The 143,724-nt window shown below is 47.4% G+C and overlaps 1 protein-coding gene and 1 long non-coding RNA gene across 5 annotated transcripts; both read left to right on the top strand.

Moving 5' to 3' along the window:
* The first annotated feature begins 18,315 nt into the window (after positions 1-18,315).
* On the top strand, positions 18,316-22,360 carry LOC308575540. The gene is made up of 3 exons (XR_014002871.1): positions 18,316-18,429; positions 19,440-19,545; positions 21,698-22,360. It is a non-coding gene; the product is annotated as an uncharacterized lncRNA (long non-coding RNA).
* Positions 22,361-38,300: 15,940 nt separating this feature from the next.
* CADM3 (cell adhesion molecule 3) lies at positions 38,301-130,466 on the top strand. Of its 4 annotated transcripts, none has more exons than XM_081174201.1 (9): positions 38,301-38,730; positions 107,527-107,667; positions 111,724-111,876; positions 112,499-112,636; positions 112,875-113,045; positions 116,430-116,520; positions 118,238-118,407; positions 121,886-122,011; positions 123,267-130,466. In XM_081174201.1, exons 1-9 carry the CDS (start codon positions 38,649-38,651, stop codon positions 123,383-123,385), a joined length of 1,191 nt encoding a protein of 396 aa, XP_081030327.1. In that variant the 5' UTR covers positions 38,301-38,648; the 3' UTR covers positions 123,386-130,466. The 4 variants fall into 4 exon arrangements, with proteins under 4 accessions (XP_081030327.1, XP_081030326.1, XP_081030329.1 ...); XM_081174200.1 differs by having other exon boundaries at positions 123,237-130,466; XM_081174203.1 differs by lacking the exon at positions 121,886-122,011.
* Positions 130,467-143,724: the final 13,258 nt, after the last annotated feature.

The raw sequence follows: 143,724 nt of genomic DNA, 5'->3' as shown, positions 1-143,724 counted from the left end.
GCAACAAAGAATAGCATAGAAGACAAACAAATGTACGAGGGAAGACAAACAGCAGTGTTGACATGGTATTAGCAAACCTCAGAGCAAATATATTACTCAAATCCGGGGATAGAAAGGTGACTGCTGGGTGTGTGTTTTTTATTTCCATGTCTGACACATTTAATTTCTTCTTCCTAAAGAAGATGGTTAGATGGTTTCAGAAGTACAAATTTAAATACAAAGATATCCTTCCAACTTATAAAACAAGACACACACACACACGAGAGAGAGAGAGAGAGAGAGAGAGAGAGAGAGAGAGAGAGAGAGAGAGAGAGAATATGAGGTTCTGTTTGCACAGAGCATCATAAAAAGATTAAGAGAAGCTGGTTGGATCTCTGTACATTGCCACTAACATTTCATGGGAATCTGGATATATTTGGCAATCGCTGGTTTCACATTGAGGATTGCTAAGTAAGCCCCTGCATTTTCCAAACTCGGCTTTCTTTATTCATATATTCTGTAGTCGTCTGTTCCTGAGAACATCAGGAGAGCCTGGCAGCTGGATCAGGCCAAAGGCTCTTCTAGTCCACCATCTTATTCTCCTAGTGGCCAAGCAGATACCTCTGGGAAGCCTGAAAAAAGGACTTGAGTACAACAGCAGCTCTTTCAGAAGCATACTGTCTCCAGCAGTGGAGGAAAACATAGCAACCAGGCAAAACCGCAGAGGGGTGTGGCATGGAGAGAGTTCCAGTTCTGGGCACCACAATTCAAGAAGGACACTGACAAACTGGAACGTGTCCAGAGGAGGGCAACCAAAATGGTCAAAGGCCTGGAAACGATGCCTTATGAGGAACGGCTAAGGGAGCTGGGCATGTTTAGCCTGGAGAAGAGGAGGTTAAGGGGTGATATGATAGCCATGTTCAAATATATAAAAGGATGTCACATAGAGGAGGGAGAAAGGTTGTTTTCTGCTGCTCCAGAGAAGCGGACACGGAGCAATGGATCCAAACTACGAGAAAGAAGATTCCACCTAAGCATTAGGAAGAATTTCCTGACAGTAAGAGCTGTTCAACAGTGGAATTTGCTGCCAAGGAGTGTGATGGAGTCTCTTTCTTTGGAGGTCTTTAAGCAGAGGCTTGACAACCATATGTCAGGAGTGCTCTGATGGTGTTTCCTGCTTGGCAGGGGGTTGGACTCGATGGCCCTTGTGGTCTCTTCCAACTCTATGATTCTATGAGATAGAGAGGCATGGAGGGGCCACATCCAGTCCCTGGCTCTGCGACTGATGCCCACCAATGGGTGGCCCCCCTGCACATGATTCTTTCGCTGTGATTCCTGCATTAGTCTCGATGGCCTTTGGTGTCACTTCCAGCTTGACAATTCTGTGATTCTATGTTACTGAGCCAAGAATGGTATTGCAAGATTCAGAGGGATACAAAACTCAAGGAATAACTGTCCTGATCCACGTAGGAATCCAGGCAGTGTGACTCAGGTTGGTTGCTTTGAAAGTGTGGATCAGATCTTCCACATTTTCAGAGAAATCGTCAAGCGTTTCTCGCAACCTCACTCTAGCCACACCTGTCCAAACTATTGTAGCAAGATGAGGACAGCAGGAAATGGCACTTGGATGCCTTTTCTGGAATCATTGACTTTGCAAAAGTGAACACTGAGTAGGAAAACTTGTGTGTCTGAGTGCTGTAGGTAGCAAAAGGAATTTACATGGAGTGATGCAGCCACTTTGTTTAGTGTCCTTGCCTGAGACACGCTTGCTAACATTATATCTCTCCCCCCAACCTTTGCCAAACAATTCCCCTCTGCATAAACAAAGCCAGGCAAAAACAATGGAGCGAACACATGTCCCCCACATGTGGTGGAGTTGTGCAATCATTAGGGAATTCTGGGATAATCTCTATAATGAATTCAAGAAATTATTCATACTAACTTTTTTTAAAAAAACAACACAGAGATCTTTCTTTTAGGCATTTTACCATTCTAAATTAAAAAAGCCGTAAGACCACTGTTCATGAATGCCACCACAGCAGCAAGAATTCTTGTGGCAAGGAAGTGGAAAAATGAAACAATACCGACAATCACAGATTGACAGATACTCATGTTAGAATATTTACAACTAGCAAAACTGACGGGAATTGTTAGAGGAGTGTTGAACCAGAAAATATTTGGAGAATGGAGAATATTTAAGGATTATATAAAATCATATTGTACCAACCACACCATATTAGCAGAACTTGAGTTATACTTGTAAACACAACAAATACCGTTTGTGGAGTAGACGGGAACAATATTAAAGAATATAAAACTGTGCAGGAAAAACGATGACAGTATAAACAGTACAATGAGAATGACTGGAGGACTCGTTTTGTCAGAAGTCTTTTTTATTTAAGTGTTTATTTAGGTATTAGGAAGATTAAGTTTTTTTATGCATGTAAATCTGCTTTTTCTTCTTTCTTCTTTCTGTGTTTTCTTCTTTTCTTTTTTCTTAATTCTTTTTTCTTTAATTTTCTTTTTGTAGTATGAGATTGTAAATTCTTTGTAATTTAAATTAATAAAGATTATTATTAAAAAAACTAGAAAAAAACTAGAAAAAACAGTGGAGCGAACAACAGCAGACAGGGGACCTGGAAGCAGTCTGGATGTTGGTGCTGTTGGCTTTCTGGATTGGCATCGGACCTTCGGGACTACTTCTTCTGGAATGTATCCTTTCTGGTGGGAAACCTTAAGAACATATAATCATAGAACTGTAAAGTTGGAAAGGTCATCTAGTCCAACCCCCTGCAAGGCAGGAATCTCAGCTAAAGCATCCATGACAGATGGCCACCCAACATCTGCATAAAAACCCAAGGAAGAAGAGTCCACCTGCTGGATTAGGGCAATGGTCCATTTAGTCCAGCATCTCACAATGGTCAGCCAGATGCCCATCAGAAGCCTGCAAGGAGGATCTGAGCAGAAGAAGAAGAAGAAGAAGAAGAAGAAGAGGAGGAGGAGGAGGAGGAGGAGGAGGAGGAGGAGGAGTTTGGATTTGATATCCCGCTTTATCACTACCCTAAGGAGTCTCAAAGCAGCTAACATTCTCCTTTCCCTTCCTCCCTCACCACAAGCACTCTGTGAGGTGAGTGGGGCTGAGAGACTTCAGAGAAGTGTGACTAGTCCAAGGTCACCCAGCAGCTGCATGTGGAGGAGCAGGGAAGCGAACCCGGTTCACCAGATTACGAGTCCACCGCTCTGAACCATTACATCACACTGGCAGTGTCCTCTCTGGAGGAAGAGTTTAAGGGACTCTGGCACTTGGAGGCTAAGGTGGTAGTGAGTGGGATGCCCTCCAGGAAGTCACCAGACTCCAATCTCCCCCGGTGTCAGGCAGCAAAGGAACCAATCCCCACGGCAGGTTGTCAGGAATGGACATCAGACAGGAAAAAGTCCTTACCATCTGCTTTTATTCAATATTCACAGAGAGAGGCTTGGGAATGTGGCCTTTCGGAATAAAGGTGTTGCTTCGAGTGACTCTCCACCCCCTCCCACTTCCTCATGAGTCACCACTATGGCTCCTGGAACGTGCCCTCTGCCTTTGAGCTCTTTGCTCTCCTATTTTCAATGCCCGCCAGGTTCTGGGAGGTGGGGTCTGGATGCTTTCTAAAGACACTGAAGCCATCAGCTGTCTCTCCCCTTGTGCTTCTTCTTCCTCCTCCTCCTCCTCCTCCTCCCCCCCCCATTATTTCCAAACTTTTCTCCTCATCTGCCTCTGAGCTGTGACCTCCCTCAAACCCCTGTTGTAAGTCTGAACTGTCTCCTTCTTCTCTGGAAGGGTCAGGCTGGGGAGGCAGTCTCTACGATTCCTCCTCTGCCCAGTTCCTGGCACCTGGACAGCCCAAACTATGGTGGAGGATGATGGGAGTTGGAGCCCAGCAACATAAGGAGGGCACCACATTGCCCATCCCTGCATTATGATGAAGCCGTGCCCTCTTCCCCGGATCGGCCCCTTGCCAGCCTGATCTCAGCCCCATCACTTGTCTCTCCATCTCCCTGCCTCTGGCTTTCCTTCCTTAGACCAGAATGTGAGGGAATGTCAGCCAGCGGCTTCTCGAAAAGGCAATTTGCTAATAAAATATCCATGGAAATATAAAGGGCAGGATTCGCACGTCCCTACTTGAAGTTACCTTGGTAGCAGCAGTGGCATCTGCACATTCCTTTCTTCTCCTCTCCCTTCCACCCCGCTGTCTTTCTGGACAAAGGAGAAAGCTGTTGTTTGTGGCTTCCGAAACACTTGTGCATTCTGAGCAGTAATCAATTAACGGTAAATTAGGTTCGTTTGTCAAATTCAAATCAAGTCCCCCCCCCCATCTTTCCTCGCTCCGTTTGCATCCATCGCCCCACACTTCTTGCTCTGCAGTCTGTGCGTCATTCTCTCTCTCTCTCTCTCTCTCTCTTTTTCTCTCTCTCTGGGACATCTACCCTCTGCTGTCTCTCTTTTGTTTCAGCTCTTTTGAAAGAGAAAGCGATGAGATCTCTTGGTTTTGGTATCAGAACATTCTTTCGGGGGGGGGGGGGCAGAGTGCAAAAAAAAATTCCGCTTGGCCCCAGTTGCTTAAATGTCAGATTAGTTCAACCGCAAGGGGATGTCATCCTAGGAAAAAGGCCCAGCCATTTATTTCCTCACACTGCCCCTCCTTTGCTAAAAGGATGACCCTGCGCAGACTCGGCCGCCAAGATTGCACACAAATTCCGCACCAAGTGGAAAGGGATTCTGCAATGTGCCCACATCATGGGTAGGCAAACTAAGGCCCGGGGGCCAGATCTGGCCCAATCACCTTCTAAATCTGGCCCGTGGATGGTCTGGGAATCAGCGTGTTTTTGCATGAGTAGAATGTGTGCTTTTATTTAAAATGCATCTCTGGGTTATTTGTGGGGCATAGGAATTCATTCATTCCCCCCCAAAAAAAAAATATAGTCCGCCCCCCCCACAAGGTCTGAGGGACAATGGACCGGCCCCCTGCTGGAAAAGTTTGCTGACCCCTGGTCTAGGGCCTGAAGGTACTTCACTGAAAAGACTGCCACCTACAGATCAGGGGTTCAACACAAGGGGCAGCTGCACACAGATCCAGACACCAACATCCTGCTCTTCCAGGCTCTCCCCGCTTAATGAGCCAAAAACCTGAAAGGGGGGAGTCTCAAAATATAGTCCAACCCCCACAAGGTGTGAGGGACAGTGGACTGGCCCCCTGCTGAAAAAGTTTGCTGACCCCATACATTGTGCAAATTAAGGATCTGGGTCAATAGAAAGACACCATCCAGAAAGACCTAAGAGCCAGTGGGGTGTAGTGCTTAGAGTGCCAGACTAGGACCTGGGAGAGCAGGGTTCAAATCCCCACTTAGCCATGAAGCTTACAGGCAAGTCCTTTCCTCTCATCCTCACCTCCCTCACAGGGTTGTCGTGGGGGTTACATACCCTCCAAATGTCCATATTTCCCAGGGACAGTTCTGGAATCACAAAAGCCACCCCAGCTTCTGATTAAGCCCAGAATGTCCCTATTTTTGCAGCTGGCTCTGACTAGAATAGCCACACGTCCAGGATTTCCTGGACGTAGCCAGGATTCGGCCGTTTGTAACAACGCCCAGATGTATGGCAACCCATGTCGGAAGTGTAGATTTTGGCGAATTTCCTTAAATTTTCACTTTTTGAAATATGGCAACCCTACCTCTGAGGGGCAGGCAGAGGGCAGGGCTGCCCCAGGCAGGAAGAAAGGGGGAGCAGAGCAGAGCACACGGAGTCTCGGTTTCTTTTTTGTCTAATGCTTTGCGCTTCTGCGTCTAACCTTGCCCCTTTCTACAATTTATTCGTTTGTGTTTTTCTTTTTCTTTTTGTAAATCTATCAAAGAAAAAAAATCAGATAAAATCGGGATTTGAAATATACTCGGAGTCGAGAGTAGATTTCATGGTCTTTATTCAGCTCATAGTAGGAGGAGGAATTGAAAGTTCCCCCAAAGTATCTGCTTTATATACATTATTTACACAATGGGCTGCATGAGACTGGCTAATTCCGGAATTCTCCTGTAGGCCAATCAGGTTGTGGATTCACTTCCATCTGGAGCTGGATTGGGTGGCTCCTGCAGACCAATCATACTGCTGCATTGTTCTAGGAACAATCAGACTGCTGCATTCTGAATCCTATTGTTCTAGGACCAATCAGACTGCTGCATTTTGGAGCCTTTTGTTCTAGGACTAATCAGACTGCTGCCTTTAAGATCCTATTCACCTCAGTACATAACAGGATTAATGGGTTTTCTTAAAAGGTGTGTGCTGTGTCCCCCTTGGGGCAGTGATGGTGGCACCCAGCCTTCTTCTGACATGAAATGGTGGGGATGGAAAATGGGAGATGGAGGAGGGTTGGTCGCAGGGGGAGTGATAATGATCCATCCAAGCAAGCAAGGATCATTATCACTCCAAGGGGGCTGGCAAGGCATGTGGCCTGGTGAGTGTCCCGTGGGCCAGGTGGAGAGGACTGGAGGGCCACATTCTCTCCCTGAGGGCCTGAGCTTTCCCATCCTTTCTCCACACCAGGGATAGGTCTATCAACCTCAACTGCTGTCATTTCCCGCTACTCAAATCTGAGTTAGGAAAACTTACTTGCGAATCCCCCTCCCACTCACTCCCACCCACCCCAGATTTGTTCTAGTCTGAGCTGGTAAGAGAAGGAGCTTTAAGTGGAACAAGGAGGGGTGATGAAGGAGGAGATAAGGGTGGAGGTGGAGATCTTGAAAGGGCCCCCTCTGCTCCAAGATGAAAGCCGAGCTGTGCAGCGCAGGGAACCCTCAGAGCCTCCCGAAGCTGATTCTGGTGGGGGAAAACTGCTCAACTTTGATGGGATTAAATGGTCTGATTAAGCTAATAGCTTGCTTGGCTTGGTAATGGGCCCTCTTTTGAAGGCTGCAGGAACAAAGTGGGGAAGGGGGGTGGGGTTGCCGTTCGAAGGAGGAGCCTCACATCTCAGCTGCGATGTAGTTTGAGCTTTGGTGTTTGTGCCAAGCTGAACGACAACAGTGGAGCTTGCTCATAATATGATGAGCTGTTATTTCCATAGTACTACCAGTGCACATGGAGCCTCCACTGACAGGAGCAGTTTATCTCTAAATATAAGTTACTGGGGATGGCAAGCAGGGAAGCATCTTTGCATCTATGGGGGAAGCTTCCAAGCAAGTCGTGAGTGCCACAGTGGTGTCGTGGTTAAGAACGGTAGGTTTGTAATCTGGGGAACCGGGTTCGTGTCTCTGCTCCTCCACCTGCAGCTGCTGGGTGACCTTGGGCTAGTCACACTTTTTTGAAGTCTCTCAGCCCCACTCACCTCACAGAGTGTTTGTTGTGGGGGAGGAAAGGAAAGGAGATTGTTAGCCGCTTTGAGACTCCTTCGGGTAGTGATAAAGTGGGATATCAAATCCAAACTCCTCTTCTTCTTCTCTTCCCATTTGTGATTCCCAGCAACGTGGAGGCACACAGGGCAGGACCTCCAAAGCGGAGCTCAGTTTTCACATAAAACTGCACATTTACCTCAAGATAAGGATTTCCAAACATACTTTAATCTAAAAGAGCGTTTCTCAAACTTTGGCTTTCCAGCTGCTTTCGGTCTACAGTTCCCATCATCCCCGAGCACTGTTCCTGCTAGCTAGGGATGATGGGGAGTTGCATTCCAAAAACAGCTGGAGACCCAAGTTTGGGAAACACTGATCTAAAACAAGGAGGGAGAACTTGCAGCCTTCCAGATGTTGTTGGACTCCAACTCCCATCAGCCCCAGTCAGTGTGGCTGATGGATAGGAATGGTGGGGGTTGTAGTCCAAAACAGGGACAGTCAATATGGCAGCCTTCGGCTGTCACTGAATGCCAACTCTCATCAGCACCAACCAGCAGGACCACATAGATACATTAAAAAAGGGAAATAAATACAGTGGTACCTCAGTTTTCGAATGCCTCTGTAGTCGAACATTTCGGAATTTGAGCGCTAAAAACCTGGAAGTAAGTGCCTTGGTTTTCAAACACACCTTGGAACTCGAACAGGAAACATGGCTTCCATTTTGAGTTTTCCTTATTGGGGCTTGCGTTTTGAGGCTTCCGCTTTTCGAACGTTTCGGAACTAGAACGGACTTCTGGAATCAGATTTTGTTCGAAAACCGAAGTACCACTTTACATTGAAAACATCCCGACCACTTCTAAAAGGCCACAGATAGTTAAAGGCCTCCTTAATGGAGGAAGGTTTTTGCCTTGCATCTATAATGAAGGGCCAGGCAAGCCTTCCTGAGGAGAGCGTTCCACAAACAGAGCCACTGCAGAAAAGGCCCCGTTCTTGTGTTGCCACCCTCCGCACTAGAGATGGGAAGGCCTGGAAAAAAACTGGAAAAATTGGGGGGGACCCAGGTTTTTTCCTTTTCCCCCCAAAGCCGTTTCCCCCCTGAAAATTTGAAAAAAAATAGTTTGATATAGATTAATATTCCACACATTTCCCCCCCCCCAATTTTCCTGAAAAAAAAGGCTTTGGAAAAAACAGAAAAAAACCTGTCATCCCCTCCCCCCAATTTTTCTGTTTTTCCTCCAGGCCTTCCAGCACCCACACTTTGGAGCTCTCACTGTAGGTGCTCTCACTGTACTCTTTCTGGCAACTTCTCAAAACATTTTCATTGGGGCCAGCCCATCTGAACACGTACGTAGAAGCTGCATGCGATTTACTTCCTTTTAACCACTGCTGACCTTAATCATCTTTTGAATACTCTTAAATACCTGCTTTTAACTGTTTTATCAATCATTTTAATGTTCTGTTGTATATTTTTGTCAACTGTTTAGAAAGCTCTCTTACCATCATGTGGTTTATAATATATAATAACAAATTCAATTTAAAACACACACACACTCATTTTCCTTTCAAAGAGAGTTTGAGCCTTAGTGCAACATACTATTCAGTAACTGGATGTTGGTTACTTCTGGGCCTGGCATGCAAAAAAAAATTGCCTTACGCTTTGCTCCGGCTGTCCTCAAGTAGAGATGGGAAGGCCTGAAAAAAACCCAGAAAAATTGGGGAAAAAACAGGTTTCCCCCCGGGTTTTTCCAAAGCCGTTTTTTAGAAGTCCATGAGAAAAATGACAAAGAGGAAGAAGAAATGAGATAGAACAAATTGCATGTATATGTTTGTGTCTTGGTTTTTTTTTGTTTTGTTTTTGTTAAGCACTACTCAAAGGGTAGACTTTCTATGGAGCTTAAATATTGAGGTGGACCTTAACTTTGTTTGCTGTCAGTGCTAAGGGGCAAATCTGGCTTTTATTTATGTTGATGGTTTCTTGCTTTTTTGTTGCTTTTGAGGGAAAGCGGGGTGGTTACCTGTTTTATTGCAAGTATAATACTTTTATATACACTGCATTTCATGCAATTTGTAAAACTACTCCACACTGAACTTTTTTCAATTTTTCCAAAATTTCTATTTTTTTTCTGGAAAAAAACGGGGGGAGGGACATTCCCCCCCCCAATTGCTTCAAAATTTCCAGAACGTTTACATCTCTGCTCCGGACCTCTCGTGGAGGGGTCCCACAAAGATCTGAAAACTAAGATGCAGATCATTGCTGGTCGCTAGGTTGCTGTCAGGGCAAACTAAATTTTATTTGCTCGTTCTAAGCGTGCTCTGATCTATTTTAGCTATTTTTTTGGAACTAGGTTGTTTTTATTACTTTGCGTTTTGCAGTGGCATTTTTAAGTGTTGGAAGGCTACCTTGAATCCCAACTTTGGAGAAAGGCAGGATAGAAATACATTAAACAAATACCGTATTTTTTGCTCTATAAGACTCACTTTTTCTCTCCTAAAAAGTAAGGGGAAATGTGTGTGCGTCTTATGGAGCGAATGCAGACTGCGCAGCTATTCCAGAAGCCAGAACAGCAAGAGGGATTGCTTATTTCACTGCGCAGCGATCCATTCTTACAGTTCTGGCTTCTGAGTTTCAGAATATTTTTTTTCTTGTTCTCCTCCTCCAAAAACAAGGTGAATCTTGTGGTCTGGTGCGTCTTATAGAGCGAAAAATGCGGTAAATGAACTTTCGTTGCTCTGCCCCCTTTCCTCTGGCTCTGCCCACCACTGGCATGCAGCCTCTGGAAGGAGGAAACGTGGCTCTTTGGCCGTCCCCAGTCTTTTTGTTCTCCTAGCTCTTTGTTGCTTGTTAGAAACCGCTGGATCTTTCCCTCTGATTTCATATCTTTGAATTCCCTTTCTTTTATTGTTCCTGACCTACAGCCTGCTTATACCAGCCAATCTCCGTTCAATTGATTCTCTTCCTCTTTAAAAATAAGCACACAAAACAAAACAAAAAAATCCCTCTAAGACTCATTTATTTCAGCTGGCCTTTGTCTAATTGTTTTTCACCTTCTCTTCCTCTTGCAGCTTTCCCATTTATTTTTAGTTTCGTTTCTCATTACAGGTCTGTGGGGCAGGAGTTTTGTACACCACTTAGTTTGGGTGGATTTTTTTTTTTAAAATGTGCTTCATTATATATCATTTAAATCTCACTCCTTAGCTAGGAAAAAGCTCCCATAGCAATACACAAAGATTGGAAATAGGGGGTTGTAGCCAACTATGTTCTACTCAGAGTAAACCCATTGAAATTAACGGACCTGGAGTAAACATCTAACATGGGATTCAACCTAATTTATTTTCTGCCCTCTGGCTTTCAAATGGAAAGTCATGGCATTAGAAGAAAAGTAGGTTGGGAGGGAGGAAGAAAAAGCAAGAGAAGAAGAGGAGGAGGAGGAGGAGGAGGAGGAGGAGGAGGAGGAGGAGGAGGAATTTGGATTTGATATCCTGCTTTATCACTACCTGAAGGAGTCTCAAAGTGGCTAACAATCTCCTTTCCCTTCCTCCCCCACAACAAACACTCTGTGAGGTGAGTGAGGCTGAGAGACTTCAAAGAAGTGTGGCTAGCCCAAGGTCACCCAGCAGCTGCATGTGGAGGAGCGGGGAAGTGAACCCGGTTCACCAGATTACGAATCCACTGTTCTTAACCACTACACCACACTGGCTCTCTGGGAGCAAACCCAGGCACCATTTCTGTGTTGCAAAATTCTGTGTTGCAAAATTCAGCAGAACAACAAACAAACCTATGGTCACGTAAAGCATACTCAATAAACACACAAGACTGTAAAATGTGTGAGATCATGATATTGTATTTATTTGCATTTGCATTACTTATTTGCATTAAGTACTGATGAAGCCCAGAATGGTGAAACAAGGCCAATATTCCGGAAATCCTTGCCTAGATTCTGCGTAAGGATTTTATGGAACTGTAACAATCTTTCATGTGGATTTTTTGGACGTTATGAACAGACAGATGGAATAGACACCATTACATGGATGGACCTTATGCATGAACTGACTAAAGAATGATCCTATCCACTGGGTCTTCTGCTTTGTTTGTTTGTTGAACTTTATGAGTTACTGCCGTTGAAATTTATAATTTGATACTATGAATGGTATGCCTTATTTATCTAAGAACACAGCCCGTTACGTCTCGTGTGTTTATTGAGCAAAATTCAGCAGGGCAAGGAGCAGGCTCTAAGCACAGTGGAATAGCGGCTGTTCCTTTCCCTCAAGGATGGCAGCCTTTGGTCAGTAGAAAGTCTTCAAAATGCGAGTGATGAGAGGACTCGCTTAAGCTTGATTCAGAATCCGCTTGGTATTTCTGGCCTTTCTTGGAGAAGCCTTAGGGAAAGCCAAGAGCCCTCTCCTGCCTCGCAGTGTTGGCAGCTGTGGGGTGAGGGCGCCATGGGCATGCTAAAGCTGGGCACTGGATTTGGCTGAGCCCCAAACCCACCAGGCAGTGACCTGACCACCACCTGCATCTTCCCAGAAGGTACGAACCCACCACCGCCTGGCCCTCCTTCCTGCTCAACGCCCAAACCCTGCCCAATCCTGGCAGGGCAGGCTCTTACTTTCAACTACCCCACAGAGAAGCAAAACCGAGAGAGAGGGAAAAGTTCCTGCATTGCAGGGGGTTGGACTAGATGACCCTTGGAGCCCCTTCCAACTCTATGATTCTGTGTTTCTCTCCAACAGCCTATGGAAAGCCCAATGCATCAGGGGCATTTTAAAGAGAAACAGGTACAGTATATGGAATTTTAAAAATAATATTTCAAACAATTTTTTTGGGGGGGTGACACCCAAGAGGGTTAGTTTCCTGTATGGAGGTGAATAGGGTAATGTAACCATGCCTGTATATATGCGTTTTAAAGACGTTTGTTTCATTTTGCATAGACTTTAAGAGCCTGCTAGTACTTCTGCATGTGTTGTTATGTTACAGTTAAACTGTTTGAAAGATTATTTTAAAAAATTCTGTATATAAAGCTCTTTTCAAGATACCCCCGATGAAGGAATTTCTCTGAAATGCGTTGGGATTTTAATAAATAGCTTGTGGCACTTCTATCCCCCTTGGTTTTGCTGGTTGGTGCCGTGCCTTCCCTGCTGTTGGTTTCTCCACAGAGAAGCCACTTGCGAAGGAAAACCCTGCAGGATTGAACCCCCTGCTGTTGTTTGGGGGGTGGGGAAAGGAAGCACAGCATCTGCTTCCCCTGCCCCCCTCCTAAACTTGAGTTTAATCAGGTGTTTTCTTTACCATAAATCCCTGCCCCAAACAAATTCCGGACTGGGTCTTGTGGGACATTATTGCAGTCAAACCAACAAGTCATGCTTTGCCAGATGGGCACATGAAGGGGCTGAGGCTCACAGAGCTTTCCTGTAAAATTTGCTAGAGAGAACTCTGTGAGATCACTTTCTCTGTCTGCTCTGGCAGGGAACTGTAACACTACATACAGTACAGTGGTTACAGATGCTTCAGGTTACAGACTCTGCTAACCCAGAAATAGTACCTCGGGTTAAGAACTTTGCTTCAGGATGAGAACAGAAATCGTGCGGTGGTGGCGGGAGGCCCCATTGGCTAAAGTGGTACCTCAGGTTAAGAACAGTTTCAGGTTAAGAACGGACCTCCAGAACAAGTTCTTAACCAGAGGTACCACTGCACTTCCTTCCTGCCTGGGCAGCCTCCTCTTTTTTCAGCGTAAAACCAAATCTCTTAACAACACCACACTCTCCACGGACCTTTATTCCAAGGAATCCAAACCTGGGAACGCACTCAGAAGCCCTGGAGTCTCTCAGCACTCAGAGCTTAGGGGGTGGGACGTGTAACAGTACAATGAAAACAGCCTACAAAAAAGGCCATTGAAAAGCGATACAGAAATTAACAGCAGATAAACTGAAGAACATGAAGGGGCGCTGATTTCTCCCTCTTTAGTTGTACCCACCCCATAGTGCCAGCCATGACACAGAGCTACTGTTGTGTCTAGCCCTGACTTGGTAGCAGAAGCAGAGTCTTCAGGATATGAACCAGATCTCCCTTCTCAAAGCTTGGGGAGCAGGCAGGGTCCCCTGGAACTGGGGATAAGTATCTCATTGAGGGGCCCTCTCTGCAGGAAACTTGCTAAAGGACCATTTGACCTCTCAGAGGATGAGGTGGAGCCACCACCTCCCAGTCCATGAGAACAGCACGCTCAAAAATTCTCTGCCGAAGAGTGAGGCTGTAGCATGCATCTGTGCACCCAGAACAATCCCATGGCTCATGTGTAAGGGGTGTGTGTGTCTCATCATGAGCAAGCAATCCCTGATGCACTGAAAGAATCCAGTGGATTGACTGAACCAAGTGGGAAACCAAGCCATATGAGGAACAGTTGAGGGAGATGGGTATGGGGACAAGAGAAGCCTGAGAGGTAAGGTTGTCACATGGAAGATGGAGCAAGCTTGTTTTCTGCTGCTCCAGAACGTAAAAGCTAAACCAGTGAATGACTAAATTCAGAGATTCAGACTAAATATTAGGAAGAACTTTCTGAGAGTAAGAGCTGTTCGACAGTGGAATGGACTGCTCTGGAAGGTAGCAGACTCTCCTTCATGGGAGGTTTTTAAGCAGAGGTTGAATGGCCATCGGTCTTTGATGACTCCCGGGGATACCTTCCAACACTACAATTCTGTGTTTTTCCTGCAAAGAAGGTCAGCTGATGCAATCATGTGGTTGTTTCACAGTAATCAATGAGAATTTAATTAAGAGTGAGGGGCAAGAGCAATCCAATGAGGGCCAGAGATAAGGCCTTCTGTCAGGAGTGTGTGCAGGAGCCGGGCCCTGTGACCAGTAGGGTTTCGCAGGACTGGGGCCTTCCTAAGTTTGTTCTGGAGAGGCAAGGCACGGCCGCACAGGTGAGGCCACTTGGTAACTCACTGGTGGCAAGAGCCGGGAAGGGATATAAGGTCAGCATTTCCCTTCGGCTCTTTGCCACAGCAACACGTTTCCTGCCTTGCTGTGTTTGGCTTCTTGCGTCCTGATCCTCAGACCTCGGCTTCTTGACTCCTTGCTTCTCGACCCTCGGACCCTTGACTTCATGACTCCCTGCTTCTCAACTCTTGGACCCTTGACTTCACGACTCCCTGCTTCCTGTCCCTCGGATCCCTGGCTTCTGGACTCTCGTTCCTGCTCCCACCCCGCCATCTTGCCCCCGGTCCCGACGTCCTCAGCTGGAACTTTGATCGCCCATAGACCGGACTGTGACACCTCCTTGGTGAAGCCCCACCACCGCACAGATCCCTGCTATGTCCTCTCTTCCTGTTTTTGGGCTGTCAGCTTTCTACCGATAACCAGCTGTTTTATTCTAATAGCCCCAGTTGGGCGAAAGGAACGGAGAGGAATTTCGTCTGCTTTGCATTTTAAAGCCAACAAACATAATCTGCAGTTCCCGGAATTTGCAACAAACAATCGGATTGTGCAACTCTCTGACTTTTTGCTATGCAGTTTTGGTTCAAAAATCTCTTGTGGGGAGACGCATACCAAAACTGTGTGTTCTAGGGAATGCACACAAAAGGTGTATTTTAGGAGAAGAGAAGAGAAAACAGCAACCAGGCTTTCCAGTTATCCAAAACTTTTCAACAGGCTGGATATGAAACTAAATATTATGAAACAAAATATTCCCAACGGTTTGGGGGTGGGGTGCGAGGAACGGGGGAGAGGAAAAGGCTGGCTCCATGTTGTATTAAACAGAGGGAACAGCTGCTCAGTGGAAAAGATGGGATGTGACTGCCGGGGTCCACTCAGTGGAGGCTGCTCTGGAAGGGGGAATGGGGCCCTGCCCCACGAACCTCAGTTTGCCCTCAGTCAGCTCCCACTTGCCTGCCTTCTAAATGACACACAGTCCAAGGAGTGGCCCTGCCTGCCAGCTTCCTCCTTCTTACTCGGTTGTTGCCCATTTAAAACTTAGCAGAGAGGAGGAAGTAGACACAACCAGAATTAGGTGGCTCCGCCTATTGCTGATTCTGGCTCTAGCGCCATCTACTGTTGGGCTCCCTGCCTTCCTGCCCATCAGCTCTAATGGGTACCAGCCACCACTGCCTAGAAACTTAAATTGTCACTGTGCTTGGTATCAGCTTGGGCACACCACACCACGAGACTGGCAATGCTCAATGGCAATGCAATGCTGTGTGTCTGTTGGGAGTAAAGGATAACTGTGGGAGGGAAATGGAATGGAGTATTCTGGGAAATGAGCACTGTACCCTGAAACTGTCAGGCTACAACAGGGAGAGGGATAGGGATATGGTGCTGCTGGGCCTCACGGTCAGCTCAAGACAGAGACCGGCGACTTTGGGCTCCTCTTCTCCTGAAAATTGTTCAGTTCCCAGCTTGTCATTGCAAGAATTCCATGACTAAGAAGAAGTATCCTTATTCGAGAGAGCGAGCAGAAGATAGTGTACTGAAACACAGTAAAATGTGATTTAAATGGTTTGCCACTTTGAAAACCAAGCTAGCATATAAATATTTGGAGTAAATAAATAGTCTTCTTGTGAACGCTTCATGATGCGTTTTTTCGGGTTAAGAACGCGGCAAACCCAGAAGTGTTTACTTGTGGGTTTTGCTGCATGCGCATGCACAGAAGCATTCTGCGCGGTTCACGCATGCGCAGAAGTGCCACTCTGGTTACTGACTTTTCAGGGTGCAAACAACACCTCAGAACGGATTGTGTCCGCAACCAGAAGTACCACTGTACGAGGGAGTGCCTGGGTTTGTTTCCTCCCTCCTCCCTCCTCCTCCCTCTTTCCTTTTGTGTCATGTCTTTTAGATTCTAAACCAACAGACAGGGGTCATCATGGAAAAACGCGCACGCACACACACACGTGTATATATGTGTGATAGACACACACATATAATACACATATATACACACACCAGTGTGGTATAGTAGTTTGAATGTCAAACTAGGGCCTGAGAGACCAGAATTCAAATCCCTGCACAGCCATGAAGCTCATTGGGTAGCCTTGGGCCAGTCATTGCCTCTCTCAGCCTAAACTACCCTCATGATGTCCTTGGGATGAAATGCAGAAAACCATGCGCTCCACCTTGAGCTCCAAGGAGGAAAAAGTGGGGTAGACATGCAGTAAATGAAATAAATGTACACACTTTAAATAAAGTATCAGATATTATTCATCGTGAAAGGGAGGCGACTGGACTCGACGCCCCACAATCTCTCCACTTCCTGCTGGCTTCTGGTGTTTTCCAGGCCATGACTGCTGCAATATGGCTCGCCTAGAGCAGCTGCTTGAAGCCATCGCCATGCCAGAAGGTGGAGGCTGGGGGTGGGGGGTGGGGGGAGGCCAGAAGACCCACGGAACAAGATTTCCTGCGGGAGCCCTGCCGTTTGACTCTGCTCCCGTCTTGCGGTTCCTCCGGAGCGCAATTCCAGACAAGCGTGGCGTGAAGCGAGCCTGGGGGTTCTTTGATACGCTGCTCCGGGGGAAGCCTCCGGAGAGACGCCTTCAAAGCCGGCAGCTTAGCTCCCTTCGGATGGTTTTGCCTTTCATCCGGAAGATGGCAGGAAGAGAGAGAGAGTGAGTGAGTTGTGGGGGGAACTTAAGCGGAAACGGGGAAGGCTGATGCCTGTCTGTTCTCCTTGGGCAGGGGAGAGAGGCTTTTGGGAAGAGAAAGGAGGCCTTTGCGGATACGGCACTTGCAACACGGGGCCCCGTATGCACCATATGTTTAAAGCGGTGTCATACCACTCTGCACAATAGTCACGGTTCATAAACTCCAACATGTCCAGGGGGTAAAAACAGGATCCCCCCCCCCCCGTGTGAGATCGCACAAGATCATGCCACCCAAAATGGCTACCATGCTCTCGCATGGAGAACAGGATGTCTCAGTTTTACCAGGACAGTTGCAGAGTATGATGGTTTCCCTCAGAGAATCATGGGAATGGTAGTTCCTGAAAGGTGCTAGTTGCAGAGGGGTTTAACAATACAGTGGTACCTTAGTTTTCGAGAGTCTCGGAAGCTGAACATTTCGGTTTATGAACGCTGAAAACCCGGAAGTAAATGCATCTGTTTTTGAACACGCCTCGGAAGTCGAATGGCTTCCTCTGTGTCCCCCCCCCCCCATTGAAACTGCAGACTGCTCTTTGCGCCTCGGTTTTCGAACATTTCGGAAGCCGAACAGTCTTTCGGAATGGATTACGTTTGAAAACCGAGGTACCACTGTAATTCCCTCTTCCCAGGGAATTACAGTTCCCAAGATTGTTTGGGGAAAACCGTGGCTCCTCAAAGCAGTGTAATACTACTTCAAGTGTGTTGTGTCATTGGGGCAGACAGAACCTGTCCACTCAAATTCTACAGAAATTATTTCTCCAGGGTCACCAGTGCATCATCCACAGGCACCAGTGTACCTGACAGGACCTTCTGTACCTGCCCAGGAAGGGTCTCACTAAATGTTCCCTCAAAAATCCACAATTCATGGGAGACCATTTGCACTTTCTGCTCAGTTCCAGCTTGCACCAGCTTGACATTTCCTAGACTGAACACGCCCCCCTGGATCATGCCCACATTTCATTTGTTGCCAGGCTGGGCACCATCCATCCTTGGTTCTGAGCAAAGGAGAAGTTCAAAGAGCCTCTCTGTGAACAAACATGGCAGTGGCTGATGGAGGCTCCTTTCTCTCCCCATTGATGGGGGAGGGCCTATCCATACCATTTTGTGGCCATGTCTCTCCCTCATTGCAGTTTTCAATATGGCAGTTATTATGCCATGCCCACCCCCAATCACCACTTTGTGTTTTGCCACACCCAGAGCAAAAATGGCGGCCATTTTGCAAAACCCATGGCACTTTCTCAAGATTACAAGTGTGCCCACTGGCTCAAATAGTTAAGTGACTCCTGCTTTGTACTGTTCTTGTCACCCCATAGGAAAACAGGAAGCTGGCTTATCCTGAGTCAGACCATTGGCCCTTCTTGCCCCGGTGGAATCCATACAAATTCATCCATGTAGTCCATCCACACACAGCCATAAAACAGGATCCTGCTTTTTCAGCCAGCGCATGAAGACAGCACATGGAGAAGGAAGGTGATCTCTTACTTCACGAGTAGTGTGACCAGTGAGTGGCTACAGTGGCGTAGCATGGGGGCACAGGGGCGGTTGCCCTGGGCACAAAATTGTTCAGGGTGCAAAATTTCACCACCTGTTGCTGCCTCAGTACAGCTGTTTGCTGGGCTCCGTTGAAAACAGCTTCTCCATGTGAACCAGGAAGTGACTTCTCCAGACAACAGAACAACTGTTCTTTTCTTATCTCTGTGGCTGGAATCTCCTGGGTACCGTTAGGAAGTTGAATGTGCATGCTCACTCCTTCTGTTTCCCTTTCCATGTGGCCCCGGGCACTGGCAAGCCACGCTAAACCACTGAGTGGCTGCTACCCATTTGGGCTGGTAGGACTGAAGACAGGGAGCTCACCAGTAGGTGGAGTGAGAGCAGAGCCAAGTCATTCAAGTTTTGTCCCCATCCTCCTCCTAATCCTTGCTGAGTTCTACAAGGGGCGACACTGAGACTAAGGATGAGGAAACTGGCAGGCAGGGACACCCTCTGGGTTGAATTCAACATCAAGCCAGCTTTTCTCTTCCCCGCCTACTCCAGCCCTGCCTGCCACCCACTTCTGGGCACTATAGATAAGCCTTGGTGCAGGAAAGGTTTCCTTGCCCACAGTCTCCCTCGTCGCTGTTCCTCTGCCAAGAGTGGAACAGCCTGTGTATGGGACGACGTCCCTGCCCAGCCTGGCAGCCCTGCATCCATAATTCTCTGCATCCCCAATTAAGTGGCCAAGCCCTGCTGTAAAAGCAAGAGATGGGGAATTATTGATCAGACATGGCTGAGGCCGTGCCAAGTCCTCCCACTGCAGATCTGCTGCCTCCTTTGCAGCAGCTTCTCGATTCCTGCAGGAGGCTCCCCATGCAGTCCATAAGGAGTCACAACTCTACGGTGAAAGCAGAAACCTCAGGCCTGACAGGGGGAGGCGGGAGAGAATGTGGCCCTTGGAACCTCGCTGAGTGGCCCCCAAGACTCTCTTATCCCCTTCTCCACAGGCCACACCCACTGCTGACCTTCTTTGCATCCTCCTTGAGTGCTTTTGCCTGGCCTTGAACTCTGATTGTGACTCTTCTGTGTCCAGACATGTGATAGAGAGGTGGAGTGGGTATGTGTAGGAACTAGCTGGTTGTGGCATCCGTTGCTCTTGCTTCTGGCCCTCCCCTCCCACTGGTATGTGGCCCCCAGCAGTTTCCCATAAGGGAATGTCACCCCTGGGCTACAAGAGGTTCCCCCACCCCTTGCTCTATAGCCACTGAACTCCTCCTTTGCTACAAGGAAGACTGCCTAGATGGCACCTTTGGGGGTGAGCAGCACTTTTGCTGCAGCAACAAGATTGGCTTTTTTTCTTTTCCTGCAGTGCCTTACTGCTAAGGCTGGGATTAACCTCCTCTGCCAGGACTCACCTCTTTCCTTTGAGAAGTTTTTCAGTCTTGAATGGATCCCTGGACCACTTCATCCTCACCCATCCCCTTTATGCTATAGTGCGATGCTACAGAAATGTTCCATGCTCAGAACACCAACGCTGGCAGTTCATGATGCTCACCTTAAATATAAAAGTTGACAATTAATGCCCCTGACTTCTTCTCCAGCTCAGACCCAGGGTTCTCTCCTTCACTTTCCTACGGCAAAAGCATCCTACATGATCACTCGGACTGGAAAGAGGATTTGGTTTCTGCAGTGGCCCTGATGCCTCTGTCTCCTTAGGGAAAGATCACAAGGCCAGACTCCCTTTGACCTGAACTAGTAATATTACCATCCTTGGCCTCTGAAGCCACTGCTATGCCCCTTTAAGGGTCGAGGCCTCACTCATAGAGTATCATAGAATTGTGGAGATGGAAAGGACCTGAGGATCATCTAGTCCAGGCATAGGCAAACTCGGCCCTCCAGATGTTTTGGGGCAACAACTTCTACCATCCCTAGCTAACAGGACCAGTGGTCAGGGATGATGATGAGAGTTGTAGTCCCAAAACATCTGGAGGGACGAGTTTGCCTATGCCTGATCTAGTCCAACCCCTTGCAATGCAGAAATATGCAGCTGTCCCATATGGGGATCGAATATGCAGCCATGGCGTCATCAGCACCACGCTCTAACCAACTGAGCTATCCATTAATAGGAGTGGGGAACCTGTGGCCCTTCAAATTTTGTTGAACTGCAGCACTTATCATCCCTGACCATTGGCTATACTGGCTGGGGCTGATAGGACTTGGAGTCCAATAACATCTGGAGCTGCACAGGATAAGGAAGCCGAAAACCCATTTAAGGCTCAGGCAGAATTTGCTCGCAATGCTCAAGGCTTGCAGCCTCCACTGGGCGCTCTCCATGGTGCTAACTCATTTCCCACCTCCCTCCTACTTCTCTAAATTTGCATGTAGGACCTGCATAGACTACAAAGCGTGTGATGCACTGTGACTGAGTGGGGAGGGAGGGAGGGAGGGAGGGAGGGAGGGAGGGAGGGAGAGAGAGAGAGAGAGAGAGAGAGAGAGAGAGAGAGAGAGAGAAGAGTAAGCATGATGCTGCAATGGGTATTGTAGCAAAGGCACATTGAGACAACTAAGTCTCCCACACATTTCAGCTCCAAATTCACCTTCAGAACAAAAGGGTGCATGTAACAAAACAATCATTCCAAATAGGAGTGATGCTGTTCAGGATTCCAGTCAGCCACGCCTTCTTTCAGGATGTTCTAAGCTGTGAGGGGCTGAAGCAGGTGTTGTTTGTAGGGGTTGCCAGATGCCCATATCAGATGCCCATGGGAGGTTCACAAGCAGAACTTGAGTGCCAGAACACTCTACCCACTTCTGATTCCCAGCGATTGGGATTCAGGGGCCTCCTGCCTCTGATAGTGGTGGGAGAACATAGTAGCTATTTTGGCTATAGTCACTGATAGCCTTAACCTCCATGAATTTGTCTAATCCGTAGTTTAAAGCCATCTGAGTTGGTGTCCATCATCATCAGAATCTGTGTCTGGCTGCCCCATGTGGTGAATCACAGAACTGCAAATGGCAGCCTTCTTAGTGCAAAGAACCGTCCAGATTGACTCCACCTGCCAGGTCTGATTATTAGATGCTACTAGTCAGGGCTTCTTTTGCCAACTGAGCCTTCCTTAAGCAGCATGTTCTTCCTGAGCTCTGGTCTGCTCCTGCATCCTTATGCTCTCTCTCTCTCTCTCTCTCTCTCTCTCTCTCTCTCTCTCTCTCTCTGTCCTGCTGGTTTGCTGGCTTGATCCTTGTCTCTGCCTCTGGGTTTCTCTTTCAGTTCTGCCTGGCACTTCAGCCATGATTCCTGGTTCCACCCCATGCCCAGCTCTGATACATGTCTTGCTGGTATTAAAGAGTGCATGTGCACCCGAGGAAAGAGAACTCTTAGTGTTCAAAAGTGCACATGTGTAAATGAAAGAAAAAACTCGCCAGCAAAATCAAGTTGGATGCAACTCATAGCATCACATCCAAACACCTTTCCAGTGGCTTTGGCATTGCATACCTGAAGGAGCATCTCCACCCCCATCGGTCAGCCCAGACACTGAGGTCCAGCTCTTAGGGCCGTCTGGCAGTTCCCTCACTGCAAGAAGTGAAGTTACAGGGAACCAGGCATAGGCCATTCTCGGTAGTGGCATCTGCCCTGTGGAATGTCATTCCATCAGACGTCAAGGAAATAAACAACGATCTGACTTTTAGAAGACATCTGAAGGCAACCCTGTTTCGTTGTTGTTGTTTAGTCATTTAGTCGTGTCTGACTCTTCATAACCCCATGGACCAGAACACGCCAGGCACTCCTGTCTTCCACTGCCTCCCACAGTTTGGTCAAACTCATGTTGGTAGCTTCGAGAACACTGTCCAACCACCTTGTCCTCTGTCATCCCCTTCTCCTTGCGCCCTCCATCTTTCCCAACATCAGGGTTTTCAAGGGAGTCTTCTCTTCTCATGAGATGGCCAATGTATCAGAGCCTCAGCTTCAGGATCTGTCCTTCCAGTGAGCACTCAGGGCTGATTTCCTTAAGAATGGATAGGTTTGAGCTTCTTGCAGTCCATGAGATTCTCAAGAGTCTCCTCCAGCACCATAATTCAAAAGCATCCATTCTTCGGAGATCAGCCTTCTTTATGGTCCAGCTCTCACTTCCATACGTCACTACTGGGAAAACCATAGCTTTAACTATACGAACCTTTGTCGGCAAGGTGATGTCTCTGCTTTTTAAGAGGCTGTCTAGGTTTGTTATTGCTTTTCTCCCAAGAAGCAGGCATCTTTTAATTTCGTGACTGCTGTCACCATCTGCAGTGATCATGGAACCCAAGAAAGTAAAATCTCCCACTGCCTCCATTTCTTCCCTTTTCTATTTGCCAGGAGGTGATGGGACCAGTGGCCATGATCTTTGTTTTTTTTTGATGTTGAGCTTTAGACCATATTTTGCACTCTCCTCTTTCACCCTCATTAAAAGGTTCTTTAATTCCTCCTCAGTTTCTGCCATCAAGGTTGTGTTATCTGCATATCTGAGATTGTTGATATTTCTTCCAGCAATCTTAATTCCGTCTTGGGATTCATCCAGTCCAGCCTTTCGCATGATGAATTCTTCATATAAGTTAAATAAGCAGGGAGACAGCACTCCTTGTCGTACTCCTTTCCCAATTTTGAACCAATCAGTTGTTCCATATCCAGTTCCAACTGCAGCTTCTTGTCCCACATAGAGATTTCTCAGGAGACAGATGAGGTGATCAGGCACTCCAATTTCTTTAATAACTTGCTATAGTTTGCTGTTTAGGGAAGCTTTTAATGTTTGATGTCTTCTTACTGTGTTTTAATTTGTTGGAAGCCAACCAAGTCAGATGGGCAGGGTAATAATAATATTGAATAACACGCCCCTATTTTCATCGGAGAAATGTTAGAGGGTATGTCCCAGTCAGATGGGTGGCATCATAATAATAATTACAGTGTTTCATCCATGAATTTTTTTTATATCCTCCAAATGTGAAGATGTGTCTATGACCATTCCTCCACTCCCAATATGCTTCAGGTTTGTTTGCTCATTTTGCCTGAGGATGGCCACCTTGAAGAAGTCTCAATTTGAGCTGATAAGAGTCAGAGTGTTAGTCGGGTGTTGTGTTAAAGCCTATGGGGGTTGACTGGTGCCAGATGGCTACTGCTTGAAGGGGCACAGAATACTTAACTTCATGGGGCTCCTTGGCAGAGGATCTGCCTTGCATGGACAAGGTCCTGGGTCCAATCCTTGGTTTCCCCAGGAAAAGCACTAGTCTGAAACCTTGGAGAACCACTGCCAGTCAGAATGGACCATACAAGCTAGACGGACCAGTACTCTGGGGCAGTGTAAGGCAGCTTCCTGCATTCCTATTTAAACCACCCCTAGATTTAGAGTGTTGGGGGACTGTCATCTTACATTATTTCTGAAGGAAAGGCTGCCATTCAGCGGCAGAGCACATCATTTCCATGCAGAAGGTCCCTGGTTCAGTACCTGCTACCTCCAGGTAGGGCTGGAAAAGGCCCCTGATCTGAAACCTTTGGAGAGCCTCCATCAGTCAGTGTAGTCAATAATGAGCAAAATGGACCCAATAAGTTTAAGACAACTTCCTATGCTCTTATACATGTCTTTGTAACATAGCGGGGAGGAGGGGAGGAGGGAAGGAGATGCAAGGAACCGACACCCCACGGCAAACTGTGCATGCTCCAAATCCCAGAATTAATTTTAGAATTTCTCAGTTAAACTGGAATTCAGGAGGGAACAGAATGCATATCAGAGCAGAGCAAGTCAGAGGAACAATGAAGAAACAGGGGAGAGGGAACGTCTCTTGTCCTGATTTCTGGTTCATTTCATTCCTAAACTTTATCTTCTCTCACCCTATCTTCCGATAACTATTTTTTCACCTTGTTTGTTTGTCTACAGAGTAAGCTTTCCACACATTTGCCAGGCTGGTAAGTGGGTGTGGATTAGCCAGCAATGTCCCTCTACCCAGCTATCCCGCTCAGCTAGTTGCCAATGGAGTCACTAGTTTGGTGTCAACCTGTCCTTTCTGACCACCAAACCTGTGGCTGAGTGGACCAACAGAAAGACCCCAATGGGAATTTCTAAGAGTGGCAGTGATGGTGGGGGAGCAAGGTTGCATTGGTACTCTTTGTACAGTAGGCTAGTTTCTACCCTGACTCACACACCCCTCTCCAGCCTCCATCCAGGCAACCAAAACACATGGCCAAGAGTTCAAGAACAAATTCCAGCTCAGGGAGCTGTTTAAAGTGAGGCCAGTGAGGAGGGCCACAGTCTGCCCCCGGGCTTGAGGTTCACAGCCCCTGATGCCGAGAGTCCACTTTGCAGCACTTCAAGCAGAAGACAGAGCTTGAGGTCTTATCGTGGAGAGGACAGAAGACTTGGTAATGGGCATGCCAGCTTGGAACAAGGTCCCATCGCTCAAAAATCATGCTTGGGGCTTTGACACTGTGTGCATCTGACTCCTTCATCCTCCTGTCATAGATGCCTGCCCAGGGAATGATTATCACCAACAGCCATTCGGGCTGGGATGGAGGGAAAATTAAAAACAGTTTCAATCAAAGCCACCTGCAGAGCTCTGTCTTCCTCTCTCTCTCTCTCTCTCCCCTCCCCACTGGGCTTCCCTAACTGGGCTTCCTGCCAGCTCCCCCTCCCTCCCTCTCTCCCTCCCCCTGCAAATTCCCTGGCACCAGTTTCCAAGCAACAATATTTGAGATACGGCTATGAACACATGATGATTATTTTATTATATGTTTCTCCCGTCGCGTCACTGAGAGATCCCCGACGTGAAATCTGCCAAGTTAAGCACTCTGGAAATACATGCTGGGGTGGAAAGAGAGAATAATAGGTCCAGGAGCAGGGCGGGGGGTTCCTCTCCCTGCCAGCCAGGAAAGGGGGTGGGCTTGGTGCCCTCCTGCCTGAAGACTCTTCTTGGCATGTCTTGGATCCACAAGGGAAAGGAAGCATTGAAGAATGTAGCTTAGCAGATCTCTGCCTAGGGATTGTCTGAGGAACAGCAATCTCTGAGATCCTCACATCAGAAGACGGCAATGTCCCTGAGGTTGTCCCTTCACATTTCTCAAAGGAGGACACTATTCACCGCTTCCTCACATTTCACTCGCCTTGGAGCTTCCAGAAAAATGGGAAATCTAAAGATGACTCAGCATAGCAGGACCTGCCCCTTTTAATTCCAGCTACCTGACAGACTTGGGATGCTCATCTGCTTCCCCACTCAATCAAACACAGAGCAACAACCTTCTTCCTTGGGAGCTCTCTGTGGTCCTGAACACCACCAGCCTGCACACCACAATAACTGTCCATGGTCCTGCACATCATTACCTGCTCCTGGCTTCTGGTGAACTCACATCCTGGATCAACGTCCTCCAGGCATCTCTACTGCCCATCGTCACAGCATGTTTTGGCAAGAGAGGAATCCGAGAGGAGCTGCGGTTTTGTCTTGTGGCAGCCTCACAATACTTTCCTCGATGCAGATCTTAGCATGGGGGTCGGAGGAGACATCTTTGCATTGTGATCCAGTAAAAGGGCCTTGCACACACCCCTTGCAGGAGCTCCAGGGGTAGAACCACAGAGCTGCATGCTGACTCTCAGGATACAGATTGGAGCATGTATCAGACAGTAAAGGATTCCTAGGCTCCAGAGGGGCTCCAGATGCCCAGACTTGAATTGTCTTTCCCTGATCCAAGAGAACTATAAAGGGTTGCTGCCTATGGTCCAGTTGTGATGCCTGCATGCAAGGTTCCTTCAATACTTAAGGAACAGAAGACTGAGGTAGGTTTAGGGCAGGGGTGGAGAAACCTCAGGCTCAGCAGCCAAATGTGACCCCCGCCCCGAGGACTCTGTAGCTGGTCCTTGGCTACACCTCCTACCAGAGCACAGTCCTAACTAGCCCTACTCCTTGCCCTCCTCAAGTGCTTTCAACTGGCTGGAATACAGCCTTGAATATTAATGACAACTCTTGCTGGCTTGCCTAGATGAAAGATTGTCAGGGTTCTGCTAGCGTGCATCGAAACTAGCCTAAATAATAATAATAATAATAATAATAATAATAATAATAATAATAATAATAATAATAATAATAATATATTTATACCCCGCCCATCTGGCTGGGTTTCCCCAGCCACTCTGGGCGGCTTCCAACAGAATATTAAAATACAACATTCTATTAAACATTAAAAGCTTCCCTAAACAGGGCTGCCTTCAAATGTCTTCTAAAAGTCTGGTAGTTGTTTTTCTCTTTGACATCTGATGGGAGGGCGTTCCACAGGACAGGTGCCACTGCCGAGAAGGCCCTCTGCCTGGTTCCCTGTAACTTGGCTTCTCGCAGCAAGGGAACCGCCAGAAGGCCCTTGGCATTGGACCTACAAAGGTAACATTTATATCTGTTGCTCCATCTCCTTTTGCCTGTGGCCCTGCACATCACAGGCATGCGGCCCTTGCTTGCCCAGATGAGAATGTGCCCCTCAGTCTGAGTTGGATATCTTCGAGAGGCACTAGGCTAGCTAAAGTTGTTCAGCTGATGACATACCACCAGCAGAGAAACCCACAAGCGTTGCCTTGTGGGATCAGAGGCCTTTGGATTTTTATCGGATGGGGTGGGTTGACATTGCTGGACCCCCATTGCACCAGGAGCTTTCAGTCGTGCCATGATGTATGGCCTGTGAGCTGTGCCGGCTAATCCAGCAACTTTCAAAATGACAACTCCCGAGGAATGTTATTTATTGTGCTCTCCTAGCGGAGGAACTGTGCACATATTTACCAGGACAGCCAAGCAGAAGCAGCAAACAGTCTCTTTGACTGTGCCAAGCGGACTGCTTCTGTTTGCCTCCTCCTCTCCTCTGGAAAGACTAAGCCTTAGCCTCCCTCTCCACTGCGGCGGCTTCAAAGGAGGATGGAGAGACAGGCACTTCCTAAACACACCTGGCTGATCCAACAGCCAGCTGCTCTTCTCCTAACAAGCTCTTCACCTTGGTAAGTACACGGATAGCTCCACAGCGTTGTGCATAAGAACAGCTCTGCTAGCTCAGGCCAATGGCCTTTCTAGTTTTCTCCGTGGCCAACCAAATGCCTCTCAGAAGCCCACAAGCAGGGCCAGAGTGCAACAGCAGCTATCCCCTCCTGCAGTTTCAGAATCATGCTCCCTTTGGCAGTGGAGGTAGAGCATAACCATTGCGGCTAGCAGCCTTTGATAGCCTTATCTTTCCTGACTTTGTAAGAGAGATGGCACACAAGGAAAAAGGAGTGGGGAGGGAGGAGGAAACATGAAAGCTCAGGCCCTGCCCTTAAAGTTACAGTTCTTATAACAACCAGCTGGTGGAATGGCTGCCACTATGTGACCGTCAAGGGAGGCCAAAGGCAACTGGTGTCTCAGCAGAGCCAAAGGAGAGGTCCTGATTCCCTGCTCTCCATCTGTTTGCAGCTTGCTTTAAAACACACACACACACACAACAGCTTTTTTTATTGAAAAGAAAAGCATTTTCATATAACCTTTACAGGAAAGAAAAATGTTCTAAAATATAACAACTGAAACATGGTAGGGGAAACCCAGAGTCAGTATATCATTATAATAGGGCTTAAGTTACTTACCCTGCAAAGATATCTGATCAGAATGACATATGTCTCTTAGGAAAACATTTAACCAATGGCTCATTATTTACAATTGAGATGAATAGATAGCAATACTCCATAATGCTTCTTCTACGGTGGTGCTCACTAAATGCAGTTTCCAATAACGCAATCCAACCAATTTTTCCTCTTTTTAAAAGAGAAACTTAAAATCTGCCAACGGATTTAATTGGGTGCACTAAAGTAACAGCCTGCATTCAAATTAAATTTTCAAAAATGTAAAATCTACCAGCAGATTTAATCAAGCACATTAAAAAAAAATACTTGGTTCAAATACTTCTAATCAATGAGTCAATGAGCAGCACAATCCTCAGCCGTGTTGACTCAGGAGGAAGCCCCTTTGCTTTTGTTTGGGCTCAGCTGAAGGTCTTTGGGTCTGTGATTGCGCACTTCACAGGGCTGGCACAAAATGCTTTGTTCCCTGAGGTAAAGGGAAAGATGGTGCCCTTTCTCATTCCACTGTGAGAGAGCCAGTGTCTTGTGGTTAGAGGGCTGGGCTGAGGCCAGGGAGGCCAGGGTTCAAATCCCCAGTAAGCCACGAAGTTCAGGGGTGACCTTGGGCCAGACCCTCACTCACCGCTTAACCTCCCTCACAGGGTTGTTGTGAGGATAAAATGATGAGCAGGGAGAACCATATATTTTGCATTGAGCTCCTTGAAGGAAACATGGGATAGAAACAAAATAATACTCATTATCATCTTGCTCTGCTTCAAATGATGTATACACTTCAGATACCCACCTGAAAACTGGTAGGTATCCAGAAAAGGTGCAGAAAATGATAACGTTTTTTAAAAAAACTTTCACTGACCGTTCAGATCAAACTCCAATAGATTATAGCCATAAACCAAAAGACGACTCTGCATTCACCATTTCGGCATAAGACTGGTGAACTGGTCAGTTGGTGACTGGTGAACAAACACTATATAATACAGTGGTACCTCGGGTTACATACGCTTCAGGTTACAGACTCCGCTAACCCAGAAATATTACCTCAGGTTAAGAACTTTGCTTCAGGATGAGAATAGAAATCGTGCTCCAGTAGCGTGGCAGCAGGAGGAGGCCCCATTAGCTAAAGTGGTGCTTCAGGTTAAGAACAGTTTCAGGTTAAGAACGGACCTCCGGAACCAATTAAGTACTTAACCCGAGGTACCACTGTATTGTCCACCCAGATTAGAAGCATATGCAACATGAGAGTGGGAGGGAAGTAGAATTGAATGTCCATACATGATCAATACCAAATAAAATCATACTTAGTGCTGACCTGCCAGCACTGTGTCTTGCTATAAGTCAAGAATGGCAATCACACGGCTGCATAGTCCATAGGTTCAGACCCTCCAAGTGCCCCTGTTTTCCAGGGACAGGCCCAGATTTGCAGAGGCCATCATTCCGGTTTCTGATTTGATCCCACTTTCCCTTAGGATTTTCCTATTTTCATCTGAGAAATGTTGGAGGGTATGGAGTTATGCGACCCCCGAGCCAAGGAGATAAGTGAATATACAACCTTTAGAAGACATCTCAAGGCAGCCCTGTGTAGGGAAGTTTTTAAATGTTCAATTATTTTCTATATATGTTGGAAGCTGCCCCAAGTGGCTGGGGCAACCCAGTCAGATGGGCGGAGTATAAAAAAAATGAAATGATGGTGATGATGACAGAATAGGACGCCCCTATTTTCATCAGAGACATGTTGGTGGGTTTGTAGGTTGTCTCTCAGTACTCTTAATGAGTGGGTTAGCTTTCCAGAGCTGGTGGTGTGCAGGGTAACAAATGCCATATGGATTAGAGCATCTTCCTTCTAAGGAAAGGCTGACTGTAGGGGGAAGAAATGTATTTATAGTTTTCAATCCATAAAGCATTTCAAGTAGTTAGCTTCTTAACCAGTGGACATGTCCCTTCCCAAGTGCCATCGTTTCTCCGCTCCAGATTATACCTAGCACTGCAATTTTTAGTATCTGTGGAATGGCACATAAATTGAAGTCAAAATCCGAAGCGAGGGAAATGGAAAACAACAAGGACAAAGGTTTTCTTCTGGGTAAATGGATGCAGATTCTCCAGCCACCTTCTGTGGCTTTGCCCTTCCCCTTTCTCATAGTGCTGGGTCAGGCCAATGGCCCATCTAGTCCAGTATCCTGTTCTCGCAGTGACCAACCAGATGCCTATGGGAAACCTGCAAACAGGATTCGGGCAAAGGAGTCCTCTCCCCTCCTGTGGCTTCCAGGAACTGGTATTCAAAAGCGTTGCTGCCTCAAACTATGGAGCGCAGAGCATAGCTATCGTGGCTAGCAAAACTGTTTGGGATGAGATGGCTAAGGAGACCCCTGGCCACCCATGGCAAAACCTTGAGAAGGCAAAACTGCCCCATTATTGGGATCCACCAAGCAAAAGTCCTATCTTGCCCAGGGTCCTAAGAAAAATCAGTGCTAAGATGGTCAATGAGATATCAGCCACCACAGAAGCCCACAAGTCGGGTCTGAAGTTCATAGGCTTCCCAGTACTTTTCCAGCAAATAAATATTCCCTTGTGTTGGTGCTGACCTTTAAAGCCCTAAACGGCCTCGGTCCTGTATACCTGAAGGAGCGTCTCCACCCCCATTGTGCAGCCCGGACACTGAGGTCCAGCTCCGAGGGCCTTCTGGCGATTCCCTCGCAGCAAAAAGTGAGGTTACAGGGAACCAGGCAGAGGGCCTTCTCGGTGGTGGCGCCTGCCCTGTGGAAACCCTCCCAGCAGATGTCAAGGCAACAAACAACGATTTTACTTCTAAAAGACAACTGAAGGCGGCCCTGTTTAGGGAAGTTTTTAATGTCTGTTGCTGTGTTGTTTTTAATATTCAGTTGGAAGCCGCCCAGAGTGGTCTGGAAACCCAGCCAGATGAGCGGGGTATAAATAATATATCATTATTATTATTATTATTATTATTATTATTATTATTATTATTATTATATAGGGTAGAATGGCATTTAAATCAAAACGTCAGCCTTGGTAGTGAAGCAGTGTCCTATACTACACTGGAGGGCAGCAGTAGGGGGTGCTGGCCAGACCAGCTCTTCATATATTTGAAGACAGCAGTTATATCACATCTTCTTCAAGCTAAACACACCAAACTCCCTCCAAACTTCCTCGAGGGCTTACTTTCCAGGCCCTTGATCATCTTGGTCACCCTCCTCTGTACATGTCTCAGCTTGTTCTCAAACTGCAGTGCCCAGTTTACACACTTGCACACATAGGTATGTATTAGGAGACGTTTGCTCTAAAATGCCGATGAATTTTCATGAGGATTTTTTATTATTAAAAAGAAAAACCTGCTAATTGCTGTGGAAAGGTGAGAAACTGAAGTTAAGATTGGGGGAAACGAGAAGCCGAAAGAAAGCAACCTCAAGAGATTCATACACTTCTATCCTCAACTCACTTCCTCTCCTGCCCTTTGGAGCTTTGCAGGCAGAAAAATGTAACCCCCCCCCCTCCAGCCCATTTCTTCCTGTGATTGTATCTAGTGTAACTTCCATTTAACCTGATTCTATAGCCTATTTCCCCCCAAGGTCTGGCCTTTGGAAGGGGATATTGCGTGCAGACCTGAATCCACTCCACGGGGAATAGTTTTCCCATCAATCACCTGGCTGGACTTGCAGTCACTGGTTAAAGCAAGCCTGATGTCGGCAGACAGTGTTCTTGGACAGTTGTTAAGATCCTGTTGTGCGGATGCTGCTGGCCAAGGCTCTTTTCTGCCTCTCCAATGACTAATATCTGGACACACATAAAACATGAAACTTTTAGTCTCAGGGTTGTGAGTTTGAGCCCCATGTTGGGCAAAAAAGATTCATACCTTGGACTAGATGACCCTTGTGCTCCTTTCCAACTTTATGGCTCTATCATTCAGGGCCCCACAATGCCCAGAGTGGCTTGACATTTCATTTCCCTTTCCAGGGAACTCAGGGAATTGTAGCTCTGCGAGGGGAGCCAGGATCTCCCGACAACTCTCAGCACCCTTAACAAACTACAGCTCCCAGGATTCTTTGGGGTGTGTGATGCTGCTTTGAATGTATAGTACAGGTGGAGATTGAGCAGAGGTAGCCTTGGATGCAGCCCCCAGCCAGCATTCTGAGCTCACTGAGCATGCTCAGTCCTCATTGGGCTGTTTTTGCTTTGTAGAGATCCATACTCGAAGAACCGAGGTTGCTATTATTATAAATGATGTGTGTAGGGAAGTGGAGTGGGCAAGTTATCTTGGATTAACCAGGCCTGGCAAAACATATTTCAAATTCTGAAATATTGTCAAGCCTTCCCCCAAGACAGCCCCCTCCCCACCCGATTGCTAGAATCCTATATGCAAAGTATTGGATGAGGATTGCTGAGATGAATTGATATATGTGGGTTCCTGCTTCCAAGGCAAAAAATTTACTGATTTCATCAGGGCCAGACACAATAGGAAAAACATTAGAGCCGTCAACTGCTCTTAAAGAATGTTGAGTTGATAAATCATCAGCTCCTTAGTTGGGGAATGGAAGTAATTAATTGATTGAATTTAAATGAATGTGTTGGCTGCCACAACTTCAATAGGCACGTGATATATAGGTTTATAGACACCTGGCAGGAGCAGGACCCTCTATATTTTGTTGGACTACAACTTCCATCATCCTTGATGATTGGTGATGCTGATGGGAGCTGACACTTAGAGGGCCAGTTGTAAGGAGAGGGGTCAGAGGAAAATGACATGCACAGAGAAGAGAGCAACAATTCACATAGAAGGAGTACATATGCAAAATATACACAGTGACCCATTGCAATGGCAGCGACAGGTAATAATGAAACAATCAATCTGACAAGGTTAAGTTTAGCATCTGTAGTGGGAAAGGAAATGTCCCCCTTTTTAAAAAATAACATTTTTATTGAAAGTTTTGTTTAACATATTAAACACTAAAATTCAAATTCATTTATAAGAAAATAATAAAAAGCAATATATCAAAATGGAGAAATTATATATATAATTATATATATAATCTCCTTACAAAACACAATTGTATGAGAAGAAAAAAATAGAGGAAGAATAACTAAAATAAACCTTTATCACATTTATATTGTGCATATCATATCATTTATCCAGACAGGTAATAACCAAACAATCAGCCTGACAATGTTGAGTTTAGCATCTGTAGTGCGAAAGGAAACCCACGTCTCTCTTAAGGCCCTAATGGATACTGCTGAATTTCTTGACGAACTCTCATCCAGCAGTTTCATACTGGAGCCTGCCTGCAAAATTCTCTTATTTTGTGTACGTCCTAGCTCTTAAAGGAATTGTGGCCGTTGGCACTTTCTAGCATTTAATTTCCCTCCGGCTCCACTGCGTATATCAACAGCCCCGCTCTACCCACAAATGTGCCAATACTGGGTCCGACGGTCAAGAAGGTGGTTTCTGCATGTGCTGTAGAGGGAAGTGAGGGGCAGATGGGGCTTGTCAACGTGGGAAGGAATTCCATCTAGGAGAAGGAAAGCTCTGGTCCTAAATCTCTGTTCCCTTGCGGGAGAAGAAAAGACTAAGGAGCTAAACCTTCCACAGATCTGGAGTGGAGTCCCTAAGATGGTTGGAGAGCGCCTTGTACACCTCTTTCCAGCAACTCCTGCAGCCCGGCTGGTGCCAAACGTCTTGCTCTGCTTTCCTTTGCACCACATCAGTGAGGTCAGGAGGAGGGTCTTGTCGTCTAGGCCAGTGTTTCCCAACCGGTGTTCCGCGGCACACTAGTGTGCCGCGAGACGTTGCCTGGTGTGCCGCGGGAAAAATTAAAAAATTCGAAAGATAGCTTCATATCCGGAGAGGCGGCCTTCAGGCGAGTTTTAATTTTAATTTTCCTTCTCCCACTTAATGCCCCACGCTCGCCCGAGCAGCTTGCAGTCCTCGGTAACCACGGCGACCCGAGGGAGGGGAGGGAACAGGGAAGTCGAGGGCGGCGGCGAGCCGCGATGACATCAGTGGGCCGCGCCGCCTCGCCCTGGCACGGTGTGAGAGCCCCGGCTAGTGGTGCGAGCTTCGGAATAAGTGGGATCCGCGTGCGCGAGACCGAGATCGCGGGTAAGGAGCTCAGCCCTGGGCAGGAGGAAGCGGGGCCGCGCGTGCGGGCCACATCCCCACAGAGAGCGAGCCTCCCCCGGCCCACCACTCCGGGCAGGTCCACTCGCATGAGGGGGCGGCGATGGCGACGGCCGGCAGCTTGCCTGCAATGCCATCCCTCGAGCAGGCGAGGAGCCCGGAGGCTACCAGATGCGAGTCCTCTTTCCCACCCTGCTCGGGAGTCCAGAGCACTTGGTCGCATTCAGGATCTAGAGTGGGGAAGCGGGGCTTGTGTCTGGGCTGGACACATTGGGCTGCCTGTGCCGCTCGACCTGCGGGGAGAAATCAGGGTGGGAGTCACGACCGTGAGGCAGGGCTTCCAAGTGTGGCAGAAGAGGACACGGCCGTCGCACCTGTCCTTAGGTAGGAGCTTCTTCCGTGTTGACCTGCTGCCCTAAAGTCTTGGCTTTTTTCTTGGCTTTTTGGCAGTTGGCACAGAAGGAAGGCAAGGGGGAGGGGGAAAAATTGAAACTTACACTTTCGTGCGTCCCTCCCGGCGTGACGCTGCGCGCTGACGTCACGGGGCTGTAATGGTGGTGTGCCTCAAGATTTTTTTCATGAAACAAGTGTGCCTTTGCCCAAAAAAGGTTGGGAAACACTGGTCTAGGCATCCCAGGCCCCCACCCCATACACACTGCCCAGGCTTGCACCCTCCAGAGTTCACTTCGGTGATGCTAATGTGGAGATTTGACCTCACCCCTTGAGGCACACTCCATTGTCTCTCAAGACAGATGGATGCCAATAGTTTTTACACAACACGCACACACCCCTCTGTGTTCTCCATCCAGGGAAGCAAGAGGCACTGTCTGAGTTCAAGGGCACACACAGCCAGGTGGGAATGAAGCAGGGCCAATGAAGGGGCATGGCATGGGGGGCGGGAGTTTCAAGGACCTCTGGGCCTGAGATTCCCCATCTTTGTTCCAGAGGATGCAAAACGTGTTGGCCAAGCTGTCAGTCAGAGGACTGGGAGATAAAGAAGCTGTTCTGTTGCCACAGCTTCCCCCACCCCAATAAGCTGCTCAGAGAATTTCTCCTCTCCCTGGGGAAATTCCATGCAACGGGTCCCTTCTTTACTCCTGAGCAAACTTCCAGGCAGTTTTCTCTGCTCCACAGTGGTGATATCTGTGTTTGCTTTCTCCCTGTCGTCTGGGGTTTGCCTGGAGGAGAGCATCCCTGCATCTTTTGAAGACTGATATGCACTGGTGTGTGTGTGTTTCGGCATGCTGGAAGATCTCCTGCTATTTATTGTTGTTTGTTATATCCTCACTCACCACCTCCTCCCACAGCTCCAGATGCTCTAGGGCTGAATCGCAGAGGTTTGTTGCAGTAAGATCATCTTCAGCAACTGCTGGGTGTGCTACTCTCCCCCCACCCTGCCTCCCCCCTGCTGCTTTTAGAGTAGCGGTGTGGATTTGCAGGTGCAGAGACCAGCAAGGAAGATCTAGAGGGGGAAATCCTCTTTCCTGTGACCTTGTAGGAAAAGGAAAAGAGGAAACAGTGGGTTTTTTTGGGGGGTAGGGAACATAAAAAGCTGTTTATAAAAGGCTTCCACTTGTGATGCAGAACAGCGCTTAGCTATATTAGGGAGGTGTGAATCCCGCCCTCCAAATTTTGTGAGTCTTACAATTTCCTTTTTTGTTGCCTCCCTTAAATTTCCCCAGTGATATTCTCAGGGAGAGAAATTCAGTTGATGGGGGACATGATGAGGTTTGTAACAAGATGGAGAACCCAGACAGGCAACAAATTTGTTTTCTCCCTCTCCCATAACACTCTATGTAAGAATAACCCAGTGAATTTGATGGGCTGTAGATCTAAGACAGGAAGCTGGTGTCTAATGGGCTTACGGAACTGACTGCCACCATATGTGGTGATGACCACTCTTAGATGGTTTTTCATTATTTTAAAAAGTTTTTTTAAAAAAAAAAATATAAAAACTCCCAGCGCATAGGTGTAATTGTTAATAACAGAAGTGGCTCACTGACTGGGTCGCTGTTGCTTGGTGCAAGGGATGTGAGCAGGCAGAAAGTGGGAGCATCCAGGAAGCATGGGCATAGCCAGGATTTTTGTCAGGGTGGGGCAGGACATTGGGGGGGCAGAACTGACATGATTGCTCAGTCAAGAAATTCTATTGTTTTACTTGATCTAGGGTGGGGACAGCTGCCCCCCCCCGCCTCTCCTTAGCTACACCCATGCCAGGAAGCTCTTTTGCTCAAGTGTGCATGAACAATTGAGAAAGAACATTAGAACTCAGCAGTGAGAGGAAAGCACTTTGCATATGCTCAGAATACTCCCTTCATCCATCTGGGGATTAGCCCTGGCAAAGATGGTGGTGAATAATATCCGTTATGCATTCTGAGCTGGTTGTTGTTAGTATTCATCCTTGTTTATCTTTTGGCCTGACTCTTTAGGACCGGGTTGGGGGGCGGCGTCCTCTTAATGGATGCCTGAACTGAACCACATCTATCTTCTTCCACAAGCCCTGTATTCAGCCCTGTATAGGGAAGTTTTTAATATTGGATGTTTTACTGTGTTTGATGTTTTAATTTGCTGGAAGCCGCCCAGAGTGGCTGGGACAACCTAGTCAGATGGGTGGCATATAAACAAACAAACAAACAAACAAACAAACAAACAAACAATAAACTAATAATTAGTCAAAGCAGTAGTAGTAGAATTATTATACAGCTCAGTGGAAGCCCCCGAACTCTTAAGGTCTGCATATAGTAGAGGCACCTCCTTCCCGATTTTTGCATAGCCCTGCCCTGATTGCTATTTCTTGGCCTGCATCTCCAGTGTAGGAGAAGGATGGAACTGGAACACACTTAGAAAAACTGCAAGCTGCCTTATACTGAGCCAAACCACCAGTCCAATTGAGTTCAACATTGTCTACATTGATGAGCAGCAGCTGTTCAGAGTTTCAGACTGATGTCTTTCCCCTCCAGCCCTACTACCTCTGATGTATGCCATGTACCCACACAGTGGGAGCTTACTTTTCAGCAAACACACTTAGGGTCAGGCTGTACGGTGTTCAAGGGCTGGATCCAGTCCTCTCAACCGAATTCCAGACTGAGCCCATGTGAGTCCAGCTGCAGCTAATCTGGCAACAAGCCCTACTTGACTCTTTGTTTTGACACCTGGGACAAATAACCTCCTTGCCCTAAGGCAAGCCCGGCCCTGCTCCTGAAGGCAATGTTTTCCGCACCTGGGTCAGTCAGATTCTGCTAAACTCCAACTCCCAGCAGCCCCAGCCAGCATGGCCAATGGTCAGGGATGATGGGAACTGTAGTCCAACACACACACCCTTCCTCAGCTTGGCTCCAAATTAGTGGGTTCAATCAGGCCACATGTCGCACCTTCCAGCCTGGAGAGGGTCGGATCCAGGATGCCAACCTGAATAAAATATTGGGGGGGGGGGGAGAGAGATAAACCCACCCAGCATAATCGATTACATGGCACGGTGCACGCACTCACACTATCAACTTTGGGGGGCCGGGCCCCCTCACATATTTTATTGGGGGGGTGAAGACCCCTCGGCCCCTAGGAGTTGGCTCCTATGGTCAGATCTAAGTGGCTTTGTTCGTCCTTTGCCATCAAGGTGGCTAGCCGCCCAGCGGTCAGGACAAGAGCTCCTCTCGGCTCCCCCTTTTTTGGAGGACGGGGAGGGCTGCTCTTCCAATATCCAACCCTGGGGGGGATCAGCAGCAGCAGCAGCAGCCCCGATATCAGCAACAGCATTCCACTCCCTCGGGGGAACGGAGCCATCTGGACTGCACCAACTCTGCTCTAAAAGGGGGGAGCGGGAGCGGGGAGGACAACAAGAGAATGTGGGTACCCAGCTAGACCTGCCTGCAGGGAGGAAGCTCTGAAACTGGGAGGGGTGGAACCGGTGCAAAACATTGCAAGCTCCTGACCCCTCTCTCCAGTTCCATTCCAAGCCCCCCCCCAACCCTCCTAAATTTGTACTGGTATAGGGGGTGGGGTAAGGGAGGGGAGGCTGGCGTCTCTCTTCTCCCCTCTCCTTTTTCCTACCTCTCCTCTCCTCTCTCTCCCTCCCGTCTTTCCTCGTCCTCCCCCCTCCTCCGAGGCCGAATGGTCTCGCCCTGGTGCTCTATTTAATCCCAGCTACTGCCGCATCCCTTCTCTCCCTCTTTAGTCAATACAGCAGCATCTATTTTGCCTGGCCCCTCGCTCGCCCGCCCGCCTCTCTCCGCGCCTGGGGTTTGTGCCACTGCGGTTTGGATCCAGAGAGAGAGCGAGACAGAGGGATCCACCGGGGAGAATTAAAGAGGCAGCGCGCCAGCGTTGATTTCCCCCCTTTTTCCCCCAGTGGGGAGGGGGAAGGACTTTAAGTTTGCTAGAAACCCAGGAAGAGGACGATTTCCCCTCCTCTCCCCCTTCGCCTTCCTGCCTTCCTCCTCTTCCCTCTTCCTCCCCCTCCCTCCCCCCGAAGGCAACCACCGGGACCCCCCACCCTCCCCAAGATGCTCTCTCCGGCTTGCAACGTCTTAATCCTCCTGGGGTCTTTCCTGATCGCCGCCAGCCAAGGGAACCTGTCTCGCGATCGTGAGTTTCTGCCTAGCAAGAGGCATCCTTTTTATTTTAAAAGGGGGGGGTGGGGAGAGAGAGAGCGGGTTGAGGATGTGGTGGTGGGCGATAAGGCATCGATGTGTATTATTGTGTTGGATATACATATATATATATATATATTAAGGCGCGGGGAGAGAAACAAAGGATGGTCCGGGATGGCAAGGGTTAAATAGCCAAGAGGGTCTTTGGGGATCGCGTTCCGTGGCTCGGGGCTGCGGTGGGAACCTATAGATGCGCATCATATGTGCGGGATATTTTTATTTATTTATCGCGAAAGCGCCGCACCGTCCGTTGTGGCTTGTGGGGCTGCGGGATGTTTATTTTTTCTGTCACGGTGGGTTTCCGCGTTTAAGTCAATCGAGGCTGCCGGTTTTCGCTATCCCACAAAAGACGGTCCCTCATCCTTTTCTGGGAGCTTGCGATAAAATGTGCCAGTCTCCCGACTCCAGTGTGCCAAAATGTGCCAATCGCCTGGCTCTTTCGAGAGAAGGGGTGCCCCCCCCCTCGAATGCAACCTGCCTGATTTCCTTCCTCCCTCCCTCTGTAAAAGGGATATTCTCGCACCATAAAAGCCAATCTCCTGGGATGAACGGATGGCCCGTTTAATAGGCGGCCCACCTGTTTTAAAAGGGCGTTGGAAGGGATGTCCCCATCCTTGTCCAATAACGGGGCAAGGCGGTTGGCCGGGACACCCTGGAAGCCAGAGGGGTCCCTACTCTGTTTTTCGAGGGTTGGGGGGAGAGAGAGAAGGGTGGCTGGGCGCTGGGTGGGGAATAAGAGGGGATGGCAGCCGCCCAGACTGCTGTGTTGATGTGTCTGGGGTGGGGTGGCAGAGCTGCAGGAACGCTGCCAGATCTAATGTATGCAAACACACCCACATTGGGAGTGAGCGGGCGCTTAAGAGCGGGGAGGGGCAGGTGGGTGGCGGAAGAAAGGAGGCGATGCTGGGTGGGTGGGTACTTCGCCTTGCCAGCAACATCAACAAGCCGAGTGGGGCTGGCTGCCTGGCTGGCTAGGGACGCTGCCGCAGCAACAGACGCAAGGCTGGCAAGGCGAGGGGCAGAGGGCGATGGCACCGGCTCCGCTAGCCGCCTCTTGCCAAGGCGGCGTGGGCTTGGCACCCGGCAGGGCCGCCTTCAGGTCGCGTCGCTGGCTTTGTTTGGGTGGGCGAGCAGCAGATTCTTGTACAAGGAGGTGGCTGGGCCAATTTCTCCATCATTTTTTTTTTTTAATCACAACAACTACTCTGCCCCCTCCTTGAAGTCTGGCCGCAGTGGCGTCCAAGGAGTTGGAAGCTCGGGTGTTGCAGTGACAGGGGACAGTAGGGCGGGGGGACCGGCCTGGGAGGGGCCAGGCAATAATAAATAAGAGCACATGGCTTCCATCCCACCCAGGCATCGATCGCGCCCGCCGCTGCTTCGCATCATCCGTGCATCTGGCAAAGTAGAGCCGTTGCCTTTGGAAGCTCCCGGAAAGGCCGTCGGTCTTGACTGGGCGGGGGCGGGAGCGCGGGGCGCTAACAAGGGCGTCTATCTATTGTCTTGTTGCCGTTCTGGGCAAAGGCAGCGATGGCATGTTGCAAAAGTAGGAGTAGACATTAATGACTATAACAGTGGGACGTAGGAGTCTCCTTGCAAAGGTGCATATGGCTTCAGTTGGGCGGTTTGTTGTTTTGTAACATTACAAGCATTTTTTTTAAAAAAACACAACCACACACACAAATACACTGGCAGTGAAGGCCGAGGCAGAACAGTACGGAAGGTTGGAGGAAAGAAATAATATTCCACATTCCAACAACTACGCAGCTGGAGAGGACAAGAGAACTGAACTTCCCCTGTTGGATTCTGAGCTTGACCAACTTGGAAAAGCTGCCTGCACAAAGATGAAGAGCTATTTCTGCAGGTTCTTTGCTGGCTGTGTGGGTCGGGTGGTGGGGGATGAAGTGTTCAAGGGGATGGTCTTTAGGAGGGGCTGCCAGATGCATACCCACACCCCAGAAATGGGAGAGAAGGCGCTTCATTTGTGGTGCTGCTGTGCTGAGCAGAGGGTGTTGCGGTTATGTAGGTCAGAGAGGGAGGGCCTCCCCCCCCCCACTGAGTACATCCTTAATAGCTCCCTATTGGATTGGACTGTGGGGGGTGGGTGGGGGGTGTTAGGTTGCTAAAAGCGGGAGCATCTGGCCAGCCTGCACTCTGGGACTGCAGAAGAGAACAGCCTGCTTCTGCCGTTGACTGATTTAGGTGCTGCAGAGTGCCCGTTCGATGCCAACCGTCCCCTTCTCTCTCCAGCTGGTTGGGATGGATTGCCATCCATCATCTGCCCAGCAGTATGCTAGAAATGCTGATGGCCTTCAAAAATCCATTTTTTAAGGGAGGGGTGGCGTGTTTGATGGGGCAGCTAGCAAGCCTACAATGTCCTCTTTGGGATGCAGTCCAAGATTTCCTGGCAGTGCGGGGCTCTTAGAATTGTTCCTTGTTTTTGCTTCCCCCACTCTCCTCCCAAGTACCTAATAAGAGCCCTGCTGGATTGGACTCAAGGCCTATCTAGTCCTGCAAACTATTGACCCACAGTAGCCTATCAGATCCCTCTGAGATGCCTACCACCAGCCTTCTCCTGCTGTTCTTCCCCAGGGACTGATCTTCAGAGGCAACACTGCCTCTGGTCCTGGAGACAGGACACTGCCCCACCATGGCTAGTAGCCACTGGGAGCCTTACCCTCCATGCATCCATGCATCTAATCATCTCTTAAAGCCACCCAGGCCTGTTGTGGCCGTTGCCATATCTTGTTGCAGAAAGCTCCAATGTTGGTCATAACTAGGTGCCTGCCTGCTAGCCCAAACCGGTCCATCTTTAAGCATTCTTGGCCTGCCAGCATAGGAAGCTGCTTTATAGAATCATAGAATTGTAGAGTTGGAAGGAACCCCGAGAGTCATCTAGTCCAACCTCCTGCAATGCAGGTAGCTTTTGCCCAACATGGGGCTCAAACCCACAACCCTGAGAATAAGAGTCTCGTGCTCTACTGACTGAGCTATCCAGGAAGCTAATGAATCAGACCACTGGCCCATCTTGTTTAAGATTGTCAGGACAGACTGCTGTGAATGCAGCTGAGTCCACTTTGCTGAATTAGGTTTGCGCAACAGGGAACCAACCCAACACAGAACACAGGGGTGGCCCACCAGGAGCTGAATAAAACTGTTCTGGGAAGCTAGTCTGGGACAAGGAAAGGGTGTGTGAGAGAGGAACAGCTGGCAAGAATCAATGTGTTGCTGGTCATGGGTGGGTTCCTTTTTATGCATAGGACATGGGAGTATAGGAAGCTGCCTTACAGAGTCAAGCCACTGACTTGGTAGCTCCGTATTGTCTACATCAGGGTTTCTCAAAAAATGGATCTCCAGCTGTTTTTGGACCACAACTCCCACCATCCCTAGCTAGCAGGACCAGTGGTCAGGGATGATGGGAACTGTAGCCCAAAAACACCTGGAGACCCGAGTTTGGTCTACACTGACAGGCTGTAGCTCTCCAGGATTTCAGACTAGGGGACTTTCCCAAGAGCCCTACCTGTAGAATGGCATGGATTGAACTCAGGGCCTTCTGTGTGCAAGGCACATGCCCTCCTACTGAGCTGCAGCCCTCAAGACTTGCTCTCACGTCACACAGACGTGGAACGCCTGTGTGGAACACAGTCCCTGTGGAACTGTGGAACGCCCTCCCACCAGATGTCAAAGAGAACAACAACTACCAGACTTTTAGAAGACATCTGAAGGCAGCCCTGTTTAGGGAAGCTTTTAATGTTTAATGTATCATAGTATTTTAATATTCTTTTGGAAGCCGCCCAGAGTGGCTGGGGAAACCCAGCCAGATGGGCGGGGTATAAATAATAAATTATTATTATTATTATTATTACAGAGAGGTTGCAAGTGGAGGTGGGAGATCTAACGCCAGTGTTAGAATCTGTCACCTGACATGATTGACTCATGGTGTTTTATGGCAAGGGTTGCCCTCCCAATGTGGTTAGACTCCAACTCCCATCATCCATACTGGCTGAGGCTGATGGGAGCTGGAGTCCACACATGAAGGGCGACAGGTTCCCTGCCCCTGATACAGAGGAAAGGATGGGTAGAAAATAATAATAATATTATGATCACAGGTAGTTATCTGGGCACATGTTGTTATTGCATTCAAAAATATACAGTGATGGTAAGGTAAAGGTAAAGGTACCCCTGCCCGTACGGGCCAGTCGTGCCCGACTCTAGGGTTGTGCGCCCATCTCACTTAAGAGGCCGGGGCCAGCGCTGTCCACAGACACTTCCGGGTCACGTGGCCAGCGTGACAAGCTGCATCTGGTGAGCCAGCGCAGCACACAGAAACGCTGTTTACCTTCCCGCTAGTAAGTGGTCCCTATTTATCTACTTGCACCCGGGGGTGCTTTCGAACTGCTAGGTTGGCAGGCGCTGGGACCGAGCAACAGGAGTGCACCCCGCCGCGGGGATTCGAACTGCCAACCTGACGATCGGCAAGTCCTAGGCGCTGAGGTTTTACCCACAGCGCCACCCGCGTCCCTCACAGTGATGGTATCAGTTCTTTAATCCTCACTGTTTTGGAACATGCAGAATGTATAACGTGGCCGTTGGGAATTTTGTGTTGCATATATATGTGGAAGTCTGAGGGCTGCATTTGAACAGAGTAGACCCACTGAAATGAGTGGAGCCATGTTAATCATTTCCATTATTTTCAATAGGTCTATTCTGAGTAGGAATACCACTTAATCCACTGCAGGGCAAGGGGCATGAAAGTGCAATGCACAAAATGTAGGTTGACCCAATAATTTTAACACTACCTTCAATATGATCTATACATGCCTACTCACAAGTAAGCCATGCTGGGCCCAGTGGGACTTAATTCCTAAACCAAGTGGGTATTGTTATACAGCTTTAACATATTTAAAGCAGTTGACTAAAGGAGAATGAAATATTTGCCCAAGTACATGTCAATCACCCCAGTTTCCTTTTCCTCATTAGTGGGAATACTAGGAAGTGGGCTCAGGGACATTCCTTACCGGATTGGTTTGGTTAAACGCTACCGGTGCATGAAATGCATTTATATAAAATCATAGAACTGTAGAGTTGGAAGGGATCTTGTCTAACCGCACAAATGTTACTGGTTATTCAGAACAGATCCCCCTTTGTCATTCCTTCCCAGCATGTTGCCCTTAGCAGTCATAGAACGAGCAGAAGTTAAACAGACCTGGCTTTCTGGGGTGTGGGACTGTAACAGAATGTCACCTGTTGATTTTCCGCCTGTTGTGCAGTTATTGTTTCCCGTCATCTAAGCTGAGGGAGCTTGAGGCTGGAAGACAACTTGGAAACATCACTTGTTTAATTTCTACACATAGGAAAGTTGTTTCTGCCTTTTCAGTCTAACCTACCTCACAGGGTTGTTGGGGAGGACCACGTGAACCAACCTGAGCACCTTGGTGGAAAGGTGAACTTAAATGCCTTAGAGCTCTGGAATCCATCTTTCATCAAGGCCACTGGGCTTAGCTCTGTTCTTAAGCACAGACAAAGGCGGACTGATGGGTTGGGCCAAAGATCTTTCTAGCCGAGTCTCCTGTTTATCCCCTGTGGCCAGCCAGATGCCTCTGGCAACTCCCCAGGGAAGACACAATAGCAACCTGCCTCCCTTTCTGTAACACAGCGGATAGAGCCGGGCGAATCCATCAATTTTGGTTTTTCATTTTGCTGCAGTTCAGTCATTTCCACATCGGGTTGTGATTTTTTTTTCTTTAAAAAAGTTGTGAAAATTTAGCATTTTGGTGTGAATTTCTCCCAAGATACACACTTATTTATTTATTTATTGGTATGCGATTTTGCCTAATATATACAGTTTTTGCAAAGCATGTTTTCCCCTAATATAAAACATTTCCTTGCCATTGTCTTCATTAATATATGCACTGTAATGCACACGTTGCTTTTGCACTTAGCCATAGAACAACACTGCAATATTTGCAGAAGCACAAATTTCAGAGGGCGCCTGGGTTTTGGTCCTCATTATCCTTTTGGGAAGTGAAAAATGAGTCAGGATTGACTTCAACTGCCAATGGAGTTGAATTTCCCCTCGTTGCTGTTTGGGGTGGAAGAGCCTGGTGCTCTCCAGGAGTGGTTGGACTGCAAGTCCCATCATCCCTGGTCAGAATGGCCAGTGGTCAGGCATCATGGTAACTGGAGTCCAACCGCACCCTGAGGCCATCAGATTGCCTCTCTTGTTCCACATAGCTTTTCCAGGCTAGATGGAAGGGTCTAGACTTCTGTCAAGCGGTGTCTCTCCCCACCCTCTGTAGCCATTCTGTGCTGTGGAATGTTCCAGCAAGTTCCTCTTGGCACGTCTCCAAAAGCCTTCAGGGGAAAAACCCCCCCAAAACCTAGAACAAAACATCTAAACCACAGAGGCAGAAAACAAAGCACTGGAGCCAATGGGATTCTGAAGGGCTCTTGTCCTTTCTGTGGGAGAAAGAACAAGGTCACATTCAGTCTGTATTGATTCTAGGAGAAGGATCTGAAATGAGGGAGAGAATAGCGGCGACATGGGCTTGTTTCTTGGCTAGGTCCTGAGGTCGAGGGCAATTGTGGATGAGACAGGCCTAGGATAGCTCTGCCCTCCAAAAGTGGGCTGCCTCTTCCACCTCTATAACTTTGTGCTGGGGCCATGCTTTCTAAATCAGTCTGCAGTGAATGCTAATTTATGGGGGGGGTGGATGTCCCAACCCCTTTCCTGTTTTGTTGATGATTCCTGATTCTGCACCGTTTTTATTTGGAGGGGTGTGTGCATCTTCCAGGCAGTGTGATTCCAGCCAATCAGGGATCACAGTGTGATTCCAGCCAATTGGGGGCCATGCAGACTGCTGCTTCCATACCATTTTACTTGGAGGTGTGTGTATATCTTCCAGGGTTTGTGATTCCAACCAATCGAGGATCACAGTGTGATTTCAGCCAATCAGGGGCCACACCAACTGCTGCTTCCTCACCAATTTATTTTGAGGGGTGTGTGCATCTTCCAGGAAGTGTGGTTCCAGCCAATCAGGGATCGCAGTGTGATCTCAGCCAATCAGGGGTCACATGGACAGCACCTGTGCTCTGCAATGCCCTGCTTACTGACACCAGGCAGCCCCGCCCCCCAAATTGTTTTAGAAAAGTTTTCAGGAGGTGACATTTTCAACAAGCCTGTCCAGAGGACACACAATTTAGCTGCCTTGATTTGTTTCAAAGTTTTTATCAATGCTGCTGCTGTACTTAATGATGGTGGTTTTTATGCAGATTTATTTTTAATTGGTTTGTGGGGGTTTGTTTCCAGCCACGGTAGGTTGTATCTAATTAAGCTCAGAGTAGATTGATTGAAAATGGTGGGCTGAAGTTGGCCAACTTTGTGAAAGACAATGAGTGCACTTGGAGCAGGACTAACATTCAGTATATTTCACAGACCGCTTCGAGACCAAGTGGATCAAGCTATTCGCAAATATTCAAAATAAAATAAAATGATGCGGGACTACCAGTTGACTTTGGCTATGTGATGAAGTCACATAGCCAGTTGAGAGAGAGAGGAAGTGGTTCTTCCTGGGTTAACACTGCCCTTGCTCTGAATGGGCCAGTGCTTACTCCTTTCCACAGCATCCCTTGAAAAATTGCTGAACGGGGGTTACTTTTCATGGCATATATAGCCCAGCTCTTGCCTCATCTCCACTGTCAGGTATGGATAAAGGCTGTGGACTTAGCAGCGAAGAGGTGCTTTCAGGACATCTCTTTTACTCTCTGTCAGGCTTGCTTATCGGGCTTCCGATGACTCCTTATTTGCCTCCCAACCCATATCGCTCCATTTGTCTCTCTCTCTTTGCTCCTTCTCTTGATCCATCTGCCTTTCCCATTAAGTCAGTACAGAGAGTGCCTCAATTAAGACAAGCTACCCAAGTTGCAAGAGGAGCAGCAGAAGGCTGTAAAGGGAGCCCAGAGGAAGGAGCAGCCAAGTTTTCCTTTTGCAAACGCCTGTGCCGCTAGGGCTCCAATCCCGGGCTGCTCCTGGCCCCTTCCCAGTACAGTATTTAGTTTCCTTCCTTCCTTCCAGTTTCTAGACCTTTAAGTGCTTCAGAAAGCAGACCCCTCCTCCTTCCCCTTTCAGGGGTCAACTTTGAGAAGTCGGCCATACTTGCTGGGAGTTGTAGTTCAGCAATGCCTGGCGGGCTGAAGATTCCCTGTACCTGATTTAGAACACAGAATCATAGGAGCTGGAAGAGGACCTCAAGAGTCATCTAGTCTAAGCCCCTGCAATGCAGGAATCGCAGCACATCCCAAAGCATGTAAAACCAATCACATATCCTTGCAGTTCCAAATTTCAAGGGAGCTGCAGCCAGTATCTATCAGCCATCAGGTACAATCTTTAAATCCCCCACTCCCAAAAGGCAATACATTTGCTCTACTGATTGTCCAAAAATGGGTATCTGAAGCCCCTACTCCTTGCAATGCCCTATCCCTGCTGATGGGCCTGAGCAAACATGCCCCTTTCTTCCTGCTGCAAATGTAGCTGGAATTTGTGCATCTTGCAGCGGCCAAATTGCTTATGAACTCCACCCTTCCGGCACTTCAATATTCAGCGTGGTTTAGCAGGTGGGTTTGAAAACGGTCGGCTACTCTGTTACCCACTTAACCCTCCAGACAGAAGAGTGTTTTTCAGCAATTGTGTGACAATGTCAAGCCGCACACCACACAACAAGCCAACCTTTAATGAAACGATGCAGAGCAAATATCACTGGGATCAAGGAATCTGCAACGACAGCCCTCTCTTCTACCAGGCTTTCCACTCCCTGCCTTTCCACAAACCATTGCAAAGCAAAGTTGCTGTTTGGCAGTGACAGTCTGGCTCGGAGCCTGCCGGTTCTGAATGTCTGGGAGTGGTGACATTTCTTAATGTCTACCCGGACACTGAGGTCCAGCACCGAGGGCCTTCTGGCGGTTCCCTCACTGTGAGAAGCTAAGTTACAAGGAACCAGGCAGAGGGCCTTCTCGGCAGTGGCACCTGCCCTGTGGAACACCCTCCCATCAGATGTCAAAGAGAACAACAACTACCAGACTTTTAGAAGACATCTGAAGGCAGCCCTGTTTAGGGAAGCTTTTAATCTTTGATGCATTACTGTATTCTAATATTTTGTTGGAAGCTGCCCAGAGTGGCTGGGGAAGCCCAGCCAGATGGGCGGGGTATAAATTATTATTATTATTATTATTATTATTATTATTATTATTATTATTATTATTATTCAGACAGTCTTGCTCTCTTTTTAAAAATTACCTCCAAATTCCAAGTGAGAAAATAGGAAGAGAATCCCTGCTGGATCAGGCCAAAGGGGCCCATTTAGCCCAGCATCCTGTTCTCACAGTGGCCAACTAGATGCCTATTTGAGAAGCCCACAAGCGGGACCAGGGTGCAACAGCAACTCTCCCCTCCTGCAGGTTCCAGCAAGTGCATACCAGAGCATACCCTCCAACATTTCTCCAATGAAAACAGGAACGTCCTATTCCATAATAACAATAGTAGTAGTAGTGGTAGTGGTAGTAGTAGTAATTTTATTATTTATGCCCCGTCTACCTGACTGGGTTGCCCCAGCCACTCTGGGTGGCTTCCAACATATATAAAAACATAATTAAACATTATTATTATTTTTAAAAAACCCCTTCCCTATACAGGGCTGCCTTCAGATGTCTTCTAAAGGTTGTTTAGAAGTTACTCATCTCCTTGGCTCAGGAGTCGCATAACCCCATACTCTCCAACTTTTATTTCTCTGATTAAAATAGGGACGTGCTAAGTAAAAGCCAGATATTCCAGGATCAAATTGGGAGGGCTGCTGTAAATCTGAGACTGTCCCTGGAAAACAGGGGCACTTGGAGGATCTGTTCAGATGCCTGCTGTCTTCAACCATGGAGGCCGAGCATAGACATTGTGACGTGTGCAGAAGCGTTAGGACAAACCAAAGAAAGTCCTTCTTCACACAGTTAAGCTATGGAACGTGGTCCCACAAGGTGTGCTGATGGCAGCTAATTTGGAGGATTCGACCAATTCATGGAGAATGAGGCTATGAGGCTCTACCTTCACTGTCAGAGGCAGCATGGCTCTGAATATCTCTTGCTGGGAATTATGGGGAGAGTTACTGTTGGGCTTAGGCCCTGTTTGTGGGCTTCCCATTGGGGCCTGTACTTGGCCACTGCGAGAGCAGGATGCTGGACCAGATGGGCCTTCAGACTGATCCACCAGCCAGGTCCTCCTTACATTCTTACAGACCCTGATAGATGGCCACCCAACCTCTGCTTATAAACCTCCACTGAAGGAGAGTCCAGCACCTTTCGAGGGAGTCTGTTCCACTGCCCAGCAGCAATCTAAACACCGATCTCTTAACAGCGGTGCTGTGTGAAGGGGCACAGTCCTCTGAGAGAGGAAAACACTGCCCAATTCCCCTTTAAATGCAGACCTGTGACTTAGACTTCATTACCATAAGGCGGAGAGAGGGCAGTGGATTAAATCAAGACTTTGAATTCCCAGGTACACCCCTCCTCTCCCCATCATGACCCCCTGCTGGCTAATGTATTTTCTGCTCTTGATGAGATTTAAGCTGTCAGTTTTGCAAAGCGGAATGGGCAAAGGAGATGAGGTGAGGGGGGCGGGCAGCTCCCTCACAGGCCCCTAAACCCACGTTCCTCCAGGGGCATCAGGCAAGCGAAGGAGAGAGAGAGAGAGCGGACTGTGAGCTGTATGGCTGGATCTCTGCGGGTTTTTCAGTTTAGAGAGAAGGCAGGTCAGAGGAGACCTGGTCGAGCTGTGTAAAATGGCATGGAGGAAAAGAAACAGGGGGAAGTTTCTCCTGCTTACTTTCGTCATGCTAGAACTTGGGGCCATCCAACGAAGCTGAACATTTGAAGATTCAGGACTGAGGGAGGAGAATTTTCTTCACACGTTGCAAAGAGGAAACTGTACAGTTTGTTCCCACGAGGTGTAAAGGGACCCCTGACCGTTAGGTCCAGTCGTGGCTGACTCTGGGGCCGCGGCGCTCATCTCAGTTTATTGGCCGAGGGAGCCAGTGTACAGCTTCCGGGTCATGTGGCCAGCATGACTAAGCCGCTTCTGGTGAACCAGAGGAGCACACAGAAACAAGTGTTTACCTTCCTGCCAGAGAAGTACCTATTTATTTACTTGCACTTTGAGGTGTTTTCGAACTGCTAGGTTGGCAGGAGCAGGGACCGGGCAAAGGGAGCTCACCGTTTAATTGAGCTGTTGGAGGAAATATGCATCTAAATACAGTGGTACCTCGGGTTAAGAACTTAATTTGTTTTGGAGGTCTGTTCTTAACCTGAAACTGTTCTTAACCTGAGGTAACACTTTAGCTAATGGGGCTTCCCGCTGCCACCACACTGCCGCCACGCAATTTCTGTTCTCATCCTGAAGCGAAGTTCTTAACCCGAGGTACCATTTCTGGATTAGCAGAGTCTGTAACCTGAAGCGTCTGTAACCTGAAGCGTCTGTAACCCGAGGTACCACTGTACCAGTATTTGGTTAGCCAGATTGATTCGTATGTTGTCAGTGGATTCTTGTTGTTGTCTTGTTGGGCTATGTATGTAATAAAGGGGAACCATACTGGGGTGAAGGCATCTTTTTCTATTTGTCCCCAGGTCAGTTTCAGTTTATTGGTTAGTTTTTTCTAGTAAGGCTGTTTCCCATACTATTTGATACCGTTAGTCCATGCTTACTCCTGACAGGTCTCTCCAGTGTCTGGCTATGATGCTTCTGGCTGCTGAGAGTAGGTGGGTTGTGAGCTCTCAAAAACAATTTTCACTACAGCCAATCAAAGACAACCAACCACACCCTAGGCTACCTCCAGCCTCTCTCACCACCCAAGAAATACAACAAGTGAATAGTAAGAGAACCCACACAAATGACGCTGACACAAAACGCCACACATACACTAAGTAGAAGAATAGAAGCATTGCCACCCGATTCCACTCACCATCCCCCTCCCCATTTTCTTCCTAACCTAACACTGTATGTAACACTGATGTCTCACAACAAATGAAACTGATCTGTAGAAAACACACCTTGAAAAAGGAGACAATGCATGTGATTTTGTAAACTAAGAAATCTTTAATAAAGATATATTTAAAAAAATAAAAATAAACACCAGTATCTGGGAATCTTAAGTGGGAAGAGTGGTTTTGCACTCAGGCTACCCTTATGGGCTTCCCATGGGCATCTGGCTGACTTCTGCAAGAGCAGTGGGCTGGATTAGATGGGACTTTGGCAGTGCTGTTAGGTTCTTCTACCTTTCAGATCTTCTTCCATTTTGTGGGAAGGATTTCAGGCCCTCCAAGTGCCCCTATTTTCCAGGGACAGTCCTGGATTTACAGCAGCCGTCGTGATTTCTGATCTGATCCCAGAATGTCCCGCTTTTCCTTAGGACATGCCTATTTTCATTGGAGAAATGTTGGAAGGTGTGGAGTTATCCAACCCCAAGCCATAATGTTTAATTTTTTATTAGGTTTTTATATATGTTGGAAGCTGCCCAGAGTGGCTGAGGAAACCCAGTCAGATGAACAGGGTATAGATAATAATATTATTGTTATTATTGTTATTGTTATTGAGTAGGTTGTCCCTATTTTCATTGGAGAAATGTTGGAGGGTATGGGATTTTCATTGCCCAAATGTTGATTTTTATCTTTGTATGGAATGTGTTACATTTATAATGTTCCCTTCCTCTAAGAAGAACAGAGTGGGTTTTAAGCCTCACAACAGCCTTGTGAGGTAGGTTAATTGGAGACCAGTGGTTCAGTCCGGCAGCTTGTTGCGTCTCTGAATGGAGTTGGATCAGGTTCAGAGACCTTCTGTTCGCGTGTGATTAATTATTTTTTATTTAGGAAGATCCATAGAGCACTAAATCAAAAACTAAAATCTCTAAACAGTTTATGTAAAATGGTGTACGTTATTCATTAGAAGTAGCAAATCGAAGGAAACCTTTAAAAAGCAGCGAGCAGACTAACATGATCAACATGTAGATAAAATCAATGGATTTTAAAAACAGATAAATGTCACAAAATGACATGTCTGAGTAGGCTTACCTAAACAAGAAGTTTTCAGCAGACCTTGGAAGCAGCCAAGTGAAGGCGCCTGTCTAAGTCAATAGGCGAGGAGTTCCAGAGAGAGTCCGTAGCTGCTGCTTGCCATGCTAAAATATTGATTTATTGTTAATGCAAAATGAACATTATATGGTGCTTGTGAAAGTGCCAGTTCCACAGAGTGAAGCGGTCCAAATGGGTGCACGTAGGGAAAGATGATTGTTCAAGTAAACTGGCCCTAAGCTGTTGTGGGTTTTGTATATTTAATAGTGACACTTTGAATATGGCCAGGGAACAAATTGGCAGCCAGTGCAGATCTCTGAGCGCAAGTGGAATATGCTGCCACGGTCTCCCTTCTGTCAGCAATCACGCTGCAGCATTCTACACTATATATCTATTTTATTTTAAGGTACTTATGCAGCAGTTATCTGGCAAGCCTCACAAAGCAGCTGTTTAATGCTATCTCCCATCAGCTTTATGGCTAGGGGGAACATTTAAACTTGAGTTTCTCGCAGGCAAACTAAACGCTTTGGCCGCTGCATCGCACCGTAGCTCAGGGGAAGAGCATCTGATTATGCGGAAGGTTCCGGGTTCAATCCCTGCCATGTCCAGGTAGAGCTGGAAAGGACTCATGCCTGGAGAGCTGCTGCTGCCAGTCTGTGTAGACAGTACTGAGCTAGATGGAGCAATGCTCTGACTCTGTATAAGGCAGCTTCCTAGGTCCTTACCAGCTGTCCTGTTGCGTCACTTCCTCCTCCATTTGCACTGACATGCTTGCAGGGGGGGGGGGGTGATTGCAGGAAAGTGTCCTGCAGTGTTCTTGATACTATGCAAGCCTCCCTAGAATAATGAGATCTAGAAGCTTAAAAAAAGGGGGTAAGGAAAATAATTCTGCACCAAGCATTCTGCACCAAACAGCATATTCTTCATGGCTTCTGGGAAGGACATCAACTTTTTTCTTTTCACCTTTACACAGGGGCAAAAAACCCGAGCTTCTCCAATTTTGGCTCAGCAGATTATGGCCAATCTTCTGTCTATTCTCTCCTCCCCCCATACCACCCTCTTTTTCAGTAGCAGCAAATCTCTATGTGGCTGGCTGGCAGCCACTGTGGGGAGCCTGACATGCAGTTAGCTGCTCATATTGAGGCTTTTGCAAAAGAGCTGTTATTCCATCAACAACACAGCAGCGCGGTAGATCTCTGGAGCAAGGATGGAGAGCATCCCTGTAGACATTTCTAAGAAATGGTTTTCTGGAATGAGAGGCCTGTGTGGTGTATGTTTTGCTCTCTCCTTGTGCTTGGGTGGGCCTGCTGTGATAGAAGCTCCCACACCCGCAGCCCACAAATTCATACATTACGTTCTCTTGCTCAAAAAAAAAGGAAAATGGTAGACTCATTTAGTGGTTAGGCGAATGGTGATGGTGAATTTTGTGCTGCCTGTGGGCTGGCTTCTGTGCCTTCCCCCGTACCTGCTAAACCTGTCGATCTGTCAGTGAAAAGATTATAGTATAAAGCTACTCACAAGCTGTTGGTATTCTTGCTGCAATTAAACTGCAGAGCATGTTACTTTGCTGTTTCAACCTGGGCAGAGTTAAAGGGTGGAATCTGCTCCCACAAAAGGCAGCGATGGCCGTAAACTTTGATGGCTTCAAAAAAGGATTAGACAAAACCACGGAGGGCTGGACTATCAGTGGCTACTAGCCACAATGCCTATGTACTTCCTCCACTGTCGGAGACATTCTGCCTCTGAATAGCGGACACTGGGAATCAAAGTGGGGAGATTTTCTGCTGTGCTCAGGTCTTCCTATTGCGGACTTCCAAGAGGCATCTTCTTGGCCACTCTGAAAACAGGATGCTGGACTAGATGGGCCTTTGGCCTGATCCTGCAGCCAGGCTCTTCTTAATCATCTTATTTGTAGTGGAGGGTGAACTCATCCAAATCCACTCCAGTTTTAAGCTGGAGTAAACTGGATCAGTTTCCTTTGCCTGTTTAGAAAATTGATCCAAACTCTGGGTTGGGTCTGTAGACCTTGCAATGGCCTTGTCACCATCCCCGTGACATCATCATTATGAGTCACCATCCACAGTCTTTGACAGGGGCGTTTGCACAGCAAACGCTGCCTTCCTTGTCGCCCACCACTCTGTCCAACATTCTGTAGTTGAGTAAAATACACAGGAAAGGGGTCCTTCGTTCCTTGTGGGAACACTGCAGAACTGGCTAAGGCCTTGGAGAACAGTTCCCAGGACCTCTGGGCTCCACCGTAAGCTTACAATGGCATTCCTAGATGCAGTGCTTGAGAACGACATGTGGGAGGCCAGCAAGAAGCATTTTTATTTATTTATTGCTAAATAGCAGGCCCAAGCTAGCTGAAAGTGACCAGTCAGCTATCTTGGTAAGTCTCATTAGCATCAACGGGAAATCACCATGTTCCGGAAAGGAAAACAATCTCTCCCCAACCATGTTCACAGGGTATGTCTGCCTTCCTGTGCCAGAGTTTAGGCATCACTCTGGATTTGGGGTCTTTGGGAAGCACTGAGATATTTTGGGTGGTAATGAAAGGCAAGGTTCTCCGGCTCATAGTGTGGTGCGTCCTGGAGGAGAGACAGGGTGGGGTTGAGAGAGCTAGCGTACAAGCATTTGTGGATTTGCTTGATGCTGAGCAGCACACAAGCGTATTGATATCATTGTGTCTCAGGTGACTGGGTTGTTTTGCCTGTGGTTTATGGTGCACTAGGGACAAGCGGATTACTTCCACCCCATTTATTTTAATGTTTCTCCGGTACACTGTGCTATGTGTGCCACTCCTTTGTGGAATGCCCATTTTAATGAGGTGAGTTTCAGCCATGTAATTCCAGAAATTGAGCATGTGCAGTTGGCCTTGGCTCCCAGTTCATTCACTTCCTGCACACCACACACACGAACAAAAAGAATCTGGATGCAGTCATGCGGGCCATCACACCAAGGCTGGTTTTCTTTTGAAATCAGCCCGTGTTTGTGTGAGCAGCAAGACATTCCAGAACCAAATGGTGTAGCAGGCTACAACTGTAAAACTCTGCACAAAATCCAGAAGTTAAATAAGCGAGGCAATGGAAGACAACAGAGGATTCCTACTAGAGCCAAAAAATTATTGAAACAATTTCTGCAATTTTCTTTGCCAAATGTTCTCCAAATGTTCTCCATCATTCTTTGTGGGGACTGGTTTCCCCTATCCCCTACAGTGCCTTGGAATGCTGCTAGGCCCCCAGAGCATTGTGGGGGATGCAAAATGGCAGCCGTCCTCAGCCAACACAGTTGCTGTTTCCACTATGCAAAAACCCAACAACTGACCTGGCAGGGGGGGAAGACCCAGTGTGTGGCGAAGTGGTTAGAATTCTTCGATTAGGATCTTGGAGGCCAGGGTTTCAATTTCCACTTGTTCATTTGTCGCACTGGGTGACCTTCGGCTAGTCACAACCTCTCCTTCGCAGCCCAGCCTGAAATGAACCAACACAGCTAAAAGCAAAATCCAAGGCAAATTTGTGGGGATTTTTGTGTGTGAGAGAGTGAAAACATACATGCTTTTGGATGTTTGGCATGTTGTCTAAACACACCTGGGCTCTAAACCTGGGGGCAGAGCCTGCTTGGCTCAGACATGGCTCATTCCAAGTGGATGTGCAATTTTGCTGGCTCCAGGCATTGCTTCCCCATCCTAGCTTGGAGTAATGACAGTCCGCTGAGATCTCCCCCCGCCCTTTCCCTGGAGTCATCAGTTTCCCAGCAGAACTTGTTTGCTGAAGAGATTGAGTTTTGTAGCGGCAGAACCTACACGCTCTGCCATTCATAGCTCTGCTGACGTTCACATTCCCTGGATGGATAGGCGGGTGGATGAAGCAGCTGCTTTTATTTCCAGCCCGTCTCCCCCCACAAAAAAATTGAAATCCCTCCATGATTGAGTGATTGCACTGAAATATATTTCCCAGTCTTTTTCTGAGACAAATCACACAACCGTTGTGACTTAACTTTTGGACTCCATTTGCAAATGCATGGTGGTGTAGCAACATAGGAAGCTGCCTTATACAGAGTTGGACCATTGGTCCATTTGGCGCAGTATGGTCTACACTGACTGGCAGCAGCTCTCCAAGGTTTGCGGTAGAGGCCATTCCCAGCTCTACCTGGAGATGCCAGGGGTTGAATTTGATCCTGGGACCTTCTACATGGAAGGCAGAGGCTCTTCCACCCAGCTAAGACCATTCCCCAAATAAGTTTCTGGCCCTCATGGTTCTAAATAAAGGACTGTATTGAATAGGAATGTGTCAGGGCTGGTTCAGTTGCAAGTCAACACGGAGACTCAGAAATGAGCAGCAAAGTTTATTCTTTATTCAGGGAAATAGAATACAAACAGAGAAGCTCAAGGCAAGACTGGCTCCAATGAAGAAGTTGCCAGAACTTATGGTCTAGGCCTCCCACTTCCCTCTAAGCCTCCTCCCCACCCAGCTGTTTTCCCTGTAGTTGTAAACTCCACCAGGTGGGACCCCCTGAGACCTCTGGGCTTATTGTTCTGCTACATGCAAAAGTCTGAGGCTTTGGAGACGGGGGGGGGGGGCTGAATACCGTAGGACCAGCAGACTCCTGTGAATCTGTTGCAGCCTCGGTCCCCACCTCCTCCTCAGCAGCCTGTCCTGTGTCCGCAGTGCTTTCTGCCCCTTCTTCTTCTCTCTCACCCAAGCCTGTTGTTTCTTCAGCATTCAACTGTTCTGCTTCCCCTTCATTCTCTGACCTGTCTCCCATGTCCCACCACCCTCTCCCTGGCTCAGAGCCTTCCTCTGCTGAGGCTTCCCTGGGGGATTCTCATTGTCCAGCCAGTGCCCGACAGAATGTAGACCTTCTACTGAGTCACATCATTGGTCCATATGGTTCAGTATGGCCTATGCTGACTTGACAGCAGTTATCCAACTCTGGAGGCAGGGTTTGGGGTCCTACCAGGAGATGCAAGGGATTAAACTTGGGATCTTCTGCCTGCAAACCAAATGCTCTCCCACTGATCTACAATCCACTCCCCTGAACTTCAGGGATCAAGCGCCACCACAGGCAGAGAGGCTGGGTGCTGGATTGCTTTTTTCCAGAGGCATGGCAGGTGCTATGATAGAGCTGTTGTCATCGGTGGAGTACACACACATATTTATCGCCTGTGGTCAAAATATATATATGTGAAGTTTTCTTTTAAAAAAAAAACTTTACAAAAACAGTTATTTGACCAGTGAGGGTAGCAGGAGAAAACAAAACAAAGAGTCTGCAGACTGACACTAACAATGGATTTATTGCACCACGCTTGGTCTCTACTCAAAGATTTCAGACGTCGCCTCCAGAATATTGTAGAGCCAGGAAAAGCGGGATCTAAGCCGCCTTTGCACTGTACGTTTAAAGCACAATTGTGCCACTTTAAAGAGTTGTGGCTTCCCCCAAAGGATCCTGGGAGGGTGCTGAGCATTGTGAGGAGACCCCTGATCCTCTGCCAGAGCTACAATTTCCAGAGTGAATCCCTATTCACAGGGAACTCTGGGAACTGTAGCTCTGTGAGGTGAATAAAGGTCTCCTTAATAACTCCCAGTACCCTTAATAAATGACAGTTCCCAGAATTATTTGGGGGAAGCCTTGACTGTTTAAATTGGTATCATAGCGCTTTAAATGTATGGTGAGGTTATGGCCCAAACTGATGGTGTCGGAGTGTGTGTGTAAAATCTGACTAATACATTTGCTGCTCCAGTGCCTCTTGCATGTGCTACTTACCAGAGCTTCTGAGCTGTGAGAGACAGAAGTGGTAGCAACCCAGTGAGTAAGCTCTGACCTCCGAGGACCTAATGTTTGAGCTACTTCAATGGCCAGTTCCAGGCCAGGGGATTCAGCTGCAGATTCAGCTTTTGCGACATTGGAAAGTGTGGGGAGGAAACATGTGCCTTTGCCCTGCCTTAATCCCTCTTGTCTATTTTATGATGTGTAAAATGTGTTGGGCTGACTCCAGCCAAGGCTTGCTCTTAGTCAATCCATTGGGAGTGATAGGTGGGGAGTGGGTCTCCTCTGAGTAGGACAGCATGGGATGCAACCCAGCTGCCCCGAGAAATTCAGTTGGCAGGCATGGTATAAATATGCCACTTCCCTTTTTTAAAAATAATGTGGGGCATTGCAGTTTAGTGAAAAAGAAGCCTGAATATTGTGGTGTAGGCAATGATGGCTGCCGCATAGCAAAAGCCAGTATGGTGTAGTGGTTAGAGTGCTGGACTAGGATCTGGGAGACTAGGGTTCAAATCTCTATTTAGCCATGAAGCTCATTGGGTGACCGTAGGCCAGTTGCTGCCTCTCAGCCTGACCTAGGTAAAGGTAAAGGGACCCCTGACCGTTAGGTCCAGTCGTGACAGACTCTGGGGTGTGGCGCTCATCTCGCTTTATTGGCCGAGGGAGCCGGTGTACAGCTTCCGGGTCATGTGGCCAGCATGACTAAGCCGCTTCTGGCGAACCAGAGCAGCGCACGGAAATGCCGTTTACCTTCCCGCCAGAGCGGTATCTATTTATCTACTTGCACTTTGATGTGCTTTCGAACTGCTAGGTTGGCAGGAGCAGGGACCGAGCAACAGGAGCTAACCCCGTCGCGGGGATTCGAACCGCCGACCTTCTGATCAGCAAGTCCTAGGCTCTGTGGTTTAACCCACAGCACCACCAGCGTTCCTTGCCAGCCTGACCTACCTAAGCTTATAAATATGTATTGTAAAAAAAAAAAAAGTCTTATGCTTTAATAAGGTGTTGGAAATAACTTGCAGCTGCTATCTTTTATTTCGCTGTGTTAGAAATGGTGCTCTGAGGAGGGGAAGAACCAATGTATGCCACCTTGAAGAAAAAGATGGGATATAAATGCAATAAATAATAAGTTAACAGATAGTGGTTCCTATTTCTCTCTCCCTATCCCTCTCATAACACTACAAAAACACCTCCCTGCATTTTTTGTGTGAAGGGGTGTATCATACAATGACCTCACCAGCACCCCAATCTTGGGTGTTGAGCAACTCCTCATTACATGTGGGAAATCTCTGGCATACAGAGCTAGGAGCAGGGGTGGGTTCCCATAGGCCAGCTAAAAGGGTCACATTTGGCCCACAGGTCAGAGATTCCCAACCCTTCCTATGCACATTTATCTGGTAGGAAGCACCTTTAAGGGCTGTGGCTCAGTGATGGAGTAGCTGCTCTGTAGGCAGGAGGTTCTGGGTTCAAACCCCAGTATCTGAGAACATCTTCCAGCTTCTGATACCCAAGGGAGCCACTTCCATTCAGGCCCCGTCTGCACTGTACATCAATAGTGGAATCATATCACTTTGATATTTTTTTAAAAATGATATTTATTGAAAAAAGAATTTTTTAAAATCACAGAGAAAAAAGAAAAACAAAATTACATAAAAAAGACAATAACAGAAATAAAAAATAAAAAATAAAACCATCCTTTTCAAATTCTCCACTTTCTTTACCTTCTTTCCCTGACCTCCTCCTCCTCCCGTCTCTTGTATCTTGATTGATAATTGTCACAGCAAATCCTTTCCATAATTCATAATAATCTGTCAATACATTACCTTGCTCTATTTTCAACTTATCTTATATTAAACCTTAAAACTTAAAATTTAAATCTTATTTATTCCAACTTCTCATAACCACTACCTTTTTACCTAATTCTTTAAGCATTCTTACAAGAGCCTAGTAAATCCATTTCAACATTTTTGCAACTTTCATAAAAACATTTCTGACGATAAAAGAAAAAAGAGAGTAAAAACAATCCAATCTTCTTCCAGCGTCCCCTCCCCCCGGTCCCGGGATTATCAGTCCTTTTTGTCCCTTTAGTCTGGCCCATTCAACCTGGTAATCTTATATCCGAGGCCATCAAATCTCTTCCATGTCCCTTCCACAGTTCTTCTTCAGGAATCATATCACTTTGAACCGGGACTTCTTCTTTTTTTCAGCCAGAGCTCACCAGAGCTCAGCTCCAGCACCTCTGAGGTGCTTAACTCTTGAGCACTCTTAACAAACTACAGTTCCCAGAATTCTTTGGGGGAATCCATGGCTGCTGAAAGCAGTATCAGGCCACTTCAGTGTGGACAATGCTGATTTAGGTGGACTAATGGTTTGACTCTGTATTAGGTAACCTTCTGTGTTCCTATGAACTCGGTGGGAATAGCTTCTGAATAGACATTCCTAAGCTTGTACGCTAAGCTTTCAAACAACAAAAGAGAGGAAATTATCCTTCTTTCTCTCCCTCCCCACTTTCTAACTCACGGGTGTGTGTGTGTGTGTGTGTGTGTGTGTGTGAATGGTTCCATTTGGATTCAGATAGGCACCCATCTCGTCTTGGTTTGCCAGCAGAAAGGTGCATGAGCTGAAACAGGTTTCCCAATCTCCAGTCAATTTCAGCCATCCGAGATGGATGGCGGTGCTGCGTCTGGTTTGCGGTAATGAGACTCACAATCCAGCACTTATCTGGGGGAGTGTCAGCAGAATCAGATTATAATGATGCATGGAAGGAAGTTCTTCTGCACAGTCGCTCTGATTTTGTTAACCCTCAGTGCTGCTTGAGAATTGTGCTTGGAGGTACCCCTCATCACTAGCCAAATATACCAGCAAACACACACACACAGAGAGAGAGATTCAGTTGTCCAAAGCATAGGCATTGCCTACAAATTCAATAAAACAGAGGTAAAGGTACCAGTACCCCTGACCGTTAGGTCCAGGCACGGACGACTCTGGAGTTGCGGTGCTCATCTCGCTTTACTGGCCGAGGGAGCCAGCGTACAGCTTCTGGGTCATGTGGCCAGCATGACTAAGCCGCTTCTGGCGAAACCAGAGCAGCGCACGGAAACGCCGTTTACCTTCCCGCTGGAGCAGGACCTATTTATCTACTTGCACTTGACGTGCTTTTGAACTGCTAGATTGGCAGGAAAAACAGAGGTAGAGAACCTTTTTCATCCTGAGGGCCGCATTCCATGCAGGGGAAGCTTCTGGGGGACACATGTCCGTGCTGAGCAGGGTCAGAGGATTGGCTTGCTACTGTCTGAAGCTAACGAGAGAATGCAGCAGGGAATGGGAACTTATGGGCCTCCAGATATTTCTGGACTCCATCTCCCATCGTCCAGTGGTGGCTGGTGCCCATTGGGACTGGTGGGGCATCAAGCTGGGGGCCCCAGCAGTAAGTTGAGTCAGAGTCAATGACAGGCAGTGACTACACATGCTACTTTGGTCCCCATCCACCTCCCCAATGAGATACACAAGGACAACACTGAGACAAAGTGGGTGGTGCCGGGTTGCAGGCAGAGCTTCCCACTTGCCAGTCCAAGCCTTGACCTTGGCCTGAGTGTGTTTGCCGCAGGTGGTGCTGGCTTCCAGGTGGATGCCATGCCAACTCCCCCCCCCCCACCAGCACCACTGCCGCCATGGCTGGCTCCTTCCCTTGGATCAGCTTGCAACGCCGCTGTGTTTTGTTCAGCTAATTGGTGTAAAAAGAAGTGTAAACACAATAGGGACTCTCCGCCAGGATGTCTATCTGCCAAGCCACTGGCAGGGAAGTGTTGCTGATGACGAGAGGGAAGCAGATCAGGTTTCTCCTTCTGCATTTAACACGCTCTCTCAAAATCCAGAAAGAGGCAAGCTGGAGATCTTCTCGGGAGCTGTTGTGGAGATGAGACAGATCATTTGTCCATCTAGCTCGGCATTGTGTACTCTGACTGGCAGCAACTCTCTGTGTTCTCAGGAAGAGAAAGCTTGTTCATGCCAGCTGACTTTGGACCACAGCTCCTGTTATCCCTAGCTAGCAGGACAAGTGGTTGGGGATGATGGGAACTGTAGCCCAAAAACAGCTTGGAGACCCAAGTTTGGGAAACCCTGCATTACCTGCTACTTGTGAGCCCTTTGTGGAGATTCTGGTGGGGCTTGAACCTGGGACCTTCTGCATGCAAAGCAGATGCTCTACCACTGAGCTAATGTCTCTCATTTGGAACCCAGGAGTTTGTCTTCCACTAAGTGAGGCCAGATGCCCATCTATCCCAGTGCTGTTACTATAGTGGTTCTCTGGGGTCTTGGGCAAAAAAAACCAGCCTTTTCTGCCACCTCCTGTCTCAGGGGTAGCTGATGCAATGTCCTCCAGATGATGTTGGACCACAACTCCCATCATCCCTGTCTATTGGTCATGCTTGCTAGGGCTGATGGGAGTTGAAGTCCAGCAACACAGGGCAGCCATAGGCTTTGCCTTCCCTGCTTTACATGTAATATGTGAAACCTGTTTGTCTGGGACATGCATCTACGAGAAGAGTGGAGCACCCATGGCCTTCCAGATTTGCTGGAGAGCAACTCCCATCCCTGCCCAATGGCTGCACTGGTTGGGGCTGTTGGGAATTGGAGCCCAACAACATTGGGAGTGTTGGGTACCCCTGTTTTATCTGATTCTTTTCTTTTTAAGAAAGAAACAAAAACTCCAGTTCTTTCCCACTGAGCTCTGGACCCTTCCCCTATTTAGCATGGCATCCTTAAGAATATTCTTTGTAGCAATTTTTTTAAAATTTAAATTTGGCACCCCAACAACCCATGCTTCAGCAATTCGAGCAATGTGTGTGTTTAACTTATTCTGATTTTTTAAAATATATATTACTATTTAACTGCTTCTGATGATTTTGCACCAAAGCCCTACTCTCAAGTGCTGGAAATCTTTAACTTGCTTTCTGGATTCTAAGAGTTCAACATGCAATGCTTATAGCTACAACACAGAATTTTACACTTATGCCCAAAGAGGAATGCAGCCCTCAGGATGGAAAAGATTGCCCACCCCTGCTCTACAGGTCTCTCTCTTTCTCCCACACACACTCGCATATCAGACCCTCAAGTTTCTCGCCCATATTACTGTGCAAATCAGAGCTGGCAGAACATTTCCTGTGATGGACTGGATACTTCAGTACCCTGGATAGCTCTCTTTCTTCTTTGGATGAGAGTAAAGATGAAAGTAACTTGTGGAAAATAACTTTTCTTTCTGTCCTTCCTTCCTTCTAAAAAGGAATAAATTAAACACAAGAAGAGCCATTCTGGAACAAATGGAAATAATAGCCTCACCTCTGATTTCCAACAGTGGCCAGCCCCTGTTCCTTCAAAACCCATAAGTGTTGCACAAAGGGAACATCTCTCTCGCTTTTTAATGCCCCCACCTTCAAGTGATATTCAGTGGTAGACCACCTATAAAACTGAAGGTTTCTTGTAGCTATTATAGCTAATACCCATCAATGGACCTCACCTCCTCCAGGCGTCTGTTTATTTTATAGATTTAGAAACCACTTCAGAGCCAGTAGCTATCAAAGGGGGGTTGCAATAAAATAAAATGTGGTAAAATACCTAAGAGACAGGATCTTTTTAAAACCAATTTCTACAACTGGGAAGTTCTTTATTTCCGAAAATGACTGGGTCACACTTCAGGGGACGCCTTAAACACACACACACTTCAGTAGTTGCTTAAACATCAAGATCCTGGGCACCTGTTTAATTTCAACTATTCCAGAGGGCTGGAGCTGTAACACTAAAAGCCCTCTTTTTAGTAAAAACTGAAGTACACCTCGGGATCACGTGGTGCTCTCAGCCATGACCCATCTCAGGAGCGCAGTTGGTGGGCAGGGATATATGGGATGAGGCGGTCCTTTGATCAGGGGTGGCCAGTTCCCAAGAGACTGCCATCTACTCAGTTGAAAACTGGCAGTGATCTACCCCTTTTTGGGGTTCAGATCAAAGTTGTTGAGCTTTTTTCAGGAAATAAACCCTGTTTTGGGGGTTCAGGTCTTTTTTTAGGGAGGGGGAAGCCCCGTTTTTGGGGTGCAGGGCTTCTTTGGGGAGAGCCACTGACCTACCAGTGATCTACCACAGACGCCCAGTGATCTACCCGTCGATCACAATCTACCTGTTGGACGTTCCTGCTCTAGAAAATCTAGTCCCAAGTTGTTTAAGGCTCTAAATACTAAAAGCAAGCCCGGCTGCTGGTAGCGTAGTTGCGTATTTGCCAAATCCTCTTTAATAGCCTTGTAAGCCGGTGGCCGTCAATTCCCTTGTACTGCTGCAGTCAATTCCATGAATTAACAGCCAAGTTGCACGAGGAGGGTTTTTCTCTTTCCCGTTTCCTGAACGAAGCAGCGCTTTGGGGCTGAATCAACAAGGGAAGGACTGCAGAGTGGTGCTGGGGCCTCTTCCCACTCCCCTCCGCTTTCTCCTTCCAACACCTGCTATCTCTCCGCTCCTGTTAATTGCCTATCGATTGCTAATTACTAGCCATTTTCCAATCGTTTAGTTCTTGTTAGGCGTGGCACGGATCTGCCAGCTTGACTGCTCTCCTGGAACATGTCCCCTGCCGCCCGCCGGTCCGCCTGGGCGCCCTGCTCTTAACTCACGGGATGTGCAAAGATTTAGCCCCCGTCTTGAATCTTACAGCTCTTGCCTGTCTTTTATATTGTGGATGAGGAGGGGGCGCGCGTTTTCTCTCTCTATGTGCAGGGACAATCAAATAAGCATGTCTCTGAGGGAAACTGCTTTTTATTTTTTTGGGAAATACTGCCTTTGAACACCCCCCTTGCTGTGCTTTCTAAAAAAAAAAAAAATTAAAGGCCCTACTTACTCCAGTCTTTCATTCTGAAGTCACAGCAGGTGATCCTTGGCTGAAGTGATTCATCTATGTATTGGCTCAGTGCTTTATATTTAAACATGCCCCCACAAAAAAGGCTCACCCAATTTCAGTTCTTTGAAAAGAGTAATGTTTCTAGTCCTTATGACCACAGATGGTTTTGTTTTTTATTTAAAGTGTACACTTGGAGGAGAGAGCAGCTGAAATTAAACATGTGGTCCATGGTGAGGGGGGGGGGGAGGAGAGGAAGAGACTCGCCAATCCTCTGCCCACCCATCCCAGCCATCAACCACACATTGAATCAAGGTTTTAAACCCTGTTTGAAAGGGTTCAGGTATATCTTAGTTGGTAGAGCATGAAACTCTTAATCTCCGGGTTGTGGGTTCGAGTCCCATGTTGGGTGAAATATTCCTGTGCTGCAGGGTGGTTGGACTAGATCAGTGATGTCCAAACTTGGCCCTCCAGCTGTTTTGGGACTACAGTTCCCATCATCCCTGACCACTGGTCCTGTTAGCTAGGGATGATGGGAGTTGTAGTCCCAAAACAGTTGGAGGGCCAAGTTTGGCCATCACTGGACTAAATGATCCTCATGGTCACTTCCAATACAATTTTGTGATTCTATGCATTCAGGAGGAGGGGGAACTGCTGACTGCATGTTTAACTGGAGTTTGAGAATACAACATTCTGTAGATGTAAAGGAGATAAGCTTTGCTCTTTTCAAATGACTGAGGTGCCCAATTAGCCCCCAAAATGTATTGGAGGGAAGAGGGCTTGAATAGCCCTAGCTTGTTGTGTCAAGAAGTTCTTTCGTATGTGCAGTCAAGAAATCCACCTTTCTCGTAATTGGAACCGATTCAGTTAGGTCTGGAGGAGACTTGCCCCTTTTTTGCAGTAAACCTTACAAATCCTCCAGCTCTCCCCTTGCACAAGCTCCCAGTTGCTCTCCTCTCCCCGCAGCATCTGATGCTGTCTCTGGAGATCATCTGATGAAGGGCCCGCCAGCAAAAAAACCAGAGAGCGGATGGCAGCGAGCAATTTGAATATCGCTGAACCACAAAATCAGCTGATACTGCAGTGTTCCGGAGAGAGCAGCTTGGCTCCTCTCCTCTGCCTTGGTCATCACGCACAAGCCTTGGCAGTGAACCTTTTCACGAACTTGCAGGAGGTGGCCAAAGCTGTAGTTTTAAGGCACTGCAATTAGGAGCTCTCTATTAACGACCTGGATGGTGGAGTAGAGGCAATGCGCCTCAAATCTGCAAATGAAACTGAACCAGGCGGGGCAGCTTACAAGAACCTTTTTGAGCTCAAAGGCTACATTTCCTTCCAGGCAAGTTTTTTGAGGGCCACATGCCAGGCTTCCCCAGTAATTTGTTCATCTGTTTGCTGTGCATACAGAGCTACAAATAGGGGACGGGCGTACAAAAGGCTCTTTTAAAAAATCATTTAAAATGGGAGTAGCATTTACGGAGAAACTGAAATGTCAAGAGATGTGTGGAGGGAAGAGGTGAGGCCTGCAACACTGAGACTCGGTGCCGGGTTGGTCATTGGGCAGAGTGAGGCAGCTGCCTCAGGTGGCATTTTTGGGGAAGGGACAGGAAGCTGTGACAAGGTGTTTGACCAGTGGTAAGGGAACATTTTTTTACCCCAAGGCCCATGTTCTCTTCTTTTGAGGGATGTGGCTTGGAGAGAGTTCTGAGAGGCCTTGAGGGGCCACATTTGGCCCACAGGCCTGTGGTTCCTTACCCCTTGCCTTAGAAAGCAAATACAGGCTAATTTGGAATGTGATCAACTCTCCTTTCTTGAAGGTTTTCTATTGGGGGCTCTATAGGCAACAGTAGGAGGCTGGAGTACGTGTGGGCAAACCTTTCAATTTTGATTTCTTTCAGTTTCTCATTTTTGCATCAGTTTGTGATTTATTCATTTTTAAGCCCACATGAAATTTTGTATGCAATTGCATGCCCATTTTTCCTAATGTATGTATTTTTGTATGCAATTTTTCCCAGTGCACACACTTTTGCATGTTGTTTCCACTAATACATTATTATTTTTTTGCACATACTTTCCTCTAATGTATACATTTGGGGTTTTTAAGCACTGCGTCGCAAAATTAGGAGAAACGTGAATTTCAAAGGAGAGCTGGAGTTCACTTTGCATATGATTTATTCATTAAATTAATATCCCACTTTTCATTCTAAAGGAGCCCAGGATGCATCAGGTAGTAGGGGTGTATACACAAGCCCCAAGAATTGCCTTATATCTCTCCCCCCCCCCTTTTATCCAATCCATTTCTGAGCCACTCTGCAATTCAGATTCTTAGCTGCTCTATGGAAAAAGAAGCACACATGGGGACTCTTAAAAACAGCTATAACTTTCCCCCCATTCTGGCAGAAGCGAATTAAATTTGCAGGCAGAGGAATCCCTCCAGAGTGAATTAAGCCTGTCAAATTGCAGACAAATAGGTCCAGGGGCTTTTTGACAAGAGCCCTGTTAACCTCCGTGACCAACCATGTAGGCCTCAGCTGTTGGGGAGAAGGCTCCAAAGCAAGCCTGGCTCTCTTTTACTTCTGGGTCCTCCTTTCCATTCGTAGCGGGACCTCAGGGAATCCCTCCTCATTTCATTTCCCCTTGTCCTTATATGCAGCTCTCAAAGTCACACACGCCTCCTTTCTTTGCCCTGAATTCCCATGTCTCTCCTTGCTCTTGTCCCTGTTGCCAGGGACACCGCATGATGCTCTTCGCTCTGCCTCTTCACCATAGCCATAGCTGCTGGGCTTTCTCTTGGGCGAACTGGGAATGTTTGATCATAGCTTTTCCAGCCCAAGGGCCAAGTTCCCTTCTGGGTAGGCTTCTGAGGGCCACCTGCCCATAGTGGGCAGGGCCAGAGGCACAAGTGGGTGGAGTGATTAATGCGGACTGGACCTTTGTACAGTATTATAGGTTCTACTCCTTTCTGTTCACCGTCCAGGCAAGCAAGAGCCATTCTCAGAATTCATGTTCCAACCAAGTGAAAGGAGGGTTTGAGGCATAGCTGTCAACTTTTCCCTTTTCTTGCGAGGAATCCTATTTGGAATAAGGGCATTTCCCTTTAAAAAAAGGGAAACATTGACAGCTATGGTTTGAGGCAGGTCCAATAAGAGGGTGTGGTCTGTGGATAGTCCCAAGGGCCTGTAGGACCTGAAGTTTTCCACCTGTTCCTTAGGTAATCTCCCGAAGTCCTGCTCCATGTTTCTCTGCCTCCACTTCTGTAGACTTGCTAGGTCTATAGAACTCCAGTGCTTGGGACTCAAGTGACAAAGTGGCTCCTACTTTAGAATATTTTAAGAAGTGCTTTAGATAAATTGATGGAGGAGGAGAGGTCCATCAGGCTGTAGCCTCAATGCCTTTATAGAAGTTCTAGGTTCAGGGGCAGTCTGCCTCTGAATTCTGGCCACTAAGGGTCACAGATTTCCCAACCCACCTTTCAAGCTCTGTGGGTTTTCCAGATGCATCTGGCGGTGTCACTGTAGGAAACGGGTTCAAATCCCCTCTCAGCCATGAAGATCACAAAGTGACCTTAAGCCAGTCTCTGTCTCTCAGCCTAACCTGAGGTTAAAATGGAGAGATGTGAACCATGTATGCTGTCTTGAGCTCCTCGGGGGAAAGGCAGGGTATAAAGGACAAGGATTAGAAATCCCACAAATAAATTAATTGGGGGGGGGGGGAGCGGTGTCCAAAAGAGACAGAAAGGTGAGAGCCAGTGTGGTGTAGTGGTTAAGAGCAGTAGACTCATAATTTGGTGAACCGGGTTCGCTTCCCCGCTCCTCCACATGCAGCTGCTGGGTGACCTTGGGCTAGTCACACTTCTCTGAAGTCTCTCAGCCCCACTCATCTCACAGAGTGTTTGTTGTGTGGGAGGAAGGGAAAGGAGATTGTTAGCCGCTTTGAGACTCCTTCGGGTAGTGATAAAGCAGGATATCAAATCCAAACTCCTCCCCTCCTCCTCCTCCTCCTCCTCCTCCTCCTCCCTTGGGCTCTAACTTGACCCACCACTGTTAAGAAATTAAACAGCCCGCTGGACCAGGCCAGTAGCCCCTCTAGTTTGGCATCCCTAATGGGCAACCTGTAAGCAGGGCCTGGGCACAACAGCAAGTCTCCCCTCCTGTGGTTTCTAGCAGCTGGTACTCAGAAGAAGACTGCCTCTGGCAGTAGAGTTGTACGGCCCCAGGCAGATCACACCCTGAGGAAAAGTGGCCCTGGAGCAGAAAAAAGCAAGTGTCACCACGCCTAACATACATAAAGCTTCTTAAGCACTGAAAATGACCAAATATCAACATCTGGGCCAGTTTGGGCATGAAGGTGCCTGGAGATCTGTTTCATTTGGGTGATACTCTGCTCCAGCTGCCACATGGGCCACTGCCCAGTGCTGCCGCTGCCAAGCCACTTTGAATCATCAGGAGCTGATGTGGCTGGAAGGACACCCTGTCAGCTCTTGCTGGAGAAGCAGCTGGTGAGTCATGCTGGAGGATCCGGGAGGAAGGGGAAGGCCAAAGACTAATCCCGTGGTGAAATACGTGCACGTGACCGTGCTTTTCAGGGCCCCCCCCCAGCTCCCTGGCATTACGTAGCCCACTTCTGTCCTGGCGCCGTGAGCCTGCTGAGCTGTTGTGTAATGCCAAAGTGGCTCCAAGCAAGGGCTCGCTGATGTTACAGGGGAAGGTTTCTCCCACTGGAAAATGTGTGTGTGTTTTTTTTTTCAGAAGGTGATACATGTTTCTTTTCCACATTGCCATTGGCATCCTCCCCAGAGGGGATTGCACTTTGTAAAAATGAGACAGAGATGTCACGGGGCTTTAGAGCACTCTGAGAGCCTGGAAGTTGCTTGTAGACATGGCTTGGCCAAAATAAAGGGGTGGAACAGTGTCTCTTCCAACCTTGGTTTCCAGATGTTGATGGATTGAGAGCTCCCATCACCCCTGACCATTGGCTAGGCTGGCTGGAGATGATGGGAGTTGGAGTCCAGTAATAATCTGGTAGTGCAAGGTTGAAGGACCCTGGAATAGGATGGGATGTTGTTGGCTGATAATGTTGGGGCATAGGAGGTTGTCCCATCACTAGGGCAAGGCGGTTTGAGCATATAGCTCTGTCAGGGCTCTGGCGAGTGTGTGGAAGAGGTGAGGGGGCCAGCAATTTAAGGTATTTTGTGCCATCCGCAAGGCAGGAGGAAGGGGAGGAGCCCAAGCAGTCTCAGAGAGGGGAAGGGGCACAGGATGTGTCAGAAGCAGAGAAAGAGGCCCGCGGTGCGCCCTGCCCCTATGGGGAGCTCGCTCTGCCCCTGGGCACCCTGCCCCAGGTGCCCAAGCGGCTTCCTTCACCGCTGGGTGGCAAGACAGAGTCCTCTCACTGCCTGCCCCAAGGCGTTGCTTCTAGCCTGAGTATCCATCTAGCCTTCTTCCTACATCAGTTTTCTGGGCCTCACACTACAGGGAAGCAGTGTGTCCGTTTCAGAGGTCACCCAGCACAGTCCAATTAAAGCAGCCTCTCCCTCACCCTCCTTTGTGCTTTGCAAAAATTAAAAGGGAAAAAAAAAGGATCAATGTTTTCTTAATTAAACCCCTGGCGCTCCTTTGCATCATTCACCCACCCTCTGAATATTCATGAGGGAAGCAGGCCGTGTGGTGATGCTCACCTCGCTTCAGACTGAAACACTGATGCATTGTCTCTTGAGCATGACTGTGGAGACCAGGAGCATTGGGGCAGTGGGGATGGTGACGAGATGAAGCCTTCCAGAATGGGGCCACCATAAAGAGATTTGTTTTGAACTTCTTATCTTCGCCCGCCTTCTCTCACACACTTCCCTCCGGGTATTTTCCACAGCACAGCTGAATTTTCTCGGGGGGCATTTTTCTGAGAAACCCTTCCAGGTGTATCATTTTCTCTCTTACACATACAGAGTAGCAGAAGATCGCTTTGCAGAATTTCCTCCAGATATTCCCTATCATTACCCTTCCTCGTGGCCACCATTTCCTCCACGACAACCACCATCACGATGCTCTGGAATGATGCCAGCTCTGGAGGTCACTGGAACATAGGAATCTGCTTTATACAGAGTCAAATAATTGGGCTCCATCTATCTGAGGATAGTCTACACAGCTCTCTAGGGTAGGGTTGCCATATTTCAATTAAAAACCAGTCCGAAAGACCCCAAAATTGTTCATTTCAATGGGTCTGCTTTGGGTAGCTATTAATTGGAACAACCACACACAGAGAAAGAAAATGTTCTTTCAGTTGTAAGCACATAAATTGATATTAAATCTGTAATAAATCATTTTAAATAGATAAAGCCTTTGATAAAATCTCCATAAAAATAATGTAATTTTTATTTATACTTTATTTTTATCCATACAATTATGTTCCTTTTGTCCCATCTATATACATTTCTATTAAATCTGTAAAAAAGTGACTTTAAATGGATGAATAAATTGTTAAAGCCTTTGATAAGATCTATATCAAATAACAAATTATTGATGTAAAATTATATTATCTCGGTGTCAAATAATTCCAGTTTAAACATTTGCTTCCAGTAACTGACAAAGGGGAACCGTGTATCTTCAAATTGCTTTTTTATTTCTGTCTTGCATCTCTTAATTCCACTAACTGCAGAAATTTCTCCATCTTTGCGGCATTCCACACCTTGTTAAACTGTCCTCTTTTGGTGGGAAATTGAGCAGATCACCATGTTGTTGCTAGCAGCCGTAGACAATTCCTACTGAAGGTAACAAACCTAACTTAGTCGTGTTCATTCAATATCAGTGGGTGTGCTCTGGGGTAAAACTAAGTCGAATATCACCCTAAGATTCCAGCAGCAGTTTTGAACCTTATTTCTCAAATTCCCAAACAATACTTACATGAAATTTAATGATATGGAATAACCTGTCATGCGGGTTCTGTATCTCTTACTAGTATGGTGCCTATGGACTGACTTCCAAGTTAATGTTGAGAGGGGGAAGAAGTCTGTTGTAACTGTCATGATCCTGGCACTGAACTCCCCTCTTTGGGGAATGAGCTGTGGATTTGGAGTGGGAGATGCATTGTAGGGGGTTGGACTAGATGGCCCTTTGGGTTCCTTCCAGTTCTGTGAATCTATAGAACTGCCCTTGGGTCCGGCGCCAGATGTCCGTTCTAAGACAGAAGCACTTGCAGCAGAGTAGCCCATTGTGCCAGTACCTCTCTGGTCCAGGGAGGTCATGTCTCACTCCCAGCTCAGAGGCCCTAGTGGAACTGAGGTTTCCTCTGCTGCATCAGAGACTGACTGCTAAAGCAGGCCGAGCCCCTTTTAAATGAAGAGGCGCTGATTGTGGAAAACAGTGTTAGCTGCTCAGTAGAGCCTCATCTCTTGTTTTAAGGCTCAGCCTGGGAATTGCTAGTGCTGAAACAACATTTTATCTCAGCTCTCACGAAGTCTCAAGCTGGAGCCCTGCATGGAGCTTGCCCAAACCTGAAACCCCTGCCCCACCATGACTCAAAACAGAGCCGTAACATGTCAAAAATGAAGCTGAACCAAGACTGGTATGTATGCATGTGCGTTTTCTGCAGTGCCCCACACCTCAGTCAAAAGTATTTGGCTCCTGATCTAGGAATCATTACCCTCGGTCTCAATTGAATGCTTTCTGCGATGTCATCACATAGCCAAATTTGATTGGTTACATGGCAGTGTGATGCTATCCTCTTCGCAACATGCTCCCTTATTGGCTAGAATGACTAATCCTAGTACAGAGACACAGTTTTTTAAAACAAAGATTAGGCTTGTGTGAGCTCTCTTTGGCTCACTTTCGAATTGGACTTGGCAAATTTGAGCCTGTTTTGAAAACAAAATGAGGCAACAGCTCATTTCACCCCCTTCCTCTTGCAAGCCCCGTTCCAAATATTTGGATTCTGCTGTGCTCGCAACAACATTGTCAAGAGCCTGGTGGGATCAGAATGCTTCTGCTTACACACACACACACACACACACACACACACACACACACACACACACTGGTGAGACCATGTTCCTGTTGTACTGCTCCCTTCCCTCTGGCCTAGACTTGCAGTGGTGGCAACATCACCAGCAACACTGAAGAGGTCATGGTGGGTGGGTGGGTGGAGCTCTATATATGCAGCCAAAGCCACATGTGCATTTGCTGAATAAATGTCTGGTCTGCTAGTACTGGTAACAGTGAGTTATTTTGAGTTACAAAAATAAATGTGAACCGTCCTGAGACCTCCGGGTATAGGACGGTATATAAATGCAAACAACAACAACAACAACAGCAACAGCAACAACAACAGTTAGAATTATTATTTATGCAATTATATTTGGAATATATCAAAGGGAGTGGTGGGTCGTCTTTTTCACCGCCACCACTTCTAGCCCACCTTTTAGGGTGCATACCACTAATGGAAACCAGAGGCCTGCCAGATGTTGTTGGATTTCAGCTTCAATTATCCCTGATCATTGGGCACGCTGGCTGGGGGTTTGGATTCCCAACCGCATCTGAGTGGCCACAAGTTCCGCCATCTCTGTGTTAGGTCTTTGCATTTGGGAGCTCCCAGATGAAAGGAGCTGTCCATGGTTTTGACAGTCTCAGCCACCTCAAGCAGCTGCCTGCCAACCTTGCTGCTTCTCTCCCTCCATCTTCCAGTGCTCCATCTTTCCTTTTCTTTTTTTGTTCCAATCTTTTCATCACTCGGCTGATGCTCGCAACCCGGCGTGTCCCATTTCTCTGCAATGCTGTTAGAGGCCGCTCATTGGAGAACTAATGAAGCCATTTTTCAGGTTCTTCTCCCTCCACTTCTTTGTCATCTCCATTGACAGCTCTGATTTGTAACCTCTGTCGGTCCATGACCTTCTCCCTCTGTTGGACACCTGATGGTGAAGAACATAAGAGCTGCCATGTTGGGTCAAAGCCATGGTCCATCTTAGCAGTGTGTTCCATCCTTCAGCAAAGGTGTGCTGAGTACCCTAGTGAAATTCACCAGCAGAACAGTGTTATGGGTTGAGAACTAGGACATAAGAGAAGCATCATTCAGACAACTGGATGGATTTAAACCAGAGAGTACTAAGGCAATGATAGAAACTATTATTATTATATAATATCAGTGCTTTAGTGATGGTGCTCACCAGTGCAGTGTACCATCCATGTTTTTTGCCACCTATGGCAGCCATTATTTGTGGCACCCATGACACTTTTATCAATATATGAGTACCAGCACTTTATTTTAATTTTTTTTAAAGTTGTTGTTAGCATTTGTATTAAATTTCTAACCTGACCTTCCTCCCAGTGGAGCCCAGGGAGACAAATGCCAAAGTGGTTAAACAATGCCATTAAAAATAAAACAAAAACATATTTAAGACCTTTAAAACAATTCAAAGCAGCTAAAAGTATTAAGAGCCTCTGAAAACATGTAAATGTTCTGCATCTAGGAATGCCACTCAGAGTTAAAGAAATGACTTGATTAGTAGTGTGAGTTTTAATTAAGTTGTTTTGCTATTAGTTAATAAATACGATGCAGACACACACACACAATTGCATTATTACAATTTCCGCCCAACCAGCGGGATAAAATTTCAGGTTTTCAGATCACAGATTTAAAGGGCAACTAACATGTTTCAAGGGGCTGGAGCAATTTCCCTATGAAGAAAGGTTACAACTTCGAGGGGGGGAGGGTTAGGTTGGTTTGGAAAAAAGGGAAGTGTGTAAAGTAAAACTCTCCCCACAGCTCCCCCCCCTACTGAAAAAATACTCCTTGTTTTGCAGAGGGGAGAATATTTTGGGGAAACTGGGAGGGTTGGCGGAAACCTCAGTTCCTGGAAACCACAGGAGTGGGGAGAGGGCTCTTGTGTCGAGTCCTGTTCATAGGCTTCCAACAGGCATCTGGTTGGCCACCATAAGAACTGGCCAAGCAGCCACCAGAATTGGCCACCAGCCCTGATCTAGCAGATTCTTCTGTTCTTATGGGTGAGATTTTGGCCCAGTCTTAGGCTGCTCTTCTGACCTTGATATAGGCTGGGATAGGGAACCTCAGACCTGGAGGCTGGATGTGGCCCCTCCATCCTTTCCATCTGGCCCTCTCCCTGGGCTACACCCTACTGGACTTGCTTCACGCCCTGGGTGTTTTTGTTTGGCTGGGATGTGCCCTTGAGCTTCTTCCTTGCCTGGATGGGGGAGGTGTGTGTGTGTGTGTGTGTGTGTGTGTGTGTGTGTGTGTGTGTGTGTGTGTGTAGACTGTACAACAACAGTTACATTACTTGCTCCATCCACTTTAGCCTCTGGTCTTGCCCACCACTGGCACGTTGGCTGCTTGGCAAGGAGGGCTGCCCTCCCGCTGAACAATCCATGGTTTGGTTGGTACACAACCCAGTCTGGCAGGTGTTTCCCCATCCCCAGGAGATGGCAAGCAGGTGCCAGCAGCTTATCCCTGGCAACAGTTGCTGGCAAAACAGTGATGGTTGTTTCCCTGACTTATTCTTTTCAGCCCATCTCTAGAGCTTCCAGAGGTTACATCACAATCTGATTTCCACCCACCCACACCCTGTGCCTCATGGGAACGGGGGGAAGGGCTATGTCAGTTGCCCCCATTCTGCTCTTTTATTATAGTTTAGTGTTCTGAACACTGACCCACATCTCCTGAGTTCTGGTTCCAGGTGTGACCTGTTTGTGTGTTTGTGATGAGGATCAAGATTCACAGGCGTGCTGTTGATTTCCAAAAAGCGTTTGCTAGACTGGAATTAGTCATGACTGGCTGAAATCCCACTGCTTTCAACAGGGGTTGAGTTGCTACAAATCGTAGGTGGGTTAAGAAGGACTGGCCCTACCATTGTAGGCAGTGAAGGGGGCTGCCTTGTGGGACAGGTGCTATGGGCTGCGGAACAGATGGAACTATGGGTGTCATGCAGCCTGCCCTGGCCTCTGATGAGACAGAGATGTCATCCAATTGCTAGAGTTGAAGTGTGATTCAATGGCCAGTCTGGATGGCTTTTGATGTTGTTGGCGTCTGTCTGTCTCAGGAGACAATGGAGGAGTAGACCTTTGGGGGTGAGGTCAAGCTTTTGGGTGGTTGCAGCACCTGCTGTGGCTGTAGAGACCAATCCAGGAGAGACATGTTTTGTTGAAGAAGAAGAAGAAGAAGAAGAGTTTGGATTTGATATCCCGCCTTTCACTCCCTTTAAGGAGTCTCAAAGCGGCTAACATTCTCCTTTCCCTTCCTCCCCCACAACAAACACTCTGTGAGGTGAGTGGGGCTGAGAGACTTCAAAGAAGTGTGACTAGCCCAAGGTCACCCAGCAGCTGCATGTGGAGGAGCGGAGACACGAACCCGGTTCCCCAGATTACGAGTCTATCGCTCTTAACCACTACACCACACTGGCTCTCTGGGACAGATGCAGCTGGGACAGATGAAGGCAACTGATTGTGCTGCTGCAGATGCAGCTGGGCAAGTCTTCTTTCTTCACTCCTCCCAGCGGCCATTCCTCCTCTGATCACGCTATGGATACACAACTTGATTGCCTTTCTCCAGGCACTTTGGTCGTCTGCAAGGGATTCCCACATGGCAGGGTTGATATTTCCAGGGTTGATTTTGCCAGCCTTCGTGTTTGCAGACATTTGGAGCGGAAAGGGTGTCATCTTGCCCTTGGCCTCTGCAGAGATTTGGCAGATATCCTGAGAAGAGCTCTGTTGAATCAAGCCAATGGCTCATCTAGTCTAGCAGTGGCCATACTCTTACAGTGGCCAAACACATACCTGTGGGAAGCCTGCAAGCAGGACATGAGCTCAAGAGCATTCTGTGATTCCCAGTAACTGGTACTCGGTGTCACAATGCCTCTGAAAGAGAAGGCATCGCTTGGGGACTTTTTATTTAAATGCCAATAGACCTTGGTAGCTGTTCATTTTTTATTTTTCATTAGCAAGTCACCTTAATGATTCTCTGGACTTTTTTTTTCTTTTTCTTTAATTGTATTTTATGTTTTAACTTTGTACAGTGCTACCTGGGGTTAAGTACTTAATTCGTTCCGGAGGTCCGTTCTTAACCTGAAACTGTTCTTAACTTGAAGCACCACTTTAGCTAATGGGGCCTCCCGCTGCTGCCGTGCCGCCGGAGCACGAGTTCTCTTCTTATCCTGAAGGAAAGTTCTTAACCTGAAGCACTATTTCTGGGTTTGCAGAGTCTGTAACCTGAAGCATATATAACCTGAGGTACCACTGTAAAGGTAAAGGGTAAAGGGACCTCTGACCATTAGGTCCAGTCACGGATGACTCTGGGCTTTCGGCGCTCATCTCATTTTACTGGCTGAGGGAGCTGGCGTACAGCATGACTAAGCCACTTCTGGCAAACCAGAGCAGCACACAGAAACGCCGTTTACCTTCCTGCCGGAGCGGTACCTATTTATTTACTTGCACTTTGATGTGCTTTTGAACTGCTAGGTTGGCAGGAGCAGAGACTGAGCAACGGGAACTCACCCCATTGCGGGGATTCGAACCGCTGACCTTCTGATCGGCAAGTCCTAGGCTCTGTGGTTTAACCCACAGCGCCACCCGTGTCCCTATTTTAACTTTGTACATCACCCCAATATTTATTTGACACGGCGGCGTAGGAATACTTCTACAAATATATAAAGGGGGAACTTTGGCTCCAGCAGCAGGTCTCACTTTGTTGCTGAGGGTCTTGGGTCTGCGTTTCCCCACCTTCTCTGTGCCCCTTCTGCTCCTTCGATGCTGGAATCCCAGCGTGGCTGAAGCCCGCAGTTGCATTAGGAGACGAGCTTACATCCCTGTCGCTGCCGTGACCCCATTCTGTCAAGGGCCAGTGGGTTACAGCCGGGGAGCTCTTTTAATTAAATCTAGCTGGCAAGTGGGGAAGGGAGCTTCAATGCTCCCATCTGTTAGTTAAAGCTGTCAGCCTTGCGAGCTGCTCGAGGCCGAACAGCGGATTTGGGTCACGCCTGAGGGTGGCAGGCAGTTGGGCGCGCTCAGTGAAGACGAGGAGAGTGTGGAGGGAGGTTGTGTGCAGAGGCAGCCTCTCCCCACCCCCCACCCCATCAGTGTGTGGAAACCTCAGAATCTCCCTGCACAAAATAGGGGGCAAGGGGGCGGGATCCCTGCACTCCAGCTGAAATGTATTTGCTGCTCTAAAATGCCCTGCAGTGGTTTCTTCTCGCCGCATCCAATGCGCTCTGGTTTTATCAGTTCTGGGCCAACACTGACATGTGGAGAGGAGCCAGCTTTGCAACAGTTTCATCAGAATACAAAGGGCTTGTGCCCCTTCCGATGATGGGGGTGGAAATAGCATTGCAAATTGTTTGAGGAATTGCTCGATTCTCTGTAGCTACGATCTCCAAGCAGGAAGCTGTGTCTTTGCTGGGCTTAATTTTCCCAGCTTATTTCATCAATGCACTCCGTGGTGGAGAGAAATTGAATTTCCCTGAAGTTTTGTGGGGGGTCTTTGTGTTTTGCTTCACCTTGGTTTAAAAGCAGGCCCAAATGGCCAGGGGGGTGTATTTTGTTTTGTGCTTTGAAATCATCCAGGTGTTGGCTGCAGGATTTGTGAGGCAGCCTCCAAGCTATGTTTCCTGGGCCCAGAGTGCCATGGGAACAACACTACAATATGTAGCTTTTTTTTTTACACTACAAAAAAACGGGGTGGTCAGCCACTTAGTCCAGTAAGCCCGCTCATTAAAAAGCAGGGTGGGGGGGTGGAACCCCTTCCTCCCCAAAAGCAGGTCCCAATTCCTCTTTTCTGGGGTAGGGGGAGGCTGGGACATGTCTTTAACATCAGCACACAGCAAATATGTCTGGCTACATGTCTGTAACTGTTGGAACTCCATCATATCCAGTCTGTTGTCCCTGGTTGACTGGGATCATTTGACAAGGGATGAAATAGAGGACAGTGAAATGACAGGCAAGGGCGTGTGGCAAATGAGAGATGCTGGATGCAAATAGTTTCAAAAAGACATGAAAATTTATAGAAGTAAGGACTTCTTCCTCCAACCCAGGGATTCCCTCCGGAAAATATATTTATTATTATTACATTATTTATTAAATTTGTATACCACCCTCATCCATAGACCACAGGGCAGTTCTGAAACATAAAAATACAAAAGGAAAACACAAAATACATAAGAAAACAAGAACAATAACCCCCCTTCCCAAAGGCACAGTTAAAAGGCCACAGGATGTTAATCAGCCCAAATGCTTGTTGGAAGAGAAATCTGCTGTGCTTGCCGCCATTTTGTGGGTGCCGCCACACAGTCCATGTAAAAGAGGCTTCTGCAGGGTGACATGTGATAGCTTTCCAAACTGTGTGTCAAGACAAGTTAGTACGCCGGCTGCAGTGTGTGACACTCTCTGTGCTCTTCCCAGGGCTGGAAAGGGGTTCGTTTAACCTCTGGGTTGCTAGTAAAGCTGAATTACGGTGTTGCAAAATGATACATGACTAAAAAGTGTGTCACCAACATGAAAAGTTTGGAAAACTCTGCCCTGAGGGTTCATGAAGGACCATCTGATCCCATATGAACCCTCCTCAACCTCCTAAGAGCTTGGTCCAAGGTCTTGCTCATCACTTTTCCCCACCTTCTAAAGTGAGCTGAGGGCAAGCATGAATGAAGCCTTTTGAAGATTCCTCCATTGAAGGGGGTTGGGCTAGATGATCCTTGGGGTCCCTTCCGACTGTACAATGCCATGATTCATAAAGCCTGCTAATCATCTTCTTCCGCGAGGGGGGTATGTGAATCTAAGGATGGCGCAGCTTCTCCTGCTTTTCATGGGATATGCTGGAGCTGCTGTTTCTGAACTGCACGTATTGATCACTTGATTTGTTATTGTTAAGCTTTCATTGTGATGCTATATTTTGTTAGCTGCCTCGGGAATTGCCAAGATGAAGAGGGTAGAAATATTCAAAATAAATCAATATGTCAGCGCCGTGATGTGTGCTTGCCTCTGCACCCATTTTAATGGCTGCTCAAACAATACATTGGTAAACAACTCACTCATTTATTACAGTGACATTGTAAGTCCCCAATGCCTTCTCCTTCAAACGGGAATACCCTATTAAAGGGTCGGCTTGTGCTTAGGGAAGAAGAGGCACCCACCAGCATTTCTGAACAGGGCCAGAATTCCTTTCTATTTGTGCAGAGTTTTCATCGCGTTTTTGAAACACCACCTTTTCCTCCAGGGGGCTCAAGGCATTGTTCCCCCACGCCTCCCCATTTTCTCCTCACAACCACCCTGGGAGTAGGTTAGGCTGAGAGGCTGTGACTGGCCCAAGGTCACCCAGCTGGAGCTGGTAGGAGTTGGAGTCCCAAGACCATTTGGAGGGCCACAGGTGAGCTAGCCTTGGAGTAGACAACGTTGGGACAGGTGAACCCATAAAAAGGTAAAAGAAGCACCTGCTGGGCCAGGCCAGTGGCCCCTCTAGACCAGCATCCTGTTTGCTCCATGGCCAACTAGATGCCTATGGAGATCTTGCTTGCAAGAGCCCTCCTTGCTTCTGTGGTTTCCAGCAACTCATATTCAGAAGCATTGCTGCCTCTGACAGTGAAGGGGGAACATAGCTTTCTCCTCCATCAATATGTCTAAACCTCATGTAGGACCATCCAGATTTGTGGCTGTCATTCCATCTTTTGTGTTGGCGATTTTCATAGTTTAGCTACGAGCTGCATGTCTGTCCTGAACCTTCCACCATTCAGCTTCGCTGAAAGCCCTTGTGTTCTAGTGTTGAGTGAGAGAGAGAGAATACTTTTCTTTATCCACTTCCTCCAAACCATACATAGTTTTACACGCCTCCATCATGCCTGGCCTTGGTATGATGCAGCTATAAAGGAAGGGATTGTTGTTGTTGTTTAGTCGTTTAGTCGTGTCCGACTCTTCGTGACCCCATGGACCAGAGCACGCCAGGCACTCCTGTCTTCCACTGCCTTCCGCAGTTTGGTCAAACTCATGCTGGTAGCTTCGAGAACACTGTCCAACCATCTCGTCCTCTGTCATCCCCTTCTCCTTGTGCCCTCCATCTTTCCCAACATCAGGGTCTTTTCCAGGGAGTCTTCTCTTCTCATGAGGTGGCCAAAGTATTGGAGCCTCAGCTTCAGGACCTGTCCTTCCAGTGAGCACTCAGGGCTGATTTCCTTAAGAATGGATACGTTTGATCTTCTTGCAGTCCATGGGACTCTCAAGAGTCTCCTCCAGCACCATAATTCAAAAGCATCAATTCTTTGGCGATCAGCCTTCTTTAGGATCCAGCTCTCACATCCGTACATCACTACTGGGAAAACCATAACTTTAACTATACAGACATTTGTCAGCAAAAGGAAGGGATTGCCGAGGGGAAAACCAGGAAGTGGACTGGGGCAGAGTATAGCTTCCAGCTCAAGGGAAGTAATTGTATCTCCCTATTCTGCCTTGGTTAGAACCAACCTAGAGCACTGCATCACAGTGCTGGGCACCTCGGGTTAAGAAGGATATTGACAAGCTGGAACGTGTTCAGAGAGAAGTGACCCAGATAGAATCATAGACTTGGGAGGGACCACAAGCGCCATCTAATTCAACCCCCTGCAAGGCAGGAAATTTTCACCCATCATGAGTCTCAGACCCACAACCCTGAAATTAAGAGCCTTGCGCTTTACTGACTGAGCTACCAAGGCATGAGGAAGGGTCTGGAAAGCAAGCCTGATGAGGAACGGTTGAGGGAGTTGCATATGTTTAGCCTGGAGAAGAAGAGACTGAGAGGTGATACGGTAGCCATCTTCAAATATCTCAAAGGCTGTCACATGGAAGATGGAGCAAGCTTGATTTCTGCTGCTCCGGGAGGATAGGACTCAAGCCAATGGATTCAAGTTGCGAGAAAGGAGATTCTGATGACACATTAGGAAGCACTTTCTGGCAGTGAGAGCTGTTTTGACAGTGGAACAGACTCCCTTGGAAGGTGATGGACGCTCCTTCGCTGGGAGTTTTTTAAAGCAGAGGTGGGATGGCCACCTGTCAGGTAGCTGCGAGTCCTGCATTGCAGGGCGTTGTGCTAGACTAGATGACCCTTAGTGTCCCTTCCAGCTCTGCAGTTCTATGATTCTATGAGAGTTAAGCATCTCTCCAGCAAACACCTCCCACCTCGTCGCTTTGCACCTCGTAGTGTTAACTTCAGCACCTCTGGCAGCTGTGACGATTAAGCCGAGTGCTCGAACTGGAGGCATCGCTGGTCCTCTAACACTGCCTGGGCGCTGTGAAAAGCTTTGCCATTGTGGATGGTGCGGCGGCGGCACTTCCGCCACCCTCCCGCTGGTGCCTGAATGGATTGTCTCCACTGGGCTCGTTTGATCTCGACGTGTGAACCACTTCGGAGTGGCTGGGAGGACTGCGAAAGGAGTGTGTGTGACTCAGCGGAGTGGGAGGCGGTGGGTAGGATCATAACCGAAGGGGCGGAGGAGACCTCAGGTCAGAAAGCGGTGATCTCATGGCAATTAGCTCAGAGTCCTTTATTCAGGGAGGCCGAGTCCTCTCGGGAAGGGCTGGGGGGCGGGGGGGGGGAGGTTTGCCAAGTTCCCGAACCTGCCAAAACAAAAAAAGGCCCTGCAAGGCGGGCAGGAAGCCATTCTAGCAGAGAGCTGTGAATGCAAAACACACATGCTAATGTTATTTTTGGTCACCTGCAATACTATCCCTTGCTTTTTCCTGTAGGACTAACTGCAGTCGTTAACAGTCGTCAACAGTCGTTAACAGTCTGAAGAAGTGTGCATGCACACGAAAGCTCATACCAAGAACTAACTTAGTTGGTCTTTAAGGTGCTACTGGAAGGAATTTTTTTATTTTGACTATGGCAGACCAACACGGCTACCTATCTGTAACTAGTCGTCAACAGGTTTACCATACCCATTGAGCCGATCACCCATTTCCTACTACCCTTCTGAGAAAAACCCCACCCTCCCACAATATATCAGGGTCTGGTGACTTCTGTTTCAGTGTATCTGAAGAAGTGTGCATGCACATGAAAGCTTATACTGTACCTAGAATAAACTTAGTTGGTCTCTAAGGTGCTACTGGACTATTTTTTAAATATATATACAGTGGTGCCTCGCAAGACGAAATTAATTCGTTCCGCAAGTCTCTTCGTCTTGCGGTTTTTTCGTCTTGCGATGCACGGTTTCCCATAGGAATGCATTGAAAATCAATTAATGCGTTCCTAGGGAAACCGCCTTCAGACCAGGTCCGGGGACAGTCTGTCCCCGGACCTCTTCTGAAGGCTGGGGGGGGGGACAAGGGCTTTTCTTCCCACCCCCAGCATTTTAAAAAACCCTGGGACAGCGGAGGACTTCTCCGCTGTCCGGGGCGATCTTAAAATGCTGGCGGGCGGCATTTTAAAATCGCCCGGGACAGCGGAGGACTTCTCCGCTGTCCGGGGCGATTTAAAAGCCCCTGGGAAGGCAGGCAGGGGGGACAAAGACTTTCGCCCCCTGCCCGCCTTCAGAAGGTGTTCCCGCCCCCCCCGCCCCACTTCGGAACAGCTTTCCGAAGTGGGGCGGCTGGGGCAGGTGTCCCCGCCCCCCCTCCCCACTTCGGAACAGCTTTCCGAAGTGGGGCGGCTGGGGCAGGTGTCCCCGCCCCCCCTCCCCACTTCGGAACAGCTTTCCGAAGTGGGGCGGCTGGGGCAGGTGTCCCCGCCCCCCCTTCGGAACAGCGTTTTAAAATGCTGGGGGTCGGGAGCGAAGCGTTGCCGACCCCCAGCATTTTAAAACCTTCCCGGGACACGGGGAGATTTTAAAATGCTGGGGTTCAGCAGCGCTTCGCTCCCGACCCCCAGCATTTTAAAACTTCCCCGGGACACGGGGAGATTTTAAAATGCTGGGGGTCGGCAGCGCTTCGCTCCCGACCCCCAGCATTTTAAAACCTTCCCGGGACAGGGGGAGATTTTAAAATGCTGGGGGTCGGCAGCTAACGCTTCTCTCCCGACCCCCAGCATTTTAAAATCTCCCCGGGACAGAGACTTCTCTGCTGTCCCTTGGAGATTTTAAAATGCTGGGGGTCGGCAGCGAACGCTTCGCTCCCGCCCGCCAGCATTTTAAGATCGCCTGGGGCAGGCGGGGGGGGGGAGGCAGGTGGGGGGAGCAAAGACTTTTGCCCCCCGCCGGCCTTCAGAAGAGGTCCTCTTCTGAAGGCCGGCTGTGGGCAAAAGTCTTTGCTCCCGACCGCCAGCATTTCCCTATGGGCTTTCGTCTTGCGATGCAAGCCCATAGGGAAATTCGTCTTGCGAAGCGCCTCCAAAACAGAAAACCCTTTCGTCTTGCGGGTTTTCCGTCTTGCGAGGCATTCGTCTTGCGGGGTACCACTGTGTGTATATATATATATATATATATATATATATATATATATATATATACACACACACACATATATATATACATACAGCTAGGGTTGCATTAGAGTCTCCAGAGAGCAGGGAGGCTGCATCAGGACTGACAAAAGGCAATGAACTCTCCTTCCTGGGAGGTTTTTAAGCAGAGGTGAGGTGGCCACCTGTCAGGGATTCTTGAGATGCAATTCTCGGGTTGCAGGGTGTTGGGCTAGAGACGACCCTTTGGGTCCCTTCCAACTCTACAATGCTATGGAAAGGAAGTACTTCTTCAGGCAGCTATGGAATTACTGCAAGAGGTAATTTATTATTTGTACCCCAACCCACTCTGGGTGGCTTCCAACAAAGATTAAAAATACATTAAAATGTCACACATTAAAAGCTTCCCTGAACAGGGCTGCCTTCAGATGTCTTCTAAATGTCAGGTAGTTGTTGTTCTCTTTGACATCTGGTGGGAGGGCGTTCCACAGGGTGGGCGCCACTACCAAGAAGGCCCTCTGCCCGGTTCCCTGTAACTTGGCTTCTCGTAGTGAGGGAACCGCCAGAAGGCCCTCGGCGCTGGACCTCAGCGTCCGGGCAGAACGATGGGGGTGGAGACGCTCCTTCAGGTATACTGGGCCAAGGCCGTTTAGGGCTTTAAAGGTCAACACCAACACTTTGAATTGTGCTTGGAAACAAGGGTTAGACAAATGCATGGAGGGTGAAGTGATCAGTGGCTACTAGCCAGGATGGCTAAATTCTCCATCTGCTGCTGGAGGCTGTATATGTTTCTGAAAGGCAGTTGCTGGGAGTCACAGGTGGGGAGAGATACTCTTGCTCTCAGGCCCTCCCATGGGCATCCTCGTGGCCTCTACGAGGGCAGGACACTGGGCTAAATGGGGTCTCTCACAAAGCCCAGCAGCAGCTTTTCGAACACCTGCTCAGATTGTGAAGCTCACACAGGATGCTTGTTTGTCAGAATGAGTGTGTGTGTGTGTGTGTGTGTGTAGAAAGTAGCTGTACTAAAACCAACTTGCCCTAAGCACAATCACTAACAACCTTTAAAACAAATACAAGACTGGCCCACTGACCTTGCCCCACCAAAAGAAGCCACAGATACTTAGAAACTCTTCAAACTTAAGGCCAAAAGCTTGGGGGCAAAAATGGCCCTGGACCCAAAACCTGGCAGAGAGGGTGCCAGGTGGGCCTCTCTGGGGAGAGACTTCTGTATGAAGTTAAAGCTGACATTTGACTGCACCTCCCACTTTTGCCACTAGCTCTGCTCGCTACTGGCATGTGACCCCAGAAAGGAACATGGCCCTCAGGCTGAAGAGGGCTCCCCACGCCTGCTTTGTATACAGGTCTATACCCCCATCTCTACCCACTCCCAAGATGTCAAGGGATGGCTGTTTGCTTCTTCTTTTCTCCCTGAGCTCCCAGTGAGATTCGATGACTTCCTTGAAGGTGGTGGACCTTCCTTCACTGGGTGTCCCTGTGTCAGGGATACTGTAGCTGTGATACTCTGGCGTCGCAAGGAGTTGGACTGGATGACTCTTGGGGCCCTTCCAACTCTACAATTCTTTTAAGGTATAAGGTATCCAACAACGTTTTGCTCAGAGAAGACTCACTGAAATGGATGAACCTAAGTTCAGCCTATTTATTAACTTCAGTGGGTCTTCTCTGGCCAGGACTAGGGAACTGGGTGTGTTCATACTATTTTGCTAGAGAAAGAGGTGCCATAACTGAGTTCTGGCTGAAAACAATGCCCTGAGTATGTTTAACCTGGGGGAGAGGAGACTGAGAGGTGATATGATAGCCATCTTTAAATATCTGAAGTTCTCTTGCATGGAAGAAGGAGAAAGCTTGTTTTCTGCTGCTCCAGAGAGGAGGATCTCCAACCAATGGATTTAAATCACAAGAAAGAAAATTCTAACATCAGAAAAAACGTAACGGATAGTAAGGGCTGTTCAGCAGTGGAACGGACGAACTTGGAAGATGGTAGCCTCTCTTTCATTGATGGTTTCTAAGCAGAGGTTGGAAGGCCATCTGCCAGAGATTCTTTAGTTGTGATTCCTGCATTGTGTGGGGTTGGACTAGACGGCGCTTGGGAACCCCTCTACAATTTGATGATTCAATGACTAGCACTGGATACAACCCATAATCTGGGCTTGGAGCTAACCCCGCCTCTCCAAAGTCCCCGACCAACCCTTCCCAGCCGAATTGCATCTCATCAGGACTCTTAAGAAGCCAATAAGCATGAAAGGGTATGTGGGTTTTTTCTTCTTCCCCAGAACTCTTCCTTGGGATGATAACAATGCTGCCTCTTTGTTGACAAGCCCAAAGGAAGATGAAAGGAACAGAGATAGATGTGGGGCTCGCTGGGATTCTGTGCGCCGCATTCGCTATGGCACCTGTCAGATGCCCAGTGCTTATAATTAATTCAAATTGGCTGGGATGTGGGAGCTGTCATATCGGCACTAGACTAGCTGCAGGGCTATCAACAACAAACAAAAGAAAGAGGGAATGGGGAGAGAACGCCAGCCTCCGTGTGGGTGGGTGGGTGGGTTGGCAGGAATGGAAGATGTCTATAGTCAAGACTGTGGGAGCCGGCACCAGAGCTCTTTTGATGCTGCATTCCTCACTGACAAACCAGGACCGCATAACTGGAGGTGGGAGGCAGGATGGATGGGCGAGAAAACCCTCATTACGCTGATCACCGAAATAGTACCTGGGCCAGATGGTTGGTGGAGGATGTCAGGGCCACCAGTAGGAGGAGCCTGTGAACCTTTCACTCATGGAAATAGGGATGGGCTGATAACCCACCAACCCTGGTGCTGATGCCAAGAGTCAAGGCCCCTCCCTCCCAATTATTCCACATCGCTGAAGACTCTTATTCTCACATTGGTATGTCATTCTCCATTTACCAGCTGCAGAAGCCTGTCCTCCCTATTGACTTAAAAGCCAACAAGCCAATGGAGGTGCTTTTTAAAAATAATAATAATAATAATATAGTTTGTTTATGTTGCAAAGAGCAAACATGAACAATATAGGAAAAAGAAGACCACAGCAGCAAAGCATGTCAGCTCATAATACTGTAAGGAAAAGAAGACACCTGTAATCTAAGCCAAAAATAAAAATAAACATAGAAAAATGCATTTGGGGGAGAGGAGAGAATATATTGAGAGGGGGGAGGCTCAAGAAAAGCCCACACAGTGAAAATATCATTTAGTCTCTATTTTCCCTCCACGTAGAAGTGACTCTTTTATTTGCTGCAAAGGAAGAAAGGTCCTCCAACCAATAGGGGGAGCTGTTTGATCCTTCCCGTATTGTAAAGGCCAGACTCTTGGCCACCTATAAAGTGTGCAGGGTCCAGCTGAAATGCCCCTCAGTCAGATTCCAGGAGTGTCCAGGATATAATGGACAGCATGAACATCAGAAGGTTTTTAGGGATGTCAAAGGTATCTTGGGGGAGTCATTGATCTAGATCAGTGTTTCCAAAACTTGGATCTCCAGCTGTTTTTAGACTACAGCTCTCATCATCCCTGACCACTGGTCTTACTAGCTAGGGATGATGGGAGTTGTGGTCCAAAAAACAGCTGGAGACCCAAGCCTGGGAAAAACTGATCTAGAACAAGGGTAGCCAATATGGTGCTTTCCAGATTGCTCTGGTGTGGCAGGATGAATCTCTGTTTTTGGTCCCTCACACCCCACATCTTCCCCAGCAGTTCCAAGGGGCAGCTCCCAAACCCTGAGCCCCAGCACTCTCCTACACCCCACAAGGTTTCAACATAACCTCCCCGCAAAGAGAGACTATGCCGTTTGTGTTCTTGGAGCAACATCTGGGCTGAGGATGGGGATTCCCAGAGAGATGCTGAGAATAGATTGACCTAAATGTGCAAATGGATGGAGCCTGGGGAATTAAGAGGACAGATTAAGGTCAGGGCTTCGTGCTGTGTGTGTGTGTGTGTGTGTGTGTGTGTGTGTGTGTGTGGCTCTGTGTTTTCTTTCACTTAGTCTGGGCAATCCTTTACAAGCAAACCCCCACCTTCACTTCGGTGGGACAGTCCTCTGAGTCATAAGAAACAGCCTTCTGCTAAATCAGATGGTGGGTCCATCTGGAGCTTATTATTATTATTATTATCATCATCATCATCATCTTCCACACACATGTCTCAAGGCATTGTACAAAATTCAATAAAAGCATCTTAAAAACAATTCACAGCAACACAGAAAATAAATGCAGATAAATTTAAAACCAATGCAAAATAGGCACCAATGGAAGGGACCTTTTTATCCCTCTGGAAAAGCTTGTGGGAATAAAAAGGTTTTCCGTTGTTTCTGGAAAGTGCACATAATGGGTGGGGTGCCTGTCCTATCTCAGAGCAGAACCCCCCCCCCAAAAAAAAATTTAATAAAGATGACTTAGGTCCATTAATTTCAACCCACAGGATTGTGATGATAAAATGGAGAGGTGAGCAGGAGAACCATATGTGCCAACTTGGGCTCCTTGGAGGAACGGTGATAAATGTGATAAATAATAGTAGACACATGGATAGCTCAGTCAGTAAGAGCAATGAGACTCTGAATCTCAGAGTCGTGGGTTTGAGCCCCATGTTGGGCAAAAGATTCCTACATTGCAAGGGGGTGGGGTGGACTAGATGAGCCTCATGGTTCCTTCCAGCTTTAAAATTCTGTGGTTCCATGAAACAGGGCTAGGAGGTGCCAGGAATTTGGCCGTGGCTCAACAGGCCTTGGTGATTGCCTGTCAATGCCAACCCTAGAAGATGGTCCTGCTTGAAGACCTTTGAGTCGGAGGCTCAGCAAGGCATCAAATAAGGAATTTTCTGGGGGCTGCATTACCCACCCACCCCCAATTCTATTCCTTTCTGGAAGGTCTGTCTTCTGCCAAGCCAAAATGGAGAATTTAACTGAGAATAAGGTTATGGTTTCCAAAGGAAAGCGAAGGGAACATTAAGATGCATAAGGGAGGGAGGGTGGGTGACGGAGAACAGTGGAGGAAATATTACAATGCCATTATGTAAATCGGCAGATTGCCCTTATCTAAGGCTGCACCATGCTTTGCGCCCGTCATGGCATCTAAAAAAGCAGCAGCAGCAGCTAATTGACAAATTGGGGTGAGTTCGGGGAATGGCAGCAGGGTAGATTAAGTGTCTGGAGAAACACCCAGACAATCATATTATTTACCATTTCAATAACGGCTTTCTGAGCAGTGCTGAAACAAACAGCATTTTCCAGTGTGTTTTTTCTTCTTCTTTTCATTATTATTTCAGATTCGAGGAATGCAATTTGCATTTTTCCCACTCGGCTTATTCACACAGTTGCTATTCTGAATAATGCTGGGATCCAAAAGGCAGTGCTGTCATTTCGCTGACTGAGGAGGGCTCAGAATGGCATGTCCTCCTTTCCACTTTTAGAATTAGCGCTGGGAGGAATGTAAGGACGTAAGAAGAGCTTGCTGGATCATGCCCATGGCCCATCTAGTCCAGCATCCTGTTCTCACAGTGGCCAGCCAGATTTCCCAGGCAGATGATCCTGAGGGGCAGAGCTCCCCTTATCTTCTTACATTCTCATTCTCCATTGATCCACTGAATAAATGTGCTTTACTGTGTTACAGGCTGCAGGTAAGGGGAACGTTAGACCAGTCTGGTGGGATGGTTACCTTCACTAAGCCACTGAACAAACTGGTGTCTCGATTTTTTCAGCCACAGGCTTCCACGGATGTAAAAAGGCATTGCTTTCCATTGCACCCCATATGTTTCACATGCAGCAGCATTTCCATTCTGCTTCAATTTGGATTCTGCAAGGAATGCTATTCGGCTCACTGTTCACTGTGGCCAAATTTAATAACATAATGAATTATGTGATTGCTATGTGATTCCACACCACTCTTTTCATGTGAAGGGGAGAAAGGAATCAATGATGTACTGAAAGAAATAACGACAGTGAATAGCGGGTTTGGGGGTGGGGGCGGGGGGAGGAAATGACAAGAGCAGATACCGATCACATCTGCCTACCTGATTTCCGTTCCTGTTTGCAGACAGACACGCAAGCTGATGCAATTTCCGGGACTGCTTCCCATTTTGATGGAATTCTCTGACAACCCTATCAGCTTGACAAGAGTCTGAATTGCTCTATACTGAAAAGAATAGTCCATGGTCCTAGTGTGGCGGCAGGGGAGGCATCTTGGACCAGGAATTGCTTAAGTAGCAGGAAGCAGAGAGTAGGAATAAATGGACAGTTCTCTGAATGGAGAGATTGAGAAAGTGGAGTCCTCCAAGAATCATTATTGGGACCCAGGCTTTTTAACTTGTTCATAAAAAATCTAGAGCAGGCATCCCCAAACTTGGTCCTCCAGCTGTTTTGGGACTACAATTCCCATCATCCCTGACCACTGGGCCTGTTAGCTAGGGATGATGGGAGTTGTAGTCCCAAAACAGCTGGAAGGCTGAGTTTGGGGATGCCTGATCTAGAATTTGGAGTGAGCAATGAGGTGGCCAGGTTTGCTGATGGTACTAAGTTGTCCAGGGTCCTTGGAATGAAAAGAGGATTGTGAAGAGCTCCAAAGTGACTTCTCCAAGCTAAATGAATGGGCAGTAAAATGGCAAACGCATTTCAGTGTAAGTGTAGCATGATGCACTTCAAGGAAAAATAAAATCTTAATTTCATATATACAAGCATGGGCACTGACTGACCAAGAACAAGATCTTGGGGTCATAGTAGTTAGGCTGGGGAATATGTTGTCCCAGTGGGCTTCAGTGGTGAAAAGGGAGAATTCCATGCAAGGAATCATTAGGAAAGGAATTGGAAATAAATTATGCTGATATCCTAACATCATTGTACAAATCTATGGTGCACCTGCTTTTGGAATACTGTGTCCAGTGGTGGTCATAATTTATATCTAGGGCTGGGAAGAAAAATAAACTAAAGAAATGGGTTAATTACCTTGACTTACATTTGCACTCTCATCCATTCCCAGAATCATCTGTTCCAAATATCCAGAGGTGCTGGATTTGATTTATTAGTATTAAAAGATATTAATTTCTATGGTCAGAAGCAATCATTTGTGAGTGGATGTGATTTGCATATTTGCTTGCTTTGGGGTGTGTATGTAGAACATTTGAATATTCATCAAGGTATGTTAGAATCCAATATTTTTGTGGCTGCTTAAGAGCTGGGATAGCATTGTAGTGTAATGTGTAATTCTATGCATGTTTACAAATGGGTATAATTCACACTGAGTCCAATAGGGCTGACTCCCATTTGAGAATGCATAAGTGGTATAGCCTGACTTCCCAGCAAGCGCGCCTAGGTTTGCAACCTGAGCTATGACCAGAAAGTCCTGGGTTCAAATCTTTCTTCTCTACCATGAACGCCCTAGGTGGCCTAAGTAAGCTATTTATATCAGCTTCCACAATAGATGGAGCAATTGTTCCATTTCAGCTTTCCCCCATTTCTCTTTTTTTCCTTGTCTTAAATTCCGTTCCTCACATTTTAAAAAATCGTTGTGAAAATTTGCCAGCATTTTAATGCCTATTTCTGCTAATAAGCCCGTTTTTTCTGTAAGCAGCTTTGACTAATATACACCTTCTTATGAGCCATAGAGTAGGGCTTGTGCCAGCCCTGCCTGTAAACATCTGGTCATCCACTATGATTAGAGGGTGCTGGGCTGAATTAGCATTGCCTCCTAATTCTGCCCTCATTCTGATTTGTTCAGCGTTCTAAATGCCATAACGAATTGCCCGGGGGCAGTGATTTCATTCAGCCTTATAACCTACTTCGCAGGGTTGTTGTGTGGATGTGTGGGAAGTGCTTTGAACATCCGAAAGCAGAGGTGGGAGGGGAGCCTGCGGCCCTCCAGAGGTTTCTGGAGCACAGCATTCATTGTCCCGGGCCGCTTGTAATTATTTACTGAATTTATATCACACTTTTCCCTCCAAGGAGCTCAAGGTGGCGTAGATGGTTCTCCCCCTCCTCATTTAATCCACACAAACCCCTGCATGGAAGGTTAGGCTGAGAATCCAACCCTCCACGATGCAGGTGTCTCAACAAGGGGTCCCCCATCCGATTTGTTAACCATACTGGACCCTGCTTAGCTTTGCAAATGCACTAGCAGTTTTTAGCGCTGCACCACTCTCAGGAGCCATGGTCACCCAGTGAGCTACATGGTCAAATGGGGTTTCAAACCGTGGTCTTTCCCAGGTCCTAATCTGACACCTTCTGCTGGCTGGGGCAGATGGGAGTTGGAGTCTAGCAGCATTCGGAGGACCACAGGTCCCACCATCCCTGCTCAAGCACTATATATGTGCAAAATGTTATTGCTGAAACACAGAGGATTCAGCTGGATTGTAATTAAGGCGTTCATCGGAAGCTGTTAAGTGGGAACAACCGAGCTGCTGATTTAATCACAGTTTTTAAAAACATGGATTATTCCTTGGAAGTGATTGGGAGCTGACCCCTCTGAGAGGCTGCATGGAGCCGATAGCAGCATCTTGATTTAAGACTCCCCTCCCTCCGAAGACTAAATGATTTGTCTGTATTAATTAGTCAAGGAAAACTGTCATCTTAGATACCATCACCTATAGCGAGAGACTGTAATATTTATAGTAATTAGTTAATTAATTAATTTGCTAAAACAGAGACGGTTAATGGATGTGGGGGAAGAGGGGATCCTGCCGCTGATTGACAGTCAGAATGAAGGCTTTCGTGCAGCATTTCCGACAAGGCACAAGAGTTTTGGATGAATTCCGTACCACTGTGATGACTTGTGATTTGTTGAATGGGCTTGTTTTGAAAGCTGCAGTCAGGGTAAGATGGACAAATGGGCATGTCTGAGTTATGCTAGAGCAGCAGTCTAGGCAGTTTATGGAAATCAAGTCATTTGAAGACCTTTATAATGTATTTTTTAAAAATAAAATCCACAATCAAGTTTTTTTTGCAGCCTTGGGAGCTTTCGACTTTGGAACGATGTTTTTAAGGCTGTTAATTGATGTGCCTTCCCCTTTTATTTTTTGATGTGGCTTTTATGGAATACTTGTAAGCCTCTTTGAAGGACTAGGAGGGAAAGTGATAATATTTGGATTACTGCAGTGGTGCACTCTGAGAGGGGCTACCCTTGCTCCTGATCTGGAAGCTGCAGGTAGTGCAGAATGCTGCGGCACAATTGCTGACACCTGTGCTTGGAGGTCTGCGCTGGTGGCCGATTTGCTACTGGGCCAAGTTCAAGGTGTTATGTATAAAGCCTTTTAACAACTTGGGACCAGTACACCTGTGAGATCTCCTTAGCCCACCCAGTCACTTCAATTTGAGGAATTGGCACCATTGCAGGTGCCACGTAATGCCCATTCCACGTTTGTAAGAAAACAGTCTTTTAGTGTTCCACTTTGGAACTCCCTGCCTATGGATATCAGGCAGGTGCCTTCACTGTACTTATTTCATAGCCAGCTAAAAACATTTTCGTTCAGACAAACCTTTCTCAAACTTGGACTACCCAGATGTTGTTGGACTACAACCCCCATGATCCCTGGCCACTGGTCCTGCTAGCTAGGGATGATGGGAGTTGTAGTCTAACCATATACGGGGACCCAAGTTTGAGAAAGGCTGACTTAGACAAACCTACCCTGATATTTGGGACGTGGGTGGTGCTGTGGGTTAAACCACAGAGCCTAGGATTTGACGATCAGAAGGTCAGTGGTTCGAATCCCCATGACGGGGTGAGCTCCCGTTGCTCTGTCCCTGCTCCTGCCAGCCTAGCAGTTCGAAAGCACCTCAAAGTGCAAGTAGATAAATAGGTACCGCTCCGGTGGGAAGGTAAACGGCGTTTCCGTGCGCTGCTCTGGTTCACCAGAAGCGGTTTAGTCATGCTGGCTACATGACCCGAAAGCTGTACGCCGGCTCCCTTGGCCAATATAGCGAGATGAGTGCCGCAACCCCAGAGTCAGCCATGACTGGACCTAATAGTCAGGGGTCCCTTTACCTTTACCTACCCAGATATTTAGAGCACTGTTGTGTGTTTGCACCACCAATTGCCGCACATTTTTCTTGTGGGAAGTTCTTGGAGTTTTGTCCCAACGTGTGCTTAGTACCATAAACCAGGGAGTTGGAGAACTTTTGGTTCTCCAGATATTACTGGACTCCAACTCCCAGCAGGCCCTGCCAGTGTGGCTAATAGCCAGGAATGATGGGAGTTGTCGCAGATTCCTCATCCCTGCCATAAAGCATAGGTGGGGAATCTTAGGACAGATGTCCAGATGTGGCCTTCCAGGCTTCTCTATCTGGCCCTTGAGACTCTCCTTGGGCCACACTCTTCACCAGCCCTGCTTTTCACTCTCTTTGGTTCCTTTAATTCTCCCCAGGGAGTCTTGCCTGGCGTCTTCATTACATATCTTTAGGCTCCAGGCAAAAACATTTTTCTTCTCCCAGGCCTTTGGTTAATTAAATAATCGGTGGCCTTTTAAACTGTGTGTAAGGGGCGTTATTGTTTTCGTTTGTGATTAAAGTATGTATTTTTGTGTTTTTATGTTGTAAATGGCTGTGTGATTATCTGATGAAGGCCAGTATAGAAAACAAACAATAATAATAATAATAATAATAATATAATTTATTTATACCCCGCCCATCTGGCTGGGTTTCCCCAGCCACTCTGGGTGGCTTCCAACAAAACACTAAAATACAATAACCTATTAAACATTAAAAGCTTCCCTAATCAGGGCTGCCTTCAGATGTCTTCTAAAAGTTTGGTAGTTATTTTTCTCTTTGACATCTGGTGGGAGGGCGTTCCACAGGGCGGGTGCCACTACCAAGAAGGCCCTCTGCCTGGTTCCCTGTAACTTGGCTTCTCGTAGTGAGGGAACCAGCAGAAGACCCTCGGCATTGGACCTCAGTGTCCGGGCAGAACGATGGAGAACAAACAAACAAACAAACAAACACAAACACAAACAGATCATGCCTCTGGCTTTCCTGAATGAAGGGTAGAGAGCAGTGAATGTGTCCACAAACTAATCTACTGTACAAAGGAAATATTTGCATTAGTTTCTCCGCCCACTTCCAGTCCATGCAAATTAAGTACCATTTGGGGAAAGCACCATAGCTCAATGGTAGAGCACCTGCTCTTCATGGAGAAGGCTCCAGGTTCAACTCCCAGCATCTCCAGTTACAGCAGCTGCCAGTCAGAGTTGGCAATACTGGCCTCAGTAGACAAATAGCTTGACCTGATATAGCTAAGCAATAACCTCTAAGTGAAAATAGATCAAGTCCCTAATGCTCTTAACCTGTGTTGTGAGTTGCAATGATTTCTTGAAAAAAAAAAAAATTACGTATTCCCCCTCCCAACTTATTTTGTGTCATTATGGCATAAAATGTCACCTAACAACTCTAACATGAGTCTGGAGGGAAACTTTGTTCCAGAAAGGGAAATTCTTCTGTACGTGGAGGGAAACATTGATGAAGAAAATCGACAAAACGCTCTTCTTCAGCCTGAACTGTGTCACTCACCCAGGGAAGCCTCTCGGCTGATCCTGTCAGCTCCCTCCTCCGCTCATTCCCCCTTTATCCTGCCTGTTTCAGCCCATACAAAGCAGGAGCAAAGGAAGATATTGGTCCATCTAGCCTCATATTGTCTACACAGACTGGCAGCAGCTCTACAAGTTTTTAGACAGGAAACTGGAGATGCCCAGGATTTAACCCATGACATTTTACATGCAAAGCATGTGCTGTACTACAAGGCTTGACCTTTCTACTAAAATTAAATGAAGGTCTCGGTCCTCATTGCTTTGAATGAGGGGCTGATTTTAATAGGAATACAGAAGGCCGCCTTATCAGACCATTAGTCCTTGTAACTCAGTGCTATCAGCATCAGGGTTGTGGACCCTCAGGCTCGGGATCCAAATGCAGCCCTCCAGGTCTCTCTGGCTGCTCCTCAGCACTCTCTGCTGGCTGTACCCTGAGAGTATTGTCTGGCTGGATTGTGTCCTTGAACTCTGATACAGTGGTACCTCAGATTAAGTACTTAATTCATTCCAGAGGTCCGTACTTAACCTGAAACTGTTCTTAACCTGAAGCACCACTTTAGCTAATGGGGCCTCCTGCTGCCACTGTGCCGCTGGAGCACGATTTCTGTTCTCATCCTGAAGCAAAGTTCTTAACCTGAAGTACTATTTCTGGGTTAGCGCTGTCTGTAACCTGAGGTACCACTGTAATGCTTCTTGCCTGCCTGAATGGAGGCTAGAGAAAGAAACTCTTAACATACTAGTACAGAAGTAAACACCCGTGTTGCTCCTCCCACCTTCCCCTCTGGCCATGCCCACCGCTGGCATGTGGCGCTCGGAAGGTTGCACGGAAGGTTATGTGGCCCTCCTAATGTACGAAACTCACTGGAAGCAAATTCCAGGATTTTAGACTGGCATATTTCCCTTCTCCTGCTCGTGTTCTTCCTTTAGCCAATTTGTGATTGGAGGAATTCCACACCATTCCTTTTGGTGGGTGTCAATAGTTGGGAGTCTGAGGACACACCATGGTGCACAACAGTGGCGTAGCATAGGAGGACCACAGGGGTGGTTGCCCGGGGCACAAAATGGTTAAAAAGGTAAAGGACCCCTGACAGGTAAGTCCAGTCGCAAATGACTCTGGGGTTGCAGCGCTCATCTTGCTTTACTGGCCAAGGGAGCCAGCGTTTGTCTGCAGACAGTTTTTCCAGGTCATGTGGCCAGCATGACTAAGCCACTTCTGGCAAAACCAGAGTAGCGCACGGAAATGCTGTTTACCTTCCCGCTAGAGCAGTACCTATTTATCTACTTGCACTTTGACATGCTTTCAAACTGCTAGGTTAGCAGGAGCAGGGACCAAGCAACGGCAGCTCACCCCGTCGCGGGGATTCGAACAGCCGACCTTCCAATCAGCAAGCCCTAGGCTCAGTGGTTTAGACCACAGCGCCACCCGCGTAACAAAATGGTTAGGAGCACAAAATTTCAACATTCAGTGCTACCTCAATACAGCTGCATGCTTCTGTCACTGGGCTCCATTGAAAACAACTCCATGTGAACCAGGAAGTGACCTCTCCAGACAACAGAACAACTCTTCTTATGTTGTCTCTGTGGTTGTGATCTTCCAGGTGACATAGATGCCATTAGGCAGTTGAATGTGCATGCATACTCCATCTGTTTCCCTAACCACCCACCCTGCCGTTCGTGTGGCTCTAGACACTAGCAACCCATGCTACACACACACACACACACACACACACACACACACACACACAACATGTATATAGGTTGGAAGCTACCAGAGTGTCTGGGGCAACCCTGTCAGATGGGCATGGTATAAATAAAATAATAATAATAATAATAATAATAATAATAATAATAATAATAATAATAATAATTAATAATAGGGCATCCCTAATTTTCATTGGAGAAATTTTGGAAGGTATGTATACTGCAGCTACCTATGTTCTTAAGTAGGACACGCGGCCTATTTTCCAGCCTCCCCCTCCTTCCCTCCTGCTCCTTTGTCTCATGAGCAGGCGTCTGCTCCACTGCCCTTGGAGCGGAGCGAATCCATAGCATCTCGCCGCCTGCAGGGTGTCCACAGTTGTCTTACAATCCCCAGGGAACAGCAGTTGGACTGGCTCCAAAGCGCTCTGCTTGCATTCCTTGTCAGGGGCAGCTGTTATCACATGCAAGCAGGTCCTGGCAGCCGTCGCCTCGGGCAGGACTCCGTTCCGGGCCTTGCCGGCCACTTAAGCCAAATGCTTTGTGATCCATTGCTCCATTCCCTTAGCATTTTTTCGTATGCTCTCCCCTCCCCCCCTCCCAATGCCTCCAGTGCCAGGCCTGCAGTTTCCACAGGTCCCCAGTCGGAATCTCATGACTGGGAGAAATGTAATCTGGAAGGGTTTGTTTTATTTTATTTTCTGAAGATATAATATTGGGTGGGGAGGGAAAGAAACATTATCAGATGACACTAACAGTGAAAACATTTGTTCAGTAAAAATATTCTATTCCTGACTAAAACCTATAAATTAATATAAGCAAACCCACAAGCCTGAGATTATGAGTCTCATGCTCTTATCCTTCCATCTACTATTTATCACATTCATATCCTGCCTTTCTTCCCAGGAGTTCAAGGTGGCATAAATGGTCTCCTGCTCACGTCTTCATTTTATCCTCACAACCACCCTGTGAGGTAGTTTAGGCTCAGAGACCATGGGTTGCATCCTGTGCTCAAACCCACAACCCTGAGATTAAGAGTCTCATGCTCTACTGACTGAGCTATCCATGGTAAAAAGGTCAATAAAGGACCCCTGGATGGTTAAGTCCAGTCAAAGGCAACTATGGGGTTGTGGCGCTCATCTCGCTTTTCAGGCTGAGGAAACCGGCGTTTGTCCTCAGACCACTTTCTGGGTCATGTGGCCAGTATGACTAAACCGCTTCTGGCGCAACAGGAAACCGTGATGGAAACCAGAGCGCATGGAAACGCCATTTACCTTCCCGCCACAGCGGTACCTATTTATCTACTTGCACTGGTGTGCTTTCAAACTGCTGGGTTGGCAGGAGCTGGGACAGAGCAACGGGAGCTCAGTCTGTCTCAGGGATTCAAACTGCCGACCTTCCAATTGGCAAGCCCAAGAGGCTCAGTGGCTTCGACCACATCCCGTATCCATGGTATCTTAACAGTGGCCAGGATAGACGACCAGATGGCCACAAGAAGCCTGCAGACAGGGCCATTTTGGTTGCAGAAAGGGCAAGAAGATGAAACCAGCTAACATGGGAGACTTTCTGAAGAAGAAGGTCAATAGGGCCTGAGTGCTGGATCAGGCCAGAGGGGCCCCATCATAATGCAGATCCTGTTCTCCCAGTGGCCGACCAGATACCACGATGAGGAGTCTGTGAGCAGGACACACACGCGTATCCTTGAGCCCAGGCCACTCGGCTACGCCCTCGGCTGCCGCATGTGTCTTTGTTTGCCTTGTGACAGTTTCACCTCCCTTTGGGGCATCCTGCCTTTTGTTTTGTTTTATCTGTCCACGCTTGGTTGCTTTATGTCGCTATAGCAAAGAATAACAGCGATACAAATAGTGTTTTGTCGTGGTTTCAGACCATCAACCCCTGGGATTTTCTTGGCTGCCTGGGAAAAAAAATAAATTAAATCACAGTTGCTATTGTTCCTCCTCCTTTGCTATTTGCAGCATTGTTCCTCTCATTTGCTGCCTCCTTTTCTTCCTCTGGAGGTATTTTCCCAACCCACCCGCCCCACCAGCCCCCAGTTGTATTGATTTGGCCCCTCCCTCCTCCACATTGATTATGACTCCTCCACCCCTCCTCCTCTCCTTGTCTTTCACATTCTGCCCTTCCGGATCCGTGCTGGTCTTTTGCTGCTTCCCGGCATCATTAAAAAATTTCTCTCCCCGTTGTGCATGAGACACATTTTTGATCCAACCTCCAGTTGGTCAAGTTTATTCCAAGGGGAAAACGCTCTTTCCATGCCTGACCCTCATTTAAAACCCACTAGGTTCTTATGTTCTTAAGCTCAGGATGTGAAATAAATAGAGGGTGAAACTTGGAGTGTGTTTTGGAAGAAAGAATCAGCTTACTTAAAGAAACCATTTAAAGTTGTTGGTTATTGTTGTTTTTAAATGGCTTCTTTAAATAAGCTCCTTCTCTCTCTCTCCCACTCTACCCAGCCATTCCATAGTCCACCATCTATTTATTTCACATCTTGAGCTTACCGTATTTTTCGCCCTATAGGACGCACTTTTTCCTCTCCAAAAATGAAGGGGAAATCAGGGTGCGTCCTATGGGGCGAATGCAGGCTTTCGCTGAAGCCTGGAGAGCGAGAGGGGTCGGTGCGCACCGACCCCTCTCGCTCTCCAGGCTTCAGGAAGCCCTGCACAACCCTCGGGAGACCGGCTCCGAGGGTTGCGCAGAGCTGCCTGCAGTCCCCGGCTCAGCACAGCTCTGCGCGGCCACCGGGAGCCGGGGGCGAAGCTCCGCCCTGCTCCGGATGGCGGCGCAGAGCTGCCTGCAGTCCTGGGATCAGTGCAGCTCTGCGTGGCCACCGGGAGCGGGGCGCGAAGTCCCGCCCGCTCCGGATGGCAGCGCAGAGCTGCCTGCAGTCCCGGGATCAGCGCAGCTCTGCGTGGCCACCGGGAGCGGGGAGCGAAGTCCCACCCCGCTCCGGATGGCGGCGCAGAGCTGCCTGCAGTCCCGGGATCAGCGCACTTCTCCCCATCGCCAGCCCCACAAGCTCGGGGGACAGCGGGGAGGCAGAGCGTGCCTTCCCACTGTTCCCCGACCTGGTTCTTCCAGCCCCGCACCTGGGGGGGGGAAAATAATTTTTCTTTTCTTTATTTCCCCCCCAAAAAAACTAGGTGCGTCCTATGGGCCGGAGCGTCCTATGGGGCGCAAAATACGGTAAGAATGTAAGACAAGCCCTGCTGGATCGGGGCAAAGGGGCCCCATCTCATCCAGTTTCCTGTTCTCACAGGGGCCTATATGGGAAGCCCCCAAGCAGATCGTGAGCACATGAGCAGCACTCTGCACTTGTGATTGTCGGCATGCAGAGGGCCAGGAGGCCAACTGGCTAGCCCTGGCTGGGACGTCTCCTTCCAGCCATCCTGCTGCGAAGACCATCACTTCTGCTCCGATGTAAATCAGTGACCCAGGCTTCAAAGCCAGGGCACACTATCAGCAGATCGAACTGCGCACACAGAATAGGTGTGAGGCTTGTGGAAGCATACTATAACTACAGATTTATTAATCATAAATCAGGACAAAGAAACATGTCGTCTCTCTCTCATGTCGTCTCAGAGAGAACAGCTAAAAGCAAAAGCTATACACACAATGGAAGTTCCCAGCATACTGTGCTGGAATGTAAACAGACATGTGACATGCAACAATTCCACACGCCTGTTCCTTAAGGTGAAATGGAAATGTCAACAGTGATTCCCAGCAACTGGTCTTCAGAGGCACATACTGCCTCCAACAGTCAGGGTAGAACACAGCCATATTGGCTGATACCCATTGATAGCAGCCTTATCCTCTCCAGTCCCAAGGACTGAATCTGGGTGAAATTAATATATATCTGTACCAATATAATATATATTTTGCCTCCCCCTCCAAGCTATTCTGCTTTGGGGGAGTAACATTGAGCACTCCTTCCCTGTATAGATCCACATGTTCCTTATTGCTGGAAATAATTTATGTTGTTGTTGTTGTTGTTGTTGTTGTTGTTGTTGTTGTTGTTGTTAACCTGCCTTTTCTCCCTACAGGGACTCAAGGCAGCTTACAGATAAAAATAACAACAGCTAAAAAGATAAGGGGGGAATCATAAAAAAACAAATAAAGTTGTTCCTTGGTTCTGGAACGCCTTGTGACTCGAATGTTTTGGCTCCCGAATGCTGCAAACCCGGAAGTGAGTGTTCCGGTCTGCGAACGTTTTTTGGGAAACTGAATGTCCAACACGGCTTCCACAGCTTCCGATTGAGTGCAGAAAGCTCCTGCAGCCAATCAGAAGCCGTGCCTTGGTTTTTGAACATTTTCGGGAGTCGAACTGACTTCCGGAACAGATTCCGTTCGAGAACCAAGGTATGACTGTATTAGAATCATAGAGTCAGAAGGACCATGAGGATAAATCTTGCCCAATGCTCAACAATGCAGGGATATGCACCTGTCCCATCCGGGCAATGAACATGCAACTTGGCATTATCAGCACTACGCTCCAACCCACTGAGATATCCAACTGAAGTGACTCCCAATGAATTCCATGGAACCAGAGTCAATGGGTAACCTGAGAATCTGCTTTACAGTGGTACCTCTGGTTGCGAATGGGATGCGTTCCGGAGCCCCGTTTGCAACCTGAAAGGAATGCAGCCCACGTCTGCGCACGCACGGGTTGCAATTCGCTGCTTCTGCACATGCGCGTGATGTTATTTTGCGCGCATGCGCAAGTGGCGAAACCTGGAAGTAACCCTTTCCAGTACTTCCAGGTTGCCGCGGGACACAGTCTGAGAAAACGTATCATGAAGCAAACGTAACAAGAGGTATGACTGTATATGGAGTCAGATCCTTGGTCAGTCTAGCTCAGAGTTGTCTACACAATGACTGGCAGCAGCTAAGAACATGAGAAGAGCCTACTGGATCAGGCCAATGGCCCATCTAGTCCAGCATCCTGTTCTCACAGTGGCCAACCAGATGCTTGTGGGGAACTCACAAGCAGGATCTGACCACAAGAGCCCTCTCCCCTCTTGTGTTTTCTGGTATTCAGAAGCAACTGTGGAGCAGAGCATAGTCATCATGGCTTGGTAGCCTTCGGTAGCCCTCTCCTCTGTGAATTTGTCTAATCCTCTTTTAAAGCCATCTCGGTTGCTTGGTGGCCATCACTTCCTTCTGTGAGAGAGAGTTCCATAGTTTATGTGCTCCCTGGAGATGGAATCTGGGCCTTCTTGCATGGAAAGCAAATGCTCTGTCACTGAGCTTTTCCCTTTGCCGCCTAAGATGCAGCAGCGAACAGCCAAAACCACCAAGGGGGCCATCCATTCTGTCCTATTGGGGGAAATAAAGCCCAGCATTATTCAACATGCTGGAACAGACCATCTGCTCGCTGCCCCCATTGCTGAGCAGCCCAGGTCCCCTCAGGCAGGCTGCTCACTGGAGGAGGTATAATGGGCTCCCCGCAATATATAGATATTCTCCATCCAAAGCACAGGCACTTTTTTTGGTCGTAAATAATAAAAACAGGTCCTGGGGCAGAGCACCTGAATGAGCTCTGCTCCTCTGCTCTCTCTCTCTCTGAAAACAAATGGCACAGGTTTCCCCCCACAATGCACCTGGGGTTTGGTTCATTTGCTCCCCCTTGACCCAGTTTCATACGGAACACGCTCCCCGGGTCCCCCTTATCCCTTTTAGACGCAAGTCAAGAAGATTGACAGCCATGGGGCATTGGTGGCGTCTTCCAAAGGGGGTGGAGAGGCACTGTTTTTCTTCGGAAGATGATATAAAGATCAATTCTTTTCCATGGCAACCAAAGAGCAGAGAAAAGGGGATGAGATTTGACAGCAGAAAATAGACTGGAGCCTGGTTGCGTTTGGGCAAGGAGGATTAAACATTGGGCAGCAAAGATTCACTCAGCAGGGAGGAAGGGAAATCTGTCCATTTCAGTTTCTCTCTGTTCCTCATTTCTACAGTCCTAAGTTTAGTTCTCTGCATCAGTTTGTGATTTTTTTAAAAAAGTCATTGCGGAAATCCATCAGCGTTTTCATGAAAATTTCTCCATCACTGTACCCAACTTTGCCTATCTACACATTTTTGCAAAGGAAGTTCCACTGGTACAAAGCATTAGGGTACGTTCTTCTTACTAGAGAGAGAGCATGGCATAGTGGTTAGTTTGTCGGTCTAGGACCTGGGTGACCAGAGTTCGAATCCCCACTCGGCCATGAATAGGGTTGCCGTATTTCAAATACTGTAGTCTTTGAATTGGCAACCCTAGCCATGGTCTTCGGCTAGTCACTTGCTCTCAGCCTCCTCTACCTCCCATGGTTGTTGTGAGGATAAAATGGAGAGGAGAACTGTGCAAAAACCACACAGAGCTCCTTGGAGGAAGAGTAAACATAAATCACCATCCTGTGTGCATTGTGATGGGCCCAGGTACACAGTGCTGAGGTGGAGAAGTGAATTGCAAAATTCGGAGAAGTTTGAATTGTGTACTGTTTTGGGAAGTGGGGATTAGGTAGCTTTGACTTTAAATGTGAACAGAATTGATTGTCTCTCCTTTCCCTACTGGGAGATGAGTTTATGGTTTCTAGTACAGGCTGTTTTCAAGGATTTAGGTGCTCTGTCTCGCTGCAGTTCCTCCTGCTCGTCGCCCATAATTTACCAAGAGTATGTTCCCATGTTGCAGCAGGGTAGAGAACTTTTGTTGGGCTGAGGGCCACCTTCCCTAGTGGACAGCCTTCCAGGGGCCACCTGCCCATGGTGGGCGGGGCCAGAGGCATAGATGGGCACAGGCATCGATCTGATTCTTACCTTCGTACAGAAAGTGACATTGCAGCCATGCAAAAGCCATGCAAAAGCCAGAGGTTTCTACACACACACACACACACACACACACACACACACACACCTACACCCTTACACTTACAGCCTCCTTCCACATACTCCTCAACGCCCCTGATTTGAGCAGAAAACAACAACAATTATTTTATTATTTATACCCTGCCCATCTGACTGGGCGCACCAGCCACTCTGGGTGTCTTCCAACACATAAAAACATCAAACATTAAAAATTGTCCCGATACATCTTTTAGAAGATGTCTTCTAAAAGTCAGAAAGTTGTTTATTTCCTTGACATCTGATGGGAGGGCATTCCACAGGGCAGGCGCCACTACCGAGAAGGCCCTCTGCCTGGTTCCCTGTAACTTCACTTCTCGCAGTGAGGGAACCACCAGAAGGCCCTCGGAGCTGGACCTCAGTGTTTGAGCTGAATGAAAGGGGTGGAGATGCTTCTTTATGTATACAGGGCCGAAGCCGTTTAGGGCTTTAAAGGTCAGCACCAACACTTTGAATTGTGCTTGGAAACATACCAGGAGTCAGTGTAGACCCTTTACGGCTAGTGTTATATGGAATTGACCGGAACACCACCTTGTCTCTGATGAGGTTTTGCTGCTGGGGCCATTGCCATGCTGGCTGGTTGCTTGACCATGAGCCAGTGAAGTCCACACTGGCAGGCCAGGCTCCAGGTTTCCAGAAACCCCAGACATGCTGTATCCAGGTCTGGGCACCACAGTTTAAAGAGGCTATTGACAAGCTGGAGCGTGTGCAGAAGGAGATGACTGTGTGGAGAGGGCTGCAGAATTCATGTCCTGCTTGCCAGCCTCCAAAGAAGCATCTGGCTGGCTGTTGGAGTGTGCCATGCCAACTTCTGAGGGAAGCAGTTTGATGGGGAAATGCTTTATTGGTGAGAAGAACCTCTTTTGCATGCAGAAGGTCCCGGACACAATCCCTGGCATCACTTGACAGGGCTGGGGAAAGACCCCCGCCTAAAATCCTGGAGAGCTGCTGCCAGTCAGTGCTGCCAGGACTAAGCTAAATGGATCAATGGCCTGACTGAATACAAGGCACCTTCCCGTGTTGGGAAAGGTCTGTAACTCAGTAGGCCATCTGCTTTGCATGCAGAAGGGGGCCGGTTTCCATCACCGAAATCTCCAAGTAAGGCCGGGAATGTTTCCTGCCTGAAACCCCGGAGAGCTGCTGCCAGCCAGTGTCAACAACACTGAGCTGGACAAACCAATAGCCTGGCTTGGGATAAGGCAGCTTTCTGTGGGCTCCATGGGCTTTTTGGCATAGTTCAGCAGGGCTCTTGATGCATCCTTACAAATCAGGATACCTGCTCAGGTACATTCCTGAATTGTTCCCAGGGCTGGATTAACTATTAAGCAAAATAAGCAGGGGCACAGAAATTTTCCATTGCCAGATTTTTAGCATTAATGGTCACCAGTGGCTCAGCTGGGCGTTCATTTTCTCAATTGAAGTATATTTTTAAAATCCCAGCGGAGCAACTAGGCAACAAGGTGGGCTGGATGCCTTATCACAACTAAGTATAGAAGCAGATGCATTGCATAAGATTAGTTTTGAGGATCTGATCAAAGACTATGCAATTGGGGGGAGGGGAATGAAATATAAATAAAGTGGAAATATACCAAAACAAACATTGTTTCCCACCTGACTGTAAGTTCTGTTTCATTTTGAAAAATAGAACTTTACTTTACAGTTTATTGTTGTTTATGTTTTGAATTAGATAGATATATGGGGGCGCCAAAATCTTTTAAGTGCTATGGGCCCCGAAAGGTCTTAATCCAGCCCTGACCGAAGTGATTTTGATGCTGCGGTCGATTGTGCCACAGCCATGCGCTGAAATGCCACTTCTGTGCATACTTTGGCTGTGTGGGGGAAGTGGACACAGGAACAAGGGGCTGCTGTTTTGCCAGGCAGCTGAGGCTGTGCGCTATTGGAGATTTTATTCTCCAGCCGTTTCTTGCATGGGTTCTTTGGGCAGAGCAGAGGAGGGGAGGAACTTGGGGCCGTAACCCCGGCCAACGAGGCGGGATGGAATGTGCTTAGCGGAGACGCCCACAGACCCCAGAGGCAGCGGAGTCAACGACTTGAGAAGGGGAGCTGGCAATGAAAGCACATTCTTAAAATATGTTTATTCTACTGGTGCTGCTGAGGGCTTAGCAAGGAAACTTCCAGTAAATTGCTCAATGTCCTTTTTTTCCCCAGGGAGGACCCAACAGTGATGGGTCCTCAAAGAATCATAGAACTGTAGAATTAGAAGAGAACACACGAGTCATCTAGTCCAACCCCTTGCAATGCAGGAATCTTTTGCCCTGTGTGGGGCTGAAACCCACGACCCTGAGATTAAAAGTCTCATGCGCCACTGACTGAGCAATCCCAACAGTATGCTGCTTAGCTGTTCTTCACTGGGGAATGTGCAGGTTGTGCCATGGGGCAACTGCCAGAACCTGGACCTGGAGGCAGACATCACTTCAGGTTTCTAGTCCTTAAGATGGTCAGGCAAGGCTTTTGAGTGGGTGGCTGGTACCTGGTGAAATCTTGGGAACTAAGTGGGGTTTCTTTCCATTGGAAAGGGGCCACCATTTATTTATTTATTTATTTATTTACTTACTTACTTACTTACTTACTTACTTACTTACTTACTTATTTGCAGCACTTACACACCATTGGCCCAGAGCAGCTTACAAAAATTGGCACTAAAGGAGTTCCCAGCCATCAGGCTCGCAAATCTAAAAGAGACATGGCGCACAAGGAAGAAGGAATGGTGGGAAAGCAAGCTCAAGCACAATTTTTGCCAACTGTCTGGGATTTTTGAGCTGTGGCTCCCTGCACTTCAGGGGGTTCGACTAGATGACCCTTGGGGTCCCATCCAACTCTACAATCCTATGATTGTGTGAGGAGGAGGAGGAGGAGGAGAAGAAGAAAAGGCGGAGGAGGAATAATCTGGCTTTGTTGCACACTGTTCTGGCAACTAGCCCAGAGGCCTAAAGCCTCTAAAACAGCCTGTTGTTCTCCCTCTGCTTCGTGTTTCTTGACTGTTTGGCACCTTTGGGATCTTCCAAATGACCTGTTTACTGAGCATTCATCCTGACTTGCCAACACAAAGCTTGCAGGTGTGGTGAGGGGCTGGGAGGATGGTTGCTGTTTTAGTGAGCGTTGGTTCTGATTTCTTCGCAGGGCAGTTATAAGGGCAATGAAGATTCCTCCCGCATTTCTCCCCGTTTTGCTTGCAGGGTGTCCATACGGCTTCCCATTAATAATTTGTGCACCTCCACATTTGCGGGGTATGGATGGAACTGGCATGTGAAGGGAGATGGATTTTTTAAGCTTAGCTTTTCACTAACACGACAGTTTTCACTTGTGCAGGGGACTTAATTTGTATGGGGGGGGGGACATTCTGTGATGTGAACTTTCTGCTGTAGCCCAAAGTGTTAGAGCCCCAGACACACCTCAGTGAAAACTAGGCTCTTGCATATATTATGTTGGTAGGTTGTTCAGCGTCTCTCCCCACCCCACCCCACCCTTCTCTCTCTCTCTTCTTATGTTCAACATCCCTCTTGATTTCCTGCAGGGAGCCAGCCGACGACGTCGGATGAAATCGTGGTCGCAGGCTCCAAGGTGCTCCTCCAGTGTGAAGTGGAAGACCCTGATGACTCCTCCCTACAGTGGTCCAATCCTGCTCAACAGACGCTCTACTTTGGGGAGAAACGAGGTAGAGAATCTGCATTCCATCAGGGTCTTGAGCTGGGCAGAAGGTGCCCGGAGCTGTCTTTGGCGATGGGTGCTGAATTTATTCATTGTTCTTGATTTGTGCTCTTTCTCAGTCCCCTTCCCACTAAAAGTCCCTATCCTACCCTCTCCAAAGTGTTGCACAGTATTAAAACAGGCTACCTAATGGATAACAATTTAGGTCCCAAATATTCTCCATCCCTGCTGATCTTCTTGGGCATTAGGTTCTGTGAAGGGCTCTCTTGGCTCTTCCATCAACCTCAGAAGCGCAGAAAACGGGGATCTGGAAATTCACTCCCACAATAAGCAGTGATGCCCACCAACATGGGTGGCCATTTTGAATACCAATGGCTGGGTGGAGTGTTATTGCGTTCGGGTTCTTATGCTTTCGCCATGAGCATCTGGTTGACTACTAGGAGAACACGATGATGCCCTAGTAGGACCATTAGCCTGGTCCTAGAACAAGGCTTTTCTTGCCCCTCCTTACAGAGATGTACAGTTTTTAACATGCACATTTTGGGTTTTGTGACCCACCTGCTTTGCTGAATTCACGTCACTGTGTTCCATTTTGGAGCAGTTTTATGGGTTTTACAATTACACTTATTTTATCTGCCTTGAAATTGTATTTCCTACGTGCTGGACCCTACCCTGGGAGCTTGTGGCGGAGGGCAAGTAATAAATCTTTCAAATAAATAAATCTGAGAAACCACAATTAGCAATGAGCAAATGCCCCACTGGCTCGGTTTGAAATTAGACTATGCAAATCAAATGTTATATATATATATATAACATTTATATATATATGGGCATATACTCTCCGCATCAGAAGGGACGCGCGTGGCGTTGTGGGTTAAACCACAGAGCCTAGGACTTGCCGATCAGAAGGTCGGCGGTTCAAATCCCCGCCACAGGGTGAGCTCCCGTTGCTCGGTCCCTGCTCCTGCCAACCTAGCAGTTCAAAAGCACGTCAAAGTGCAAGTGGATAAATAGGTACCACTCCGGTGGGAAGGTAAATGGCATTTCCGTGCGCTGCTCTGGTTCGCCAGAAGCGGCTTAGTCATGCTGGCCACATGACCCAGAAGCTGTACACCGGCTCCCTCAGCCAATAAAGCGAGATGAGCGCCGCAACCCCAGAGTCAGCCACGACTGGAACTGATGGTCAGGGGTCCCTTTACCTTTACCTTACTCTCCGCATCATCAGCCCAGTTCTGAGTTTGGACTCTGCTGCCGCCATAAGGAACCTGGCAAGGTCCTAATGCCTTCTTTGCAAACCTTTCCCCCTCCCACAGCAGCAGGCAAGCTTGAAAATGTCATTTCCACTTAAGGCTGAGATTTGCAAGCATGAGGCCTCGGTAGTCAGGCAAGGCAGAAATTGTATTCATAACCTCTTAGCAAGGCATCCCCTGAAGGCGAAAACAGAGCTGGTGAATTACCAGAAACAGGAGGCAGAAAATAAGGACTGTCCTTGATAAGCAGAGAAGATTTTAGCTTATGTCCTTGGAACCTCAGTGAACCCAGGTAAATGATGCCGCACAGAGAACAGTGTTCCTCTAAAGCCCTCAAAGTCTGGGGAGAATCCATAAAACAGGCATGTGTATTTTCAGTCTCCTGCTCACCTGCGGCGATTCAGAATTGTCTCCAAATGACCAACACAGACAGGTGGTTTTTTTTTCAGCTGGAAGGGAGTTGGTTCTCCCTGCCACTACTGAATATAAATTTATCTGTTAAAAATTTGGATATTTCTCAGCCGAAAGAGCAGCACAAGCAGTCAAGAAGAGCAAGAGGAGATTTAACATATCAGCCTTTTTTCCCTCCTTTCCGAGCTGTCAATGTGTCACAAGCGCAACGCAATTTGTTTGCTTGTTTGCTGCTTATTGTTTTCCATAATTTATACCCTGCAACTTCAGCAGTCATTTTGTGCTAACCAATTCAGATAAAGCAAAAATACAGTATTCGGAATGTTAAATAAACACAAAAGGCCCAACTTGTTCCCCATGAGACTACAGCATTTGCAATAAAAGTTTTTGTTTTTTTTAAAAAAAGCAATTTTTTAAAGACCGAGAAAATGAAAATGCATTTGCTTAACACCTAAAAGATGATAATGTGTGTGCCAGGAGGAAACTCAATAGGTCCATATATCTGATTCTCGTGATAAGCAAGCTAAAATTATATATTTAATGTCTAAGTAAGATAAATTTGCAACAGATCAAGTAGTCGGATTTGCTGTGGATGCCCCAGAGCTGAGGACAATGGAGCTAATCTGGTGAATTTTTGAGATGCTGTCATCTGAAATATGATTTATTGATTAAAAGCCCAGTCCTACATATCTGAGGGGGAAGTATATTGATTTTAATTCTGTAAATTGCAGGGCAGGCAAGCACACATGCATGAACACACTGTTAATAGTATTTTAGTTGTAATTTTAAAACACTGTTGATAACTCACAATGTTAAAATGAAATTTTAAAACCGCTAGTCAGGACCATAAAAACAGAAGGGAGTAAAATCTGCAGATCAACAGGCTGTCTGGAAAAAAGAAACCTTTTGACTTGTTTTTATAAAAGGGCAAAGAGTAAGGATTCTGTACCTCCCTGATTGGGAACCAGTGAACCTTCACATGCCGTTGGACTACAACTCCCATCATCCCTGTGATCACTGGTTGATGGAAGGTGGGGTCCAACCATATTTGATGGCCACAGGTTCCCTATCACATTATTATTATTATTATTATTATTATTATTATTATTATTATTATTATTGTCATTGAACAGCAGTATTGTGTAATGGCTAGAGCTCTTTCATCTCTTACCATTTCACTTTATCACTGCACGCACCATCAGAATGCACTGTCTCCAAAAAGCTGTAGCAAAAATATTTATGATTTTCAGTTTTATGCATTTCAATAATTTTGCAGTCATTTTAACATTTCAAAACTTGACTTCCTTCCCCCTCTTTCTGTGGTTCCTTTTTTTAAAAAAAAATATTCTCTGCATATTCCAAAGAGGCATTTTCTTCTCTCCTCCAACTAAGTTAGAGTAGACCTACTGAAATTAATGTAGCCCATTGCCTCTGATGATAACCATTCTCAGTTATCGTGGTAGCTATGAAATTCTGTGGTGAGTAACTTAGAGACTACCATAGGCAATTATGACTACAACATTTCCAAGAGAGGAAGTTACTGAGAAACCACCTTTATAGCTTTTTTTTCTGGATTTCATAGAAGCCTATTTGGGGCATTAAATAGCTAATAATAATAATATATCAGGCTTTAAAAGTGTGGGAATGTTCAGGGATGCGGGGGAGAATATATTATTTGATTATAGTCTTTCCAACTTGTGTTAACAAGTTTCACAATTTAGCAGAGTAACATTCCCCTTTTAAACTTACAGCGGATGCATTTGCTCAGGCTCGCTAAAGCCTTTATAATAACTGTCCTGGTATTTTCCCCTTATTCCCTTATAAAAGATAAGACACAACACAGTCTTCTATAAAAGTATAAAAAGAATTTACTCACATTCTGTTCACAATTGGATCCCAGAAGGCAGACTTAGCTTAGAAAAGTAACATACACCTGGAAACAATCTCATAAGGAGACAGTCCCTGTCCTCTCTTGGCTGGAAGCCAAGAGAGCATCTTTGGCTAAGCAGATGTTGCTTCTTCAATCCATGTAGTCAAAAAAAAAAAGAGAGAAAGGTGGCTGCCCTGCCCTGTACTTTTGTCATTACCTACACAGGTGAGGCTACACCCACCTCTAGTCACATGCAGAGGAAGTCTGTCCTAGCCCAGAAGGAAACAGGAAGTTTACCTGCTGGATGAACAAACATTCCTCTCCATGTGTAAACATGTTCACTCTAGGAATGTTGTACTTGACTGCTCTTGTGTTTCACATCCCACAAAAAGCAGAAAAAAGAAAGGTGAGTTTCTCCAACAGGGCATTCTCAATTTCAGTATTAGAAACCATTACCATGTGCTATTTTAGTTTTTCTTAAAGCAACCTCACTCACCCATTTTGCAACGCTCCTTTTTCTCTGCTCCCCTAGCACTGAGAGATCTCCGCATCCAGCTGGAGAGGTCTACGCCCAACGAGCTGACCATCAGTATCGACAATGCGACCCTGGCAGACGAGGGCGAGTACACCTGTTCCATTTTCACCATGCCTGTGAGGACCGCCAAGGCCATCGTCACTGTGCTGGGTGAGGCCAGGGGAGCAGGGAGGGGGTGGCAAGGCCAGTCAGTGCCAGAGGGTAGTGAAGGCAGGCAGGAGCCAGCATCCCCAAGCCTAGCAGAAGGCCTCCTGCCCTAGCCGCACTCCTGCTTCCACTTCTCCCAGAGCAGCCAGGAATTTCAGTGGCAGCCTAAGGGAATTCTGAGTTTGCATGTCTTGTATCTTCCAGGTTTGGAGGCCTCCTGGAGTGGGTGCTAAGTCTAGGGACACCCCTCAAAAAAAAAAAAATAATCATGAAGTTACTAAGGGACAGTGAAAAGAGAGTGGGGGGGGGGGTTGGCTAGACCTGATGTGCAACCTCAAGGGTCCTTGGCTGGGAGGGCTGCTGGGAGGTAGAAGCCAAAAGCACAGTCTGACTCTGGGAACTACAGAGGGGTTGCACCATAGAAATGCGAAAGGATAGAGTGGTCCCGCTCCACTCCTGCAGAGAATTTCGGCTGGTGGTTGCTTATGGTTTTTATTTAACTAGACACTAAGCCTGTGTGTTACTGCCCTCCATCTCCAGCATCTTGGAGGGTTGCTATGTAGCTGAGGATTCTCCAACCAAGTCGCTAGTCCTCAGTGTCCCAGGTTTCTTTCCCTTTTTGCAGGAATCCCACAAAAACCCCAGATCTCTGGCTACTCCGATCCTCTTAAAGAAGGAGACGTGGCCCAGCTGACGTGCTTCTCTTCTGGCAGCAAGCCGGCTGCTGAGCTCCGGTGGCATAAGGGCGATAAGCTGCTCTCAGGTATGAGGCCACGGGACAGCTCTGCCCCTCTGACAATTTGGGGTCCCCTGCCCCCTGAATCAATCACTTAAAAGGCAGGCAGTTAATCACCCATGGTGAGTCGAAAACTGCTTCCAGGCGACCTAGCCCGAATGAACCAAGGAACGATTCTTTCATTTGGTCGAGAATCCAAACTGTTCTCTTTGGCACAGTTCCCTGTGGCCACTCAGCTGTTCTTACGCCATATTCCCCCAAACAGCTGAACCTTCGGAAGTGGAAGAAGATGCTAACGGGAAGACGTTCACGGTCACCAGCCGCGTAGAATTCACCGTCGGGAAAGAGGACAATGGCGTGGAGGTCACCTGCACAGTTGACCATGAGTCCCTGCAGAACTCCGACAAGTCCACCTCCCAGAAGCTAGCAGTCTTTTGTACGTGAGCTGTGGGCAATGGAGTGGGCGGGTGGTTTAGAGTGCTGAGCTAAGACCTGGGGAACCAGGGTTCGAAACCCCACTTGCTGGTGAAGCTCTCTGTGTGATCTTGGGGGCCAGTCACTGCCTTTCAGTCTAACCTACTTCACAGGGTTGTTGATGGAGAGGGGGAGGAATGTGTACACCACTTGGAGAAAAGTTGGGGTGTAAAGGTAATAATAGATAAATCAATAACAACAAGCTGGGATGGGGAACCTGGTGTCCTTCAGAAGTTGTCGGACTCCAGCTTCCATCATTTTTCACCATCAATCCTCACCTTGCTGGCTGGGACTGATGGGAGCTGGAGTCCAGCAATATCTGGAGAGCCCAAAGGTCCCCCAGCCCTGGCTTCTCCTGCTGCAACTGTAGGAAGCCTGGAGCCCTTTATACATTGCTGGACCACTGGCCAAGCTGGTGGGGCAGGTGGGAACTGGAGTCCTCTTCTGCCTTCTATACCAAAGAATTCAGTGCTTTTTCTTTTAGGGGGAAAAAAGTGTGGTTACTCAGCAGGAAGTTGTTACAGTTAAGCGCCACACTTTTAACATTTGGTGGGAAAAGGTGCCGATACCCTTGAGTACTCCCAGAAAAAAAGCACTGCCAGAGATGGGAAATATTTTGCCCTCCAGACGTTTTTAGACTCCACAATGCTCATTTGTTTCTCTTGAGCATTGGTCATGCCAGCTGACAACATCTGAAGGTGTTTGGGGTTCCACACCCCCAGCTTGCAAAGATGTCAAGTAGCAGAGCTGGAAAAGACCTTTTTCCTCACCCGAGATCTGGGCTACCAGCCTTGGTGGACCTAGAGAGCAAGGCCTTTTTTCAGATGGAACTCGCCGGAACTCAGTTCTCGCACGCCATTGCTACTCTAAGAGAAGGAGGGCGGTGTTCATGGTGAGTTCCAGCACCTCTTTTTCTGGAAAAACGGCACTGCTAGAGAGGGTTGAAGAGGATAAGAGGGGCAAATGCCCTTCTGTGAAAAGGGTCCCTTTTGCAGGCCAACCAGAAAGGTTATCAGCCCTCCTTGTACCAGATATATATATATATATCTGGTACATATATATATATATTGTACCAGATATATATATATATCTGGTACAAGGAGGGCTGATAACCTTTCTGGTTGGCCTGCAAAAGGGACCCTTTTCACAGAAGGGCACAGAAGGGCATATTACACACACACACTTAATTGACTTTTGCAGCTCCTGTTCGTGCAGGGGCAGGGAGGGCTACATTCCCCTCTAGGCATCCTTCAAGGGGTCACATGCCAGTGGTGAGCGGGGCCAGAGGGGAAACTAAGCAGAGTTAGTGTAAGTGTCACCTTTGTACACTAGGCTAGTGTCTACACAAACACACCTCTCTGTCTTCCTTCTAGAGTGCAAGGAAGCGTTCCAGCCAGGGTTGTGTCTGGAGAGAGGGGTGTGGCTAGGGAGGGAGTGTGGCCTGCGGAGCATCACGAGGGCCCTCCTCTCTGTTGTTGTTGTTGTTACTGTTATTATTATTATTATTATTATTATTATTATTATTATTATTATTATTATTATTTTCATATTTTATTGAAAGTATTACAGTGAGTTACCGGTAAATAGGAAAAGGAAAGGAAAGGGGAAAAGAAAAAGACTACATACCAAAAAAAAATTTAAAAAGCAGAGGAAAACAATAACAATAAAATACAATTAAGGTTACAGAGCTATATAATATATATGTAAATGAATACGTTTATTGTTTCCCTCAGAAATATGTTGATTCATGGGTCACTATGGTCCTCTCTATTAGTGGATCTGACTAAGCTTTTATTTGTGTTTTTGAGTTTCTTCATGGATTTAGGCCCTTGCTAGCTCATCATCTCTGCGTCTGCTTTAAACGCCTTCTTCTCCTTGGGCCTTTTGCTCCTCAGATATTCATCTTCTTCTGAAATCTCATCTCTCATGCTCTAGTTATCTGTTCTGTCCTTATTATCTTGCTGCTCCATATGCCGGAAAGACTGTCATGCCATTGAGGCAACGGCCCTCTTCTATTTAGAGTATTAATCAAAACACTTTTCTCTCTCTCTAAAAACCCTTCCTTCATGGTCATCCATGTATTTCCTCAGCTGGTATTTCCTCAATTGGTCTTTGGTGAATTGGGAGCTGTTCTGTTGTGCATGTTAAGAACAGTAGCGTGTTTTTTTTAATGTATTTGTGGTCAGTATGGATGATGCTGTGATCCTGTATCCAGTGATAGCAGAAGAGTGTGATGAACCAGCCAAACCAGTTCCTTTGTTAAAGTAATGGCTTTGGCTGGCCAGAATATTTGGATATTTACCATATCCAAAGTGGTTGCTCTGTTGCCATAGAGACAAATGGGTGGTTCTTTTCTCAGCTCACCTGGCTGGATGCTGCATCATCCTAGGATGGAGAGCACAGGCCAAGGGGGAGCTGTTTATGAGAAAGTTGTATGTAAGAGCTGGAGACACAGAGACACAGAGATACCGCCATGCTCTGTACTAGACCCAAGAGCTGTGACTTGGGGCTTCCCTGGAACCCTAATGGGGAAGAAAGCTCTGTTGGAGTGTTAATGCTGTGAGTCCCTCCATTCTATGCCCAGGTTGTATATATGTGTTAATAGAACCTTGTAGCAAAAAAGCAACACCATCTCTATTGACTATCATTCCAAGGAACTGAACCTTAGGTAAGCAAGCTGAGGAACCCACAAAGTATCTCATCACTCAGAGACTGGGTTGTGCACTACAGTACTTGATGTGTGTGTTTTTAATCTAGGTTTTATTGTGAAAACTCCCCGTTTTCACAATATTGCTCACCTAAACAGATAAATAAATACCATTTTGGTCTGGATATAAGCCGCCCTCAAATATTGTCCGCACTATATGTCTTCTCTGTCTAGGAAAGCACAACCAGTTGGTTGCATTCAGGTTTAATACAAGCCAGATTTGGGGGAGGAAATGCAGCCTATATTCAGACCAATATGGTAAAGATTAGAGGGCAACCGGTTGGTAAAGGCTGAGCTATGGATTTGGAAGTGGTAATGGCAGTCATCCCCTAGGAACAAGGGAAGCTGCCATATAATAAGATAGATGGCTGTTCCCTTCCAACTCTACAACTCTGTGATTCTATGATGGTTGCTGGGGGGATCCCATAACATCTGGAGGGCCACAGGTTCCCCATCCCTGATCTCCAATGACTGATAGCAGTTCTCCAGGATTACAGACAAGAGCCCTACCTGGGGATTGAACCTGGGACCTTCTGCATGCAAAGCAGAGGCTCTGCCACCGAGTCAAAGGTCAAAGGTGGATCTGGTTGTGACAATGACAGCAGTTTCCCTTCTTTCTTCCTCTGTCTCTCTCCCCAGACAAGCCAACAGCTGAAATCAAATCGTATCCCGACAGCCCACGAGAAGGACAAAATCTGAGGCTGCGCTGCGATGGACGAGGCAACCCAATGTTAGTCTCCTTCTCTCCTCTGACGCGTAAACGGCAAAGAACCTCACGTGCAGTGAAGGTTGGTCCATCGGGGCCTGTGTGCCAATGCCCCACCAACCTCAGTCTGCTCTGAGCCAGCCCCCACCTGCCTGCCTGTTGACTCAAGCCAGTCCAGGGAGTGGCTTTGCCAACCAGCTTCCTCCTCCTTAGTCTGCTTTTATAGAACTCCACAGACCCTCCAAGTGCCCCTGTTTTCCAGGGACAGTCCCGGATTTACAGAAGCTTCTGACTTGATCCCAGAATGTCCCACTTCTCCTTAGGATGTCCCTATTTTCATCAGAGAAAAGTTGGCGGGTATGCAACCAAGGAGCCAAGGAGATAAGATACAACCTTTAGAAGGCATTTGAAGGCAACCCTGTATAGGGAGGTTTGTTTAATGTCTTCTTGTTTTCATATATGTTGGAAACCACCCAGAGTGGCTGGAGCAACCCAGTCAGGTGGGTGGGGTATAATTATAATTATTGTTGAATAGAACATCCCTATGTTCATCAGAGAAATGTTGGATAGTATGACTCAGCAAGGGAAAAGGATTATAGGGGCAAAACTAGGATGAGTTGGCTCCGCCTCTCCTTGGCTCTGGCTTCATCTACTGTTGACCTCTCAGTCATACCAGTCCCAATGCTCTTCACTTGCTCACGTGATTCCTGCCTACCTCCTAGGTGGTGTCAGATCAGGGTCAAATGCACTCTGCTCACTGGTCATTAAACAATCACTTAAATGTATTTCTTTATTTATGGAATTTAATACCCCACCTTTTTGTTTGAGGAGCTCAAAGTGGCATCCATGGTTCTCTCTCTCTCCTCTTTTAATCCCCACACCAACCCTGTGAGGCAGATTAGGCCGAGAAGCAGTAACTGGCCCAGGCTCACCCAGTGAGCTCCATGGCTGAGTAGGGGATTCAAACCCTGGTCTCCCGGGGCCACTCCAGCTTTTGCACCACACTTGCTCTCTAAATGGTCTTATCCTGTGTATACCACCCCATTAACAATGTCCTTTTGATCTTTTTGATGATTCAAAAAATTACTAAAAGGCAAATGAGAAGCTCTAAAAAAAAATAATCTTGAAAAATGACCCCAGCACAAAACTAGATAACTGAACGGAAGCCACCAGGGAGAGCTGAAAACACCAGCAATGTTTAAATTATCTCAAGACGCCTAAGATGGCACTGAGAAGAACAAAATGAGGATACCTAGTGAGGCTGTTTCAAAGGGGCACACCACACTGGGGGAGCTATTTCCAAAAAGGTCCTTTTCTTGGGCCCATTGGGATTGGTGGAGCCAGAGCCAATGGCAGGCAGCACCAACTCAGTCTACTTTTGTCTCCATCCTCTTCCCCCCTGCTGAGTTTTTCAAGAGCAACCTGGAAACTGAGGAGGAGGAACCTGGCAGGCTGCGCCTCTCCTGATTGGTTGGAAGCTGGAAAGCAGACAGGTGGAGAACAATCTGTGGTTGGTGGGGCAGTGTCCCCTCTGCCCGAATGGACCCGCCTCCACTGCTGGGCACCAGTTGGTCCCAGCCAGACCAAGGCAAGAAGACGAGGCCTTGCTGTTTCACCGTGTGCCTAGAACAGCTTTGTATCCCCCAATAGACCGGGGCCTCCAGATCATTGAAGGGCGATGTGCAATCCCTCTGACCTCAAGCTCTGCTGACTCTCACCAACTCTCTTCCCTCCCTCACAGCCCTCAGGAATACAAGTGGGAGAAGCAGGGGGCTCAGGCGCCCCTAGCCGAGGCCCAAGACAACATCCTCGTCTTCGACAGTTTGAACAAAAGCGACAGCGGGACCTACATCTGCTATGCCTCAAGCATTATGGGCATCTCCACGGCAATATACAACCTGAATGTTCATGGTGAGCATTGTTTCACGGCACCCTCTGCTGGTCGGAGGACTGCATTCTTTGTGTTTCCCAGGATTGCTGGCCAGGGTGGGAACAGGTCTCAGGAGGCTCTTCTTATATTTTTGTAATAACACTCTTTTCTTCCCAGCCTAGAATGGGAAACAGCGTTAAATCATAGAATTGTAGGGTTGGGACCGTGAGGGTCATCTAGTCCAGCCCCCTGCAATGCAGGAACCTTTCGTCCAACATGGGGCTTGAACCCACGACCTTGAGATTAAGAGCCTCATGCTCTACCAAGTGAGCCTAGCTTATATATCTTAGTTTCTAACACTGCCTATGTGTCAGGGGGTCCATATATTTTTTACTGAACTAAGAAAATGAAACATTTACAGAAGGCAAAATTAGAGAGAGGGAGAGAGGGGGATACTGGGAGTGGGGAGAAGTATTATGCAGCATTAATGCAAGCATGGAGCACGAGTATTCTTGAGGTCTAACAACTACTTCTACATATTTTGAAAAGAAAATACCACAGTAATTGCCAGCATGTTGAATTCGAAGGGAATCAAACGAAAATGTTAATCTCAATTCCCTTGCTGTCTTATCTTGTGCACACCATATGAATAGAGCATACCATGATAAGATAAAAATAAAGCATGGGTGTGTTGCATCTCGTGTGTGTGTGTGTGTGTGTGTGTGTGTGTGTACACACATACACATATGATTTGACATTATATAATCTCGAAATAAGCTTCATGAAAAATTCATCGGAAACAATGCAACGGCCATTAAAAATTAATCTGGAACAATGCAAAAGTACCTAATAAAATAACAAAACCGCAACAGTTGAATCTGTTTGTCAGCTTGCTTAAAAGGCAGGAAAGCCTGATTCCTCAGAGGAAGGTGGGATACATAAAAAGTCTCTTGAAATGCAGTATTGATGGGGGGAATGTGAGACAAGACTTTTTCTTTTTTGGAGCAAAGGGATTTGCGCATCTGGCATGTGTGTTTAGTGCCTCGACCAATTTCGCTGCATGCGACAATAACCGCTTGAGAGTGTGGCATCAGGAAGGAGGCCAAAGGCGGTTGTGCTCCCGAGGACGCATCAATCAAGTGCTCTCTGAAGTGTGTGTGTGTGTGTGTGTGTGTGTGTGTGTGTGATTTTTCTCCCTAAACGATTCCTGCACTATCAGACTCTGAACTGATTGCAGACTTCTTAGCAGCCCCAGCCCTGGTGTAGCATGGTGGCTAGATGGCTGCGCTAAGAATCAGGAAGTCCCTGGTTCAAATCCTGCCATGGTAGCTTAAGGCAAGCTGCAGCCCTTTGGACTCAGTCTCCCCATCTGCGTTATGGGCGGGGATCATAATGCCGACCCACCTTGTTGTAAGGAAGATGGCATGATTTCCACATTGCAGGGAGTTGAGCTAGATGACATTCGAGGTCCCTTCCAACTCTCTGCAATTCTATGATTCTGGGATAGCACGTGCAAAGTGCTTTGAACACATGGAAGCACCATACCGTGCTGGCCCCCATATGCTGGAGCCAAATGTACTTTCTCTGCCTTGCCGGCACCTCGTCTGCTCACCCCACAGCTAGTCCTCCACCTTTAAAGGTCCACCGATTATGTCGCCATAGCAACCACTTAACCCCTTCACTCAGGCTGCTGTGTTGAGTGAGCATCTTCATTCCCAAATAATCCCCCCATGGGTTCTGGATGGGCACTTGATTGGCAGGAGCGGGGGGGCGGGGAGCCACCAGGGAGCCACCTGCTGAGGCATCTCAGCCGAGGATTTAGCTGTCTTATATTTGGGTCCATGGCCTGGCCTATCTTGCATCCATATCTTGCATGGCTGGTTTTCCAGATTCAGGAATAAGAATGGCTTTGCTAACACTTGGGTCACTTTATTGCTCTCTCCTGCAGGATGCTCGGCTGCTGCAGAAATAGTCATAGTTATTTACTTATTTATCATTGTTACTACTACTATTTTATTTAGGCAATTTATATACTACTGGCTACTACAGAAATATCACACGTCATTTTTTTAATCAGAATTATTTTAGGGGATTTATATGCTGCTTGCTATAGAAATATCACAAACTATTGTTGGTTATATATTTGTATATATATATATTAAATTTGTATACAACCCTTCGTCACAAGATCTCAGGGCACTTCACAGAATAAAATACAAGATAAAGAATTAAAGCAAAAACAACAAAGCAATACTCCCCTGCTCCCATAGACACATTTAAAAGGCTGTGGGATATTAATCAGCCAAAGGCCTCGTTGAAGAGGAATATTTTCACCTAGCACCTAAAAATATTGCCACTCTCCAGACCTCACATTCTTTAAGTACAAGTCCACCACAAACAAGGCGTTTTGGCAGAGCCTCCTGTTTTCATGTACTTGGGAGAAAACAGAGACCTACCTATTGCTATATGGGGCCTATTATTCAGCTACAGCTTTCAGTTGCCCTTCAACATGGTAATGATACATAAGAGAGAAAACATTAGGAACGTCAAACCAAAACCATTCAAAAGCTTCAAGGTTATATGTGACGTTCATGGCTGAGTGGAGATTTGAACCCTTCTCTCCCAAGTCCTAGTCCTATGCTCTAAACCACTACACCACACTGATACTGATTACATTGCATTGGTGTCTTATTTTTTAACCCCCACAAAAGTTACCGGATGCAATCCTCTATCTCTGGTGTTAGAGCAGGAGTTGGCCAACTAAGGCCCGTGGGCCAGATGCAACCCAATCGCCTTCTCAATCCGGCCCACGGACTGTCTGGGAATCAGCGTGTTTTTACATGAGTAGAATGTGTCATTTTATTTAAAATGCATCTCTAGGTTATTTGTGGGGCATAGGAATTCATTCATTCCCCCCCCCCAAAAAAAAATATCGTCCGGCCCTTCCACATGGTCTGAGGGGTGGTAGACCGGCCCACGGCTGAAAAAGCTTGCTGAGCCCTGTGTTAGAGTAAAGAGGTGTGTCTTCAGCATCAGACAGAAACTATGTACAGTGGTACCTCGGGTTACATACACTTCAAGTTACATACACTTCAGGTTACAGACTCCGCTAACCCAGAAATAGTACCTCGGGTTAAGAACTTTGCTTCAGGATGAGAACAGAAATCGTGCTCCGTCAGCTAAAGTGGTGCTTCAGATTAAGAACAGTTTCAGGTTAAGAACAGACCTCCAGAACGAATTAAGTTCTTAACCCGAGGTACCACTGTAATGAAGGTATGGAGGACAGGGAATTTCACTGTGGCCAGCATGGGGAGTATTTCATCTTCCCCTCTGTATATTCTGCTTTCTTTCTTCCTCCTGGCCTCATCCCTCGTCCGCTTCTGCCTCGACTGCTCTGGTTTGGGTGCTTGGAAGGAAAAGCCAGTCAGTGAGACGTGTGGATTTTCTTGGCCGCTTCTCAGCTAACTTTTTCTCAGCCAACTTTTTCTCCTTTCCCTTTTCTGCTTTCCCTCTGGATAGATGCAAGCCCCATGACCCACAGTGGGAGCACGTACCACGCCATCATTGGGGGAATAGTGGCTGTCATTGTCTTCCTGCTCCTTATCCTCCTCATTGTTCTGGGTCACTACCTGATCCGGCACAAAGGTAGGCTTCAACTCAAACCTGCACAAATGTTTTCTGCATCTTGCAAACCGGGGCTGGGTAGACCGCAAGGGTTGAATGCGGCCCTCCAGGCATTGCTTATCTGGCCCTTGGGGCTCCACATACCCTTCTCCAGCTGCACCCACACTCTGCTCAGGCTGCTCCCCTCGCCAGCCCTGCTTCACACCGTCCTTGCGGGCTTTTGGAAATGTCTGAAATGTTGGCCTGGATAGGCAATAGAGAGGTGTGTTTGTTTGTGTGGAAACTAACCTACAGTACAAAGATTTTTAAAATTGCATTCGTTGCTCTGCCTGCTTTGGCCTCTGGCCCCGCCCACCAGTTGCACATGGCCCTCAAAGAGTTCTCCAGAAGGAAATGTGGCCCTTGGGCTCCAACTCTAGCTGGAGTTATTGGAAAAGGGGGTTTGAATGTAAGCGTAGCCAGGATTTATGTTGGGGCAGCAAGACACCCACCTGTCCTGTTCCAGAACTGAGCTACCTGTGACGCGATTGGTCAGTTCGTTGAAGCCACGCCTATCGCTCTGTCAGGTTACTAGAATGCGCCACAACATCATCAGAGTGACCTTGGCGAGCATTTCCATTTCAAATATTGTGATCATTTGTAATTTTGGTTAGGTAAAGGTAAAGGGACGCCTAACCGTTAGGTCCAGTCGTGACTGACTCTGGGGTTGAGGCGCTCATCTCGCTTTATTGGCCAAGGGAGCCGGCATACAGCTTCCAGGTCATGTGGCCAGCATGACTAAGCTGCTTCTGGCGAACCAGAGCAGTGTACCTTCCCGTCGGAGTGGTACCTATTTATCTACTTGCACTTTGATATGCTTTCGAACTGCTAGGTTGGCAGGAGCAGGGACTGAGCAACGGGAGCTCACCCCATCACAGGGATTCAAACCGGCGACCTTCTTATCGGCAAGTCCTAGGCTCTGTGGTTTAACCCACAGCGCCACGTGCGTCCCAAGTACTTAACCAAATACTTTTGGTTAAGTATTTTTTATTTACTTACTTGATTTAGGGGGGCAGTTGCTGCCCCGACTATGCCCATGGTGCTGAACCTCTGATCTTCTGCACGTAAGCCATGTCTTTTGGAGGTGTGGTTGGGTGAACCATGCAAGTCCCATGTTCCCTTGCGGTGGTACAGACCCTTCCCACTTTTCTTAGCCATCCTAAATAAGCTCCACTGTTGCTCCAAGCCAAATGACCCAATTTGGTAGCTTCCTCTCTTTTTCTGTGTCCCTATGCAGGTACCTACCTGACCCACGAGGCCAAAGGCTCGGACGACGCCCCAGACGCAGACACAGCCATTATCAACGCCGAGGGTGGTCAAACTGGTGGGGATGACAAGAAGGAGTATTTCATCTGAGTGGGGAGGGTGGGGCCTGGCGGCCAGGCAGCAGGGGGGAGGAGGAGGAAGTGGCGGATCGGAACCCAACCTCGACTGAATGACAACAGAACCCACCCAACCAATATGTCAAAGGAATTTCTCTTGCGCCCAGAAAGGAATGGACGGACAGACAGAGGGATGATGGTGGGGGACCGAGATCGGCGAGGGGACAGAGGAGGAACGAGAGAGAGAAAGAAGATCAGCTTGGCTCACAATGCTTCTTTGAACTTGTATAAAACATTGTTACTAAACAGGGGGGACACGCACCCGAACATTGAGAACCCCTCAAAACCCCTTGTTCCTGCTTGCTTGTACCTACATATCTGCGGCTGCCAAAATCGCACTAAACACAGACCTGGAGAGTGAGTGATGATACCTTTCTTTCTTCCTTCCTTCTTTCCCTCCCTTCTTCCTTCCTTCTTTCCCTCCCTTCTTCCTTCCTTCCTTCCGGCTCCTTTTGAGGCTGTTTTATCTTCTTTTTCGATGGTGTACTCTTGTTTTTGACTCTTTTTTTCTTTTTCTTTTTACAAAAAAAGAGAAAAACCTCTGTTCTCGTTCCCTTATGTTTGGAATGTCTTGAAGTGGGGGCACTGTAGGGGTTTGTTGGGGGGGTTCGGATGGTGTATCTCTTGCTTTCCTTTAGAGTTGTTCTGCTTTTTCTGTTTTGATGTCGAAGGATCAAATCCGCTTGTGTTTGGGGTGGGGAGAACGGACGTTGGGAGGAGATCCCTTAATCCTGCATCTTAGGGGTCAAGCAAGGCGGGCTGAACTCTGAGCAAGGTAGTGCTGGGCTTATCAATATCAGGGGCCCGGCTCTAGGGCCTGGAAAGCCCCCCCTTTCCTACTGGAAGAGGAGGTGGACACAGCAAAGGGAACTTTCCTCCATGCCTCCTCCAACTTCCTCAGGCCTTCCTCTGTGATGGTCTTCATTCGGGAAGGTTTTGGGAGCCAGGCTGATGAAGGAAAGGCTCAAATTTGGGGGGGCAGGTTTGCTATGAAAAGCTCTGCCGATTTTATCCTTCGACGAGATTTTGTTCCTCCGGTTGCGTCTCTTTGTTTCGAGAGGAGAATGTTGTTGTGTGGTCCGTGTACCAAGGGATGCCAGCTAGCCGGTTGCAGTCCCAACCCAAACCCATGGCAAAAGAAGAAGGGGGAGTTTGCTTTGAGGCTCCCCTGGTGTCCTTTATGCTTCCCAGTCACGAGGGGGGGGGGATTCGAGAGCCAGGTGCTTCTAAGGGGGCCGCTCAAAGAGAGAGGACTCCCATCGCTGGGGTTTTCTCTTGGTTCGGAGCCCCGGTTTCTCAGTGCAAAAGGGTACTCGCTACCCTCCTGTGTCTTCCTTGGGTTAGAGAGGAAGCAAGGCATTCCAGGGGGGGTGCCCCATAGCTCAAGGGCAACTTCTAGTGCCATCAGCCCATTGGTGGGGAGAGTTGAATGAGCAAGATTTATTGAGTGATGCAATTACAGTTCCCCAATCTCCAGTGTTTGATACTGATTAGACCACAGGGTGTGGGGGGGGGGAGCGTCAGCTGCAGTTATTTCAACATGCACACAAATACACACCCTGCCAAATTAATTCAAGCCTGGATCCAACACTGCAATCAGAAACAGTGTTTCTTCCTCACAGGCATACATCTGAAGGTTGCGAATGATTCAGATGCCCTGTTCACCACTGCCACAGAGGGATAAACTAATGCCTTTCCACTGTCAATAAAAACTTGGGGGGGGGGGTCCACCACTGTCCCCCCACTCCCCAAATCATGAAATCTTGCTTTGTGGTCTCTAAAAGAACAACCGCCTCTGGTTCTTCCTTCCACTTTGCCTTCTGTCACAATAGCCTCTCCTCCCTCCCAACTCACACACAGACACAATTGTCACACACAACTACTGCCATGGTTTTTTGAGATTTCCTCAAAAACCTCAGGGAGGGCCAGAAACAATGGGTTGTAAAATGAAACAAAAGCAGACTTTGAGGGGAGGGCAGTTGTTCTCGCCATGAAAATGGTAGGCCTTTCAAGTTTTAAGATGCCTGCTCTTTTATTTTATTTTCTTTTGAAATAGTGTAGCAGCTGAACACTTAATACAACAATTGGCATGGATAGGTGAAATATTTTGCCTTAGCTCTGTGAGTTCACATCTGTCTATTTTTCAAAGTATTTAGTGCAATGAACATGCATGCGGAGAGCATGTCCCAGCGATGGCTTCTTTTGCTGCTCGTTTTGTAGTTCTGTGACGTTCACACATTTCATCTCAAACACAGAGCCAAACGCCACTTTCCAGCTTGCGATGTCGTGTCTTGAAGATACTGTTGGTCCAGGTTTCACCTAAGATAGGCTAAGTAGCTGGTGATTGTCCTTGGCAACTGGGCAGGCTGGAGAAAAGGGTTTCTGAGCATGTGCAGAGAACCTTCTGTTGTCAGAGTCATTGCAGACATTCCTGGGAACTCCAACTCTTCCAGTGGAGTGGGCAGATGTATTCTCCTCTTGATAGCTTGGCAATATTGATTGGCAACATACTCAGGACAAAGCAAATGCAGCAGAACTTCTGGCATGGTGTAGTGATGATGGCTGTGAAAGAGGGGATTAGACAAAATTCATGGGGGATAAAACAACCAACGGGTACCAGTCCTGATGACTATATGCTACTCCTAGGATCGGAGTCAGGGTTGGTTGGGAGCAGCAGCAAGAGAGAGCTGTTGACCTCATGACCTACTTGTGGCCTTCCTAAAACACCTGGTTGGCCACTGTAGGAACAGATTTCTGGACTAGATGCACATCTGGCCTGACTCAAGAGGACTCCTCTTCTGTTCTTACTGGCCGCAGAGGTTAGGAATGGATCCTTCATTTTCAGATGCAGGCTACCTCTAAATATCCAGTTGCTGGGGATCTGTGGCAAATGAGGGTTACTGCCTTCAAGCCCTGGTGGTTGATGGTGGACTTTTCAGACTGAGGCACCTGATTGGCCACTGTGGCAAACAGGAAACAGAAACTAGAGGATGCTGGAGCTGATGGACCGGTGGTCAGTTCGAGGAGAGTTCTCAAGTTTGTTACATTGGTGTTGTCAGGTGTTAAGAGGTCAGCAGGTTGGCCCAGATCCTGCTCTGGCTGAGGGTCCCTTGAAGTCAGAACTAGCATCTCAGGCAGCTTGGTCTTGGGCAGCGATGGGATCCTTTGGCCCCATGGGCCTATTTGAGTTTGCAAGCATTCCTCATTTGGCCTGCAAGGCTGTTCTGACCAGACTAAGCCCACCTATCCTACACCCAATGTCAGGTTTTGGACAGGTAAAGATGGGCCTGGTCCAAGAAGGAGGTGGGGAATTTGTGCTATGGGGTGTGTTTTGAAGATCCTGGCAACCAGCTGATCACCGGGGCTTCAAAGCACCCTGGTCATCAGTGCTTGCAGCGAGAGCTGTGTGCAATCCTCTGAAGTCGCCAACGACCAGCTGGTTGCATTTGCACCTGCATGGTTTGATTTCAAAACCCTGCAGAAAGAAATGGGTCTCACCTGTGATGTCAGGTATGGCAAACTTGGCCTGTGGCAGGGAAGATAGGTAAAGAGCTGGATCCAGTTTCCTACTCCTGGTATAAGAGGACCTTCTTAAGTGCCTATGGAACGTGGGGCTCAGGGAGAAGGAAGGCAGGAGGATGCAAGGCTAAGCAAACTTTATCAGCTGATTGTTGGGGGCTTAAAGAAAGCCACACATTGCTCTGCAGGCACTGATGGGTGCTTTGAAGCACCAACAATCAGCTGATTGTTGGGACTTCAAAGCACAGTCCACAGCACAACCTTCCCCTGCCTTTTATGGACCACATCCACCTTCACCTGCTCAAAAGCTGACATCAGGTGGGAACCTCCCAGGGTTCCTGCAGTGAATCATAAAATCACAAGCTTGTAGAGTTGGAAGGGTCACCTAGTCCAGCCTCCTGCAAGTACATTACTTTGAAGCGGTGGGAATCTTGCTCCTGCCTCTGCCAGTCTCTGAACTGATTGGAAGTTTGATGGAAGTGTTGGCTCTTTGATTTGATCAAGCCAATGACTAATACCTCCCCACCACCACCAAAACCTCCGCTCCGTCAGACCCCAGCCATGGATGGATCCCTGTAGATGTTGTTGGACTCCCAGTTCCCATCAGCCCCAGCCAGCAGGGGATGATGGGAGCAGGAGTCCAACAACATCCATAGAGCCATAGTGTGCTGTGGGATCTCCCCTGCTCCCTTCTTTCGCCTGGTGACTGAACAAATTATCAGCACCTCTGCAAATGGAATCAAGGCTGTATCAATGTCAGTGGCCTCCAGGGAGCCCACAAGACAGCAGACTCCCCTCTGTTGTTCCCTCTCCTCCCCTAATCTGCTCTTTAGAGCTAGACTGCCCCTGGACATGGAGGTTCTAACACACGGTCTGCCTTTCTATAACTACTGGGCATCTTGAGTTTTCAGCACAGGGTGGGATCTATTAATTTATTTGGGGTTGCAGTCAATGTTTGTCCTACTCAGAGGAGACCCATGGAAATTACGTAATGGACATGGCTAACTTAAGTCCATTAATGTCAACGGGTCTATGCTAGACAATATTTAGTTGGATACCACCCCATAGACCATGGATTAGGTTGGATTACCATGTGGCTGATCCATGTGAGAAGATTTGTCTGGCTGGGGGAAATCTGCTTTGTGCACGTGAGAAGGAAAGCAGAGTAATCTGACCAAGTCAGCCCATTGATGCATCTAACTCAGTGCTGTCTACACTGACCAGCAGCAGCAGCAGGTAGCTCTCTGGCATTTAAGGCAGGTGTGTCTCTCCCAGCCCTACCTGGAGATTGAACTGGGGGCATTCTGAATGCAAAGCAAATTCTCTGCCCCTGAGCTGTGGCCATTTTCCAAATAAGATTCTAGTCCTCATGTTTCCAGAGGAAGGACTGTATTAAATAGGAACAAGGGAAGCTGCCTTATACTGGCTTCATCAAGCTCAGTGCTGCCTACACGGACTGGCAGGGTTTCAGAGGGGATATTCTGAGCCCCACTGGGAGATGCTGTGGGTGTCTGAGCCTGGGGCAAGGCAGCATGTGCTGTAGCAATGAGCCGTGATGGAGAGAAAGCGAGAGAGGAGGAATTTTATCTCTCTGTGTGTAAGAGAGATAGAGAGATGGGGCTCTTACTTGCACTAATTAAAGGTGATATCTTCAGCTCAGCAGGGTTAACAACAGTTTTAAAGCCCTTGTTGTCTCTTCCAGCACGAAACAATTACTTGTCGTTTGAAGCTTTGCCTGCCAACATGCATGTTGACAAAACCTTTAGCATTTTTTTCCCTTTTAACCTGGCACTTGGCAAGCAGTCACCTCCTTTGAACTGACAACGGAGTCATGCCTTCACGTTTAACCCTCCAATGTTCTTTTCTCTCCCCTCCCAATTCCCCTGGGTGACTAAGCCGCCTCGATTTCTGTCCTCCTGCCAGGCAAACTGGAATATTATTTCGACAAAGCCTTGGCGACTTGACTGCCCCTCGTGCACCATTTAAAATGGGATGCATGGACACAGGGTTGTGTCCAACAAAGCCCTGCTCAGAGTAGGCCCATTAAAATGAACAAGCCTAAGTGAACCATGTCTATTAGTTTCCATGGGTCTACTCTGGAGGCACCCTGTTGTTGTTGCTGCTGCTTTAATGCAACAGCATTTGTCAAGCTGGTGCCCTGCAGATGTTTTGAACTGAGGCTGATGGGAGTTATAGTTGAAAATATCTTGAGGGCACCAGCTTGGCAAACCTTGTTTTGATATGACATACCTGCCCAGGGAGGTTGTCTCAGGCAGGTCTTTGTAACAGATGGAAAATGAACTGAAATCTTTTTGTTAGGAGCGTTCAAATCAAAAGTGTGCTGTGTAAACTTTTAAAACACACAGGTGCCTTGTGTTTCTTTCACATGGAAAACATTGGAATGAGCCAATGAAAAGAAACCAGGCAGGTAACTCCTGTTGTATAAACTTTTCTGTAACTGCACTCATATGAACTAGTACCAAGGTTATTTCAGATTTGTAAAGATATAGCTTGTAGGGAACTGTGATACTGTGGAATTCATGTGTCCTGCCCTCCAAGAAACAGATTCAAAGGTTCTAATTCATGCAGCAGCTACAGGAGTGGACTGAAATGTAAAACTGAACTGTGATCATAGCACAGAGTCATATAATTGTAGAGTTGGAAGGGATCAACCCCATGCAATGAAGGAATCCTAGCTAAAGAACCCCTGACAGCCAACCTCTGTTTATAAACCTCCATTGAAAGATAGTCTGCCACCTTCCGAGGGAGTCTCTTCCACTGTCAAACAGCTCTTACCTTCAGAAATTTCTTCCTGATGTTTCGTTGGAATCTCCTTTCTTGCCATTTGAATCCATTGGATCCTAATACCCTCTGGAAGAGCAGAAAACAAGCTTGCTCCATCTTCCATTGGACAGCCCTTCAGATATCGTATCACCTTTCAGTCTTCTCCAGGCTCAACATTGCCCAACTCCCTCAACCGTTCCTCATAAGGCTTGGTTTCCAAACCCTTGATTATCTCGGTCTCCCTCCTCTGCACACATTCCAGCTTATCAATATCCTTCTTAAACTGTGCTGAGCAGAACTGGACATAATACTCCGGAAGGGGTCTGGCCAATGCAGAACAACAAAATTGTCCTATTATTTCCCTTGATGTGTGCAGTGGGGTAATGCTTGTTCTTCAGACATTTTAATCACTTAGGAAGCTGCCTTATACAGAGTCAGACCATTGGTCCACCTTTCTTGGTTAGCCTAGAGGCATTCCTAGCCTTACCTTGAGATGCCAGAGATTGAACCAGGCCCTTCCTCAAATCACTGTACAGAAATATTTATTGGTGAAAAGGAGGGCATAGAAATTAAGTTTGGTTGATCTCGCCAAGAGTGCAGCAACAACTTAAAAGTGTCCCTGGCAATGACTAACCTTACTTTTTTATTATTGTGATTTATCACATTTTTATTCCCCCAAGTTTATTTCCTCACAAGAACTCTGTGAGGTGTGATAGGCCTTACTATGTCATTCACAGGAGAATATATATATATATATATATATATATATATATATATATATCAACAGAAAGACATGCCAATATTGTCTCTGTTTTGACATATCATTCAAACACAGGGACGAGATTGTTCCTTAGAGACAAGCCGTTAAATTGCAAACCTACAAAGATTTATTGACCATTTTATTAGCTGAGCGTGGAAAGATTCAGCTCAATTGTGTTTCCCAGCCTGTTGTCCAATAACTTAAAAAAAATTATGTTGGTGTCATTTTTGGAGTTACACGATTCATTCTCCAGGAGCTGAAATGGATTTGCCCACCTTCAAATAATCTTGTGTCAAATATTCACTGGATATTCTCTGAATATTCACCAAATACCGGCCTTGACACCTGACAAGATTTGAGGGGTCTCTCCTGCTCTTTCCCCTGGCTAGGGGACCTGTGGCCTTCCAGATGTTTCTGGTCTACAACTCTCATCATCCCTGACCATTGACCATGCTGGGTGGAGCTGATGAGAGCTAGAGCTCAACAGCATCTGGAGGACCAAAGGTTCCTCATTCCTGAACTACCTAACCTATCTTCTCCAGTTCCCAGCATGCACTCTGACACACCCTTAAAGCCCAAGATTCCTCCACATGCTAGGATCACACCTAGAAACAGAATGTGGGTGGAGCTATGCAGATTTGAGGGTGGGGCTAAGCCATCTGAGAGGTGGAGCTATTCAGATCAGGGGTGTGGCATTCAGTGGTTTCCATCCACAGGCTAACTGTACATCTGCATTTGGCTTGCTTTGGAGAAACTGGGCAGGCATTTTACATATGGCAGAAGTTTCTTTTTGTGTCCCCTTTTTTCCTTTCATCATGCTTCTCTATCTGCTTTCTCATTTCCAAAAAAAAAAGAAAAGTGCCATCAGAGCTCACTTATGCTTAGCCCCTAAACTTTTTTTCCAGCTCCATCCTTACTTCCGGAGTATATAAAATCATTTCCTTTATAATCCAGTTCCTCAATCCTTTCCCTTTGTTATATGTTGGGTGTGGCCAAGAAATGGAGCCTGGGTGGAGCCATACAGAATAAAAAGTGAAGCCATTACCATATTTTTTGCTCTATAAGACGCACCAGACCACAAGATACACCTAGTTTTTGGAGGAGGAAAACAAGAAAAAAAATATTCTGAATCTCAAGCAGCAATCCCTTTTGCTCTTCTGGCTTCTGTGATAGCTGTGCAGCCTGCATTTGCTCCGTAAGACGCACACACATTTCCCCTTACTTTTTAGGAGGGAAAAAGTGAGTCTTATAGAGCAAAAAATACGGTATGTAGATCAGGGATGGGGAAATTCAGTCCTGTTGGCCCGATTAGCAATCCCATTTGGGGAAATCCAAACCCAGCTGCAGCGGCTGATTTAGGGCAGTGTGACCAGTTCTACCACACTGGGCACTGAGCTTGGGGGGTGTCACAGGGCATCACAAGGACGACATACTGAATTGAGCAGAATGGAAGGTGAGAGGTGGAAGTGCTGGGTTTTGGCATCGCACAGGTCACGGCTGAAATTTGACAGACCAAAGTTCGCTCCTGCCAGCTGCCAGTAGGGATAGGATAAATTTGGTTCAGTTAGCATTTAAGGGAAACCTACCTAATTCACATAATACATTCACATAATGCAAAAACTGAAAAATAGCCATCCTTTGAAATTTACACTTTTCTGAATCTTTGCAGTGCAGTTTTCTGGCCAAGTAGTGTGTACAAAAATGCATTTTCTCAAGTAAAGTGTGCACATATATTAGTGAAAATAATATACCAAAATGCATAATATTACAGAACTTTGCTTTACAAAAATGTGTGTCTATTGTTTTAAATTGCGTACAAACGTATATATTAGGGGAAACTTGCATTAAAATGCTGTTAAATTTTCAGGAGGACCTTTTCAATTAAAAAAAATTGGCGACATTTTTCCACCTTCGCCGCATCAAGCAGTTGGTCCCTTACGTTTCCCGCCCCGACCTGGCCACAGTGATCCATGCGACGGTCACCTCCAGGCTTGACTACTGTAATTTGCTCTACACGGGGCTCCCCTTGAAGCTGTCCCAGAAACTCCAGCGGGTGCAGAATACTGCAGCGAAGCTCCTCACGGGGTCTCTGCCATGGGAGCATATTCACCCAGTGCTTTTCAAGCTGCACTGGCTCCCAGAGGAGTACAGGGTCAGATTTAAGGTGCTGGTTTTGACCTTTAAAGCCCTTCACGGCCTAGGACCCTCGTACCTACGGGACCGCCTCTCCTGGTATGCCCCACAGAGGACCTTAAGGTCCATATATAGCAACACCCTAGAGGTCCCGGGCCCTAAGGAAGTTAGATTAGCCTCAACCAGAGCCAGGGCCTTTTCAACACTGGTGGAACGCTCTGTCTCATGAGACCAGGGCCCTGCGGGATCTGATTTCTTTCCACAGGGCCTGTAAGGCAGAGTTGTTCCACCTGGCCTTTGGCTCAGAATCAGTTTGATTCCCTCCCCCTCTTTCTTTTTCCTTTCTCCTCCTGTGAAGAGGCTGCATTTTAATATTTTAATGTTTCAATATTTTAATGTTGTATTTTAATCTTGTTTTTAAGTTGTATTCATTCAACTTGTTTTTATTATTGCTTGTTAGCCACCCTGAGCCCAGCCTTGGCTGGGGAGGGCAGGGTATAAATAAAAATTATTATTATTATTATTATTATTATTATTATTATTATTATTATTATTATTATTAAAGCAATGTGGAAATGTGGAAAACTGAACTTAAGATCAGGAAAATGAGAAACAGAGGGCTTACCCACACTTCCTCTTGTGCTCTGCTTTCCCTGGGGAATACCGCTCTTTAGCACTCAATTGGAGCAAATGGCAATTTGGGTTTTCTCCTAATTGATGTCTGCTCCGATTTAGAGATGAAGAGTGGGTTTTCCCTGGGAGAGGAGCAGAGCAAGGGGAAAACTGCTCAGACTCCGTGCTTTCTAGGTACGGGACAAGCAGAAGTGTGGATGAGGTCTGAGAAAAACCAGAATTGACAGATTCACTCATCCCTACCTGTCAGATATCTGTCATCTTATGATGCCAGGCACAAAGATCTGTTATCTCTGATCTTAGCACTAAGCAACAGAGCACTAGGATCTACCTGCTCTTTGACAGTATTTCTTTTTCTGAATGGCCGCCTTCAGATGTCTTCTAAAAGTCAAATAGTTGTTTATTTCCTTGACATCTGATGGGAGGGCATTCCACAGGGCAGGCGCCACTACTGAGAAGGCCCTCTTCCTGGTTTATTTCTAGATGGGTGGTGATATCAGAGATAAATCTATGCCTGCGCTTGACTTGAAATTTGAACAACCTGGCATCAGAGGACATAAGATGATTGACAGGTCAGTGGCACTACCAAACTGGGCCAGTTGTGGACCCGACCCTTAGACTGAAAAAGTTCCCCGACTCCTGATGTTGATAGTAGCAGGCCCAAGACTTCAGGGAGGGCAAACCCCGGCTGTGGGTGATTCAGTTTGTAATGGGAGGCAATTCATGATATGTTGAAATACGTTTGTGCAACTCTCTTCTGGGATCTCTGCAACATTCTCATATTCTCCACCCATCATCCATGACAGAGCATTTTGCTAGTATTTGACGTTTGGCAGTATTTGATAGCTGACACACGTTGGCATTTAGACCTTGGCAGCTGACGGCTTATGAGATTTTATATCAAACCGAAACACCCGGGAGATTCCAGGAAGCCACTAAACTCCCTCTTGAACTATTTTGAGGTTAAGCACATCCCCGTTGAAAATTAAAATCCCGGTGTCAAATCTTGAAAACGGCAGATTCAGCGCTTGTGCAACAGAAGTGGGAGATGTTGCTGGGTTTTGAATGGGGCTGGGTTTTGTTGCTAGACAGAGTCAGCAAACAGACCAAAGGACTCCCCGCTGATGGACCACTGAAGATTTTGCCCCTTCCTGCACTTGTGGAGCATAGATTAACCATAAAGCAACAGTGACAGAGTGGCCTTCTGCCTTGACTGTAGAATACCGCCATAGAGATGAAAAGGGCCTGGCGGACTATCTAGTAGCCCAACTTCTTGTTCTAAGCAGGAATTCCGATGGTAGAACTTCTCAAGAGGCTCGTTGGTCATTGGTTCCATGGTGGAACTGCTCTTACCATCAAGAAATCTCTCTTAAATGTTCATCTGAAACCTACCTCCTTGCATCTTAAACCCATTAGCCCATGTTCTGCCCTTTGGAGCAATAGAGAACAAATCTTTGCCTTCTTCTGCATAACAGCCCTTCTGGTTTTTGAAGAGTGCTCTCTCCCCTCAATCTTCTCTTCTCTGTGTGAAAAGCATGCCCAGCTTCTTCTCTTTTTCCTCATACAGCTTATTTTCTCCATCCTGCTGAGCCCTCTTTGTGGCCCTCCTGTCAACCACTTTTTCTATATGTCCTTCTTAAAGAGTGGTGCAACATTTGGAGGTTCCCAGAGAAGCAACTGGTCTGTCTAGCTCAGTATTGTCCACACTGACAGATAGCAGCTTTCTGTGATTTCAGACAAGAAATCTTCCCCAGTCAGGGATTGAACCTGGGACCTTCGCATAGGAAGCAGATGCTCTAACTCTAAACTGCAACCCTTCAAACAGCTGGAGAGATACCTCCAAACAAGGATGGCTAGTGAAGAACAAAGTGCAATGACTTACTTCCTACAGTCTCCATCTGTAGGACCATGGGACAAACTCCATCCTTAGCCACCAGGTGGCTCTTTTACCTGGTGGTTGTCAAATTCCTGTGCTACAAGCCAGTCCACAATTTTGAACCTCAACATCAGGTAGTCCTACAGCCTGGGAATCTGTCACTCATGGGAATGAGCACAATGATTCACTAGTCATGCACAAGCCTTCAAGAATATGAGGCACGGCTCTCTGGATTGCATCCCACAATGAACGAATAGCCTAAAGGCAGCCTGGAGTTTTCTCCTACTTCATCTCTTTTAAATATTGGGTTGCCAGGCCTACTCAGAGTAGACCTGTTGAAATTAATGGCAATGGCTAACTTAGACTTATTAATTGCAATGCGTCTACTCTGAGTAAACGTTAGTTGAACACAGCCCATTGTTTTTAATGTTCAGAGGAAGAAAACCACTGATCGATAACATTCACATGATAAAAAGACAACATATGGGGAAGGATCCTGCCATTTCTATATGATGGATCTGCAAAGTCCACAAAACGGTGGTTCCTGCATTTCAGGGGGTTGGACCAGATGACTCCTGGGTGCCTTCCAACCCTACAAGTCTATGGTTCTATGAAAACAGTACTATTTTTCTAGTCATCAGAATAACATTTCCCCTTCTTGAATATATATGTTACTTCTTTTTAAAGTATTCATAATTAGTAGTAGTGGTAGCAGCAGTATTATATTTATAGTTTACCTATCTTCCAAGAAGCTCAAGGTGGCAAATGAGGTTCTCCCTCTTCCCCATTTTATCCTCACAACAACCCTGTGAGGTAGCTTAAGCTGAGAGATTCTGACTAGCCCCTTAAGATCACACAGCGAGGTTCATGGCTGGGTGGGGATTTGGACCCTGATTTCCCAGGTCCTAGTCCAACACCACCATTGGCTCTCATAATCATTGTATATCACACTTTCTGGAGCTGATCTGCTTTTGGCACTTTTTAGAAGTCTAGGAACGTGTAGAACTACCCACCCAAGTTATCCCAATGGCCCCAGGGCTGGCATCACAGATTGGCACAGCTGGGCACCTTCCAAGGCCCCCTTTGCAGCACAGGGCCCACTAACAACTAGACATCTCCCCACATCGCTACTGTTCTTAAAATCTGCTGTTGTTACCTAGTCACCCGCTTTCTTTATTCTACTTCATTCTCATTATGGCATCCCTATTCCACATCTCCTCCAAACGGCTCAAGGTTCTCTCCCTACCAAGTTCATCCTCACACAACCCTGTGAAGTGGGTCAGGCTGAGAGGCTGTGAATGGCTCATTGGCACTCAGCAAGTTACATGGCCAAGTGGAGATTGGAACTCTGGTCTTCCAGGTCCTGATCCAACACCCTAACTGCTACACCACACTGTCAAGTAGCAAGCAGTATCTGGAGTGAGGAGAAGGACCTCCATTCACCTCTCCATCTAGGGCAGGTGTGAGGAACCTGCAGCCCTCCAGGTGTTGCTGAACCAGAATTAACCTCTTACTACTGGTCGTCCCAGCTGGGGCTGATGGGAGTTGGAGTACATCAGTAGCTGGAGGACCACAGGTTCCCTTTCCCTGGTCTACAGAGCTGAATTGATTGGACTCAGGCCACATTCACACCAAACATTTCAAGCCCTACACTACCTCTTTCAACAGCCATGGCTTCCACCCACAAAGAATTCTGGGAGCTGTAGTTTGTTGAAAGTGCTAAGAGTTGTTTGGAGAGCCCTATTCCCCTCACGGAGCTACAATTTGCGGAGTTCCCTGGGAAGAGGGACTGACTGTTAAACCACTCTGGGAATCGTAGCTCTAGGGAGTTTCCAAACAATTCTGAGCACTGTTAACAAACTACAGCTCCCAGAATTCTGTGGGGGTTGAAGTCCTGACTCTTTAAAGTGGTATCATAGTTCTTTAAATACATGATGTGAATGTGGCCTTAAAAGAAAAAGGCAGGTGACCTGGAGGTGGTGACTGCAAGGAGGAAGAGTTGGGCCACTCCAGAAGGGAACCCACGGAAGACCTTTTGCCCAGGGGTCCCCCAAAATTCAATTAGCTTCACCCAAACTCACTTGGCTGTTTTGTGCCCCAACTGGAGCCCCCCAGTAGCCTTCACTTTTGACAGTAGCTTAGGAGCAGATGGTCAAAGCCACAGTGATGGGTGAAGAGGAGCTGGCCTAGACACACAACTCTCTGGATCACAACGGGGAGATCTGTCTGCCCTTGTTCCTTAATTGTCAGTGTCCATGCCGTACGTCTAACAGAGGGGTGGGGAACCTCAGGCCCAGGGGCCAAATGCAGCCCCCCAGAACTTATCCCAGGCCACGTCCCCTTTCTCTGGGACACACCCCTTTGGCCCAGCTTTGCACCTGTGTGTTTTTGCCTGGCTGGGATGTGTCTTTGGAGTCTGATGATGCTTCTTGCTTGCCTGGAAGAAGGATAGAGAGGCAGGGTGTGTGAGTTGTGCGTGTGCAGAATCTTGCCTACTGTAAAATGCATGCTGCATGTTGTTGCTCTGGCCACTTTTGCCTCTGGCTACGCCCACCACTGGCATTTGGTCCTCACTGCCTGGAAGGATAGGCAGCCCTCAGGCTAGAAGCCCACCCTTGGCTTATGACTCGAATTCCTTGGGGGTGTCACTTGAGCAGGGCTCTTCGCATTGACCTCTTTACTACAAGGTGGTCATGTGTCCTACTTTACAGAGGGTGGTCCTCTCTTTGAAGGAGTCATCTGGCAGAGCAGCTGTCTGGTCTTAAGTCCAGCTTGTAGATAAAAGGTGGTGTCCAACGAAGTTCTGCTCAGAGTAGAGCCATCAGAATTAAGACCCCTAAGTTAGCCGTCTCTATTGATGCCAGTGGGTCTACTCTGAGTAAGGCTAACATTGGCGACAACCCAAAGCAATTTAAGAAGGGGGAGGTCTTGTAGTTGTGCCTCAACACTGAACACCTAGACTGCAAACTGAGCTGTCACAGAGGCTACCTGGTCCAATTCTTGTTCCCCACTAAGTTAAGATGTATTTTCTTTCTGTTTGAATTATAGTGATTCTTTCTAAATTTGCATAAGTACACATAAATTAACATATGCAAATTGGTGTCCTCTTTTGTCCGTTTTTTGGGGAGGGGCAATGAATTTCCTACTCTCTTCTCATCTTTTGGGGGAACTCTTGGTACACAGTTGACCTCTCTTTTCTAATGGTGTCTCTTTTGGGGAAGTAGGAGGAGACAGAAGGGTTGCTTCATGCAGATCATTGCTTCCCAAACTTGGGTCTTCTGCTGTTTTTGGACTGCAGTTCCCATCAGCTAGCTACGGATGATAGGAGTTGTAGTCCCAAAACAGTGGAAGACCCAAGTTTGGGAAGCCCTCATGCAGATCAAAACCCACCCAACAAAAAATCATGTTCATTTGGATATGTGTCATGATGGATCTTCCTTCCAAGTTGAAATCTCTGTGATCCGCCTCAATGCTAGTGCAAGATACACATCACTGCACACCCATGAACACAAGACACCCCATGCCCTCTCCCCATATTCAGGTGGTGGGTGTGCATCTGAATGTGTTTGCAGTTGTAATAAGAAGTGTCGTGGGATTTCAAGCTTCCAGTAAACATTTGCAAACTGGAGAGGCTATTCCAACCACTTTACTAGCACTCCAGAAGCCCACAGTGGAGGCTGGTCCACTGCAGCTAATGGAGCATTGCCTCACCAACCTCAGTCTGCCCTGGGCTAGACCTGAGCTGCCTGCCTTCTTCCTTATAACAAGTACAGCTAGTGGGGGGGGGGAGCTGCTTGTCTCCTTTCTCCTCCACAGTCTTCAATGTTGCCTTTGCAAAACTCAGCAGAGAGGAGCTGGGGGCAAGACTTGGAATGAATTGGCTCTGCCTGTCCTTCACTCTGGCGCCCCCTACTGTTGTACTCCCTGCCTTCTGCCCTACCAGTCTCAAAGGGCACCAGCCTTACAAGGCAAGCTGTTGATGTGTGTGCGCATGGGCATGCGCAAAGGCCTGCAGCCATGGGCTTTGATATGAGAATCAGTCTGTTTCGGGGACACAGCCGTGTTTCTTTCTTCATCCACAACCTGCCAGAGGCTATGAACTCGTTTGTGTCGAGTCTGCTTTGGCCCAGCCTGTGGTGCATTGATTTTATATCAAGCATGCCTGTTGTTTGTATGTATCTCTGCAACACACACACACACACACGGGGGGGGGGGATATCCACTGCAGTTTCTCAGCTGGGGAGATTTGCAAGCTAGGAGTGGAGATTCCAGACTTTGGTTATAAAACCAGGGGAGGCGGGCAGCTGAGGGGGAATTGGAGCCAGTGACACTCCAATGGAGCGAGGCTTCTGTTTCACGGATAACAGGCCCCATCATCAAGGAAGATGGAACCCGCCGTGTGACAGCAGGAGAAAGGAAATGCTTAGGTTGGGGAAAACGAAGGCTGGCGGCCATACCGTGGTTGTTGTTTTTTTCCATCGGTTCTCTTGTCACTGTTTGCTCAAAGCCCATTGTTGAGGGTGTTGTTTTTTCCCTGTAAACCTCCCAGCCTGGCTGGATAACTAGAAGAGCTTTAGAAAGTCTACATAGGCTCAGTGACTCGAAGGCAAATGGCAAGGACCCAACTTTGATAGAATAGAAAGCCAGTCCCAACGATGTTGAGCCAGATAAGCTACATGCCTTGTCAGTCCTTCTCAGAGTAGACCCATCAAAATGAACGGACAGGACTAACTTTGGTCCATGAATTTCTATGGGTCTACGCTGAGTAGGGCTGACAGTGCATATTACCCGAAGTTGTGAATCGGGGTATGCGTTCTATTTTCTTCTGCTCAGTGGGTGGTGGTTGTGGTTTTATTTAAGCAACAGGGTGGCGATTATTGCAATGGATGCAGAAGACCATTAAGTGGATGGGGAGGCCTTTCTCTCTCTTTCGCATCGTCCCAGAACTTGGGGATACCTTGTTGGGAGAGTCAGGACAGGCACACAGTACATGGTTCAGTGAAGTGATCTGCTCCCAGGTGATTATGGCCATCAACCTGGATGGCTTTCAAAAGGGGTTAGACAAATTCATGGAGGAGAAGGCTATCAATGACCACTAGCCATGATGGCTATGTTCTCCCTCCACTGTCAGAGGCAGTATACTTCTGAATGCCAGCTGCTGTGGATCACAAGTTGGGCAGTGTGTTCATGTACTGCTTGCACGTTTTCTAGAATTACCTGGTTGGCCACTGAGAAGAGGACACTGGAGCCCCCTTTGGCTTGATCCAGCAACAAGACTCTTCTTAAGCTGCACCTGGTTCAGCTTTTCCCAATTTGGTGTCTTTCAAAGGTTTTGCGCTGCAACTCCCACAACCCCTGACCCTCGGCCATGCAAGCCGGGGCTGGTGGATGTGAGAGGGTACCTGTTGAGGGAGGGGGAGCAGCTCCATTTTTATTCAACATACATCAACCAGAGAAATTTGTAAGTAGGACACAAAGGGGATGGTAGTGAACATCCATTGTGATGTTTGTTCCAGATCCATGGTGTCCTGGTAAGCAGTCCTCACCCCCTGTTCCAATCATGTAGCTTCCATAAGTCCCCACCACCCCAAAAAGTTGGTCTGATTCCAAGGTTGTGCCTCCCTACTAAGATCCCCTTCACTTGAATCCTGCAATATTTGCAAGTTTGGATATTGGAGCTTTTTCATGATCCGAAACATTTTGTCCTCAGTTGTGCATGCCCTTAGGCAGGTACATATTATGAACATTGCCAGGTGTGATGGGAGCAGGGGTACATTACTTTGGGGGTCCACTGTGCTTTTTGAAACATACAAGCAGGGACTCATTCTTGGAACCGGTGAGCAATGCCCATGGATGTGTTTGTTCTTCAGACTGAAGGTCTGCACCTCATTTTACACTAGGTATTTTTCTCGCCCTGACTTAGCACCAAAGCTAAGCTTGCTTGGCCACCTTAGGATGCTTTGCAGTCTTTGATTCACCCCTTGAGCTACTTGCCCCATCAGAGATGGGGAGTCTGTGGTCCTCCAGATGTTGCTGGACTCCTGTGATCATCCCTGACCACTGGCCAGGCTGGTGGGAGTTGGGAGTCCAACAACAGCACGAAGTTCCCCATTCCTGAGGTGCATCGACCAGAGATTTTTCAGGGTGTGCTATCCCAAAGCAAAGGGAAGACACACCATGTCTTATTATTGACCAGTAAACATTCTCCTATGTTTGCTTGTTTTCTGGAGGGGGGGATGATGGGCAAGATGCCACCAGGAAGCAATCCTTAACTCTGAGGCCAGCCCACCTCTCTGGCCAGAGGGCAGGAGCAAGGCAGAAGGAAACACCACATTTTCTCCTTCCTCTTTCTTGGAGAGTGGACAGGAAGTGGCGGCGGCAGGGTTGGGAGGTTCTGCGATGGAGGTGGCAGTGGGCACCCCTTGCTTTGGCTGGGGCCTCAGCGGATACCCAATAATGTCAAGCACTAGCGCCAACCCTGGAATGCCCATCTCTATGCGGCAAACATGGAAGGGATCTTTGCATGTTTCAAGGACTCCCGGGGGGGGTTGTGGGGAGGCAATGTATGCACCACACCTATGCTTAGAGATGCATTGCACCCCTCCTGCTTTGCCATGAGATCTGTCAGTCAACGCCAGGAGTTCCACAATCTCCACCTCATTTGTTTTCTAGCGTCGGCCAGAAAAATAGCAGGCCATTTATTTTTTTTCCAGGCAGAAGGGAATAAAAAGACACCATTTGGTTATGTTTGCTGTGGGGAGCAGACAGACTACCAGCCCGAGGACTTTGCTGATGAAAATCAGGCCTGCTCTTTTCCATAAATCTCTTTTCAGTTTCTGTTTCTTATTCACACCAGGTTGTGTCCAAAGGCAGGGCTGACATCTGCATGGATGCAGTGCTATAATTGCTAAAAGAAAAACATGCACACCCCAGAATAATTTTTCTTAGGGCTGATGAGAGGCAAGATGGGTCAGAGGAAGAGCCTAATAATTTACTTATGCTTCATATCTAGGTCTTCCCTTTTCTCCCAGAGAAGCAGAGGCAGGGTGGAGGGTGGAAATGAGAAACAGGACTAGTTAAAACATCGTCTTGTCCTCTACCTGTGGCAACTGGCGCCCCCTATGCTTCCTAGTTGGAGTTAAACTCTCCCAATATTTACACAAAAGCCATATTTGTACTGAGCTAAAACGAAAAAGAAAACACACCGACACACAAAATCTTCTTCTGGGTGGGCAGTGGGGACAAGAGAGGATGGCGGTCTTGGATTGTTGTGTTGTGATCTTGTATGTACATAAAACTTTCAGGGGTGTGGGGAGGAGAACAAATGAATTACAACAAATGTCAATGTTACTTTATAACCTTTCTAAATATCCTGTGCTAATCTCAGAAGATAAAACCTATAAATATATCTGGATTATACATGTTACCCTGCCGTCTTCTTTGACTGCTTTCCCTGCCTCAAACAGCAGAGCGAGTTGTGACGGGACAACTGGTTTCCTTACAAGTTTTTCTTCCTCTCTCGTAACGCTAGAACTCGTGCCCATCCCATGAAGCTGAATGTTGGAAGTGTCAGGACAGGTAACAGAAATATACCAGGCCCAATATACCTGAAGGAGCGTCTCCACCCCCATCGTTCAGCCCAGACCCTGAGGTCCAGCTCTGAGGGCCTTCTGGTGGTTCCCTCACTATGAGAAGTTAGGTTACAGGGAACCAGGCAGAGGGCATTCTCGGTAGTGGCGCCTGCCCTGTGGAACGCCCTCCCACCAGATGTCAAAGAGAACAACAACTACCAGACTTTTAGAAGACATCTGAAGGCAGGGAAGTTTTTAGTGTTTGATGTTTTATCGTGTTTTTAATATTCTGTTGGGAGCCGCCCAGAGCGGCTGGGGAAACTCATCCAGATGGGCGGGGTATAAATAATAAATCATTATTATTATTATTATTATTACTTCTTCACACAGCACATAGTTGAACTATGGAACTCGCTCCCAGTGAGAGCCACCAACCTGGACGGCTTTAAAAGACGAATAGACAAATTCATGGAGGAGATGACTATTACAACTGCCCCTGTGATGGCTAAGCTCTGTCTCCACAGCTGGAGACAGCAACACTTCTGAATTCCAGTTCCTGGAAACCACAGGAGAAGAGCGGCCTCTTGTGCCCGAATCCTGCTTGTAGGTTTCCCACAAGTGTTTGGTTGGCCACTGTGAGAACAGGATACTGAACTAGGTGGGCCACTGACACGATCCAGCAGGTTTAGCTCTACTCTTCTTCCATTTTAAATGTCTCTGAGGTAGAGATGGTCTCACCAAGGAATAAGGGGTAGGTGGTCACTCTGGCCGTGGAACTGGGGCAGCGGATGACATCCAAGTAAGTCCTATTCAATAGCCACAACTCAAGCCCATTGATTTCTCCCCCTGCTCCAAGATTTTTACTGATTATAACGAATGTGCAAGAATTGATCATAAGCAAATGGCCATTTCTTTATCTCTCACACAATATGCAAGAAGGCTGCAATTTCCATTCCATCCCGTATTTGTTCCAATTGGCGCCGTTTCCATTCTGCTGCAGTTCAGCTTTGGTCAGATACTATGTTATTCTTCTCACG

Source organism: Podarcis bocagei (genome assembly GCF_964188305.1).
Source record: "Podarcis bocagei genome assembly, chromosome: 16".
NCBI lineage: Eukaryota > Metazoa > Chordata > Lepidosauria > Squamata > Lacertidae > Podarcis > Podarcis bocagei.
The sequence above is the reverse complement of the archived record's forward strand: the minus strand, read 5'-3'. Positions and strand labels throughout refer to the sequence as shown.

What these genes read in the sequence shown, in the direction of transcription:
- CADM3 (XM_081174200.1), top strand. Translation starts at nt 38,649, where the DNA reads ATGCTCTCTCCGGCTTGCAACGTCTTAATCCTCCTGGGGTCTTTCCTG. An exon ending in AGGGAACCTGTCTCGCGATC is followed by an intron (nt 38,731 to 107,526) that starts GTGAGTTTCTGC and finishes GATTTCCTGCAG; the next exon opens with GGAGCCAGCCGACGACGTCG. An exon ending in GGCCATCGTCACTGTGCTGG is followed by an intron (nt 111,877 to 112,498) that starts GTGAGGCCAGGG and finishes CCCTTTTTGCAG; the next exon opens with GAATCCCACAAAAACCCCAG.